At 39.1% G+C, this 133,598-nt stretch overlaps 6 protein-coding genes across 12 annotated transcripts in view; 2 read left to right on the top strand and 4 right to left on the bottom strand.

Annotated features, from left to right (window-relative positions):
• Positions 1–2,897: 2,897 nt before the first annotated feature.
• On the top strand, positions 2,898–16,566 carry fgf9 (fibroblast growth factor 9). Its single transcript, XM_038294133.1, has 4 exons — positions 2,898–3,576; positions 8,018–8,125; positions 15,172–15,275; positions 15,381–16,566. The coding sequence occupies exons 1-4, from the start codon at positions 3,405–3,407 to the stop codon at positions 15,558–15,560; spliced, it is 564 nt and encodes a 187-aa protein (XP_038150061.1). The 5' UTR covers positions 2,898–3,404; the 3' UTR covers positions 15,561–16,566.
• Positions 16,567–18,725: 2,159 nt separating this feature from the next.
• Positions 18,726–60,492, top strand: tmprss3a (transmembrane serine protease 3a). Of its 2 annotated transcripts, none has more exons than XM_038294150.1 (14): positions 18,726–18,881; positions 19,031–19,071; positions 20,704–20,938; positions 23,761–23,874; positions 29,572–29,682; positions 31,586–31,709; positions 32,503–32,622; positions 32,755–32,801; positions 34,622–34,787; positions 37,470–37,639; positions 49,080–49,175; positions 49,340–49,482; positions 51,149–51,301; positions 60,140–60,492. In XM_038294150.1, exons 1-14 carry the CDS (start codon positions 18,863–18,865, stop codon positions 60,200–60,202), a joined length of 1,602 nt encoding a protein of 533 aa, XP_038150078.1. In that variant the 5' UTR covers positions 18,726–18,862; the 3' UTR covers positions 60,203–60,492. The 2 variants fall into 2 exon arrangements, with proteins under 2 accessions (XP_038150078.1, XP_038150077.1); XM_038294149.1 differs by having other exon boundaries at positions 32,752–32,801.
• Positions 60,493–60,510: 18 nt separating this feature from the next.
• pknox1.1 (pbx/knotted 1 homeobox 1.1) lies at positions 60,511–86,601 on the bottom strand. 2 transcript variants are annotated; one of them, XM_038294152.1, is made up of 11 exons: positions 86,473–86,601; positions 85,072–85,175; positions 82,865–82,992; positions 82,482–82,653; positions 75,714–75,914; positions 75,447–75,564; positions 73,478–73,575; positions 67,914–68,042; positions 67,761–67,837; positions 64,208–64,374; positions 60,511–61,819 (listed from the first exon to the last, which is right to left on the bottom strand). In XM_038294152.1, the coding sequence occupies exons 2-11, from the start codon at positions 85,120–85,122 to the stop codon at positions 61,638–61,640; spliced, it is 1,323 nt and encodes a 440-aa protein (XP_038150080.1). In that variant the 5' UTR covers positions 85,123–85,175; positions 86,473–86,601; the 3' UTR covers positions 60,511–61,637. The 2 variants fall into 2 exon arrangements, with proteins under 2 accessions (XP_038150080.1, XP_038150079.1); XM_038294151.1 differs by lacking the exon at positions 86,473–86,601 and adding an exon at positions 85,767–86,273.
• Positions 86,602–86,985: 384 nt separating this feature from the next.
• On the bottom strand, positions 86,986–111,630 carry ndufv3 (NADH:ubiquinone oxidoreductase subunit V3). Of its 2 annotated transcripts, none has more exons than XM_038294153.1 (4): positions 111,513–111,630; positions 103,524–103,626; positions 93,563–94,525; positions 86,986–87,280 (listed from the first exon to the last, which is right to left on the bottom strand). In XM_038294153.1, exons 1-4 carry the CDS (start codon positions 111,546–111,548, stop codon positions 87,114–87,116), a joined length of 1,269 nt encoding a protein of 422 aa, XP_038150081.1. In that variant the 5' UTR covers positions 111,549–111,630; the 3' UTR covers positions 86,986–87,113. The 2 variants fall into 2 exon arrangements, with proteins under 2 accessions (XP_038150081.1, XP_038150082.1); XM_038294154.1 differs by having other exon boundaries at positions 93,563–94,522.
• Positions 111,631–112,544: 914 nt separating this feature from the next.
• Positions 112,545–116,849, bottom strand: LOC119789318. Its single transcript, XM_038294155.1, has 8 exons — positions 115,630–116,849; positions 115,394–115,502; positions 114,906–115,016; positions 114,717–114,788; positions 114,535–114,645; positions 114,085–114,334; positions 113,491–113,650; positions 112,545–112,884 (listed from the first exon to the last, which is right to left on the bottom strand). The coding sequence occupies exons 1-8, from the start codon at positions 115,859–115,861 to the stop codon at positions 112,721–112,723; spliced, it is 1,209 nt and encodes a 402-aa protein (XP_038150083.1). The 5' UTR covers positions 115,862–116,849; the 3' UTR covers positions 112,545–112,720.
• Positions 116,850–132,435: 15,586 nt separating this feature from the next.
• wdr4 (WD repeat domain 4) overlaps positions 132,436–133,598 on the bottom strand; it is a 35,635-nt gene continuing 34,472 nt past the window's right edge. For all 4 annotated transcript variants that reach the window (XM_038294140.1, XM_038294139.1, XM_038294142.1 and 1 more), the window contains 2 exons: positions 132,941–133,010; positions 132,436–132,770 (listed from right to left, as the gene is read on the bottom strand). In XM_038294140.1, the coding sequence (XP_038150068.1) occupies positions 132,580–132,770; positions 132,941–133,010 (261 nt within the window). In that variant the 3' untranslated portion in view covers positions 132,436–132,579. The remainder of the gene's footprint in view (positions 132,771–132,940; positions 133,011–133,598) is intronic.

Below are 133,598 nucleotides of genomic sequence, written 5' to 3'. Positions count from 1 at the left end.
GCACAGGAGCAGACAAGTGCGTATTGGAGGCCTTTTAAGATAAACTTTGGATGCCGATTGGTTTTTTTGGAGGTGTGGTTCAAAGCTAATTGGCCGTTGTTGCAGGTGGATATATGAAAAGCAAATGAGTTTCTTCAGTTGAATTTCTGCCTAGGCTCCATTAAACATAAAAGCGATGTGACTCTAGGATACGTTCTAATAGTATACTACACTGATATATCTTAAATTCTAACTGTTTATCTGTACATTTATGCTCCAAAATATTTTAAAGGACTGTTTCCTGTATTTTCCTGTATTTACCATTAATTTGATCCAATCTTTTTATGGGAGTCTAGGAAAACAAGTAGCACCAAATGAAACACAGTTGTTACACGGTTAACTATGAGGGGCTGGATATCAGAATATGAGTATATTCATTAAAAGCAAGGGCTTTTCTGCATTCAGTTATCCTGCTATCCTCACTTCAGCAGTATTATTTCTATTAGTTGATTTTTTCATGTACTCCAAGGCCCTGGAAATATTTTAGTGCTCCTGTTTTGCTTTAAACAGATGTTTTTTCACAGTCACAAAAGTAATTATTCTTTATCAACAGTATGAGGTTAATGAATTGTTGTCAGTGCAACCATCTTAAACATCGTTGCCAAGTCAGCGGTTCTAGCCAAGCTAAACCTTTTGTATTATGTTTATTTAATAATTTATAGATATAGATATAGATACCAATATGTCTTGAAGATATGAATACCTGGATGACTCTTAACGTTCTGCTCCTAAATGTAGACAAAACAGAAATTATAGTCTTTGGACCAGAGTCTTTGAAAAAGAAGCTGATTAGTCAGTCACTTCATTTGGATGAGATTAAACTGATTTCAGATAATAAAGTTAAAAATCTTGGTGCTATTTTTGATGAGGATCTGTTATTTAGATCCCATATTGGAGAAGTTTGTAGAATCACTTTCTTTCATCTGCAGAATATTGCAAAAATTAGAAATCGCTCTCAATCGGCAGGTTTGCTAAATTTATTGTTTATTGAGTCAAAGCAGTAGCTATTCTTCTTGGGGTCTTAACATTTTTACAGATATTACATTAAAACTGGGTAACAATGAAACCAAAGACAGAAGTAACCCCCCCCACCACCACCACCACCCCCCACCCCCACCCCACCCAAACACACACACACACACACACAACAATACAACTTCACATACATACATATATATAACATACACACAGATACAAATCATATAGTATGAGCTATTCTATGTACAAAACATGACCAATCTCTGGGGATTCTGTAACATTCCAGTTACTAGTGCTCATTATAAATTACTTCATTCCATAAATGTTACAGTCACTCCAAAGTAAATATATAGTCTAAGCCTTTTGGAAAACATAACATTGTACATCTCTGAAAATAAGAATTGCAGGAGTGAGTTCCAGCCATCATCACCCTATAACACTATGTTCTCTGAAGTTGATTTGTTTAACAGGCATGTAACCAAAAACCTCTTTCACTTGATTGACGAGTGGAATAATTATGAATGTCATAAAAAAAGTCAATCTATTATGAATAATTTCAGTTGCTTTTGTAATAATTACATGTCACAAGTATTTAATTAAAGGATATTTGATTCTGCTCCTTACAAGGAGCCATGCTAACTAGTTGTGAATATCTCTAACAATTGTTCTAAAAGAACAGTTTACAACAAGCCGAGCTGCTTTATTTTGTGCAACCTGTAATTTGTTCAGGTTATTTCCTGTAGTTGTTGCACAAATTATGGAACAGCAGTCAAGATGACAAAAAACTATTGATTCCACCAAAGTTTTCCGTATTTGAGTTGGTATGCATTTTCTACAGTACCGACCTGCTGCCATACTCCTGTATGTATAGTGGTTCCTAGAATTTCTAAAAAAAGAATGGGAGGAAGATCCTATAGTTATCAGGCTCCTCTTCCGTGGAACCAACTACCAGTTTTAGTCCATGAGGCAGACACCCTGCCCAGATACCCTATTTTTAAGGCTAGGCTTAAAACTTTCCTTTTTTATAAAGCTTATAGTTAGAGTGGCTCAGGTTATTCTGAGCTATCTCTATAGTTATGCTGCTATAGGCTTAGACTTCTTGAGGACATGGGGACCGCTATTTCCTAATTCTGCTTCAATCTATCTCTATTCTCCCACTGTGAAGAATCTGTTAGTTCAATCTCTAACGTTATGGTCTCTCTGCTTTTTCTCATAGTAGCTTTGCCTCGTCTGTTATTATTTGGCTGTGACACTATCCTTGAGAAAAATGTTAGCTGTGCTGCTTCCATCAACAGCTTTGTTTATAGATGTTGGAGATCGGCCTGTTTTTCAGTCTAGTCCTGTTTTTCTGACTGTGACTGGCTGGATGTGCTCTCTTCATCCTCTGACATGGGAGCTGGCTCAGAGCTCGTCTGCCTGGCTGTGTATTTCCTGGATAAGTTGCTTTTTGTATCTCTGCTTCTGTCTCCTTGAACTCCAGTCGGCCGCTCACACTGAGTCTAATTCTGCTGGAAGTTTCTTCCTGTTAAAAGGGAGTTTTTCCTCTCAGAAGCATGCTTAGTGTTAGGGATTGCATTCAGATCAATGAGTCGATGCAATCAAATGGTTTTCCTTAGATAGAAAACTTCAATTTGACTGTATGATCTGGTGAACTGTAAAGTGCCTTGATATTTGTTGTGAATTGGCGCTATATAAATAAACTGAATTGAGTTGAATAGAATTAATAACTAAAGGAACACCATGTTATCATTATCAGCTGAAGTCACACTTTTAAACTCACGATTCTGACAGAGCAAAAAAGAAACAAACCTACTTAGATCAGTTTTTTTCCAGCTCTTCCATAAGTTTTAATATCTGCTTAGTGCGCTCATTCTCATCATTCTAAGTTTATACTCCAACTATCGGTATAGCTCGCTCTCTAATCTCAGTGACTGTGACACTGAACAGACAGTTTGCATCTTTCTCCCCTGTTTCTCCTCTGATGACATAAGAACACAACCATGCCAACAAACTCAAACAGTGGTGTCAAGTTTTGTCTCCACTTCCTGCACTAATTTGCTGTCAGGACCCACTAAGCTATATGATGTGCGATGATCTGTTTGACCTAAAAAACAATCTTGCTTTTTCCAGAAACACTGGTGCTCACATGTGTTGTTAAATGTGCTGTTGGCAGGATCTCTGATACAGCCCTGATAATAACGATGTACTGTCTCGGGTGTCAGTATGTACAGTAAAGTAAAACGTAGACATTGATAAAGGAGAAAAGGCTGCAGAACATTAATCAAGGTTCCATATCTAAAAGCACACAGCCATCTGTCTCAGACTATGTGCATCTCCCACATAAGTGCTTATAGGATGCCACTGTGGGGTTTGCTCCTAGCTACCTGATGTATGGCACAATGACTGTTTCCTCACTCCTGCCTAGCCTTCTGCTGCTTCTTTTAACTGCATATTTTCAGCGAGCAGAAGCAAAGAAATCAGAAGAGGCCAAAGATCAAGATTCCGAATTGCTGGGTTTTTGGAAACAGCACTTCAGGGATTCCAGGCTAAAAAGAAAAGGTTAGTCCATCATTTTAAAAGAATCAGAATCTTTGGTATCACTATCTGTAGCTGTTAATGTGACGCCAAAAGATATTTAAGCTTTGCCTCTATGTTTCCTTGAAAAGGCCCATCAGCAATACTGAGGGCTTTTATGATATAGGATGTTACCTTTAACTGGTCATTCTTATATTAGGTTCCCAATCTGTTGTAGTTTTTTTCTTCAGATTTTATGGATGATCCTAAGCTTTTTTTTCCTCATAGGTAGGGACCTTTGCATGCAAAAGGGCTTACCTAATTCATCTATTTATCTGACACCCAATACGAGTTATGTTTGTAAAATGTTGACCAATAGTTCTCTAAATGTTGATGTTTCAATAAGTCAAAAGTTACTTTCTGTGTTTAATAAGCACAAAGTTAATTTTAATCATTAAGTACAGTTAACCTTATCACCTGTTTTATTAAGTATTCATATCTTTGTATAAAGAGGGCTCACTTTATAATAATTTGAAAAATTACACCAATTGTTTAAAACTACTTAAAGAATTAGCACATTTAATTAATCATTTAATCATATTTTCTATATTTATTCATTAAAAAAATGGTTTTGTTTGATCTTTCAAAATGTTTTAAAACACTGCTCTGCATCCCTGTACTGTGTTGAATGATAAGACATTTGATAAATGTGAGACTGATTTTAAGCAGTCATATTCAGCTTGTTATCCAATTTAGGTCAAATAGTCTGAACTTGTTTTAGCTTTAAATCCAATCAAAGTGGAGGTCAGACAGATAAGATTATCTAGCAGCTAGAACAGAGTGGAAACATTTCAACAGCAGGGAAACCATCAGCATATCATCATACCTACATTTTAAAAAAGGAACTGATGGATCTCTGGGGAATAAATGCAGCTTTGTGGCTTATTACGGTAATTCTAATTTTAATATTTTAACATTAAACCTGCTGTTAAAATAGGGCTAATTTTTCATCCGTCCATCCACTCTTTATTTTTTATTTTTTTGTTCTTACAGTGTCCTGTCTTGCAATGTGGCAATAACAATAATTGGCTTGATGCCAAAAAGAGCCCAACAGCTTTTACTTTTACAAGTGGAGCAGTTCAGCTATCGCCATGGTGTTCCGCTTGATTTATGCATATAAATAGCTTTATTATAATTCACGCAGATTATATTACAGATTATATGGAGTAGTACAGTAAGAAATAGAGTAAGTAAGTAAGTAGAACAGGAAAGGAATAAGAGAAAAAAAGAAAGAGTAGATAAAAGGGAGATAACGAGAAAACATCTTCAGTCTGCTTTATCACCTGCAAAGAGATGTAAAAAGAACAGAACAACCAACAGACATGGTACAAGACTAACACCTTGATACTATCGCTGAAGTATAAGTAGTATTATTTAATCTGACATGTATTACTGTGGTAGCTGAAGATAAGAATATGGGATTTCTGTATGGAAGTGAATCTCTAAGTACCTTGAGCCAAGCACCTGTACTTGTTTGTGAGAGTTCTCTTGTGGATGCAAAGTTTATTCAAAGAAAAAATGCCAAGAGTGCCGAAAAGGCACCCCCCCAGAGCACCAAGGCAAACACCGGGGACCCAAAGCCCCAGACGCCCAAAGGTACCCCAAGAGCAAAGGCGTTCAGGAGGAGCCAACCCAGGATATCCGACCCCCCGCCAAGGGAGGAGGAGAGACAGCCCAGCGGAAATCCCCCAGCCACCCTAATACCAGAGCCACCGGGAGCTGCGGGGACGAATCCACTGGCTCTGCTGGCAGCCAGCCACCCAGAGGTGGATCCAGCCATGGACCACAGGGACCCGAGGCACCAGGGGCGCCCCACCCCCTGGCGGGAACCCTGTCCGGGCCCCGACGGGCCAGGTCCCACGGAGCAGCCGCCAGGAATAGGCCAGCACCCGCCCAGGCATTCACCCCCAAACATCGATCACCACCAGTGAGGGAGGGCAGGACAGGACAGAGGGGAAATGGGCTCTGGATGGGGGGAGTGGAGCGGAGTCAACGCCACACTAACCCATCTAGTTCCTGATGTGGGCCCAGTGCCACACCCGTGCCCAAACCAGTCAACTCCCAGCAAAAGGTCCCACATGAAGAAGACTGTCCAGGGGACACGTCCCACATGCCCTGCACAGGCCTACCAACCAGAGCCTCCTACAACCCCTCCCCTAAAAACCCTATTCATCCCTCCCTCCACACCCTTTGGGGAGAGCAGAAATGACAGCCCAAGCACCGGCAGGCACCCCAGGCCCGGCAACAGCCCACCGCCAAGCCCCCGGACTAGGGGGCTCACTCTTCCTCCAGGCCCCAGACTCCGGACGGCAGCCGGAGAACAGGGGTGAACAGGGGCTTGTCGCGTGTTGCTCTAAGGTGTAATTAAGTCCCCCAATCAATAGCCCAAAATGTTCAACGTCTAAATTCGAGAGGGGGTGGGGAGGTGGTGGGGGGGCAACCAAGGTGAGGCCCATGTACTGTAATAAGCTCCCCCCCATGTGTCCTTGCCCCCCACCCCTCAAGACAATGCCCTACATAGATGTCTGTGGTAAAAATGTTGTACATGAAAGTGTCTAAATGCAACATAAAATTGGGGTGGGGGACGTCACCAGAAGGAGTGACCCTCCAGTAACGACACTTTCCCCAAGATCTTACATGTGTCACGGTGTGATGGAGCAGGCAGAGGGAGGAGTCCAGGGATGGGGAGAAAAGGACTGGGGTCCTTACTGCACCCCCAAGGATATATTATTTTTAATTTGTAAACCTCCATTAATATGCTTAAATTTATTTCTAACTATAGATTTAATTTGTTTATATTCTAAGACTTTATTTTTGTTAGTGCCATATTGCATATTTAATCTTGCAAAAGTGATAAACTCCGTTCCTTCAAATAAATTCCTTCAGACATGTATTTTCCAGTACGGAAAGTTTATCATATTATTGTTTTGTAGAATGTCAGGATTATTCCAGATGGGTGTACGACTGCACGGGATAAGCGATGACTACATCATTTTAAGAAATTCCCACCCCGCTGTCAGGAAAGAGCTGATGTTAATATTTTTAAAACATGTTGCTGCTTGATATTAGAGCTAATAAACGAATAATCTGAAATTATGATATTACTGCATATATCCTGTTCTGTGTCTATCCAGGGCTCATCTAAGGGATTATGTTTTATCCATCGACTGCAATATATCTAGAGATATATTGTAGTCTATTTCCTAAGTAGTAGTGTTGGAAGCCCCCTCTGTCTTTAGTTTTCTGCAATGTCTTTAAGCTGATAAGAGGGGGTTTATCTTTCCAAAGAAATTTAGAGATGGAAGAATCTAGAGATTTAAACCATTCTGATGATGGTTTATTGGGATCATTGAAAATAGGTAGTTAATTCATCTTTTAATTGACGCTACCCTACCTATAAGGGAGATCGGAAGCGATTTCCATCTTTCTAGGTCCTCTTCTATCTTTTTTAAAAACAGGACGTGGTTAAGTTTTGGTAAATCAGCTAATTTAGATGACACAGTAATTCCCAAATATTTGATATTTCCTGATTGTAGTTGTAAACCTAAAGGGTTCCGTAGAAAGTAATTAATTGGTAGTACTATAGATTTAGACAAATCTATAGAGTAATCTGACACTTTTGAGAAAGATTCTACAAATCTGATAACTTGAGAGAGGCAAGTGTTTGAGTGCTGGAGATAAAGTAATACATAATCTGCATAAAGACTAATTTTATGCTCTATTTTCCTGCATTTTATACATTTAACCACATTAGTTTGTCTGATTGTAGCAAGTAGAGGTTTATTTCACATAAAATGGCAAAAAAGAAGAGGGAGAGGGGCATCCCTGCCTTAGTGCCCCTCTGGAGACAAAAGCTGGAAGATGTTTGATTATTTGTCCTAACACATGTTGCTGGGAAGCTATGTAAGATTTTTAACCAATTCATAAAGAAATTGCCAAAACCAAATTTATGTAGAGTAACAAATAAAAAAATTCAATTTACTCTATCAAATGCTTTTTCTGCATCTAAAGACAATATGTAGGATTTTATTTTTTTACTGTAGGAATAATCAATTAAATTAAGCAATCTGCATGTGTAAGTGGCTGACTGCCTTCCTTTAATGAAACCAGTTTGATCAGGGTGGATTATGAGAGGAGTGAACTTATCTAATCGTTTTGCTAAAGCTTTACAGATTATTTTAATATCCACATTAATTAAGGATATGGGACCATCCACACTTATCCATACAGGGTCACAAGTGGTGCCTCTTCAGAGGTCCCTTAGCAAGAGATGGGGTACACCCTGGAGAGTTGTAATAGGCAATTTTGTGACTCAAGTTTTCATATGTGTTTAGGTGTCTTGTGGGTGTTGTTTTTTTATTTTTTATCTAGACTATAGCTTTTCTTTGTTTCACTCAAAATTGTCAATTATCTCTCTTGGATAAAGGTGAAGCAGTCAAACAGATGCTGCTCTACTGCCGGGCTGGGATTGGCTACCATCTTCAAATCTTACCAGAAGGCACAGTGGGAGGGATCCACAGACCAGATCCATACTGTGAGTTGAGTGAATAAATCATTCTCATAGGAAATATATTTCTAATGTAAAATGTATGCATTTTACAAAACAGATTTGGAGGATTATCTTTAAAGTAGGACTAGCCAATGAATCTATTTTATTGATTAACCACAATTTTCTGTTTATGAAGATTTAGATTTAGGAAAAATTTGATTTTTTTTTTTTGGGAGACGCTCGGAGTAGAGTCGTTGCTCCTCAATGTCGAAAGGAGCCAGATGAGGTGGGGACGTCTGGGCATCTGCTGCCCTGGAGGCAGCAGTCTGGTGCAAGACAATGGATGGATGGATGGATGGATGGATGGATGGATGGATGGATGGATGGATGGATGGATGGATGGATGGATGGATGGATGGATGGATGGATGGATGGATGGATGGATGGATGGATGGATGGATGGATGGATGGATTTTTTTTCCTCAAATGCAATCCTTGCTCACAGTGTAATACCACTAGATGCAAACATTTAGTTTATTATATTTTAATTGTTTGTTCTTAAACATGGTTCATTAAAAAGCAGGTTTTATTTTTTGTTGCCATTTAAATTAAGATCACGTCCCAGAGTTGATTGACATAAATGCATCTTTTTTTTTTTATAAATTTTATTTGTATTGTTTTATACAAACATATCTGCCATATAAAAAATACAAACAACAAGATTAACAAACGCCCTCTTAGTTATATATCTGCATATATTCTTTTTTTAGTATATGGAAAGTGATAGTCCATCGTTGAGGCTCCCTTGTTTTGAAATTGTTCTGAAGTTAGTCTTGACTTTAGCCGTCTTCTTCATCCTGAGACAAGTTCGTTCCTTCAACAAATTTCTAGAAGCTTCACCAAATGTTTTCAAATAATTCACTTTTCCCTTTTTGGAGATATGTTATGCGTTCCAGAGGCAACGTTTTCAGCATTTGCCTGGTCCATTGTTTGGTCCCTAGTCAATAAGGTATTCTTCCAGAATAGTGCTATCGGTCTTTTAGCTTGCAGTAGACACATATCAATCAACATCTGTTCACATTTAGTAAACACATTATTTATTGGATACAAACCTTAAATTAGAAAACGTGGATCTAGTGCAACATCCTTTGAGACAATCTTTCATTATTTTGACTATTGCTTTCCAAAATTTCTGAATTTCCCTGCATTCCCAGAAACAATGAAACCAAGTCCCTTTTTCTTCTCAACATTTTGTGCATATGTCTGGTATATTAGGATTACACCAATGTAAATTGGTTGGTGTGACATAGATTCGCAATAACAATTTGTATTGCAGTAACCTTAAACGTGAGTTAACCGTTTGTTTATGAGACTTTATACAGGCAGACTGCCAATCTTCCAGTGACAGGTTTATCCCCACATCTAATTCTTCTTGTTTCTGTGTTGAGTCCTCTGGGGAATTCGAAACTATAAAATTGCTAATAATTTCTTCTAGTTAGGATTTTGGTGGTTTAGTTAAATCTTTGTTCTTTGTCCTAATATTACTTCAAAGCTGAAGGTATTTAAAGAAGTATTTTCTATTTATATAAAATTTTTACCTTAGTTCTTCAAAAGACATCATGTAAGTTGAATTTGGTTGATACAAGTCTTGAATTCTATCTATTCCCTATGTAGCCCATTTTTCAAAAACAGAGTCTGCTCTTCCAAGAGTAAAATCTTGGTTTCCCCATATTGGAATAAATTGTGATAGTGTAACTGATTCTATTGTGAACTTTTTTATGTCATACCATATTTTGATAATGTTTTTAACAAATATAATTAGCTGTTTTCCCCAACAGTCCTGGGATTGAATCAGAAAAAAATATATACAGGTAAGGATGGACTTACAGATTTAGATTCATTCATTCATTTTGTAAGTATTAATACTGCCAATCAGTGATAAGGGAAGGGGCATCCATCTATTGATATTTTCAGTGATCTCTTTTGTTAAACGTTCATAATTCTTAACAATCATATCTAGGTTTGAAATTATGTGGATTCCTAAATATGTGAATTTTCTAACAAGCCTAAATTCTGAGCTTATTTCTGGGGACATTTCTTTTCTATCCAACATTAATAATGAAGATTTAGCTTTATTTATATTATACCCTGAAATATGACCATATTCCGCTATTAAATCAAGCAAGCTTGGAATAGATTCTTTTACGTTTGAAATAAGCAGGTTTATGTAATCTGCACATAATGAAATTTTGTGTTCTATTTGTTGAATTGTAATGCCCGTCCCATAGATTTATGGGACCTTACAGCTATAGCAAGTGGTTCCAATGCTAATGTAAACAACAAGGGGGATAAAGGACATCCTTGATGATATCCTCGTTTGATAGTAATTGGTTTAGACACATTTTTATTTGTTAATATTTCTGCATTAGGATTTAAATATAATAATTGTACCCAATTTTTAAAATTATTTCCATAACCAAAACGGTTTAAAATGTTGAATAGATAGGGCAATTCGACTTGGTCAAACCCCTTCTCGGCATCTTAAGAAAGAAATGCGGTTCCTGACTTAAATACCCGAATCTTGAATAATGTTTAGAAGTCGCCTCGAATCGTGTAGATCTTGCCGTCCCAAAACAAAGCCAGTTTGATCCCTAAGTATTACTGTAGGAAGTGAGTCTTGTAAACGTATTGCTAATACAGAGCATTTTTAGGTCAGCATTAAGCAAACTTATTGGCCTCATGTTCTCACATTTATTGCTGGGTTTCCCTGGTTTGGGTAACACAAAGTTCAGAGCATTTGTCATTGATTTTGGTAGGCCACCATTACAATATCCCTCCTGAAACATCTCAAAGATAGGACTTATTAATTGTTTTTAAATGTTTTGTAAAAGTCTATAGGGAACCCATCAGGCCCAGCCTTCTTCCCTGCCTTCATGCAGTCAATAGCTCTACTCAGTTCTTCTTTTGTAGTTTCAACTTCCAGGTTTTCTTTATAACTTTCATCGATCAAGTGGATATCTAACTTATTTAGACGTAAGTCATGCTCCTGAATAAATATCATAGTATTTTCTAAACCTTTCATTTATTCTGATTGGGTCTACTAATGTTTCCTCTTTACCATTAATGAGAGAGGTAATGTTTGTTTGCACTTCCAATTGTTTTATTTGCCAAGCCAAGAGTTTCCCCTGTTTTTTGAATGATTGGTTTCATCTTAATAAGCTGGAGGCCGCTCTTTCTGCAGATTCTTTCTTATATTGCACCTTTAATAACAGCAGCTCCTTCTCTTTTCCTGTGTTGCCATTTCTAAAAATTTGTCCTTCTTGTACTTTAATCTTAGATACTAATTGTTGTCTGTTCTTGCATTGTTCCTTAGATTTTGACATGGTATAACTGATTATATATCCTCTCAAGTATGCCTCAAAAGCATCCCATTTTATACAGGCTGAAGTTTGTGTGGTATTGATACTGAAATATTCGTCTATTTTTTTCTCCAACATATTTAACAAATATTTTTTCCTTCAGCCATTTTTGGTGTAAGCACCATCTAGGTGTGTCTTTTCACAGATTGTTCTTAATATATAATAAATTACAGGGAGCATGATCTGATAATAGAATGCAATACTAGCAACAATCTCTTATATTTGAAAGTAATTCTTTTGAAGTCATAAAATATGTTTGGTTTTAAATATCTCCATATATCTACTAAATGTAATTCTTTCATAAAATGACATATTGTTCCTCTACTTCTGATGTGTGTCCGGTCAGCTCCAGAAGCTCTGTCTAGGGAGGGGTCCAAAACACAGTGCCAATTTCCCCCTATGAAGTATTTTCCTGTCAACGATGAAAGGGCAAGAAAGTATTGGTATAGAAAACGTTGTCGTCAGAATTGGGACCATACACATTTACTAGGATTCAGAGTTTCTTGTAAGATGGACCCCTGAATAATCAGTTATTTCCCTGATTTGTTAATAACATTGGTCACCTGAAAGGGAACAGACTTATGAATTAGGGTCATTACTCTCCTGGCTCTTGCTGTAAATGGAGTTACATATATATCCCCCTGCCACCTTCTGCGCACCTTCAAACTATCTTCTTCAATCAGATGGGTCTCATGTAAGAATATTATTTTAGAGTTTAGATCTTTCAATTTGTTAATGACTTGCTTAATTTTTTTTTGTTTTGTTTTTTTGTGAGCCTCTACAGTTCCAGGATGTGCCTTTCATTTCCGTACTTTGCATTATGTCATTTTAAAACACACTGATACAATATTTCCGCCGATATGACCAAGAGGGGCAACAAAAACGATAGAAAAACTAACATACATCCACAATCCCTGAACTATTTGAACAAACAAATCCCGTCCAAACCAAATGGTCAGGCCCTCCAAATATTTTGCTTCCCACCATAAAGAAGTATAGATCATTATGATCTATTCTCTTAGTTCTTAACCTCCACCAACAAATGAAAATAAATATTTGTACTGTGCCTGACCTTCTCCTTTTCAACAGTCTAGTTATCCCTATTCATTTGCAGTGCACTCTAGTATTTTTTACCAAAAGTAGAACATCTTAACCTAACAATGAACATAGAAGTTTAAGGTAAATATAGTAAAAAGTATGATAAAGAGTGTAAGTTCACTTTATACAGTGTAAACGTAATGATGATCTAACCAAAAAGTGTATTTAGCTAATCATCGCGCCAACGCTACATTCCTCAGTGTTGCATCTATTCAGTTACTCCATTGCATTTATCTGTCCCTTCTGAATCCGATCAATGAACGCTTGAACCTCTGCTGGTGTGCTGAACCTGAAAGTTTCCCATCGGTACGTTAGCACCAGTTTAGCCGGAGGGATGATGCCGTGTCTCAGCCCGAGCTTGCAGAGGTGTTTGCGGACTCCATCGTGTTGCTTGCGCTGCTTGTGGATCTCCATAGGAACGTCCATGTAGAATCTCACCCATTGGTTGTAGAGGATATCCGTTTTTGCTTTAGATGCTTTGAATATCATTCAATTCAATTCAATTCAGTTTATTTATATAGCGCCAAATTCACAACACATGTCATCTCAAGGCACTTTACAGTTCAACCAGATCATACAGTCAAATCGATACAAAGTTTTCTATCTAAGGAAAACCAGTTGATTGCATCGACTCATTGACTCAAATACAATCCCTCACACTAAGCATGCTTGTAGCGACAGTGGAGAGGAAAAACTCCCTTTTAACAGGAAGAAACCTCCAGCAGAACCAGGCTCAGTGTGAGCGGCCATCTGCCGAGGCCGACTGGGGTTCATATCATATCCTTTTATTTATAGTTAAGGAACCGCATTATTATAGTTCTTTGGGGTGCTTCTGCATTCCTTTTCGGGCCAATGCGATGAGCACTTTCCAGAATCAGGGGATTTCTCAGAGGAGACAACTCCAACACTTCTGGTAACCAGCTTTCCAAAAATGTACAGGCATCGGAGCCCTCTGCACCTTCGGGGAGATTCACCAATCTAAGGTTGTTAAGGCGAGATCTTGTTTCCATGTCAGCTATTTTTTCCTCCATTAGCCTCTTCGTTTCCTCCAAGCTCTTAACTTTGTTAATTAGCAACATTTGTTTGTTTTCCATTGTGGATAAATGTTCCTCTGCCAGCGTCAAACGTTTTGTACATCCACCCACTTCTTTACTCACTGCCTCTATAGCTGTCATGACATTATCAAATTAAGTTCTTTATTGCTCCAAGTATATCTGCAGTGTTAGCTGCTAGTCCTTTATCAACTCCCTTGCTGCTGCTCGGCTCTTTGCTAATGTTTTTGCTAGCCTCGTTTGTGCTAAGTGTCCACGTTTTGTGAGCCATAGTCCGCCACCTTGGATTGAGTGAATATTTTTAACTTGTCTTTGTTCGGTCTTCCAGAGCCTGGCACAGTTTCATCCAACTTGAACTTAGTTACCGTTGTTATAGCGTCCCGTAATTTTTAAAAGGGAATTTTCAGGATTTTGGTCAGGAGCAGTGTCGAAAGCGACCTTCTACCTTACGGTCATACTGTATTTGTCATTTGTTATTTTTTTATTATGAAACCTGTCCAAGAAAACTAACAATTAAAAATTTGGCTGTGGCTCAGTAATGGTGTGGGGTGGTAATTCTTTGCCCTTGTGCTCGCATGACAGGCATTGTAGGAAGGTCATACAGGCTTTTGGAAATATTTGAGAAATTTGAGAAATATTATGACTCGTTAATCCAATGAACTAAGTCACATAAGCCTGGATAATAAATAATATATCTTTGAACACAGAATGAGTAAGTGTTTTCATAAAAAAAAAAAAACAGACTTTTTTTAACCACAATGGCACTGGGTCGATACAAACTAAATTTTCTTATGTAAAAGGGAGACTTTTTGAGTTGTTAAATGTCATTTTCTGCCTTGGCTCTGGTTTTGGAGATCGAGCAATCATGCAGAAGTCAGTGACAGGAAATTCTTGTTGGTTTCATAAGTTGTAATAAAGATTTATAATTTTATCCAAGTTCCAGTCCTTATGATATAGACTTATGACATAATCTTATATTTTTTGTCTATATGATTTGCTCAATTTTAATTATTCAGTCTGATGTTCTAATCAATTACTCAGTTATGTGGTGGCTGTTTTACCAAATATTCTTCTGCTCTTACTCCTTATTTACACTATGTACTGTGTCTCAACCATTATCTGGCCACGGCAGATGACCGCTCACACTGAGCCTGGTTCTGCTGGAGGTTTCTTTTTGTTGAAAGGGAGTTTTTCCTCTCCACTGTCGCTAAAAGCATGCTTAGTGTGAGGGAATGCATTCAAGTCAAAGAGTCGATGCAATCAACTGGTTTTCCTTAGATAGAAATCTTTGAATGAATTTGACTGTATGATCCGGTGAACTGTAAAGTGCCTTGAGATGACGTGTTGTGAATTGGGGCTATATAAATAAACTGAATTTAATCTGTTGCAAACTGTGCTGTGTGCACACACACATGCCTTGCTATATTTTTTGTCATAAATAGTTTAAATTATTGAATGAAAGTCTGGGCAGTGGGGACAAACAAATAAATATAATAAATAAATATCCCTGCATTTCTTCAAGGTTGGTTAAAGCTGTTTGCTATGAGGCCTGGAGTGGTTGGAATCAGAGGGGTGAAGAGTGGGTTGTACCTGTGTATGACTGAGCATGGGCTGGCATATGGAGCGGTATGTAGCCTACCACACCATTAACAGTAAAACAGAAACTCTAATTAAAATTAACATAAATTAATCCAAATCACATATTTTTTTTGTCTTTTTGTTGTTGTCTAGGAGAAGTTTACAGACAACTGTCTGTTCAAGGAAAGCTTAGAAGAGAATCATTACACAACCTACTCCTCTTTGTCTACCCCAGGCAACTACTTGGCTATTTCCCACAGAGGACAGCTCAGGAGGGGCAACAGTGTGGGCCGCAATCAGTCATGTGCTCATTTCTTACCCAGGATTATATGATGCTAGTGCATCACATTTCCAAATCTCTTGTAGCTACTCATAACCAAATGGATAGTTGTCATTAAAATCAATCTTTAAGTTGTGGAAAAATATATATATATCAAAAGCAGGACATAAAGCAACATTGTGCTACAGGTACAATTAGGTTTCTTCAGGACTTCCCTATGTAAAGTCCACTATGATGAATCCTCAGTAATGTGAGTATCAACCTTTGTAACAGAAAGGAAACAAAAAAGCAAATATGAAGGTAATGTCTTGTAATTCAGGATAAACTGTTTTTTTTGTTTGTTTTAAGGATGAGACCCTCTCAATAAGGCTGAACCTGTACTCTGCATGAAAATCTATAGTTTATTGTTTGAACTGTAATGATGTGTTGACATCAAACGTGATCTGAGCATCAAAAATGGTTAAATGCCAAAATGTGGACACCTGGTCTAACGGTGGTCAAGATGTTTTGATAATCTTTGCTTATCTGCTCTATTCTGTAGCTACAAGCTTGAGAGCAGCTTGGGTTTAGTTACTTTGATGAGTTGGAAAAATAGTTTGAACATGTTTTTAAGAAACATCAAAACATTATCTGTGCAGTCAATTCATCAGAATTTTGATCCTGCTAAAATATGCAGTTCTTGTTCAGAGTGACAGACCTCCAGCATACTGGTGGCTGGCAGTGCTGGGAATCCCAACTGGGATTTCTCTGTAGGGGGATTTCACGCTGTTGTCCATATCAGCTGGAAGTGAATATAAAGAGTTTTTAAGGTTTCTGGTTAAAAAAAAGTGCATGTACTAGAATTTACCATAGAATATTTTCATTAACAGGCTTTGACATTTATTTTTTTATCCTTTGGAGTTTAAACCCTGTTGATTGATTTATTTTTCATGTGCAGCCAGCTTTGCAGAATGATAACAGCTTGGATGTAGGGTCTGTCTCCCCAAAAAAACTCCTGGATCAACTTTTCTGATTAGTTGACGCTCCTTATGTTGTTTTTACTTATTTATTTATTTATTAAACGAGTCTTGTCTGTTTGTCCAAAAGGTAGAGATGTTTTTTTATATACTAAATGGTAAATAAGATGTCGTTCTTTTATGCTGAATACTTGGTACTAATTCATGAGACATGTATACATTTTTGTATTAATTGCATTACATTGTAGTGTTAATAAATATCCCTGTATTTATATTTTTAGATCAAGTTTTCATTGTTTAAAAAGGAGAGGTTTATTTTTCTGAAAGACATGAACGTTCATAGATTAAACCTAAGATTTACTTTCAATTAGCTGACATCCTCAGTGTGTAGCACTTAGGTTATGTAGAACTAGTTTGCAGCTTTTCTTAATTTGTTAGGGTGAATAGTTCTACAATGTCTGGGTTGGCTTTTTGGACAATCAGCTGTGTTTCCCATTTTATGCATGGTTTTTTGCACACCATGAACAGGAGCTGGTGCTAATTTATGTCAGCATATCCTTAGTGGACGATAATAGTAGTAGTAATAATACACTAATACTAATTAGGAGTCAAGACAGAGGGGCAGGACAAAGAGCACTAATCTCAAGGGCCTATTGAGTGATAGCATATTCTAAAAAAGCAAGTAAGTTTTGCCCTTACACGGATTTGAATGGCAAATGGCCTGTACATATATAGCACAGGAGACTTGATCAAAACTCTTCTTTATTTTACTGTATGATAAAGTATGATAAACTTTATCATACTGCATTCAGTCATTCACCCATTGACTCTCACTCTGATGGTGGTAAGCTACATTGTTGCCACAGATGCTGCTATACGCAGCCCTACGCAAATTGGTCTAACGGCCAAGGGAAGCTCATTTCACTACCGAGGGGCTGCGAAAGAAAAAGCATGTTCCCCTCTCAGCTTTTGTTTTGCCTTTGGCACCCAGAGTAACAACTAGTCAGCTGATCTAAGGGAGCAAGAAGGTGTGTAGGGATTAAACAGCTCAGACAGGTAGGGTGGGGCAAGAAAATTAAGAGCTTTAAAACAAAAAAAAATAGTATTTTTAAAAGAATCCTGAAGTGTACTGGCAGCCAATGTAATGAGGCTAAAATAGGGGAAATATAATCAAATTTGGTGGGACCTGTTAAAAGATGTGTAGCAGCATTCTGTACCCTCTGAAGCTGGGTAATGACATACTGATACCCTTATAAAGTCCAATACAGTAATCCAGCTGAGTGGTTAGAAAGGCATGTACCGCTGTTTTAAAATGCTGACATGTAAGGATAGGTTTAACCTTTGGTAGCTGCCTCAAGTGGAAGAAGCTGGATTTTACAGCTCTAATGTGAGATTCAAACTTCAGACTAGCTTACATTTTAACCATAAAATTGGTAATAATAGGCCTGACATACTAGGCTAAAGATCTGATATCCATCAGGAAGTCTTCACTGGAACAACCAAAAATCACCACCTCTGTTTTTCTGCATGTGAAATGGATTCTCTAAATTGTCCTTAGGTGTGTGCATGGTAATGAGCCTTTGTGAGTCTCTGTGTTGCCCTGAGACAGAATGGCGACCTGTCCAGGGTTTACTCCGCCTCTCGCTCATAGACTGCTGGAGATTGGCACCGGCAAGAGCACGACCCTGACGGGACTAAGTGGGAGAAGATGGATGGACAGATGAATACATAGTTCGGCTTAAATAATTGTTGTGAGCAGAAGTTATTTAACTAAAGTTTTACTTCAAATCATGGCACCAGTGTTGATGACCATTTAAAGCAGCAGAAAGAGAATTAGGATGCTAACTGATCTTTTTGAGAAAAAACTGGTGTTTATTCCCAGATTATCATCAACACATTTGGTCTGCTTGACATTAACGAGAGTTCGTTTACCACTTAGTTTGGACCTTTAGTGCAAGTGTAGATAAAAAACAGGCCTGAAACCCACTTTTTATTGTGGTTTCAGTCCACTTCCAAAGAGACCTAGTCTGGATGAGCAAACAAGCTAATTCGATATGAGAACATATATATTACCTGCAGCATTACAACTGCAGCTGAACTTGCAAAAACTAGCAGGACATTTGAGTTGTTGCCAATAAGTTCCCTCCCTAGATCCCTAGAACATGACAATGTGTAATGCTATCCAACCAAAGGGACTGGTTCTGCAACCTGATATGCACACTGAGAACTGTGCCTCTCAGGTGTCTCTTTGTTAATGAGACATTGCAGGAGGGTATAACAAGACTGAGAGCCGGGGAAATAAAAAAACAAAACCAGGAGGAGATTAAACTTCGAAAGGAAATTGTGGTTGGACTTAAATATTATCAGAAGATAAGAAGTTACACTTGGACAATGGCATAATGAGCAATGCAACAACAGGTATGTTACGTTTTTAAGCTTCAATTGCACATAATCACGCCAATTGCCAATCACGTTTTTTTTTTATCTAGATAATGTTTTCTCAGATCTAATTTTCTATCCACTTTTACCCTTTCATTGACTCACTGACCTATGTGTTCTATTCACAGATATTGCTGTCAATGACGATAATCCATCAACTCTTAAAACAGTAAGGGAAATGCTTGTTAAAACATTGCACTAATTAAGAATTCTATCCTAGAAGAATGAACATGAAAAAGTTAGAACAAAATGATGATGAGGATGAGTAAGGCTTCACAATAGTTTCACAAAATGGATTACTGTATTGCACTTTATAAGGGGGCTTTTTAATTGACAAACTGGCCAATTTATTAGGGAAACCTAATAAGCATGAAAAAATTTATAAACCCATCACATGGTGCAATTCAATAATATTAGGAACGAGAAATTGTAAATACAATTTAATTAATTTCAAAGCAATGATTAAAGTCTCTTATGTGTAGACAGAATAGTCAGTAATAGGTAAATATGCATCAGAAGAAGTTGACGTGTTTACAGCTCATTTTTGTGTCTCCGCTTCTGTCTCCTTGAACCCCAGTCAGCCTGGCAGATGGCCGCTCACACTGAGCCTGGTTCTACTGGAAGTTTCTTCCTGTTAAAAGGGAGTTTTTCCTCTCCACTGTCACTACAAGTATGCTTAGTGTGAAGGATTGCATTTGAGTAAATAAGTCGATGCAATCAATTGGTTTTCCTTAGAAAATATTTAATCAATTTGGATGAGAACTAGCAGGGTAATTGTAGATGATATAACAGAACCACACCTCAGATAACATGATACAACCAGGCTAGGCAGAATACTCCCAAAACTTGAAGCAGATTAGCTTCAGCATCACTGCCATAATTTATTTATTTTTTTTTACTTTTTATTGTGAGTCTCAACTAAAAATAATTAAAAAACTTTCTGCCTGAGTATTGTCACTGACCATGATGTTTACAATACAAATTCAGTTTAATTATACTTTATTGATCTCCGAAGGGAAATTTAATTATCTTTGCTGGTAACTCTCTGCAAATGGCACAGTTCACATTCGTTTTCCTTGATCAAGACACTGTATTCCAACAGCCTACAGTCACCAGATTTCAAATCAAAAAGGGGTATTTTAATTGTGATATCACATTAGATAGATAGGGAAGATCAATCATATGTATAGCAACATCTTATACTGTCCTGTCAGAATTCATAATTCTGATACCTTGTGTTAATCTATTCCACAAATGGGTCCACTAGTAATTTGCAATTGTTAAAGGGCTGCTGAGGATAGGCACAAACAGTTAAGTTCTTCTATCAGTACTTTCCCACCCACTCTGTGTACATTGTTTAGAATTCACACATTTTTTTGTAAATGCTAGAGTGTACATGTGGAGTAGTGCAACCAAATATTTTGGACTAGTGCCAGGAATCATGACTGGTTGTACATTTTTCCCAAATGTTACCTTGTCTTGTAGTCCCTTGATGAGTCAAGATCAATCCTTATGTGTAAATGCCTTGATAGTTGTTATATACTGTAAACAGGAATTTCTGCCAATAACAAAAAGAGAACAAATTGTGGCCCATCAGCTGTTGTTATCACATCACAAAACTTTATTTTTAATGCATGCTCTTCATCCCCTTGTCTTCCTGACTTTGCATGAGGGATCTGAAAAAAAAAAAAAACTGTAATCTTGATCTGAAAAAGGCTATAATTTTTCTTTTTTGGATTAACTGTATATTGACAAGGTGAATGTGGAAAGTAATTGTTTTCTTTCTGTGACTTTCATTTAGGAGCTGAAGACGAGGACACCTGATGGTGAAAACAGCTCTAACATTGAGGTGGTTTCAGTTACGGAGGAAGATCTCTCCACTGTTGATACCCCCGACACTCTTTTTGCTAGTCATGATCCCAGCCTAAAAGCTGACTTTCACACAGAGAAAGATCCAGCAAAACCTACAGATCCTCAACCTCCAGCTGCACCTAGTCCAACTATGCCAGTCACTAAAGTTCAGCCATTTATTAACGGTAAGACATATTGGAGTTTTTTTCATCTTGGCACACTTTCTTAGTAAGATGACAAAGAACACATCTAACTTCTACTGTCAAACATCCATATGTACAGACAGGACATTTATGCCTGTTGTTTTGAGTTCACAACATCAGAGTACTGAAATTCTTAAACCATGTTATATGCTGCTGTATAATATTCAGGGACATAAGACATTCACAAGACAGAAAACTTTCTGCTATGGGAGGAATATTTTTGCTAAGTGAGATAAGTGATAGTTGTAACTTGTACAGTAGAAATTGTACAGTGCTAAACATTTCCTATCTTTACAATCATTAATAAAAGTAACATTATTTAACTGTACTAGTATATGTGACTTATTGTGTGTCTGCATCAGTGAAAAACAGCTGAAAGTGATATAGGGCTAACAACAAAGAGACAAATAGGAATCATAAATATACTGTACAATTTTTAACTGTGAATACATACAGAAGTTTAATTATTGGCTACATGTTTTGATCTTCTTAAGGGGGCAGGTGGTTTGGACTGACGGAGCACTGCACTTGAATAATGGTGGATTACATTCTCATCTTTCTTTCTACATTTGAACTTCAGTCCTGCAATCTATATACATGATCCATTTCCTCTCACATTCCTGCCTTTCTGTTTTCCTCCAGCTTTAATCTACACCAAGATAGTTGTGGATAAAACCAAATTAGCAGAGGCTGTTAGTAAAAAGAGGGGTAAGGGCAACTACTGAACCCTTATCACACTATATGTAAAGAAAAAAAATGTCATAAGGTTATACAAATACAAGGGAACTTTATTCAGTAAATAGAGTAAATAAAGCACATTCATTCGTATCCATCATTCTAGAATTGCACTGCTTAAGTTGGCTGCACGTTGCAGTTATTATTGTCATTATAGTAATTATTGTTGCCATGGCGACGCTCCAAAGCAGCAGCCAATTTCGATAGGTTCACATAATACGAGCTAAATACGATACAAACTAGACATCTAACCCGTATCTATGATCGCCAATTGAGAACGTCAGCATAAAAAAGAACATCACCACCCAGGCCAACCAACCGCCCTGGATAAATGAAGAGGTTCGGAAATCACGAAAAGCACGGAACTCAGCTTTCATGTCTGTTGATAAGGAGGCACTAAGAACAGCGCGTGCCAACTTAAACCATGCCATCAGATCAGCGAAGCACAACCACAGCCAGAAGATCCAAGATCATTTCCATGATGACAGCAACACCAGGAGGATGTGGAAAGGCATTCGAATGATCACGGACTACAACACTCCCTCCCTCCCGGTAGATGCAGCCAATGCTGACTTCCTAAATGAACCGAACAACTTCTTTGGAAGGTTTGAGGCACTAAACAGCACTCCAGCAGTGAAAGCTGTTCCACACCAGGGGGAGGAGGCACTAAACCTGGACGTAACTGAAGTGAGGAAAACTCTGAGAAGAGTCAATCCGAGGAAGGCCCCAGGACCTGATAACATACCTGGGCGGGTGTATAAGGAGTGTGCAGATCAGTTGGCTGGTGTCCTCACAGACATCTTTAACACCTCGCTGGACCAATCAATAGTGCCAGCATGCTTCAAGTCTTCCACCATTATTCTGATCCCAAAGAAGCCTCAGGTCACCTCATTCAATGATTACCGGCCTGTTGCACTGACTCCATCATGATGAAGTGCTTCGAAAGGCTGGTTAAAGAACACATCATCTCCAATCTGCCGCCAACATTAGACCCGTTTCAGTTTGCCTACCAACGAAACCGCTCCACTGAGGACGCCATCTTTGCTGCTCTCCACCTGAGCTTTGCACATCTGTAGGAGAAGAACATCCATGTGCGGATGTTGTTCCTGGACTTCAGTTCAGCTTTCAACACCATCATCCCACAGCATCTGATGGAAAACTGAAACACCTGGGATTCAATACACCCCTCCTCAATTGGTTGCTAGACTTTCTCACCAACAGACCTCAGTCAGTCCGGGTTGGACAGAACACCTGATATCATCAGTCTAAGCACAGGCTCCCCTCAGGGCTGCGTTCTTAGCCCCGTGCTGTTAACCCTGATGACACATGACTGCGTCCCCAGGTTCACCACCAATCAGATCGTGAAGTTTGCAGACGACACCACGGTGGTGGGCCTCATCAGAGACAACAAAGACCTGGAGAAAGCTTTGTCGTCACGCCCTCAAAACCCCTTCTGCTTTGCATCCAGACATTCAAAACACATCTCTGCGTTGTGATTGGCCCGCCAGATTTAGGACCTGGGGCATTGATCGAGGCTAGACCAAACTCGCAGGCAAAAATGATTTTGGCCGCTGGCGGGTGGGGCTAGTTTACTAGGCTAGCGTTTGCCAATTAGATTAGATTAGATTACATGAGCTTTATTGACCTATTTGAATCCATAGCCAAAATTCTACCGGCCACCCTATTTTCCCGGACCTCAAAGGATACAATCCAGACAGACAGTGTCCTTGGAGGACACAGCCTCAGAAATAATGAACACTCTTAATCTGATCTGTCCCGACAATCCTAAAGTCTGAAAAGGTTAATTTAATCAAAGAAATATGTCTTGCAAAATCATTAAACATGCAGAATAAAGATATTATATACTGGCCTTTTTTATTGAAAGTAGTCTAATTTTCTCATTGAATTTATGTTGATATCTCCTCATCTTGTGGGTTTTGTCACATTACACCCCTTGTTTGAATGTCTGGCTTTAGGTATGTTAAATTATATTTTCATGGGAAAATGCAGGTCTTCAGCTGTCTTAGTGCAACATTTTTTAAATGCAGTTGTTCTTTATGTTTTAACAGACAATGACTTGAATAAGGGATGGATGAACAGAATGGTTACCCATAAACTTGAGCTGCTCATTGCTTCAGGTGTCATCTTGATGGTGTTTCTTGCCCTCAGCATTGGCCTTGGAGGTGAGGAGTGCAGCTTTTGTTATCTCTGTGCATATGACAATGACTCCCAGCCACAAAATACTGACATATAGTTGGTAAACAAAAGGTTGGTTTTTTTATTTTAATCCAGTGATAGATCAATCAATATGAAATATTTTAGCACACATCAGGTGTGTTCAGATTATTTAAAAGTTATAATAGCAATACCTTAAATTAATAGGATGCATTTTTCTTTAAGGGGTGAATAACTTGGTTAAATGAGACACATAATGAGTTTGTTTTAGCCATTGATATCCTAAAGACAAGACATAGAAATGAGAAACTACTGTTATTCTTATTATTTCTCATTGGTCAGCACAAGGTCCAAAGTATAAAAAAATTAATGTAGGTAGGTCAACGTGCATTTTGAGCAAAGCAAACAGAATCTAAAGTTCTCAGGGCGTGCAAGAATTTTTATTATTTAATTAATAATTTGGGTCATATTCTTTTTTACGAGAACATTAGTTCCTTTGCTTGTGGATCTGAGTTTGTTTGTTCTGATGGTGGTGTTCAATTCTGTAACACTGGAAGGATTTTACTGAAATTTTTTCCTTGTTGGATACTTGTTATGATGCGTAACCACCGCAACAATAGCAAGTTGACTAATATCTATAAAGCTGGAATAATACATCAACTACTTTCACAAGTAAAAAAAAAATGTTAGAACTGTAAATATAGTCATATGTTTATATTACTGTTTTTATTTATATATTTATTTTAACCATTTTTCAAGGCTTCACTTTTAAAAAAGAAGAAATTGTTCAGAGAGCTGTTCCAAACGAAATTTCTTTTTGTTTTACACTTGTGCAAACAAAATGACAAATACAATCTGTGTAAGTCTAAGCAACAGTTGAGTTGAAAAGAAGGCGCCGGGGATACAGAGTGAGAGAGCAAGGAGATGAGAGAGGAACAAAAAATTTAAGCTCTCTTTCCATCAATCATCATGGGCAATGTGATATATTTCTTCTTCTACTTTTACTCCAGTACCATTTACATCAAGTACTTGTGCATTTAACTCCCCCACACACACTAATTATTTTTATTACACATTAAATTCACATCATATTTTCATTTATTTGTTTAGTTTTGTTTGAGAGTTTGAAAGTAATCAACTGGTAGATGGGGATTGGTCCACTGAACAACTGCGAAGCAAGCAGTAACGTTGGACCCGCCTTCCGCAAAAAGGGTGAGATTATCCTTACTGAGCCTCATTTCAGAACAAAACGCATCTAAAATGGATTCCAGCACGGAGAGTCCGCCAAAAGAATTGTCCAACTTTGGCTTTATTTAAAATAATTTTTCACTTTAATTGTCTCATAAAATTACTCCCGGAGATGCCGGTACCATCTTTGTCTCCCCTAAAAACACAAGCGTCTAGCTTTCCAAAACTCAGTCACAAATCTAAAAAAACATATCGAGGTAAGTTGCTAAATGCTACAGACAGATGGAAGTCTTGTAAGAGCCCATGAACTGAATACATTCTTCTATAGGTCCAGCCTAGGCGCAAGCTCAGCTTTCCTGTCTCTTGCCTATAGTCACATGGACATTTTGCCCCTTTGTGCCATTGACATCAGAAGATGGTATTGCTCCCTCCATAGAGGTCAAGTGAGGAGTAAACTGGAGACACTGAATCATAATAATCCACCAGGTCCTTATGGTGTCAGCCCCAGAGTCGTGAAGGCCTGCGCAGAGCAATTCTATGTGTCAAGGCTCAGAACGGAGGACCCAGTATTCAAGGCAGACAGACAGCAAGATATTTCAAAAGATATTTATTTAACGACGGATAACGACAGATCTGTAGTGAACATTTGGCAGCAATGCTGTTGAAATCCACCTCTACCACATTAATCTGGAAAAGAATGTGTGAGTCACTAACCTGGTCTTAAAGTTTGTCATGATTTTATCTAAAGCTCGGACCCACATGCAGTGAAGCCAAACAGAGAGACACAGAGTAAAAGTTTGAACGGGTTTTATTAAAGAGTGTTTTGAGTTTGGTGCAGAGTTCCTCCGAACTCTGCTCGGCTGGAAACTGGAAGACAAGGGGAAGACAGACTGTTAGATTCAGGATCAGTGGGGAATTGGAGTTGTTAATCTTGAAGGAGAGGATTTGTTGCCATTCACGATTCCAGAGAAGAAGAGACACTTAGACTTCAGTCTGTGTGTTGGTCTTCCAGAATTAGTTTGATTCGGTGGAGGACGGAACAGGGTTTACCCAGAACTCGGACGGAGGGGAATGATGCAGCCGCTGGTTGCAACTCAGTTTTCCTGTGGTACTTGAATGGGTCGTGGTGAAGAGGACTTCCTTATTCCGAGTTATCTCAGCGTGCTCAAAGGTGGCTGGATCCAAACCTCCTGTTTGGAATCCGTCGCTCAGTGTAAGACTCAGTTCATCCCACTTGGCGGTCAGAAAAGGTCCGGTTTGCAGGAAGGCTTCCTGCCGAAAGGGCAAAGAACAAACAAAGTTGAGACTCAGGGAGAAACAAGCGCTCAGTAAAACTCAATGAGATCTCAGCTTGGCTAGAGGACAAAAACTCAAAATGCAAAAACTCAGATTAGACTCAGCATAAATAAGGCTTGGCTAGAGTACCCCAAACTGGCAAACACTCTGGCGTCGAAGTAGTGGCAACCAGCAGCTTAAGATTAGTCCGGTGATGAGGCAACAGCTTGCAGGTGTGTGAGGAGGCGAACCGGAGCCAGGCGCCTCCTGGCGGTGGAAGGGAGAAACACAAAAGACAAGACAAACAGACAAACACAAAAACTGGGATACTGACAAAGTTCAGTCCGTGCCCAGAGAAAAAGGTGGATTCCAGCTGGACGGCTGCCCACACAATGCAGCGAACAATGCTCAGAGAGTTTCAGATGCTGAAGCATTGAAGACTGCAAAACTGGCAGGAGATCAGATCCAAGCAGATAGAGGAAGGCAAGATGACCCAGAGGGCGAAACCAAAAGTCAGTCTTGAAGAGGTTAAGGAGATCTTCCCAGCCAGAAGATCAGAGATCCGAAGAGGTACCGAAGGTTGGTGTCAGGAAGCAGTTCCGTGTTCAGTGAATGGAAAAATTCCAGCAGGAATCCAAAGACAGGTCAGGCAAACAGATCGGAACAGGAACAAGCATGCTCAGAGGTCCAAAGGCAGAATGGGTCAGGATCAGGCAATCAGAAAACACTATACTTGCCAGAAGACTCCCATCAAGGGTTCAAGTATAGGCAGGTGGAGGTCAGAGAAGAAGGCAGAAGTCCAAACATCAAAGCAAACTAGGTGGTAGGAGGGGTCTGGACATAGGGATAAAGTCATAAGACAAAATAACACTAATTCAAGGAAAAAGTCATTAGGGTGGTCCGCCTTGACACCAAGACAAAGCATGAGTTTCTCAGGTCACCACCTTTGGCGCTGGCTGACAGGAAACAGAAGGAGGTGGCAGGAAGGGAAATAGGTCTTCACTATGCACCATTAAAGAGTCCATGGATGCAAAAGGGTTGTGAGTCCTGAAATTAACAAACTGGGAACTTGGAAGCTGGAGATCTGGGGAAGCTGAGAGTCAGGTACTGCTCAACAGAGTTCTACTCTTTACCAGACAGGATCTCACCCGGTGTCCCTCTCCCCGACAGTAGAGGCACAGATTCAGCCAATGACATTTGTTCTTCTCATCCTTGGACAAGCGTGTGTGTCCCAGTGGCACCGGTTCAGGATCTGGTGTTTGGGCAGGACCAGGAACCTACGCAGCAGTAAAGTGAGTGGAGTGGGAAGCTGGTCGAGGGCTCGATGACCTCAGAGCTATGCGACATTTCGTGAGACATAGATATATGGCTCTCTAGAAGATTCTCACCAAGGGCTCAAGAAAAATGTAGCACTTGATGACTGGTTAAAGGGCTGGCTAAATAGAGGCAGGAGCAGGTGGATCAGATGATCGGTAAAGAGAAACTGGGCGGAGTTAGGTGACTTAAATTAGTAATACAGCAAGTCATCAGTACCAAGATCATGTCGCTGTGGGATTCTACAGCACCTCTTCAAACTTAGTCTGATGTAGAAGACAGTTCCAGTGATGTGGAACTGCCTTGTTCCAAAATCAAAGAAGACTCAGCCAAAAGTCCTCAATGACCTTCTGCCCTCACATCTCATGTCATGAAGGTGAGAGATTTCTGTGGTTCACCTTAATAAATAAATAAGGAGCTATCAGGGCCTTCTGCAGTTTGCTTATGTCTTTAGAGTTGGAGTTGAAGATGCCATCCTTCACCTGCTTCAACAAACCCACTCTCATTTTTATAACCCAGAGACAGCATTATGTTCTTTGACATCACCACTGCATTTAACACAATTCAGCCTGTCTTACTTTGCGAGAAACTCCAGAAGATTCGGGTGGATGCATCAACAATCAACTGGATCAAATACTACCTGATAAACAGACCACAGTTTATCAGACTTTTGAGAAGAGGGTGTTGGCCAAGCTCGCATTCACCGTGGACAACACCTGTCACCCTCTGCACAAGACTGAAGAGGACCTAAGAAGCTCCATTAGGAACAAACTTATACATCCCCTGTTTAAAAGGTATTTAGCACTGTGAAATAACCTTGTTTGCTAATTACTGTGCAATAAACCTGTACATATACAAACAGCGTGTAACTATTTATTTTTCCCTCTTTGTCGTGGTGTAGAAAAAAAAAATCATCTGATCCTGAATGTCAACAAAACAAGGGAGATGATAGTAGATTTCAGAAGAAACAGGAACATGTTAAATCTTGTTTAAATCATGTGAGAAGAAGTGGAGGTGGTTGAGGAGTATAAATACCTTGTTGTACACTTGGAAAAAACAAGGCTGGAGAAACAACTGCGAAGCCATCTACAAGAAGGGACAGGGTAGCCTTGACATCCTAAGGAAGCTTAGGTCCTTCTGCATTTAAATATCCTCTATAAGTCTGTTATGGAGAGTGTGATCACTTCTGCCATCATATGCTTGGGTAACAGCATAGCAACATCAGAGCAAATTACAAAAAAAAGAAAGATCAACAAGCTAAAATAACTCTGGGAACTCCTCTAGAACCTCTGGAGATAATTTCACAGAAAGGAATAATTTATAAAGTAAAGATTACTATGGACAACAGTGAACATCCTCTTCAGCAGATATATAAACAACGACAGAGTTTCTTCAGTCAAAGGCTTCTCCAGATTCAGTGCATGACAGAAGATCCTCCCTGCCTAAATGTATCAACATCTACAACACCTGGAAAAAAAAAACCTTTGAGTTCCTGCAACATTTCATTTCACTTTGTGATTAATAATGTAATTTTGAATTTAATTGCAATATATTTCTGTTCAGTGCAAATCATACTAATCTATTTGAAATGTTCAGTGAGTTAATGACATGAGAAACAGCGACTGCAGAGATGTCGCTAATAGGCATCCTCTGTGACTATGATATGTTTACTTTTAGATGGTTAAAAAGTCACTTAATAATTCTGTCATTACTGTACATTATTATAACTTACATTCATTTTCTGTGAGGACAGTTCTATTGATTTACATATTTTGTTTTGCTCAATTTTTTTTCAGAAAGTTAATGTATGGGGCCATTGCCTTACAATTTTTAGTGGCCCTTATATTCGTAAATATATTGATTAAAATGTAACTGTTAATCTGTTTTTATTGTAAACAGGGCAACAATTTTCTTATCTTCACCTACAGTGGGTCTAAGCTGTGAGGGAAAGTTTCGCTGTGGATCTCAGTGTGTCAGTGCCTTGGCTCGGTGTGATGGAACATTCGACTGTGAAAACCATGAAGATGAGCTTGGCTGTGGTAAGATTAACTAGAATACAAGCAGTTAAGAGTAAATAGTAATAGTAAGAGAGTACTGTACACTTCAGTGACTCTTTGCTGCTTACTACCGTGATTAGACAGTTGACCCTTCTCACCAACTGAGGTCTGATTATTATTATTAGTCATTAATCTAAGAAATTGTTGATGCCTCCACCTGAGTCTTCTGGGGTTAACAAGGGGCAGTAAAATCCTACAGAGCTGATCAGAACAGACCTTCAGGACTCTTAGGCTGAGAAACCTAAGATAGATCATTCTGATGAATTTAAAATCTAACAACACTATTTGACAAAAACTGGTTTAGCCCAAAGAGAGATCAGCCAAAAAAGAGCCAGTGCGTGTTACGTATATGTTCCATGGTAGGGAGTCCACTAAGACTCCACTTCAAGTGTAATCTTTAATCATCTTAGAAAAGATGGGTGAAAAGAGAAAAAAAATGCTGAGCAGACGGGGAGAAAAGCAGTTTCAGCTTTTAAGGACCTTTTAAATTCCTTCTTAACTCATTCTAAAGTAATTACATTAGCAGGCTCATCATGTTTAAGATGGCTAGGTAAAGAACTCAAGTCAAACTATTCACTCTACTGACTCAGGAGTGATTGGAATAAGGCTATAAGATGATGGTCCTCCATGTGCTTTAAAACAGCAGGAGTTTTTCTAATGCAAGTTACCAGAACTGAGAAACTCCTGGATAGGTTTGCAAAAATGAAAGTCTGGTAACCTATAATTTAAGCCTGTTTGTGATTGCCATTTTCAGGATGACGGAAAATTGCACAGGTGTTAAATATTCTTTTTTTTTTAATCCTTAAAGCTGCGTTACCAAACTCTAAGCTTTGTGTAAAAATCGTTTTATTAATCTTTTGTATTATTAGTTGTCTATGCATACTGTTTTATTTCTTGCTATGATGTGTCTCACAACATTGCTGGATTCTATACCTTATGCACCTAAATTTTAAGCACCCGACAAATTTCTGTGAACAGATAACAGTGCTAATTGTTGTCTTAAAAAGGTCTATACATTGCATTCATTTTTTATTGCTGTTATGTTTGTCTGGCAGTCTCAGGCCCCGTCCACACGAAGCCGAACCCTGGCCTAAACGCACAAATTTTTCCATACGAGCCGGCGTTTCGGGGGTCTGTAAACAATCTTTTTTTTCTTCAGCCTTCAGAGTGGGAAGATTTTGAAACGCCGTTTTTGCGTTTCCATCTTTAAGCTCTAACCACATTTTTTTTTTTTACACGCATGCGTCATAGCGTCGCCTCTAAACACGCATGCGCGACACAGTATCACAACAACAATGGCGCCGTACTGTGTTGAATGGTTGCTGCTCATGCTACTCACCCTGCTGTCGGGCTTACAACAGAATCTTCTTCTTCTGGAATATCTCCAGGAAGAACAGAGCAATATCGACAACATAGTTTAGCACCTGAATTTGACTGAACCACGAAAATGGACCCGCAGAGCAACCATGTATAAATATTAGTGCGCATGCCCAACATTTCGTCGGCTATTTTTGCTTTGGCACGACAGCGTCACTTACAGGCCTGGCATACATTTTGCAGCGTCTTCATGCATTCGTGTGGACGATCACATTTATTTTACGTCTCCGTCTTTACGACAAACGTTCTGGAAAATATTAGCGTTTCGTGTTCGTTTTGACTTTGTGTGGATGGGGCCTCAGTGTCCCCATAAGCACACAATTCTTGAATAGCAACATGTATTTTCCCTTTTAAAATGATCATGTAAGCTATTCTAACCTATTTTGTGCCGTTTCCTGCATTAGGTCAGACACCTATAATCTAGATCCACTGTACTTTAGTTAAAATGTTCATACATGGTACTAGACATTTTTCTTGTTTTCCTGATTTTGGTCTGTCTGTTTATTAGCACGTCTGAGTGGCGACAGATCAGTTTTGCAGGTTCAGAAAAGAGGAGAATGGTGGACAGTCTGCTCTGAGGAATGGAACATCCAGTTAGGGATCTCTGCCTGCAAGCAACTGGGATACTCCAGGTTTTCATTTTAGCATATACTTACTTACTTACTTACTTACTTACTTACTTACTTACTTACTTACTTACTTACTTACTTACTTACTTACTTACTTACTTACTTACTTACTTACTTACTTACTTACTTACTTACTTACTTACTTACTTACTTACTTACTTACTTACTTACTTACTTACTTACTTCCTTCCTTCCTTCCTTCCTTCCTTCCTTCCTTCCTTCCTTCCTTCCTTCCTTCCTTCCTTCCTTCCTTCCTTCCTTCCTTCCTTCCTTCCTTCCTTCCTTCCTTCCTTCCTTCCTTCCGACACTTCAATTGTTAAAGTACTTTTGAGATGTGTTCCTCGTCCTTCACACCAGAAGTAAATAAAGATAACATTAATTTGTTGCATACTGGGAGTACTATGTTATGTGATGGTTCTTTGTTTGACAAATTTTATCCAAAATAAAAATGTCATTAGATTTAGAAATCCCACACCTGGGTGAACCAACTGGATTGGGTGGATTAATAAAAAAAAAAGTTTGTTACACCAATTAAAAAAAGTGTATCAAGGTATTTTAAATTCAATCATCATATAACAATATCTGTAATTCAGATATTGTTTTAAGCATTATGCATTATGAATATGAGAATTATTCTTACAGGCTAAATACAGTTAATGTCTATTTAGATTTTATATTAAGGTTTATTACCACCCAAAAACCTTAGGAAGCAAACTCACCTTACATGAAAAAAGGATGTTAAATATCCTTGAATGCAAATGCATTTTCTTTTTTTCTTTTTTTTTTCTTTCTCCAGTCATATAGAGTCCTCTTTTCTCCCAGTGACCTCCATTGAGCAGGACCTTCAGTCGAACCTGATTTCCTTTAACTATAGCCAGACAGAGGTCATTAAACTCCAGAACGCTACAACCTTTACGTAAGCAACTGTAGGATAATCCCTTACAATTCTTTGTGACCTGAAAAGTTTTCAAAGCAGTGAAGATGACCCTATATCTGCACTTGTCATCACATGCTTGAATATAATTTTACCACATCTTTGTCCTAGCAGAAAGCAGCAATGCTCCTCAGGGACGGTGATCACCCTGAAATGTATAGGTGAGAGAACCAATTAAAACTGGATTGATTTAGTTCCTGACACCATGTGTTAACAACTTTAAGAGGAAAATGTTATACAATGTTAAACAATATACATTTTTTTTTTTTTTTTTTATTTTACATTTAATTTACGCTTTTAGTCATGTTTTTGTACAGCTTTAGGATTTTATGAAAACCAGAATTGTGTGCACAAGTTTACATTTATTATGATTTTTTTGCTTATTCACAGAAGGTCAGACTTAAAAATACAGACTGAGATACATATCCACAACAAATAAATTAAATCTTCTGGATTTTTAAAGAAAGAATGAACAAAAATTTAGGAAATTATTTAAAATAAATGGAGAGGCACAGACTCAGTTTTAGATGTCAGAGTATTGGCAGCAATAGATGTTTTAATCTATCGTGATTTATTTTTAAGATTTTATAGTCTTGTTTAAAGGTTTAACGATAAAGTTTTTACCGTATTTTGGGTACGATTTGAAAACTTGAGAGTTACTCAGTGCAGAAGGGGCAGTGAGTTGAAGTTGTCCATTTACAAACTAAGAGAGTGGCGGCCTAGTGGTTAGGGCATAGGGCTTTAAATCCTGAGGTTGTGAGTTTGATCCCCCATACCCACAGACTCCCGCTTGGTCCCCCTGAGCAAGACCCCTAACACCACACTGCAAAAAAACTGGTGCACATGGCTCTGTAGTCCTACACCCAGCCCAAGATCTAAAACTTTTATTCCTTTGTTTCTAGACCTGAGGCCTTGGTAATTTTCCATAATGTCTTCCTTTTAGATCTCAAAGTCTTGCCAACTAGCCTTCAGTTTTTAACCTGTTAACTTGCCCTTCTTGGCCTTCGCAGTCATTTTAAAAATTAAACCGAAACAGGCCCACGCCTCTATGATGGGGAGTCATTAGGTTTATAGGTTTTCGAGTGTTCCCCCTCTGTTTAAGGTTGTTTTTTCTCTGTATGTGAATGGCTTCTTTTATACCCCTTTTCAAACTCCTAGTACATTTCCAACCAAACAAGACCCTTAGACCCTTAGCTGGTGGATTCTCAGGTTAAAACCCAGAAACCTAAGCTTAGCGGAGAGGTGTATGCAGTTCATTGCAGGGAAGAATGGTCTGATCTTTATATTGGAGAACCCAAACAACCTTTCCACCGATGTATGGCTCAACACAGGAGAGCTACCTCCTCCAGACAAGACTCTGCTGTCCAACTTCATCTTAAGGACAAAGAACACGCGTTTGAGGACCAGAATGTTAACATTTTAGAAAAAGAAGACAGGTGCTTTGAAGGGGTTGTGAAGAAAGCCATTTATGTTAAGAAAGAAAAAGCAACCTTAAACAGAGGGTTAGGACTCAGGTGTCAGCTCTCAAAAACCTGCAACGCAGCTTTAGAGTTGATTCCTTCCCACTATCACCCCAATCCTCATCACCATGCACGTGGTCAAAACATTGCGACTGCGAGCAAGGCCAATAACGACCCTAACAACTCCGTATTACAGAGGCCTGGGAAAGTTTTGGTTTGATTTGCAGGCCAACAATGACTTTAATGACTACTCATTGCAAGAGGTGGACCTGTTTTGGTTAAATGTGTATGTTTTCTAAGCCATAACAAGGCTTTAGTTGGGCTACTCTATAAAGCCTGGAGCTTCATGCTACTCCAGACATTTTGAGAAAGCTTCCTGGATGGGAACCGTAACGTTTTTAAACTTGGAAAGAAAGTCCAGTGGTTTGTTTGAACTTTTTTTGTAAAGTGTCATGAGGAAAGACTTTTTGTGTTGTATCTGAACTTTCTGACTCACAATAAGATTCTATATCTGTTCTCAGCGTGTGGTTCTACGCCTAAGTACAACACGCGTATTGTTGGGGGTAATACCTCCAAACCAGGTCAGTTTCCCTGGCAGGCCAGCCTCCACTTCAGGAGTGAGCACCTATGTGGAGGCTCCATCATAGCATCGAGGTGGATCCTTACTGCAGCCCACTGTGTGTATGGGTAAGTCACAAAAATGTTAAACAAGAACATAAATAATTTTCAAAATCATATAGCTACTAAATTTGACATAAGACTAATTTTAGCCTCCCAATAAGGGAAATTTTACCAGTTGTATAGGTAAAACCCCTCTTGTAGTAACTTAGTTTTATTGAGGATAAATAATTTGTAGAAAACTATGAATTAACCATGAATAAAAAATGTCAAATGTACAAAAAAAGTAGGGCAGTGTAATTTAGACATAGTCAATGGACTGTTGAATTGGAAAAGAGTTGCACAAGATTGTCTTTATAAAATATCTAGGGTATGTGCAATACATAGATGGAAGATGTAAAAAAAAAAAGTAAGGTATTTCTGTATCGTACATGATAATGCCAGTATCCATAGCCTAAACTGTAATCTAGAGGTTAGTTTGTGAGCGTCCATCTCCTCACTGGCAGATATTTTGTTAGGCCAGTTCTTGAAGCTTTCTCTTCCCATTTTACAGGGGGAAAAAATCTAATAATAAAAAATGTTTTACACAAGCCCTAGTAACATATCCAAGAAAACATTAACAATGGATAGCAAAACGTGGTAGCAGCAGTGCATACCTTGTACAAAAAGCACACCTGTCATGATTGGCTTAAGAGACTTAACCCAAATGCAGAACACCAGAGGAAGCTGAGTAAAAGTTTAACAGAGTTTATTGAGAAACACAGAATAATAATGAACTGGTTCTGGTACAGATCCGGGACTGGAATCACTGATATCTGCAGAGATGGATAGTTTGATTAGCCAGGCAGTTTAGATTGCTTGTCGAGTGTGTTATTCAGCAGGGAGCTCAGCAGCAGCAGCATCTAGCTTCTGACTTGTGAGTTTCTGACCATCACTGATATCGTGAAGAGGTTCTGACAGATCCTTTGAGAGGGGGGAACCGGTTGGGTCCAGAGACTGTAGATTCAGCAGGGAGCTCAGCAGCAGCAGCGTCTAGCTTCTGACTTGTGAGTTTCTGACCTTGACTTGGTTTCCTAGCTCTTCCTTGAGAGCTGTTGGAGGAATCCAGACTGATATCTTCAGGTTTGGCTCCCTTGGGCAGGCAGGCAGGTTTCCAGGCAAAGCTCATCCAGAGCTTCAGACTTCAGTCGGGTTTTCTCTGAGCAAAGAAGACAGAGGCAGGTTAGAATCTAGTTTCTCTCTAGAGCCAACTAAGATTCTCTAAAATTAACAGAAGCTCAGGTTCGCCTACCAAACTTGGTCAACACTGCGGCGTTGAAGGAAGGTCTGACTGCTGCTTATGTAGGAGGTCTCCTGATGGGCTGATGATCCTCAGGTGTGCTGAGGGCTCCAGCCCAGGAGACCCACAGCGCTCTCTGCTGGAGACAGGAGGCAGATCTCCAGATCCCAACAACACCTGCTAATTGCACTAATGAATCAGCGAATGCATGCATGTGTTAGCTGATACTGATATAAGAGAGAATGCTAATACTGGCCAAAAGAAGAAGCTGATGTATCGGTTGATCTCTAATTCCCTTCAACACTCCTTTATTTAACCACTTTGAACAGTCCTCTCTAAGCTAGGCTTTCTGTTTTCTCTGCTTTTTTTTCTTTTGTTTCTAGTCATTTATCCTAATACAACACCTTTATACAGCATAAATACATAGATATAAAGTAGAAAGTACCCTGTGAATCTTTGTGAATGCATGCCTAGAATTAGATTCTGAGAGGATCTTGACTAATCTGAACTGCTGTGGTTCTAAAGAACAAAAGAGGAAAAAAAACACAAACCAAAAAGCCCTTGAAGAGCCATATCCTCAAATAAAACTAGTCCATAGTAACTTGACATTGTTTGCCAGGGAGCTAAGAGTACTGCAGCTCAATACCTAAACATGCCTAAATATATGAGATCTGGACCAGTCATGAGCTTGGTCAAAATATTGGGTAGTAAAGCCCAAATTACAGGTATGGGTATTTCAAAATCATACAAACTATTTTAGAAACTCAATTGCTGGACATCTATGCTCTGATTTTTTTTGTATGTGTGCATTGCATGGATTGTTACGAAATCTGGTGGAAATGTCATGTCAATAGCACCTCTAGAAATATATTTACTGAGAAAAATTGTTGAGTGTTCAATACGTATTTCACCCTGTGTATACATTATATTTATACTAAAGGAATAGTTTGTTCCATACATTTTAAATAATTATCCTAAGAGAGAGGATGCTAGCTATTTTAAATGAAAGTTCTGTTGGACTTTATTAAAAGAAGTCATTCTTTGTGCTTGCAAAATATCACCTATTATGCAGGCTTGTATATAAAGCATATAATTAAATACTGGCATGCATGTCTAATGTTGTTATTTTGTCAGGGCTTTTTTAATTTTTCTTCAAAATGCTTTTATCAATTGCTAATTGATTCAGTTTTCATTGTTTAATAACAGGTTTTAAACCAGCTGTGTTTTAAATCAAAGCAAAGATAACTGTGCCCATTCCTCCAGGTATTGTCTGAAGATGAAGCTAAACTTTTTTCAAGATTAGTCTCTTTTTCATTGCAAGGTGGCATTTGAAGCATTTGAACAAACATTAAATAATCAGATAAACAGGCAAGAGTTAACAAGCAAACAATACAGAAAGGTTTATTAAAAATACAAATTGAAAAAAAAAAGAAAACAAATATTTAATGTCTTTTCTTGTTGTCTGGTGTCAGATTTGAGGACTCCTCGCTGTGGACGGTTCATGTGGGGCTGACAGAGCAGCTGATCCATGGGGCCCATTCTTTGACTGTAAAGAGAATTGTGTATCATGCTCAGTACCAACCCAAAGGACTGGACTATGACATTGCATTGATGAGACTAGAGGAGCCTCTTGTTTTTAACGGTAATACTGATGGTTGCACTAAGTGTTAACTTTGTTGCCTTACTTGCTCATAGTGAGCATGTATAAAGCAACAATGGAAAATAACCCCCCCCCCCCTTTTTTTTTTTTTATTAAATCTTTTCAGTAGCAAGAAACCTCTAGCTTAACCTAGCCCAGTGAAACAATTGACTGGGTGTTTGAGAGGGCAGAGCATCATACAAAAATCTAATTCTGGCTTCGCAGCATAAATTAAATTCCTCTTCATGATGTTCTGAAACAGCTAGTGTGTACAGCTTATATCATACTTGTTTGGATAACATATTACAGTGGGTACAGAAAGTATTCATCCATCCATCCATTATCTGCCACGCTTGTCCCGAGTGGGGTCGCAAGGGGTGCTGGTGCCTATCTCCAGCAGTCAATGGGCGAGAGGCAAACAGGACAAACAACCATTCACGCACACACTCACACCTAAGGACAACCTAGAGAAGCCAATTAACCTAACAGACATGTTTTTGGACTGTGGGAGGAAGCCGGAGTATCCGGAGAGAACCCATGCATGCTCAGGGAGAACATGCAAACTCCATGCAGAAAGACCCTGGGCCGGGAATAGAAACCAGAACCTTCTTGCTGCAAGGCAGCAGTGCTACCCACTGTGCCACTAAGCAGCCCCCAGATAGTATTCAGACGACTTTAAATTTTTCACTTTTTGTTTCATTGCAGCCAGTTGCTAAAATCAATAAAGTTCATTTTATTTTCATTAATGTACACTCAGCACCTCGTCTTGACAGGGGCTGAGTGTAAACTTGTTTCATCATTCCCAAGAAGACTGTACTATCTCAAAAGGGTGCTTCTACTCAATACTGAGCAAAGGCTCTGAATACTTATGACCATTTGATATTTCAGATTTTCTTCTTTGAAAAAAATTGCTAAGATTTATAAAATTAAGTTTTTTTTCTGTCAAGATGGGCTGCTTAGTGTACATTAATGAGAAAGTAAATTAACTTTTTTGATTTTAGCAAATGGCTGCAATGAAACAAAAAGTGAAAAATTTAAAGGGGTATGAATAGTTTCCATACACACTGCATATCATAGCACTTAACAAACAATAAATGGTCTGAGAAACTTGTGATTAGTCTTGATGAGCTTGACATAACTTTGCAAAAGGAACACTAAATGTTAAAACATTACCTTAAATCTAATACAGAGTGTCATCCTATCTGTGTCCTCCACCACCTAGAACTTTTGCTCACTATGTGCACATTTTACTGTCCGGTGATTGGAAAGGATTTAGATCGGTGTATTTAGATCAGAAAAGTGGAGATTCCTCATGAATCTGTGAAACTTAACACTGTATAACCTACAGTTCAACTCTGGTGACGCAAGCAGTTAAACATGTCAGTTCCAAATAGTGCCAGTACATAATGCTTTGCATGGCCCACTGGTGCAGTGGGCCATGGAAAGCATCACAAACCTCCGAGGCCATGATGTATCATCAGGGAACCTACGTGCCTGCAATTCAATTTCAATTGAGTTTATTTATATAGCGCAAATTCACAACACACGTCATCTTAAGGCCCTTTGTAGAGACAATTCAACCAGATCATACAGTCAAATTGGTTCAAAGTTTACTAAGGAAAACCAGCTGATTGCATCGACTCATTGAATCTCTGCCATCCCTTAAATTAAGCATGCTTGTAGCGACAGAGGAGAGGAAAACTCCCTTTTAACAGGGAGAAACCTGCAGCAGATTTAGGCCAACTGGGGGAAAGGCTGACTGGGGTTCCAGGAGATAGAAGCAGATATACAAAAATAAGCAGAGATACAAAAGCTTTTAGCTAGCTCCACAGGAAAGATGCAGCCAGGTGGAGGAGCTGTGAGCCAGCTCCCATTTCAGAGAATTAAAGAGAGCACCTATAGTTAGTCACAGTAAGAGAAAGAGGACCACACCGAAAACATGTCAGGCTCCAACATCTATAAACAGGGATGTTGATGGCAGTGGCACAGCTGATATTTCAATCCAGGATGGTGTCACAGCCAAACAGGAACAAACCAGCTGAAGCTACTATGATGAGAAAATAAGAGTATAAAGTTAGAGGTTGTACTAAGACATACTGCAGAATGAGAACAGAGATAGAATGAAGCAGAATGATGAAATGTGGTCCCTGTGTTCCACAGTCCATGTTACTCTTACCGTACTTTGGATTGGTGGTTATCGAGGTCTTTCTACTACAATATAGTTTAATAGACACATCACTTGTATTAGAGCCATACTAGTGCATCTCTCTGAAGCACCCAGAATCACTGACATAATGGAAGTTGCAGAGGTACAGCAGCAAAATCCATGTTACTACAAATAATGCAAAAAATATCTAGCCATGAAATCATCACTCAGGCCAATGAGCCTGGATGACAAATTCTAAAAGCATGGAACTTAGCCTTCAAGTCTGGTGAGAAAGATGCACTGAGGACAGTAAGATCTGACTTGAACCGTGCCATCAGGTTAGTGGAGTCACGACCAGAAAATCCAGGTTCTTTTCCACGACGCCAGCTAAACCAGGAGCATGTGGCAAAGCATATGGGCAATTACAGACAACAACACACCCCCCTGACTTCCTAAATGGACTAAGCAACTTCTTTGGGAGATGTGAGGCACTAAACAGCATCCCAGCAGTGAAAGCTATTCCCCATCAGGGAGAGGAGGCACTCTGCCTTGACACAGCTGACATGTGGAAGATTTTGAGGAGATCAACCCGCGGAAGGCCCCAGGCCCCGATGACATACCTGGGCGGATTTTCAAAGAGTGTGCAGGTCAGATGGCTGTTGTCCTGACTAACATTTTCAACACCTTGCTGGACCAAGCCATAATGCTAGCATGCTTTATGTCTTACTTTTATAATTCCGGGCCAAAAGAAGCCTTAAGTCACCTAATTAAATGACTACCAGTCTGTTGCACTGACTCCCATCATGATGAAGGTCTTCAAAAGACTGGTAATAGAACAGATCATATCCAGACTTTCCCCAACATTCAACCAATTCCAGGTTGCATACCGAACATACGGAACCACTCCAATGACAACCCAGTCTCATGGGAAAATGTACCCCCACTACGTTGGTCCACACTGCAAAACGTAGTGGAGGTACATTAATGGCCATTTTTTTGTGGTACTGTTACGTTTCTCCTGCCTATACGCTTTCTATTGTTTTACGTCCTAGTCACGTGACTTTCAAGATTCCAGCTGGGAGAAGAAAAAAAATTTTTATAGATGGCCGACATTCTGTTTAATTTTTTTGTGGAAAGATTAATAACTTGAGTTTTTTTTTGGGGCTTTAAAAATGAGTTTTGTTTACATTTCTAGTGAGAAATGTTAGTTTTGCCCAAAATTTTACTCGGGGAATTTTTAAAATATTCACTTGCTTGTTCGTTTCTTGAAAAGATTTTTAAAGATAATGTGAAACTTTTAACTTTTTGGGGTTTTCCCATCTGAGATTTTTTTAATAACTTTTAGGGGGCCCCCCCCTTATTCCCCCCCCCCCCAACCCCCCAGGTTTCTAAATTTAAATTTGGTTTTTTTGATTACTTTTAAAAGGATAAGTGTAGGGTTTATTTAATATTTTTACTTAGTAAAACTACTTAATCACCCGTTTTGCTGGGTTTTTCCCTACTTTTTTTGGATTCGTCGGGGATTATGTGAAATTGCAACTTTTTTTGGCTGCTACCTACGCCCCCCTTTTTTGCTCCCGCCCCGATTCAACTTTTAAATTCTTTGTGATTTAACCCCAATTTTGACGGATAAAAACCCTCCCCAAAGGCGGGGCGTTGCGTTTGGTGGATTTTCGACCCAAGGCATTACGTCGTGGCAAAAAAGGGAGAAAAAAAATTTTAAAAGGGTTTTAAAAAAAAAGGTTTTCAGGGGTTTAAAGGGATCGGATGTGTTTTTTTTTGGAAATCTACCGGATCCTTTGTGAAATTTCATTTCCGTTTGGTCCCGTTTCTCTTTTGATGGGTTTTAAACCAGTTTTTGGACCAAAAGAGGAAACAAAAAAAAAAAAAAATAAAAAAATTTAAAAATACAAAACCCAGCATACCTGGAATCAATGACGGGAGAGCATACATAATCCCCCGCTTGCTAGTTTTTTGTTTAGGGGTTTTTGGGGATCTCTTTAGGATTATGGGGAATTTGCAACGTTTTGGTGGTACCCCCCCCCGTCCTGCATTTTAGCTGCCCCCCCGATTCAACATTAAATTTCTTTGGGGTTTTTTTAAACCCCAAATCTGAGGGAAACCCAAACCCCTTTCCCCAAACTGGGGGTGCGTTGGGGTGTGGGGGTTGTTTTTAAAGATAAATGCATTACGCGGGGATACGGGAGAAAAAATTTAAAAACAGTTAAAAAAAGGATCAGGGGGTTAAAGATCGGATGTGTTTTTTTTTGGGGAAATCTACCGGATCCTTTTTTGACCTTTCCCCTTCCTGTTTGGTGCGTTTCCCCTTTGGGATGGGTTTTGACCAGTTTTTTGCCCAAAAGGGAACTAAAAAAAAAAAAAAAAAAACAATTTGAATACACAACCAGCATTTTGGGGAATCAGGGGGCCCAGAGAGCAAAAGGGGGCCCAGAAGTTTTTTAAATTTTTCCCCCCACAAATTTCCATTCAAAATGTTTTCGATCCCCCCGGGCTTTTGGGAAGGGGCGTTTTTTACCCCCAACCTAGGGTTTCCCAGGGAGTGGTAGCAACATTTTTTTACATCTATTAAATTCTATTTTTTTTTTTTGTTTTTCTGAAGTTTTAAAAAAATTTAAATAATGTTTTCCCTTTAAAATCTAAAAATTCTTTTATTTCCTTTTTTTCCCCCAAAATTTCCTTTTAAAGACTCCTTTCTTGGCCTGCCTCTTTTAAAATTTGTTCCTTTCAGGTAGATGTTTTAAATTCATTTTTTAGTGTTTTATATTTTTATCTCCCCACATCCTTCAAAATTTATCATTATTTTTCCCCCCCTATTAAGTATAAATTGTTTTTTTAAAATAAGTTGACCTTCTTAATCTGACCCTTATTATTTTTTCCCCTTGGGTTTCTTTTCTTTTAATATTTCTATTTAATACGGGATTTTTTGTCCCTTAAATAAAAACCTTTTCATTTTATCTTCATTCCACCCTTTTTTTTTTTGCCATTTTTCAAATTTTTTTCCTCTTTAAAAAATGATTTTCCTTCCCCTTTCCCTAAAAGGGAAATTTTAATTGTTATTTTTTTACTTTTCATTCCCCCTTTCCCCTTTTTCCCTTAAATTTTGTTGAAAAAAGCACTTTGGGAGGCACCCAGTTTCTTTAAAAATGGCCCTTTTTGGGTTACCCTCCATGCCAAATTTGGGGGTCAGGCCATCCCCGGGGTTCCAGAAATTTTTTTTTAGGGTTGGGCCAGGCGCACAAAATGTGCCAATTTTTTTTTTTGGCCCAAAAAAATAAAAAGGGATAAAATTGGGTTTAGAGTCAAGCTATTGGGGGTCGGCATCAGGTTCAATTTGAAAATTTTCTTAGCCAAAAAAAAGGATTTTGTTTTTTGGGGTACTGTAATTTTGAATTGAAAAAAAGTCCTGAATGGGGAAATCTTTTTAAACTTTAAAAAAAAAGTCCAAAGTTTGTTTTTTTTTTTTTGGAATTTATTATGGGCTGGGGTGTCTAAGAAAACTTCACCGCTTATCAGGGGGAAAAAAATGCCCAAAAATGGGCTATATTCTCCAAAAGAGAATAACAGAACAGACCTTCATGAGGCCCTTGCTAAAGCTATGCATATATTTATGCATCTATGCTCTTCAAATAACTTTCTGGTTCGACGCAACATTTACATTAAATGGGTTGAGAGGTTGTTCTTTACCAGTAAATACATAAAAGATTCCCAGATGACTGCCGATACAAACTCTCCCCTATAAAACCTAAAACTAATTCTTATAAGAGAGTAAAATCTGTATTAGTCTTCATTAAATGTAGCATATTGTTGTACATAATCGATTGCTTTATTTTTGGTGTCAGCTTTTGGTCAATATGCTAACCTTAAAAGGTCAAAGTGGGAAAATGTAGTATTAGTAGACAAATTAGCAATTAGAGGAGGCAATAACAATTACAATTCCTTTAGGGAAAGGGGAAGGAAAATCATTTATTAAGAGGAAAGAAATTGAAAAATGGCACACAAAAAAAGGTGGAATGAAGATAAAAATGAAGAAGGTTATATAAAGTACAAAAGTCAGTATTAAATAGAAATATTAATGAGAGAAACCGAAGGGAACAAATAATAATGATCAGATTAAGAGTAGGTCATACTTATTTAAATGACAATTTATACTTAATAGGGAGGAAAAATAATGATAAATGTGGAGGATGTGGAGAGATAGAAAATATAGAACACGTATTGATGAACTTTAAAACATCTGGACCTGAAAGGAAGAAATTGAAAAGAGTTGAAAGGACAGGCCAAGAATGGAGTCTTAAAGGATTATTGGGAAATAAAGGAAATATAAAAGATATTTATAGATTAAGGAAAGCATTATTTATTTATCTTCAGAATACAAAATAAAAAAATAGAATTTAATAGATGTAAAACAATGTTGCTACACACTCATGAACAGTAGGTGGCGGTATGCCCGCCACTTCCCTAGAGCCCGGTGGGATCGAAAACATTTTGAATGGAAATCAGTGGGGAGAAATTAATAAACTTTTGGTCCCAGTCGCTCTCTGTCACTGATTCCAGATATGCTGGTTGTGTATTCAAATTGTTTTTTGTTTTTTTTAGTTCCTCTTTGGTCAAAATCTGGTCAAAACCCATCAATGAGATCGCACCAAACAGGAAGTGAAATGCACAAAGGATCCGGTAGATTTCCAAATAAAACACATCCGATCTTAACCCATGATCCTTTTTTTAAACTAGTTTAATTATTTTCTCCCGTATGCCACGACGTAATGCATTGATCTGAAAATCCACCTCAGACGCAACGCACGCAGTGGCGAGGGTTTGATCCGTCAGATGGAGTTAAATCACAAAGAATTCAATGTTGAATCGGGGTGGCAGCTAAATGCTAGGCTAAAGGTAGCAGCCAAAACGTTGCAGTTTCACATAATCCTGACGAGATCCGAAAAACGTTGCAAAAACTAGCAAGCGGGTGATTATGTATGTTCACTAAGTAAATATTATGTAAATAAACCCTACACTTCTCGCTATAAATGTAATCAAAACCCATTTAAATGCAGAAACTGATTGAAATTATTGGTTTTCCCACTAAAAGTTAGAGAAATCTCAGCCATGTTTATACCAAAATGTTACAGTTTCACATTATCTTGAAAAATCTTTGCAAGAAACGAACAAGCAAGTGAATATGTACATTCCCTGAGTAAATATTCTGGCAACAAACTATACATTTCTCACTAGAAATGTAATCAAAACTCATTTTAATGCAAAAACAAACTCAAGTTATTAATCTTTCCACAAAAAAATTAACGAATGTCGGCCATCTATATATATTTTTTTCTTCTCCCAGCTGGAATCTTGAAAGTCACGTGACTAGGACGTAAAACAATAGAAAGCGTATAGGCAGGAGAAACGTAACAGTACCACAAAAAATGGCCATTAATGTACCTCCACTACGTTGTGCAGTGTGGACCAACGTAGTGGGGGTACATTTTCCCATGAGACTGGGTTGCCAATGAGGATGCCATCTTCTCAGTGAGCATTCTCTTCACCTGAGCCTTTCACACCTACAGGGGAAGAACACCTTTGCGCGGATGCTGTTCCTGGTCTTCAGCTTTCAACACCATCATCCCACAGAAACTGAAAGGAAAACTGTAACATCTGGGCGTCAGCACACCCTTTTGAAACTGGCTGCTAGACTTCCTCACCATCCAGGTCAGACAGATCACCTCTGTTGTCATCACCCTAAGCACAGGCTCTCCTCAGGGCTGCGTCCTGAGCCCCCTGCTGTTAATTCTGATGACAAACATCTGCGACCCCAGGTTCAACACCAATCAGATAGTGAAATTTGCAAACAACACAAAGATTGAAGATGGTTGCCTCATCAAAGACGACAGAGAGGAGGTGGAGCAGCTGGTGGGCTGGTGTAGAGACAACAGCCTAACGCCTTGCTCACATTGGCTCCGGTGCGGTTACCGAGCCGACGGAGACCGCAACTCCCGCACACCCCCTCTCACACCGCCCTTTTGACTACGGTGCGGTGCGGCTCTGCGGCTCCGGCAACAGGTCCGGAGATTTAACAGAAGTTCACTTGAGTTCACGTAACTTCACGCGATAACACGGCCCAAATAAGGATATTTGCGAGAGCTTGTCGCGGAGGGCTCCGGCACGCCGCAAGGATAGCTTTCTTGCGGAATTTTATGCAGCGCCGGAGTGTCTCGATAACCGCAGCCGGACAGCTCAGCAGCCGGTGAGAGAGGTTTACGTCTTTTTAATGACTTGGAATCACTGCGGCGCCGCACCCACCGCACCGCAACGGTAAGACCGGAGTCGGTGTGAGCCTGGGGTAATCCTGAACGTGGGAAAGACAAAGGAGAACATTGCGACTTCAGGAAGAACCGGCCTAACCACACTCCACTGCTCATCAACAGCTTTGCTCTGTAGGTGGTCAGCAGTACCAAATTCCTGGGTGCGCACATCACAGACAACCTCCCCTGGTCTGTGTACACCACCTTACTGATCAAGAGGGCACAGAAGCGCTTGTACTTCCTGCGGAGGATGAGGAGAGCCCAACTGCCCCACACCGATCTTCACGACCTTCTCCAGAAGCACCATAGAGAGCGTTCTGACCAGCTGTCACACTGTGTGGTATGGAGGCTCCAGCGCCTCAGACTGGAAGAACGTGAGAAGTGTGGTGGCTTTGCAGAGTTAGCTGCAGGGCCAGCAGGTTCTGCAACAACTTTTTCCCCACTGTCTCACTGTTGAACTATAAACTTCACTCTGCATCACAGTTGCAACATTTGTTTTTGACTACCAACATGGCTCAAATATTATAATATTATAATAATATTATAATACTTTTAAATAGAACACAACTCAATGTTTCTAGTGCATTTAGCTTTCCATATTAATGCCCTTTTGCACCATTATTTTTAAACTGGTTCCATTTTTCTTCCACACTGTTTACATTCTGATCACTGCTGCAATTTATAATGGTAATGTCCATTTCACTGTTGTAAGCTGTATGCAACATAATTTTCTTTTGTATACACTGTGTATACAAAATTACAATAAAGTTAGTCTAACTCTAAGTAAATACCACAACTTGACTTGGTTAAAAATATGCAGATTTGCACATACAGCTAATCTGACAGCTAGGAATGCAGTTTCAACAAATCAGATTTCATGACTGCTGGAGAATATTAGGAAGGTGGTAATATTCTTAAATAGCAGCCAAACAGCCAGCCATGCCCTAAAATCCAAACAGGGGATGCTAATAAAATAATACATGATATCTGTCTATATGATCTGTCTGAGTTGATATGGAATAGCAGCCTGCAGTCTACTCTGATCTGATGGAGAAGGATGTGTAGAAATGTCTCAAGGATATTTTTGCTTTGACTAATGGTGAAGAAAACCTGTCAGAGAATCTTATTAAGATTCTCAAATCTCTTAAGAATATCACAACCCTTATAAGCACAGAAACATCCCTATTAGTGTCAATGATCATTCCACTGCACAAGATGCTACTAAAATCTATGACAACATGAGTAGAGGACAGCACCAAATATGAAGTCAAATTTGAGAACTTCCTCTGCTTCATATCTGCACACAACAGCCTTGAATCCAAGACTTGTCTACTTTGAAGATGCCCCTGTTCAGAAAATCTGCAATGATATCGCCAGGAAAATCATTGAAATTAAAGAGCAGGTATTGTTGTTTTTCATCTGAGACATGTTTATTACTATACCGGCCATGCTTGACCTCCCTCACCCCTCCCTTGTACTGTCTCTAGACCAATGATTGCAGTTTGGCTCGTTTTCTGACGACACCACTCAGGTTTGACTTTTTTATTGCATGAGGTTATAAAGTGGGAAGCATGGTGAGCAAAAGTAAACTAGCTCAGAAGATAAAAAAAAAACAACCAAACAAAAAAACAGGTATTACTCTTGACTTCAGAAAGAACAGATCAGGTGCAGCAGGCCATTGCATCAATAGTAGAGTTTGTGTTCACACTTTCTGGTCTCCCAGTGTCCTCACATCTACTGACCTCTACTGAAAAGATAATATGCACTGACTAATAATGCAAACCATGGATTCTCTTCACCAAACACTGTGTACAGCTTATCTATGGAAATCTCTCTCTCTCTCTCTCTCTCTCTCTCTCTCTCTCTCTCTCTCTCTCTCTCTTATGTTTACAAATTTTGTATCTAATTGTTTATATGTATATTGACAACACATGTATTATATTTAGAGATCTATCACATTATCTATATAACATTGATTTTGAGGAAATAACATTATTAATAACCCTCTATTATCTTACCATTTTTTCAATAAAAGTCAAGCTAAATTCAATACGTTTTTTATTGCTAAAATAGTTTTTTGTTAGAGTAGATCTTATAAAACAATACTGTAAAAAAATACAAAGCAGAAGACACTAACCATTTTTCTTAACTGTTCTCATACTTATGTTCTTGTTAAAGGTTCTTTCTTACTGCATGTTACACTAGACAGTTTTGCCTCCTTAAAAATTAAGTTTTTTCATAAATAGTTGGCTCCATGGTATAATTCTGAGCTTGAACCTAAAGAAAAAACTAGTAAAAGGGAGAATAAATGAAACTCTAAAAAGGTCCAAATCAATGTTTTAATCTTAATACAATAGAAGGTGTATTAAGATCTTATTTATTCTACTTTAAAAAAAAAATCAGAATGTTAAAAGTGAATGACATGCGAAATTCTTCTCTACTAAGTTCAAGATGACATGAACAACTTAATTCACAGTCCTCCTGGGGATATAGCAATAAAACTGATATAACCAATATTTTTATTATACAACTGGCTTTTGACAAAAAACTTTGACACTTTCTTTTCGAGGTTTCTTCCTGTTAATTCTAATTTCTTGTGAATTTGCGCTATATGAATAAACTGAATTCTGTAGAATTTTCAGTAGCAGGGTCCATGTACATACAATTTGTTCTTAGTTTATACTTGTGCCTCTGTGCATTGCTTTTGGATCAATGTAGCTGCTATATCACACTGACTCAATCCATAGAACGAGAGACAGGACAACATCTGGAAACTTTAAATGTGCTCCTCCTTACCCTGAAACACACTGCAATGCCTCAAATTCAATAACAAGGAGACATTTGCTGCGAATTGGTGCAGTATATAAAGATTAAATTTAAATGAAATAATATGCTGGTGTGTATTTAACCCTAACACAAAAGCACAACATACATTATTTTAGATTTTTGGAGACATGCACCTAAACCTTTTTTTCTATAGGCCTTGTGGAACCCATTTGCTTGCCTAACTATGGAGAGGAATTTACTGAGGGCACAATGTGCTGGATCTCTGGCTGGGGAGCCACAGAGGAAGATGGTGAGTCAGTGTTAATAATATTACATCTGCAATTACAAAACAAACCAGAAATTAAAAGCCCTCAAAAATCAGTTATGGAGCCATCCTTATACAATCCTGCATTAAAATTGTAAGACAAATTATGTATAAAGATTTTCATTTTATTCTTTAACTGGTGCTCCTAGGAGAGTCCAGTATTGTTCTACGCGCAGCCAGGATACCGCTTATCTCTACCAAGACCTGCAACCAGCCAGAAGTTTACAAGGGCCTTATCTCATCTTGGATGATTTGTGCAGGGTACTTGGAAGGAAGAATTGACTCCTGTCAGGTAATGTTTGCTTCCATTTATAGTAAGGACAACACTAGTCTCACACAAGGCTCACAACCAATATGTTTACTTTTCTTATGTACTTTATATTTAGCACTATTTGGTTATTTCTTTTGAAGCTACTTACAAGTGTTGTCATGTGTGTGAAGAATGCTGTAGTGCATTTTTTCCCCCTTAGATGACTGCAATCAAAATTATGCCCGCTGGTTTGCTGCTAAACCAGCAGGCTGTTTTTTTCTTCTTAATAAAAAACAGCTTAATGATAGAAAAAAACTTCAAGGATTTTGGGTTATTGGTTTGTTTGAAACACTTCCATTTGAGTTAACTAATAATTTCCATCAGCATCCAATAGCAAAAAGTAGCAAGCAAAGGCAGATATCTAAAGATTAAATTTAACATTTTCCAACTACTTGTAGAACACTTTAAGGACTGTATTAATCTGATGTGTGGCTAAGAAGGGAAATTAGATGGAACAGATTACAGACTGGTTCTGCAAGATACATCATCATGTTACAAACAGAATGAAGTAGCATACTTCCAAAGACCACAGTATTTGCCATCCTAAATGCAGTGATTAAAGACCACCAGGAACAGCAAGTCACTTTGACAGAGGGAGTCTGTTGTTTTCTGGATTTTGTACTTTATTTGAAAAAATTATATTTATGCGATATTTGTTATCCATATATTCTGGTTTAGTTTATTTCAAACATGACTGGAAAATAAAAGAGTAAAAAAAACAGAAGAATATATTAATGTATATTAATTCCTATCCCAAATGCTAAGAATGTAACACTGTTGTTCGCCAGCCTCTTTTTCCAATGATTTTGGCTCTTTCAAATTGAATCACAAGTTTTTGTTAACCCTAACCCTAACCCTCCTTTGTACAGTATATGCCCCACTACCACGTATTGTTTTTAGGACCATCAAAGGTTCCACATCCATTATCATGGTCAAGCCCCTGTGTCCTGAGATGGCCTGTCTGCCTAAAGTCTAGAAGGAAATTATGCAAAAGATGAAGTTAAAAAGATTATTTATATGTCATGCATTTATATGTCATATGTCCTCATCATCTTCATACACCACTGACAAGAGAGCCCAATAAGAGGGATTACATTGATCCGAGATACTCACTTGATTTTGTCTAAACTATCAAACTGATTTTGACCAGTCAGTTCTAAATTCGTTCAATTCGTTCAGTTCCACATGAGAACCTTCAAACTGCCTAAATACGCCTGCTCAGTCTGCTCCTCCAATGCATAGGAGCGGCGCGCTTAAATAACATCTTTCTTTACACCAAATCAATTAACCCTGCTTCACGCTGACTACGTTCCATGTCCGTTCTGTCCATTACAAAGTGTGCTGTGCAGCAATTCCCTGTAGATACATATACTATCTGTCACCTCTTATTTTGAAATGAAATGCCTTATTCTTCCATGTCTTCCTGTCTGGCTCATTTGGTTTTCAGAAAATGACACTGTCATTCATCACAAATTCTCTTTAAGCTTTTGTTAAAAATTGCAATTAGACTGAGAAGTACACTCATGTTTTAGCAACATATTCTTTCTATGAGACAACAGCAATTTTTATTAGTATTAGTATTAATGAGAATTATAGTGGAAGAAACAAGTAAGTCTTGGTTAGTGTTTTCATTTGTGCATTTCTACAGGGAGACAGTGGGGGTCCTCTTGCATGTGAAGACGCTACTGTGTGGAAGCTTGTTGGAGCAACTAGCTGGGGGATTGGCTGTGCAGAGAGGAACAAACCAGGAGTTTACACTCGTATTACGAAGTCACTCAGTTGGATCCGCATGCAGATGGAGGTGGGTACACAAGAAAATAAATTAGGTTTCAAGTCTAGCACCAGAGACAAATTATGTCTCTGCTACTAATCACAGAAAATTAAGTCCATGCAGATTCTAGGTCGACCAGTGGTGATTTCTCATTGAATACTAGGGAGGCTGAGCCTCCCCAGTAAATATTGTAAAATATTTGGTCACAAAAACAATGTGCATTGTTAAACTTCATAAATGCAGGCATTAAACTGCATTAAATGTGCACTAAAATGTGCTTGATTTCATGAGTATCTTGCGATGTTGTGATCTCCCCACCACACAGCAGCAGCAATACGCTGCCTATGTGAAATCCTGGTTAAGGCCTGCTTCCGTTTATAAAGGCCACCAGCGAGAAAAGTAGTGCCATGTTTGTATACCAATAATGGATAGCAAAATCACTTCCAGTGATTCCAAACATCCTTTTGTGTCTATGGTGCAGGGGCAGGCTGGCGGCAGGTTTTGAAGCTGGCTGCTTGATTTTGATTAGCAGACAATGCAAAAAAGATTTGAGTGACAGTGATCAGACAGAGGGGAGGTTTTCCTCATGAGACTCGATGAGAGAGAAAAGAGTGGTAATTTAGTCCGAACAGTTGTGTTGAACTCCTGCCTTTTGGAGTTTATCATTTCAGCACTTCATAACATCTATTTTCAAACATTGCAGTAATGTTTTATGTGTTTTAACATTTGTTTGTTCAATAGAGTAGATTTGGATTTAATTAACACCATTGAGCCTCTCCTGTATTGGAGACCAGCATAGATACTTAAATTAACTGCATCAACCAAAACAACAACATGCTTATATTGAAGGCAACTAGACATTTGCTTAAGTTTATTTTGAAAAAAGATATAGTTTGTCAAATCTGTAGGCTAACATATGGTCACAAAACAGTGGTAAAATTGTGATAGACATTTGTCATATTTATTTACCGTATTTTCACGACCATAAGGCGCACCGTACTAAAAGGCGCAGTCTCAGTTTTGTGTGCCATTTCTGTATTTAACACACACGTAAGGCGCACCGGTCTATAGGGCGGGGGTTTTATATACCGGTACATGTCCTCTACTACCTTTAAATAGCTCTACTGCGTATTTAAAAATAGAGCGGGAGCAAAACTGAGTATGATTGTGCTTTATTTGTGTATTTATTACAAAGTATTAATGAAACCTGGGAGCAGGCCGTGAGACAGACATATCGCAGATGACAGAGAGCTGTGATCACTCCTAAATTAACTTAAAATCCTGAAACCTGGTATCCTGGTGCCTGCAGTTTAAATTATTTAGATGAAAAACACCTGCCAGCCGCCGCGGTGAACCCGGAGGAGACCCGGCCCAGAGGCTGCTGTTGAAGGGATTTCTACTGTCGGCGCACCGCTGGTATGTGGGGGTCTGAGCGGAAATAGTATAGGCACGATGATAATCTGGATGAACTGACTGCAATTATGAAGTTTTCAGGTGGACTTTGTCACTTAAAAACATATTAAAACTACTTTATTCCCACTGATCACAGCAAATATAGCTGCAAGATTTAGATTATTTAGATGAAAAACACCTGCCAGCCGCCGCGGTGAACCCGGAGGAGACCCGGCCCAGAAGCTGCTGTTGAATTAAGTTTTCAGGTAGAAAAATAGAGCGGGAGCAAAACTGAGTATGTTTGTGCTTTATTCAAGTATTTATTACAAAGTATTAATCGAACCCATCAAAGTCATCATCCTCTGTTTCTGAATTAAACAGCTGCGCTAAATCAGACATGCCAATTTCCCCTTCTTCGCTGTCAGAGTCACTTTCCGTGCCGGGTGGCTCCTCAGAAATAATGCCTGCTTTTGCGAAAGCTCATACAACAGTGCCAGCAGACACGTTAGTCCAAGCATCAACAATCCATCCGCAAACTGTGGCGTTAATTGCCCGGCGCTGCCTTCCACTTTTCGTGAAACTGTGGTCTCCGTCGGTCATCCATCGCTCCCACGCCGCTCGCAGCCTTACTTTGAACGGCCGGTTCACACCGATGTCGAGCGGTGGAAGTTCCTTTGTCAGACCTCCCGGATAACAGCAAGAACAGCGTTTATTTGTTTCACCATGTTTTTCACATCGGCTGTGAGATGGGCACGCATGGAGTCACAGATTAACAGCTATGGTGATGCGTGGAAAAAAACCACCTGGTCTCCTCACATACACCTGCCTCAGCCACTCTTTCATCATCTCCTCATTCATCCAGCCCTTTTCATTTGCCTTAATATCATATGTCATCAGAGCGATGTGTCTGTCTCGCTGTCAGCTCCCAGATCAGCTTCTCTGATTGGTTGATGCGGCGCTTCCAGCAGCAAAACTTCAATTTTTCCATCTCGAGCTGCAGCAGCGCGTTGGTGGCGCGTCAGATAAACGCTCCCGACTCGCTGCGCCTGCTGCTCAAAATGCGCTGCGGGACCTTTTGCTGCGTCTATACGCGCGCCAACCATTGACTTTGCATGTAAACTCGCTGCTTCTGCTGCGCCTGCTGCGTCCGGTTCACACCGATGTTGAGCAGTTGAATAAAAGCAACCACAGTGTTAATTTGTTTCACCATGTTTTTCACATCAGCTGTGAGATGGGCACGCACGGAGTCACAGAACAACAGCAATAGTGATGAGTGGAAAAAAACCACCTGGTCTCCTTACATTCATCTCCCTCAGCCACTCTTTCATCATCTCCTCAATGAGGTGGTCTCAAAAGTCCGCAGTTACAACACACATAGGGTGCACCGCACCAAAGGGCGCACCGCACATTTTGAGGGGAAAAAAAGACGTTTATGTGCGCCTTATAGTCGTGAAAATAAGGTAACTTGTTATAGGTACATGTATACCATATATTTGTAACAGCTATATTTCATTCCAATTAAATTCAGTTTATTTATATAGAGCTAATTCACAACACATGTCATCACCAGATCATACAGTCAAATTGATTCAACATTTTCTATCTAAGGAAAACAAGTTGATTACATTGACTCACTGACTCGAAGGCAATCCCTCACACTAAGCATGCCTGTTGTGACAGTGGAGAGAAAAAAAAAACCTTTAAACAGGAAGAAACCTCCAGCAGAACCAGGCTCAGTGTGAACAGCCATCTGCCGAGGCCGACTGGGGTTCAAGTAGACAGAAGCAGAGATACAAAAAGCAACTGTAAAAGGCGGGCCCCATCCAGGAAACACACAGCCAGGCAGACAAGCTCTGAGCCAACTCCCATGACAGAAGAGGAAGAGAGCTCATCCAGCCAGTCACAGTCAGAGAAACAGGACAACACTGGAAAAACAGGCCAATCTCCAACATCTATAAACAAAGGTGTTGATGGCAGCAGCACAGCTGATATTTTTCTCCAGGATGGTGTCAAAGCCAAAGAGGAACAGACCCGGCAAAGCTACTATGAGAAAAAACAGAGAGAGTATACCATTAGAGATTGAACTAACAGATTCTGCAGAGTGGGAGAGTAGACATAGGATGAAGCAGAATGATGCAATAGGGGTCCCTATGTGAAGTCCTCCAGCAGTCTAAGCCTATAGCAGCATAACTATAGAGATAGCCTAGGATAACCTGAGCCACTCTAACTATAAGCTTTATCAAAAAGGAAAGTTTTAAGCCTACACTTAAAAGTAGACAGGGTGTCTGCCTCACAGACTAAAAGTGGTAGTTGGTTCCACAGGAGAGAAGCCTTATTACTAAAATATCTGCCTCCCATTCTACTTTTAGAAATTCCAGGAACCACTAGTAAACCAGCAGATTGAGAGCGAAGTGCTCTGTTAGGAACATAAGGAACAATCATATCTCTGATATAAAATGGAGCTTGGCCATTTAAGGCTCTACATGTGAGAAGAAGGATTTTAAATTATATTCTTGTTTTAACAGGAAGCCAATGAAGAGAAGCTAGGATAGGATCTGAGAGATGTGATCTCTCTTTGTAATTTTCACAAAACTCTGGCTGCAGCTTTTTTGGATCAGCTGAAGGCTTTTAACTACAAAGTTAGCACACAGCTTCAGTTGTTTCAGCTAGTAACCACTGATCAGGCCCGAAATCTAGGTGTAGTGCTGGATTCAGACTTGAACCTCCAAAAGCATTTAAAGACAATTACAAGGTCGGCTTTCTATCGCCTGAAGAACATTTCCAGGATTAAAGGACTGTCTCAGCATGATCTGGAAAAAACTAATCCATGTGTTTATTTTAAGTCAGATTGATTACTGCAACAGTGTTTTCACAGGTCTGTCTAAAAAGTGGATCAGACATCTGCAGCTGATCCAGAAGGCTGCTGCCCGTGTCCTGACTAAGATTAAGAAAGTAGAGCACATCACCCCAGTTCTAAAGTCCTTACACTGGCTCCCTGTATCTCAGAGAATAGACTTTAAAATACTTCTGTTAGTCTATAAATCTCTGAATGGCTTAGCATCTAAATACATCACAGACTTGCTATCAGTGTATCAACCCTCCAGACCACTCAGGTCGTCTGGCTCCAGCTTGCTCTGCATAGTTAGAACCAGAACTAAACATGGAGAAGCAGCATTTAGTTCCTATGCTCCACTTATCTGGAACAAACTTCCAGAAAAGTGTAAAAGTGTGGAAAGCCTGAGTTCCTTTAAATCAAGACTAAAAACACGATTGCCTTCGACTGTTCTAGTTAAACAGTTCAACTGAAACATCATTAGTTCAACTTTTTTATTTTCTTTAGTCCAACTGTTTTTAATGTTCTTTTTTGTTACTGCATTTTAAATTTTTTTTACCTACTTGCTTTGATTCAGTTTTTTTCCTATATTTTAATAATGTAAAGCACTTTGCATTGTCTTTGTACTGAATTGTGCTATACAAATAAATTTGCCTTGCCTTACAGTTTGTGGACTTCCTGAGAGTAAAGAATTACTATAGTCCAGCCTTGAAGTAACATGTGCATGGACGATTTCTCAGCATCATGCTGACTAATGCTGGTGTATCAGATAAACAAGTAATAAGAACTGGGCAGAGTTAAGCAGTCGTGTGAAATGAGTGATCAGACCAGGCATCAGAGCTGAGATCAAGACACTGACCCTAAACAGAGAGACAGAAGAAAATAGCCGGTAAATCATTAAGACAGATACAGTGAAAAAACAGGAAAAAGGAAGAGATGCTACGAGAGATCAAAAGAGAAAAGGAAACTTTTTAAAAACAGGGGAAATATGGGGTAGCAGAAGATTCAGAGGAGAAATAAAGACAGGGGCATAGGCAGACAGTGTGATTTTGAAGCAAGTATATGTAGCGAAAGGAATAAGGCCATTAATATTTTGTACAGTCTACACAAATCCTTTCACAACCTTAAATGCACCACAAAGCAACAAAGAAAAGCAGCACTAACAGAAAGGCAGTGAAATGCAGCACGTCCAATAACCCTCTATGAGCTGATGTGTGTGTGCAATCTGAGAGGACAGGAAAGAAAACCATAGTTTCAAGGCAAAAGACAAGTGTATAAGGTAAAGGTAGACATAAAAAACCTTAATTTTGATGTGTCTCATTAAGAGTGATAGAGAGCCGAGACCATCTCTATTGAGCCTGCAAAAGTACAATGACTTTGTTTACGTAAAGCTGCAGCTGATAAGTCTGCCGCAATCTGCCAAGCTTTATAACATGCAGGATTTTGTGCCAAAGAGATGCTCATAACTCCAGCACAAGCTGTATTAATGTCATTGTTGCATAGACTAATTCAGGACGGAGAGGTGAATAATGGTTTAGGGCTTTTATTTCTTAAATTTTTTTTTTTAAGAAACAAGACACTGAAAAAAGGAAACAGCAAAATCAAAAAAAAAAAAAAGCAAAAACTTTTGTGTGTGAACTATGATTAATAAATCAAAATGTTGAATAGATTCAGAAATCAATTTAGACCATATGAATGAGCAGTTAATAATAAACAAATAAGCCAACTTTGATATTTGTGTAAAAAAAAAATATGTGACCAAGGTATGGATAAAAACAGTTATTTTCAAAAGATTTCAGTCTTTCAAAAAGAAAGACTTAAAGACTAAAATGTCAGTGATGTAACAGGGGCAACTCCCGTCTAAAATGACACCACTCCGACAGTTAATTTAAGGAAGTGGCTCTTATTCAACTATCTGTTGTTAGTGGCTTACGGCCGTGAAAAGCTAGACACACCGGTTCTCAGCTGAAAGCTATGTTAGGTAGCAAGCAAATCCCTCTGGAGAAATCATGCTTGCTGGACCGAGTCAGACTACCTTTCCTACGATTCAGGAGCTGATTGTAGTGACTGAAGGAACAGCTGGGCCAAATTGATATTTGCCAAGGAGCCGCTAGAAACCGCTGACCTGTGCCACACTGGTCCTGCCACAACAGTTGTGCCGCCTGCCTGACCTGGCGCCTCTTTGAGCTAACTGCTGACGCTAAAGAGAGATGTCCCGTAAGGCTACTGAGATTTATAAATTAGGCCCTGCAAGTTGTCTCATTATTGCATCGAATTACTCGAAAGCTCTTGGAGAGCTGCTGTTGGACGAATGTACTGGACCGAAGAAGGGGTTTGAGCTGACCGAACCAGGCCAGAAAGTTTCTTCTACTCCTTAGAGCCAAAACAGTAACATCCACCCTTCCCTCTCTTCATTTGATGCATAATAAGAATAATACCTATGTGAACTTCTTAGATATGTGTGCATGTATTTGTGTTTTATCTGAAAAGTTTTCAGATCGTACTGCTGATAGTTTAAGAGTTTTGAATACTAATGTTCACCTAGCCGACTGAACAACAAAGTGGTACCATCTCAGACATCCCAAGTCTATCGGAAGTTCCGGAAGTCTACCTGATATCGATAGTTGTTCACGGATGCCCGCAAGTCGGATAAATTATCCCCGATTTTAGACTCTGCGAGGTGTTTTTTTTTATTGTGAGTGAGAGCGAGCAGGCAGTACAATAATTCGTGAATCACATGCTTATTAGAACTACTGCGATCGCGCAGACAACAAGAGAGTGCGGGGTGTGAGAAGGAGGTTGCTGGTGAAACCTGTGCACCGTATCTGTCCAAAGCGATGCTCTGTTCAACCAGCATTCCAGGCGACTGGTTGATCAGAGAGCTGATTGGATCAGTCTGATAAGTTTCTCTGGGTTACTCTCTGGCAGTCACTTAGTTACCACTCAAAGCTGTGCATCCTGTGAAACGGAAGAGGTTGAATCCTCGAGTAAAAAACTAAAATATAGGACTAATTTTACAGCAGAATAGACTAAAGTATATCCATGTCTAGTGAAGGGGAGGAACAGTGGCGGATCTAGACCAAATGTACCAGGGGGCCAGGAGGGGGGCGGCATGTTTTCATGGGGGAACAGAAAAACGTGAAATAAACAGGGCAAGGGATTCAAATATATTAAGAGAGCTGCATGAAGTGAAATTTCTTTTCAATTAGGTTCACTAAAGATTCTATTTCTTATGAGGTCAATATACATTTATAATTTAGGAATTTTACACATTTTGACTTAATTTGAGTTAAAACTACTGTCTTCTATAAAATTTTTATTAGAACTCAAGAAAAACTGTTATTACTGTTATGTATTTCATCTGTAAAAATTTTAGCATTTTTTCTTTATTTGTTGTGAAAATAAAAAATTATCATTTAGCAGCTGAAAACTGGGATCCTATCTCAATACCACTGAAGTTATCACCTTATTGTTTTTTTAATAATTAGTAAAACAGAACTTGTAAAGAAAAAGAATGAAGTAGATCCAAATGACCTATCAGTAACCATGTCTGTTCCAGAGCATATTATCAATAGAATTTCTTGTAAGTATTATGTAGGTATTATTATGTGTAAGTATATGGGGCCATAACAGGGGCCAGGACATGATCTATAGGGGCACCGACCCCCGTTGGCCCCTGTCAAGAACCGGCCATGGTGAGGAATGAGAACACCGTGGCGAGGTGCACTGTATGCTGAAGTCCCATGAAAAAAAGAAAGCAGAACTGATGTTCAAGATTGAAAGTTTTGAAAGTATTAAAAATAAGATCAATACTGTTCTGTTTTGTGTCTGTTGTCCCCAGGGGGTGGGGCGTTTTTTTTTTTTTATGGGGGGGTGGGGTTGTGACAGGGGTATAACCATCTCCCTGAAATGAGTTTCTGGAACTTGGGATGTCTACCATCTGTTTCTGGAGCGACTGCTACAGTTGACTGGCTAGTATTATTAGCTCCCAGCTAACTCCTGTCTGGCCAAATTGTAACACCCAAGTTTTGAGCCTAACATTCATTTGCGTCGGCTGGACCTGCCCAAGCCGGACATCCTGGGTCCAGCTAAGCTAACCCACTCTCTTTCAGCTTCATCACAGTTTAGTGCATTCCTGAGTCAATCATTTCCCCCAAATAACTGAGTGAAACTTCACTTTTGACTGCACTTTATCTTTGCTACAAGGTTTATTCACATTTATCTGCTGCTATTTTAAAGGATACCTTAAATGCATTAAGCCTTTAAACTTGTCCAACCTTTTATGTAAAATACTAAGAACCCTGGTAAGCAAATTAAAGTCATAGTCATTCAACTATGGTAATGATAAATAATTTTACCCTTGATTTGAATGACCTATCAATCAACTTTAATGTCAAGTTCTAGTTATTTTATATACTCATAATCTTCTGGTAAACTTCCAAAAGACTCAATCATTTATTCATGTATTTCATTTTGTATGATATTGTTTCTTCTCTATCAAATATCAATAGCCTACTACATTAAAAGTTAGTTGAATGTTAGTCATAACAAAACCTAGGTTACTTTTTGCAGTCTTGAAAATGTCTGAACTAATCTGAAATATAACCAAGGGCGGAATAATGAACTCTGTTTCTTCTTTGCAGGGAGAAGAGGTCTTGAGGTCTATTAACTCTGACAACAGAAAAATGAATATTAAGAATGATTGATATACAAATATCTGCTTCAAGCTGAACAAAGAAAGATCACCAGAAAGATATGGGAATCGTTTATTCCAAAATAGAAAGCTCTAAGGCAAAACAGACAAGAGTATGATGAACAAACCGAAATGACAGACCAGCTCTCTCAGACTTAGCCAAGTGTCCAACTAACAAGACTGATATAAACTAAATCACTGCAACTATTGTCCAATGCAATTTTTACCATGAATTTGAGAAGAGGCACCTGAATTGTGGAGTAATCTTAACTTGAATAAAACTTCTTGTTTACTGCAAAAGTGTGCGATGGGCGGCTCCCGTTAATGGGTACAAACACTGAAAGTCCAATGTCTATGTAATAGAAACAACAAAGAAATAAAAGCTCAATGAATAGAAAATGTCCAATGGTCCTTGTTGGTGCGATCCAGTGTGGATTGGATCGTGTCTATACATGTTTTAGTCTCGGACCGAGTGATTGTGATGTAAGCATAATGTTCTTGATTGTGCATTTGACAAAGTCATGCCAAGGTTACTACTGTGAAATGACATATGCATAGTATACATGTGGAGCGATTAAAAGAAAAAACATGAGCACAAGTCAAGTTATTATGCAAGATTACTTCTTCAGATAATTAGGCTGCAGCACACAAACTCTTCAATCTTTTTACAACTCTGTTCTGCAGTTTAGTGTTTTAAATCTATTTTCTCAATAGTAGAAATTGTTTGTGCTTCTTGGCAAGACATTTTCTAGAAAGGATCCCATAAGGCCATGTTACTCTTGAGTTTAAAACCAATTTGAATTGTAATTTTCATCAGCATTCAGTTTCTTTTCTTCATACATAACCCTAAAAAAAGGGCAGTTGTTTTTCTTTAGGAATTTTTACATAAATATTCCTTACAAAACAAAGAAATGGGAAAAAGAAAAACACTAGTTTTATGTTTGTTTAGAAAAATAAGCATATCTACGATTTTCCTTTCCCAACTCAACCAGGTGAGAGTTAGTGAGGAAGAATGCATACGTCTACTTGTAACACAAGCATGCAAAGAATGAATTCAAACCATTACATATACAATTTCTACATATTGGCATCCAAAAAACAAATCAGAATTCAGCTGGAGACAAAGACCAAATTAAACAAAAACCAAAACAAAACACTTAATGAAGTTTACAAACTTGTTTGTGTTTTTAACACACATTTTCTGTTTGATTTAATCTTTTCAGCTTAAATATACAAAAAAAAGTGCACTCGCCTACACAAATAAAATTGTTAAAAAAAACAGTTTCTGAAGTGAAACTCCTGATTACACACATGCAGCACAGATTGGAGGTCAGCTGGAAGAGCACAGGAATGTTCATGGACATACTGTGCTTTTGTGCTCGATGTAAACCCAATGTGTCTGCAAATACACATCCCTTTTGAGTATGTGTAGATCAGTGTGTAAGCATTTACTGCAATGAGTCGCTGTTGTCCAGGCCCAGCCCGGTCATATCAGCATCGTCATCATCTTCCCCACTATCACCCGACTCGTCTTCACTGTGGCCTGCTAACATAACCTGCTGCACTGCGAGTGTGGCTCCATCTGATGTAAGGCTCTGCAGACCCTCCATGTTCATAGTCACCATTGTACCTGAAAAGAAGCATGTAAAAGATTGGCCTTAACTACATCGTGAACAACCGCTTCGGCTCGCAACAAACCCCCTCATCTAACTTGCTGAAAACAAGTAGATGAGCTTTTGTTAAACAACATGGAAGATAGAGAAAATAATGTTGACAAAGGATGAATTTGGGAATGCTCTTAAGATATGCTTACAAGCATATCTGTCAAATGGGATGCAGCAGCTTAAAGAATCTCTTATCTTTATACGGGTCGTCATCAAATTAATCAAATCAAGAGTGTTGTGTGGTACCATTTTGATCTAATGCTTGTCTTAATTTCTGTTTTGTGTCATCCTGTTCCTCTCAGTTATCACTAAACTTAACTGAATTTAAATCCATTTCAAATTGACTCTTAGCTTACCATTCTTACTCTACTTATTGTTTTAAATAATTACAAAAATAATCCTAGTTCACAAGCATCCCTATTGACAAGCTCACTTAAAATGTTACATTAAGATATATGTTCTCATATGAACTGTATCTGAAGATATTTTCAATTTAAACAAAGTCCAGGGGCACAAGGGGGAGTATTGGCCTAGTGGTTATAGCAGTGCGCTTGTGCTCTGAGAAGGTTGCAAGTACCATGTTCAATACCCACATCCAGCACTCTGGGTTCCCGAGCAAAACCCTTAACCCCACACTGCTCCCCGGGCACCACACAATGGCAGCCCCAAAGGGGAATGCATTAAATGCAGATAGCTAATTTCCCTATTGTGGGAGAATAAAGGGATATACATTTAAAATGCCACACTACGTTGAAAAAGTCAGCTACAACAACCTCACAACATCCAGAAACTTGAGGTCTTTGCCTCTTAAACACAAAATTTATTTTTGAAACCTTCAAAGCCATTATCTTCAGCTTACACATTTTGCAGTAGAAAAAGAAAATCACTACTTTCTCACAATTTGATCCTTTTTTTAGCTGTTCTATTCTCATAATACATACCAATTTCATTTTTGCCTCGATATTTCAATCTCTACAGTTGGAATAAAAAGCAAAAAAAAAAAAAAAAGTATTTTACCTGTAGCTGAGTTAAAGCTACCTTTTTTTAAGAACTTCAAATACACTGCCTGGCCAAAAAAAAAGGTAATTCACTCTAATACTTTGTTGGACCGCCTTTAGCTTTGATTAAGGCACGCATTCGCTGTGGTATTGTTTCGATAAGCTTCTGCAATGTCAAAAGATTTATTTCCATCCAGTGTAATTTTTCACCAAGATCTTGCATTGATGATGGTAGAGTCTGACCGCTACGCAAAGCCCTCTCTAGCACATCCCAAAGATTCTCAATGGGGTTGAGGTCTGGGGTCTGTGGTGGCCAATCCATGTGTGAAAAGGACGTGTCATGCTCCCTGAACCAGTCTTTCACAATTTGAGCCTGATGAATCCTGGCATTGTCATCTTGGAATATGCCTGTGTCATTAGGGAAGAAAAAGTCCATTGATGGAATAACCTGGTCATTCAGTATATTCAGGTAGTCAGTTGACCGCATTCTCTGAGCACATACTGTTGCTGAACCTAGACCTGACCAACTGCAGCAACCCCAGATTATAACACCGCCCCCACAGGCTTGTACAGTAGGCACTAGGCATGGTGGGTACTTCACTTCACTTGCCTCTCTTCTTACCCTGATTCGCCCATCATTCTGGAACAGGGTAAATCTGGACTCATCAGACCATAGGACCTTCTTCCATTGCTCCACAGTCCAATCTTTATGCTCCCTAGCAAATTGAAGCCTTTTTTTTCGGTTAGCCTCACTGATTAGTGGTTTTCTTATGGCTACACAGCTGTTCAGTCCCAATCCCTTGAGTTCCCTTTACATTGTGCCCGTGGAAATGCTTACTTTCAGTATAGCCCTGAGTTCTACTGCTGTTTTTCTTCGATTTGATCTCACCACATGTTTAAGTGATCGCCGATCACAATCATTTAGGATTTTTTTCCAACCACATTTCTTCCTTGAAGATAATGGGTCCCCACTATCTTTCCAGTTTTTAATAATGCGTTGGACAGTTCTTAACCCAATTTTAGTAGTTTCTACAATCTCTTTAGATGTTTTCTCTGCTTGATGCATGCCAATGATTTGACCCTTCTCCAACAGACTAACATCTTGTCCACGACCACGGGATGTGTCTTTGGACATGGTTGTTTAGGAAATGAGAAGCAAGTCATTGCACCAGTTGGGGTTAAATAACTTATTGCCAGCTGAAAGATAATTGCCCATGCAGTAATTATCCAATAGGAGGCTTGTACCTATTTGCTTAGTTGAATCCAGGTGGCGACTTTTTTTTTGGCCAGGCATGTATATAATTGACAGGACCTTTCCCTAGAACCCGGATTTAAGCAGGAGGCTGCTGCTCTTACCATCAGGCATGGTAACTTGCTGATGAGTCCCCCCTCCAGCAGCAATGGAGTCAGGCCAGAAGCGCTGCAGCGGCCGGTTTTGGGGCGTTTTCTTCTTGGTTTTGGGGGTCTCAGAAGAACTAGCATCCAACATTGGCTGCAAGATCCGTCTCCGTGCATTTATGAACCTACAAACAGCCAAAGTTTTGGGGGGGTTGTATGATTAGATTTTGCACATATGAAGCAGACATAGCAAAAGTTCAAGACACACCACTTACTTTGTGAGCTACATAGTTGAAGCATATGTTATATGTTATATATGTTATATAAGTACAGGCCATTTACCATTTATGTTCCTCAGGCTAATATACAGTGATTGACACTATCAATGCTACGAGTGGGGCTCCCCTCTTGAAATACCGATTGTGTAACTTGGGAGTTGACGTACTGTCATTAGACAGGTCATGTGACCTGGAAGAAAGTATTGCTTTATGGCCAGCGGCTCTCATACAGCCAAGGAGCTCAGGCTTTTGCTCTAGTATTTTTCTGCTTGCTCAACTACTAGTCATGGCTGAGGCAAGGAAAAAGTTTAAACTTTCTGAGGAGGGTAAAAAGAGAAAGCATGAAGGGGATCGTGTGTGAGGAAAAACAGAGTCCATCTTGGAAAGGAGTTTGTTCGTTGGCGCAGGCTGTAAGAAGAAGCCGGATGTAAAACAGATTCTCTTTTCTGAACTTTATTATTAGATTGATAAGTTAACACTTTGCTCCTAGTATACAGTCAAATAGCTTTGAATTTTTATAGCTTTAGATTTTTTAATGCTTAGCAGAAGCAAAATACTATCAGAGAAAGCTAGCAGGCTACAAGCACAAGCTAACAACCGCACAGCCTAAATGTGTAAATCTCAGTCATTCCGTGCAAACCACCGATTCCCACTTTTCATAAAACAAAACCAGTAGAATATGGTAGTGATAATCTTTTATGCCCATGATACTGCTTTCATGGGCAAAGCAGCTGTTTTTACATGTGTAAAGCTAGCAAGCATGCCCAAAGTCAGTCCTCGAGAGCTGCTGTCCCGCAAGTTTTAGATTTATCCCTCCTTCAGCACAGCTGATTCTGATAATTGCAGTTCAGCAAAAGCCTGTTTGTCAGCAATCAGAGTCAGCTGTGTGAGAGCAGAGAAGACACGGGAGGCTGGCCGGCTGACTGTTTGTTTACTGCGACACTAGCACCCGTAATTGCCAAAAGTTACTCGGATTGCCTTTAAGTAACCCTTAAGATTACCGTATACTCACGACTATAAGGCGCACATAAACGTCTTTTTTTTCCCTCAAAATGTGCGGTGCGCCCTTTGGTGCGGTGCGCCCTATGTGTGTTGCAACTGCAACTTTTGAGACCACCTCATTGAGGAGATGATGAAAGAGTGGCTGAGGGAGGTGAATGTAAGGAGACCAGGTGGTTTTTTTTCCACTCATCACCACACCATCGCTGTTAATCTGACTCCATGCGTGCCCATCTCACAGATGATGTGAAAAACATGGTGAAACAAATTAATGCTGTGCTCGCTGTGAACCGGACGCAGCAGGTGCAGCAGAAGCAGCGAGTTTACATGCAAAGTCAACGGTTGACGAGCGTATAGACGCAGCAAAATGTCCCGCAGCACGTTTTGAGCAGCAGGCGCAGCGCGTCGGGAGTGCGCTGCCAACTCGCTGCTGCTGCTAGAGATGGAAAAATTTAAGTTTTGCTGCTGGAAAGCGCCGCATCAACGAATCAGAGAAGCTGATCTGGAAGCTGGCTGTGAGACGACACATCGCTCTGATGACATATGATATTAAAGCAAATGAAAGGGCTGGATGGATGAGGAGATGATGAAAGCGTGGCTGAGGCAGGTGTATGTGAGGAGACCAGGTGGTTTTTTCCACGCATCACCATCGCTTTTAATATGTGACTCCATGCATGCCCATCTCACAGCTGATGTGAAAAACATGGTGAAAAAAAAGAAACGCTGTGCTCGCCGTTATCTCGTGGGTCTGACAAAGGAACTTTCACCGCTTGACATCGGTGTGAACCGGCCGTTCAAAGTAAGCCTGCGAGCGGCGTGGGAGAGATGGATGACCGACGGTGACCACAGTTTCACGATAAGTGGAAGGCAGCGCCGGGCAAGTTACGCCACCATTTGCGGATGGATTGTTGATGCTTGGGCTAACCTGTCTGCTGGCTCTGTTGTTCAAGCTTTCGCAAAAGCAGGCATTATTTCTGAGGAGCCGCCCGGCACGGAAAGTGACTCTGACAGCGAAGAAGGGGAAATTGGCATGTCTGATTTAGCGCAGCTGTTCAATTCAGAAACAGAGGATGATGACTTTGATGGGTTTGAATAATACTTTGTAATTAATACATTAATAAAGCACAAACATACTCAGTTTTGCTCCCGCTCTATTTTTCTACCTGAAAACTTAATTCAACAGCAGCCTCTGGGCCGGGTCTCCTCCGGGTTCACCGCGGTGGCTGGCAGGTGTTTTTCATCTAAATAATCTAAATCTTGCAGCTATATTTGCTGTGATCAGTGGGAATAAAGTAGTAATATGTTTTTAAGTGAGAAAGTCCACCTGAAAACTTAATAATTGCAGTCAGTTCATCCAGATTATCTATTTCTGTCGGAGGCGCTCAGACCCTGACATACCAGCGGTGCACCGACAGTAGAAATCCCTTCATCAGCAGCCTCTAGGCTGGACAGCCGCCGGGTTCACCGCGGTGGCTGGCAGGTGTTTTTCATCTAAATAATTTAAACTGCAGGCACCAGGACACCGGTAATAAAAGCGAACATATTCCGTCGGCAGGTTTCAGGATTAAGTTAATTTAGGAGTGACCACAGCGCTGTGTCATCTGCGATGTGTCTGTCTCACGGCCAGCTCCCAGGTTTGATTAATACTTTGTAATAAATACATGAATAAAGCACAATCATACTCAGTTTTGGGCCCACTGTATTTTTAAATACGCAGAAGAGGTATTTAAAGGTAGTAGAGGACATGTACCTGTATATAAAAAATGCGCCCTATAGTCCGGTGCGCCTTATGTGTGTGTTAAATACAGAAATGGCACACATAACTGAGACTGCGCCTTTTAGTACGGTGCACCTTATGGTTGTGAAAATACGGTACTGTGCATATTCCAAATAAATTTATAAATATCAATAATTTTTTTAATTGAGGCAATTAAAATGTGTACTGTGGAAAAAAAAAAATTCTTCCATGTAGCCAAAAGGCTAATTAGAACAGGAATTATCATAACTTATATAGAGCATAGTGATTTAGCCATTACATGACGGAGACTAAACAGCCACAGTAGAAATTTTTGAAAGCGATTGTTCATCTTTTAAAAGAGATGCCAGTAGCCTGCCATTTTTTAAAACAAAATAAAAATGTATACATTTCTCTCTTTCAAACCTTGCTTTGCTATTGATTTAAAATATGTCACTTTTGGTTTTGTATGCTGTGTTTATGCTGTACATGATATGAATTTTGAGGGAATTCAGATTGATTTAGTTTGTTTCAGAAAAACAATTCAAGAAAAACTTACCAGTTGTTGACTTGGAGGAGAGTCAGATTTGTTTGACTGGCAATGTGTTTCTTTTCATCTTCTGTTGGATAGGGATGCTATATAAGGAAAAATAGAAAATCCATAAATACAAGGTATGACGCATTTATGTACAAAGATTATTTATCTACTCACCCCAATATGTTGAAACAGCCAAGAACGCATGACATTGGTGGCATGTTTGGGAAGAACGCCCCGTTTATTCTTTGTCGAGTTGTCCTCGTGATTAAAGAGGTTCAAATCCTGGTGAAACTGCAGCTGAAGCTAAGCACACAAGCACTTAAGAATTTCAACACATTCTCTATTTTCAAGAAAACAAAAAGAGTACTGAGAGAAACCAAAATACAATAAATATATTAACTGATTATTAACAGAAATATTTGTTATTGCAACTCTGTACTCTCTCCCAATGAAATTGTCCACTGAATTTGACAATTTCTTTAAGAAGCAGTTGGAGTTGGAGTCCGGTGACTATTATGGGTATAAAAGAGTCTTGCTTAGGGACACAGAATAGTACACTGTGTGCAGAATTATTAGGCAAGCTTTATTTTTGAAGATTATTTTTATTATTGGGCCACAATTGTGTTTTCAATCAACCCAAAAGACTCCTTAATATCAAAGTTTCATATTTTTGTTTTTGTTGTAGTCTCTTGTTATTCACACACAATAAATAGTGTTTTGTTTTTTTTTTTAGATTTGGTCATTGTATGAGGATGTCTGTGTGTGTAGGTAAATATTACTGTGCAGAATTTTTAGGCAACGTAATAAAAAACAAATATATATACCCATCTCACTTATTTATTTTCACCAGGTAAACCAATATAACAACTCAAAATTCAGAAATAAACATTTGTGACATTCAAAAAAAAAAAAAAAAAAAAAATCGGTGACCAATATATCCACCTTCACAATGAAGCTCAAAAGCCTTCCATCCATAGATTCTGTCAGTGTCTTGATCTGTTTGCGATCCACATTTCGTGCAGCAGCCACTACAGCCTCCAAGACACTGTTTAGGGAGGTGGACTATTTTCTCTCCCTGAAGATCCCGTAGATGGAGAATGCGGTTCAGATCAGGTGAACAAGGGGGCCATGGATTTTTTCTCCTTTTAGACTTTTTCTGGCCAACCATGCTGCGGTGTATTTTTATGTGTGTGGTGGAGCATTGTCCTGCAAGAATATCATGTTTTTTCTTGAATGATGGAAACTTCTTCTTGTACCACTGTTTGAAGGTGTCTTCCAGAAACTAGAAGTAGGTCTGGGAGTTGATCTTGACTCCATCAACCCAAAAAGGTCCTACAAGCTCATCATTGATGATACCAGCCCATACCACTACCCCACCTCCACCTTGCTGGTGTCTGAGTCGATAAGGAATTTGCTGCCCTATACTGATCCAGCCTTGTGCCCATCCATGCATCTGGCCCATCAAGATTCACTCTCATTTCATCAGACGAAAACACCTTGGAGAAATCCGTCTTCAGATATTTCTTGGCTCAATCTTGACGTTTTATCTTGTGTGTCTTGTTCAAAGGTGGCCTTTTTCGGATTTCCTTAACTTGGCCAGGTCCTTGAGTATTGAGCACCTTGTGCTTCTTGGCGCTCCAGACATGTTGCAGCTCTGAAATATGGCACAACTGGTGGCTAATTGCTTCCTGGCAGCTTCACGCTTGATCCTTCTCAATTCATGGGGAGTTATTTTGAGTCTTCTTTTTTCAACACGCTTCTTGCGATCCTGTTGGCTATTTGCCATGAACCGCTTGATTGTGCGATGATCCTGCTTCAAAAGCTTGCCGATTTCCAAACTGCTGCACCCCTCTGAAAGACATCTGACAATTTTTGACTTTTCAGAGTCTGTCAAATCTCTTTTCTGACCTATTTTGCCAAAGGAAAGGAAGTTGCCTAATAAATAATCACACCTTATATAGGGTGTTGATGTCATTACGCCATACCCCTTCTCATTACAGAGATGCACACCACCTGATTTACTTAATTAGTAGCTGGCTTTCAAGCCTATACAGCTTGGAGTATGACAACATGTATGAAACGGATGATGTGGTCGAAATACTCATTTGCCTAATAATTCTGCACACAGTGTAATCTGTGGGGATTCGAACCAGGGAACTTGCAACCTTCCAATGATGCAAGTGCGCTACTTTAAATCCAAGGCCTTCATTACTTCTTAGGTAATTAAAAACAAATAAAAAAATAAAATAAAGATTTTCCACATAACAATTTTATCTATGGGAGATAAATGTTATATTTAGACCTAAAAAAAAAAAAAAAAAAAAAAAAAAAAAAAAAAAAAAAATCTGCCACCCTTGGTAACAGAAACTGCCATTTAAAGTTTGCCAGGGATTCAATCTATTGTAGACAACTTTTTGTCTACTCCATTGCTTTAATAAAAAAAATTAAGGAAGATTATCCTGTTTGAAGAGAATATAAACTGATCGAAAATTTATGTATAAGTTCTCATCTAGCATAAGTTTGCAAGTGTGCTTACGTAGCTCTGACTTGCAGAAAGAAATCCATGTAGGATCTCAAGAAATTTAGGAAAAATATTATGTAAACTTCTTAATCATAAGGCTAACCAGCCAGATTCATCCTGTTTGGAAACAGTTTTATATAGCAGGTGGGACACACTTGGGCATACATAATCAATAAATCATTTTAATAAACAATGTACTTTACCCATTATAGCAGCTCAGGGTAACCAAAAAACAGACAAATTATTACAGCAATCCTTTTAGATTCAAAAAACAAATATGAAACAAGGTTCCTTATGATTTACAACGAAGCTTATCGCCTTTCCCTCTTTATGAAATAATCTTGAAATAAAAACCATGCTAAACTTTACAAGGCGGTATCTGAAAATCAACTTTTACTGGCCTCATCCAGTTATAAATCATTCCACAGTCTCTGTTGTAGTAGCATTGTTTTAATATTTGTATATAATGAAATCCTGTTCTGTTTAAAGAGCATGGTCAATCAGTTTGACATTATAGCCTGATGCTGCTTTGTGTTTTAATAACAGCTAGCATGGTTCAGTGGCAGTGACTGCAGCTCTGGTTATTTTACATTTAAAAGCATCTCTTGAATAATATCTCAAGGACTCTTCATAATCTGACCCAGTTAGTGTGGGACATAGTTTTATTTTGTAGGACACCGGGACAATGGTGAAAAATGCAGATCGGGACATTTCATTACAGTATATATTGTAGGATCCTTTCCATATAGTGAGAAAAATAAGTATTTGAACACCCTGCTATTTTGCAAGTTTTCCCACTTTGAAATCATGGAAGGGTGTGAAATTGTCATTGTAGGTGCATGTCCAGTGTGAGAGACATAACAAAAAATGTTTCCTAAAAAAAAATTCATAAAAATGTAAGGAATAGAAAGTACAGATACTTGTGTGAAAATTTTATTGTAAGTAGAAGTCAGAAGAAGAAACAAAAAAAGTAATGGAGTAAAGTAGAGATAGCTAAAAAGTGTGCTTCGTAACTTGACACCTCTGGATACGGCTGATAAAAAAGTATTTGAACACCTATCAGCTAAAATTCTGACCCTCAGAGACCTGTTAGTCTGCCTTCAAAATTTCCACCCTCGGACTGGGGCTCCATTCAAGATCTCACCTCGTGGGGTGTCAATGATCCTAAGAAAGGTGAGAAATCAGTCCACAACTACACCAGAGGAGCTGGTCAATGACCTGAAAGCTGGGACTACAGTTTCCAAGGTTACTGCTGGTAATACACTAAGATGTCATGGTTTGAAATCATGCATGGCACAGAAGGTTCCCCTTCTTAAACCAGCAGATGTCAAGGCCCGTCTGAAGTTTGCCAATGACCATTTGAATGATCCAAAGAAGTCATGGGAGAAAGTCATGTGGTCAAATGAGACCAAAATAGAACTTTTTGGTCATAATTCCACAAACCATGTTTGATGGAATAAGAATGAAGAGTACCATCCCAATAACCCCATCCCTACTGTAAAGCGTGGGGGTGGTAGCATCATGCTTTGGGGGTGTTTTTCTGCACATGGGACAGGGCGACAGCACCGTATTAAGGAGAGGATGACCACGGAAATGTACTGCGGGATTTTGGGAAACAACTTCTTTCCCTCAGTTAAAGCATTGAAGGCTTGGTCTTCCAACATGACAATGACCCGAAGCACACAGCCAGAATAACCAAGTTGTGGTTCCCGAAGAAGCATATCAAGGTTCGGCCATGGCCTAGCTTTTCTCCAGACCTAAACCCAATAGAGTATCATTGGAGGGAGCTCGAACTCTGTGTTTCTCAGTGACAGCTAAGAAACCTGACTGATCTAGAGAAGAAATTTTGGAGCAGTGGGCCAAAATCCCACCTGCAGTGTGTGCGAACCTTGTGAAAAACTAAAGCAAATGTTTGACCACTGTAATTGCAAACAAAGACTACTTTACCAAATATTAATATTGATTTTCTCAGGTCTTCAAATGCTTGTTTACAGCTTTATCATACAAATAAGTTCTTTAAAAACACTGTGATTTCTGGATTTTTTTTTTTATGTCTGTGTCTTAACGTCCGCCCTAAACCACTAAATCCCTAAATCCTTATATAGAGCAGGGACTATATAGTGGACTTTATAGTGAACTCAGTTAACTGACCATTCGGACAGATGATCACTACTTTTCGCTCCCCGTTGGTTATGTAACTCTGCCTCCCGGCGCGGTGCCTGCACCTTCTTTGTTATTTGTTGCCGCTGTCGTAGCGACAGCGGGCAGCTGTGACAACAAATCCCATGATGCTTTGCGAGGAGAGCTCTCCCCGCAAAGCATACTGGGATATATCTGCAAGTCTAGTGACCATTGGTGACCACTACTTTTCAAGGTGCATTGTGGGAAATCTTGAGTCAACTACTTTTTCATCCACTAAACATTCAGAAACTCATCTAAAATGGCATAACTCATCTAAAATGGCATAACCACTATATAGTCCCCTATATAGCGGTTGAGGTGGACTCTCGGACACAGCCTCTCTCTCACAGTGGACAGGACAATTTCAGACCCCTCCATGATTTCTAAGTGGGGGAACTTGCAAAATAGCAGGATGTTCAAATACTTTTCTTTTTCCTCACTGTACATAACCAAGAAATAAAAGAAAAATGTAAATAAAATAAATCGTGGATTTTAGTCCCAAACCTACTGATCTTTACAACATTTCTCTCCATCTGTTTTTTTCTCTCAGTACCATTTCTTATCTTTCTACTTTCAAATATACTACAAAGTAGCGGCCACAAAAACCTAAACCAATCTTTAAATAAGTAGTCCCAAAGTACTGAACAAAGCTGGACCTTTTTGAAAACTGATACCTATATCACATCAAATATCTTCCTTCCTTCCTTCCTTCCTTCCTTCCTTCCTTCCTTCCTTCCTTCCTTCCTTCCTTCCTTCCTTCCTTCCTTCCTTCCTTCCTTCCTTCCTTCCTTCCTTCCTTCCTTCCTTCCTTCCTTCCTTCCTTCCTTCCTTCCTTCCTTCCATCCATCCATCCATCCACCCATCCTTGACGCTTACCCCAAGTACTTGTATATTGTGTCCAGAAATCAAGGTTATTTAACATTGCCAGTCTAGTCTGTTTTGATATAAATTTTGAAGCCAAGCCGCAATGTAGTCATGTCCAAAATGAAGTTTGAATTTAGAGCTGGTTCATAGTAATACAACAAAGATGCTGTACCTGATTGTTTTGGACACGTATTGTCCCAGGGGAAAGGGCCTGGGTAACCACCTGTCCCTGAGGGGTGACGACTGTTACTGGTTGGTAAACTGTATTTCCTGAAAGAAACACAGACCCATATGCACTCAAAGTAACATGTTTATTACAGAAATCGCTGTGCTTCATATGGTTGTTTAAACTGACTATAAAAAAATTTGTCTGTAACTTTTTTAGATTAATCTAAAGCCTTCATTAACAATATTAAACCATAAAAACTCAAACATTACATTATATAAACAAACCTTAGAAGTAGCCTTTTTTTAATTATCTTAGTGAGCAACAATATATAAGGATCTAACATGTTTATGTTGCTTATGTATCAATGACTGGTCTGGACCATTGGCTTCCCTCTTTTCTACTCAAAGTTTTCTTTGAGTAGAAAAGAAAACTACTCAAAGTTCTCTACTCAGTTTTCTTTTTTAATTGCTAAAAATAATGTAGGCTTAATAATCATTATAAATCATTATAAAATAGTTTATTAGGTTAAGAGATTATAACTAAACACAGATACTAAAAATCAAAATACGTAATATTTTTATCTAAAAACAAAAATAACTACACAACAACAAAAGTTTGGGGTCACATTGAAATGTCCTTATTTTTGAAGGAAAATCACTGTACTTTTTAAAGAAGATAACTTTAAACTAGTCTTAACTGTAAAGAAATACACTATATATTGCTAATGCTAATGTGTTCTTGTGCAAGAACAAGAATAGACTGTCGAGTTTCAGATGAAAGTTCTCTTCTTCTGGCCATTTTAGCGTTTAATTTACCCCACAAATGTGATGCTCCAGAAACTCAATCTGCTCAAAGGGAGGTCAGTTTTGTAGCTTCTGTAACAAGCTAAACTGTTTTCAGATGTGTGAACATGATTGCACAAGGGTTTTCTAATCATCAATTAGCCTTCTGAGCCAATGAGCAAACACAATGTACCTTTAGAACACTGGAGTGGTAGTTGCTGGAAATGGGCCTCTATACACCTATGTAGATATTGCACCAAAAAACAGAAATTTGCAGCTAGAATAGTCATTTACCACATTAGCAATGTATAGAGTGCATTTCTTTATAGTTAAGACTAGTTGAAAGTTATCTCCATTGAAAAGTAAAGTGCTTTTCCTTCGAAAATAAGGACATTTCAATGTGAACCTCAACTTTTGAACGGTAGTGTATGTATAGTTCTCTCTATCTTGTTGATTTGAAATTATAGATCTCATACATTTTGTGTCTTAAAATAAATTCTAATATTGAAAAAATTAAATCATGTTTATATTATTAAAATATATTATCAAAACACTTTGATAATTAATAAGCTTCCTTATTGAGTTTACCATAAGGACTTAATATCTCTTTAACTTTTTAAAGCCTGTATTGTTTTATGGGGAATCGTCCCTTGCTTCTTATTAGAACTGCAAATAAGGACTATTTTGCTTATTAATTTTCAATTCAATTCAAATAAACATTGTTAATCCCAAAGGGAAATTAAATTTTGCAGTAACTCAGTTATTTTTTGATTACTATTTCAATAAATCTATTAATAATCAGATAACAAAAGGTGCGAAAGCGAAAACCACTTCGGGAGTTCTAGATAAAGCATATTTACAGATTAAAAACATTTTTCAATATGAATCCAAGAAAGTATAACGATACTTATATACCACAATCTGTTTCTTCTGTTGTATCTCTCCAAGTCCATCCAAGTTAGCTGTTGAAGGATGGTTGAATTGAATCTATAAAGCCCTTTGAGATGACGTGTTATGTGTTATATCTGTTATGAATTGGCACTAGGTAAATAAATTGAATTGTATTACTCATTTGGGGTTTTCTCATCTTATCTGCACATTTTGTTTATTTCCTTGTAGATCGGTTGTGAATTATTGTACTTCATTTGGCATACTCAGAACTAACTACAATAACCAAGAAAAAATTGTACCTGTGACTACTTGGGTGGGGTTGACAGCTGTAACAGTAACATTTCCTTGTTGCAAGGCTGAAGCTGGCACCACAATTTGACCCTGGGGACTGATGGTGCCCGAAATGGAACTTGGAGTCTGGAGATTAAAGCATTCACACATTGCATTATTTCCACTCTAATGACTCCTTTATTTGCAACTTCAAAAACATTCTTGGTCAAGATTTATGATTAAATTTGCAGCTACTTTTGTAGCCATATAAATTTGGAGTTTTGGTAACTACATACTTGAGTCTTGGTGGGGGAGAAGTTCTGTGCCTGGCCTTGTACAGGAGAGTAAGGGCTTCCAGGGTCTCCACTCAGAAGGGTCTCGCTATTCATCTTGGTCTTGAGGCAGGCTATATATCGGCTGCAGAAGTCCTTACACAGGTCGCTCACCTTCTCAAGCTCCAGCAAATGGATCCGTAGAACCTGAATGGCTTTCACCATCTTAACATAAAAAATGCAAAGAAAGTTCATAGAACAAACAGTGAATCATATTTATTTACTATGAATTTTGCAGAGGTAATCTCTTTGTTCAGTGGGCAAAGAAAAAAACAACTGTCAACTAAGAATGATTTTGAAAATACAAAACTGCCAATTATTTTTGATTTTTATGAAAATATTGCTTTGTTAATGTTTTGGCTCTGGTTGGAAAAGAAATGAAAGGTGCTAGATGTGCTCCAGCACTACCATCCATTTTTACTTCCGTAAACACAGCACGCTCGCTCCTTGTGACGTCACTGCATCATCAACTGCACATAAATGATGCTTAAGTTGCATGAATTCAGTTCACACAGGAGATCACATATAAGTCGCATATATTTGGAAATGTAAACAACCACGTAAAATATTTGACAAAAAAACCCCTCAAAAACTAAAATTGTACCATTAAGGCCTGCAGTGTGAACATAGCCTAAAAGTCAAGGACTTTGTGGGATTGTACAGTGGTGTATGATCAATCAGTTATACCAGACAGTTGTGAGTGGTTATTATCTCATGTAGAAAACAGCCTACCGTATTTTCACGACTATAAGGCACACTTAAACGTCTTTTTTTCCCCTCAAAATGTGCGGTGCGCCCTTTGGTGCGGTGCGCCTTATGTGTGTTGTAACTGCGACTTTTGAGACCACCTCATTGAGGAGATGATGAAAGAGTGGCTGAATGTAAGGAGACCCGGTGTTTTTTTTTCCACTCATCACCATCGCTGTTAATATGTGACTCCATGCGTGCCCATCTCACAGCTGATGTGAAAAACATGGGGAAAAAATTAACGCTGTGCTTGCTGTTCAACCACTCGACATCGGTGTGAACCGGACCCAGCAGGTGCAGCAGAAGCAGCGAGTTTACATGCAAGTATCTGACGCACCGCCAACGCGCTGCTGCTGCTCGAGATGGAAAAATTGAAGTTTTGCTGCTGGACGCGCCGCATCAACCAATCAGAGAAGCTGATCTGGGAGCTGACAGCGAGACAGACACAGCGCTCTGATGACATATGATATTAACACAAATGAAAAAGGCTGGATGAATGAGGAGATGATGAAAGGCAGGTGTATGTGAGGAGACCAGGTGCTTTTTTCCACGCATCACCATCGCTGCGTGCCCATCTCACAGCCGATGTGAAAAAAAAGGTGAATCAAATGAACGCTGTGCTCGCCGTTATCCCGGGGGGTCTGACAAAGGAACTTCAACCGCTCGACATCGGTGTGAAGCGGCCAATCAAAGTAAGGCTGCGAGCGGCGTGGGAGCGATGGATGACAGACGGAGACCACAGTTTCAGGATAAGTGGAAGGCAGCGCCGGGCAAGTTACGCCACCGTTTGCGGATGGATTGTAGATGGACTAACGTGTCTGCTGCCTCTGTTGTTCAAGCTTTCGCAAAAGCCAGCATTATTTCTGAGGAGCCGCGCTGCACGGAAAGTGACTGACAGCCTAGAAGGGGAAATTGGCATGTCTGATTTAGCGCAGCTGTTTAATTCAGAAACAGAGGATGATGACTTTGATGGGTTTGATTAATACTTTGTAATATATACATTAATAAAGCACAATCATACTCAGTTTTGCTCCCGCTCTATTTTTCTACCTGAAAGCTTAATTCAACAGCAGCCTCTGGGCGCGTCTCCTCCTCTTCAGCGTGGTGGCTGGCAGGTGTTTTTTCATCTAAATAATCTAAATCTTGCAGCTATATTTGCTGTGATCAGTGGGAATAAAGTAGTTTTAATATGTTTTTAAGTGAGAAAGGCCACCTGAAAACTTAATTGCAGTCAGTTCATCCAGATTATCTATTTCTGTCGGAGCCGCTCAGACCCCCACATACCAGCGGTGCACCGACAGCAGAAATCCATTCAACAGCAGCCTCACCGCGGCGGCTGGCAGGTGTTTTTCATCGAAATAATTTAAACTGCAGGCACCAGGATACCGGCAATAAAAGCGAACATATTCCGTCGGCAGGTTTTAGGATTTTAAGTTAATTTAGGAGTAATCACAGCGCACTGTCATCTGCAATGTGTCTGTCTCATGGCCAGCTCGCAGGTTTGATTAATACTTTGTAATAAATACATGAATAAAGCACAGTCATACTCAGTTTTGCCCCCGCTGTATTTTTAAATACGCAGTAGAGCTATTTAAAGGTAGTAGAGGACATGTACCTGTATATAAAAAATGCGCCCTATAGTCCGGTGCGCCTTATGTGTGTGTTAAATACAGAAATGTGACACATAACTGAGAGTGCGCCTTTTAGTACGGTGCGCCTTATGGTCGTGAAAATATGGTATACCTGAAAAAAAAGAGCTGTGTAGGAGGCTTACCAATAGGTGGAGAATAGCTAAACTCTACTATAGGGGTAACGCAAGACATTTTTGTGTCAGAGGTCATATTTTAAGGAGCACAGTAAGAAGACAGAATGTTATTTTACTACATCAGCAAGGTCTCTCCCTGCAATAAATATTTCCAAGCAGACTAGGGTAGAGTATGGAAGAGTTGCAAGCTAAACGCTATACCTCTGACAAGGAAAAGGCTAAGCTACAGGTAGTGCATAGTACCACCAGTGGTACACATATCATGCATGACTGCATGACTGCAGTAGAACACAGAATGGGCACGCAGAAAAATGGGAGAAGGTGCTGAGGACTTAGTCAACATTTGAAATCTTTGGCTGTAGGAAAAAAGCTGAATGGGCTGAAGATATGATGATGTGTAGAGTTGGGCATCGGGGATAGACAATCAATATGAACTGGTTCTAAACTTTCAATTTTCCCAGAATCTTTGACATTCTTACTTTTGACTCCTAGTCAACCAATCAGAAAAAGAATCTGACTAATAATGGCGATGAAAAATCTACAGCCGCATGTGTCCAACAATTTATTTGTGCAGCAGCATTTAAAATTTTGACCAGAAGGCTACCTGTGACACTTAGAATTGGATGGTGCACAGCCGAAAAATAATTGCCCCTCCATGTTGTTCTTATTCGGAACACTTGCAAAATGTGATATTTTTCCCCCCTTTCAGATTCCGTCCAGCTGTCATATCCTGGAGCCAGTGAAGCTGACAATGTGTCCTTGATGGCAGCCTATTTGTGCTCAGCGCCTGACACGAAAGGGGGTGATGGTCGCAAGACTGCAGCTGCCAAAAGTGTTGTTTAATAATGTGCATTCTGCAGTAGAAAGTATTTCACTTTAAAGGTGCCGTAGTTGATCTTTTGTGATGCATTTTTTACCATTTGGCTTGAAGATCTCCCCACAGCCGCATAGCAAGCAATGAATAGACGGTTTGGACGTGAAACAAAAAAAATTGTCCCCTTTACAGTGTGAAATAAATGAGTAATGTCCACCAATCAGAAAACACGGTCCATGGTCCACTACTGGTTCTTGACACGTCAATCTGTTTGCCCCCGTGCACATACCCAGACATATGAACGAATCGACCCCCCAATACTCATGCAGGACACCATGGTTGGAAGCTAGCCACTATGCTAAGTTCACACCTAAAGCAGCAAGAGCATCAAAAATGAGCATGCTGCCTCATTTTTGATGCTTTTACAAGTTTAGTTCTGAAGCATCTCTGCTGCTCTAGCTGCGCTGTGGAAAAAGTGGGTTTGATGCGCGTTGGGCTGAGCTACCCTATCCTTTCTTTGTAACAACGGCAGCTATATTTGCTGTGATCAGTGGGTAAAAAGTTGTTTAAATCTATTTTGAAGAGATAAAATCCTCCTCAAAACCTCGTCAGTGCACTCAGTTCATCCAGATTACCATCTTGCCTTCAAATATGTCAGAGCCACTAGGGGCTCCGACATAAGGTGTTTTTAATGTACGTAATCCAAACTGCAGACACCAGGTTAATAAAAGATAACATGTTTTGCCAGCAGATTTCGGCATTTTAAGTTTGATCAAAGCCCTCTGAATCATCAGTGCTGTATCTGTCTCCCTGCCAGCTCCCAGATTAGCAACGCGCTGCTCCTGCTGCCCAGACCCCTGGCAGGACCTTTTGCTGCGCCGTAATGTGCGTCAACAATTGCTTTGCATGTAAACTAACTGATTTTGCTGCCTCTGCTGCTTTAGGTGTGAATGATAGGATGTTGTGAGCTCATGTGACAAGCACTCGGTCTCGGCTTGTTTTGTTCTTAATCTCGGAAACATCCAAACACCTCGAAAGACAGCATGCGCGTTCATGTATTTTGAAGGCGTGGTTTCAAGGGGTGGTCTGAAGGGAGAGGCATGGTTGTGTATTTTCAAAAATATAGCTTGCTGGAACCGTTTTCTAAGATCTCCTACGGCACCTAATTCGCCTGTGCTATTGTGTAAGACTTGTATGTTACACTTGTGGTCACTTGCCTGTTAGCAAACTGCACAGCTGTGCAGTGTTAATTTCGTCAACCATGACGATGACGAAGATATTTCGTCAACGCCCCTTTTTCCCGTGACTATGACGAGACGATAACAAAAAAATAGATTCCAGAAAATAAAAATATGACGAAAACAAAAAATTATTTTCGTCAACGAGACTACGACAGACGAAATTTACGATCCATTGACGAATGGACATTAAGAAATGTAATGTTATTGTTTATGATTAATTTGTAATTGTTAATATAAGTGTTTCCTGAGCGTCATAGAAGATTACGCATTGTTACGCCATTTGTCCCTACACGGCGCCTGTCCCACAGTGCCTCGTGCCGCTCAGTCGGTAGTAGCAGAGGGCTTATACTCATAGCTCAACTTCGCAAGGTTTAATGTTTACAGTGTGATATATGTTAAAAAGAGAATCAGTGTGTGAAGTTTTATTCTGCACAGTGTTATATAAATAAAATAGAGAAAAAGAGAAGCAGTGTGTGGTGAAGTTTTATTCTGTACAGTGTGATATATATGTTTAAAAAAGCAGTCTGTGGAGAAGTTCTATTATTTACAGTGTTGACTAAAACTGGACTAAGACTAAAATTGATTTTCGTCATTTAGATTAAGACTAAAACTAAATCGGGAAGGCAATAACTAAATATGACTAAGACTAAAATTGATTTTTTTCATTGTGACTAAGACTAAGACTAAAGCTGACGAAATTAACACTGCAGCTGTGGAGATGGATGTTTTAGAATGTTGTTCAGAATACATTTTTTTTTGTTATACTTGTATTGTTGAGCTTTGAAAAAATAATGTAGTTGGAGAAAAATCAGGGCACAAAATTCACGGAGTATATTACTAACTGTAGTTATGCACTTCACCAGTAGGTGGTGACATGTTCACATGAAGCTTCATGAACTGTGGGGATCGTTGAAGCAATTTGGCCAAACGGTTCAAAGCATGATGAGGCTTCATCTTACCATTACTAACCTTAACCTCCGTTGTTGTTTCATGCATCTGTAAGCCCTGATTAGACTATCGGTTGTTGTATTCACTTCCGAAAGGCAGACTCTGTGAAGTAAATTCACCAAAGGCTGCCTTCTTTGTCTGACTATCCGCAAACAACAAAATATAACAATTATAACCAAACTTCCTGAATATTACGGGTGCCGCCATGTTGATTTGCTTTTTTACCTCTAGAGAGCAGTAGTACCGTAGATCGACACTGGGAACCATGTTAGCGTGATTTGTAAACGGTCGTAAGGAACGAAGCTCGGCACGGTTAACTGATCCAAGCTTGGTTCAAGCTTGACACGAACTGGTTTTCAGAGGGTAGTTTAAATGGGGCTTTTGTGATCTAGCAACACTCCAAGCTCCCAGCAGTACTTTAAAAGGAGGAGGTTTACTTTAGTTATTTTATTTCCTACAATGGCCCAGTGTTCTAATGAACCAAAAGGAGACTATCCGCGACACAAAAACCTTTTTTGTCCCAAGTTTATTTTTGATTATTTACTCACACCATTGAGAAAATAGATCACATGTGCATTGCACTGTGCAACCTTCGAAACTCTGTGCAGTCTTAACTGATTGGATCCAAGTTAAAGGTTTGTTTAGGAATAATGACATGCTGAATGCTCAGAAATACAGGATGATATTGATTCCACAATGCCTTACCATCACGGAGGTATATAATTGCACCCAAATTATTTAGCAGAATGACCCAAACTCTTAACACTCAGCCATGGTCATTAAGAACGTTATACCTTCAAGAGGAACAATAGTCCACAAAGTAATAACAAGACCCCCACAGAGCGCCAATCTGAACACTATTAAGTTTTTTTTTGGTACACAGAAGGATTTAGGTAAGCCTATACATAAGCCTATATATAAGAAAATCTGTGGTTAGCTGTCAGAGATGTGGAGATGGAGTCTTTAAAAACTGCAAGTGCACCTTAATTAATCTAGAAATCCATGCTTTTTGAAGGATGAAAGATGGTCACATGAAATGCTGATTTGATTTAGATTTCTTATACCGTACATGTATAAAAAAAAATACAAATCTTACCTTACTGTAAACTCTCCATCATGTTATGTATTTTACTTACAATGCAACAAATATCTGGAGTTCACTATATAATATGACTTTCTGTCAAAACCATTTAATATTTAAGAAATATGAAACTGACCAAGTTATCAAGTTCAGGATCCTCGCTGAAGAAGGGTTTACCCTCTTTTTCTTGGCTGCGCACGAAGTTCTCAATGTCCACATCAAAGCTGGCAGAGGTGATGCATTCAGAGCTGAGTGTGGACTGCTCACATTTCTCAAAAAGCAGAGCCAACAAGGGGAACAGGGGGTGTCTGTGGACACAGGTACAATGACAAAGCACAGTCTTATTGTAGCTTAAGAGAAAAAAAGGAACAAAAAAATAAACATTTACAATAGTACAAATAATTACACTCTTTGATGTATTACAGGGACATTTACTCTGGGTACAACAGAAATAGGCAGCAATAAACGATGTGGATGACCCCTGAGAGGCGATACTTCCACTGAAAAAAGTCTCACTACCGATATATAGATGCCTTGTCTGCATCCATGGGTGTCTGTGGTTCAGTGGGTACTGGGTTGGACACTTCAACCAATGTCCCTTCAAACTTCACCTCAGAGTCACAGTCTAGTTTTACAACGCTTTGCATCTGTAATAATAAAGCAAAATGAAATGTTAAAGAGAGGAACCAGAGAAAGGAAGAGAAAAAACAACTGACATTTTATAAAAAACAGCCAGAGATCAATACTGAGCCTCAATCTCAATAAGAGATACTGAGAAAGTGTCATTTTCACACACCTAATTTCTTTGTGTGTTTTTCATACAACCTCACATTCTGAATATATGTATTTGGAATTTTAAGTTTAGTTGACCTCCCAGCAGGTCAACGACCTCGAGCCTAACAAGAAGTTTACAAATGAACGGTTCAGATATATTCAAATCACTTTAAAATAATATTCATCTGACAGAGGTGAAGCTACTTCATACAAATGAATAGACGTAAAAGGAAAAATCTATGGAGACCTTGAGCTGTAAAGTTAATGCAAAAGTTAACTTCTAATATAGTCTTTTCATAGCATCAAGTGTTTTTTGGTTATGTTATTTATTTTTTTACAATATGCTGAATTTAAAAAAAAAGAAGCATATCATGATATTTAAATAGATTATTCTCAAAAAGGTTTTAGAAACAAAATGAATAAACACAAAACTATGATGTTTCTCACACATGATTAACCGAAAGCAATTTTAAATATTTTGACAAATATGAATCTACTAATGATTCGTGTTTGAAGAATGGAAGATCGGATCTCTGCCAGGGAAAGAGAGGTGGAGGAGAGGCTTAGGGTACCCGGGAGGACATTGGTACTACAATGTGGAATTAAAACTGAAGTACTATATTTTTTTCCAGTTAAAAACCGATTATGCCAATAGCCTAATCCTGTAAAATGTCCTCAATAATAATAATAATAATAAAAATCAGGATTTTTATGATTCAAAACTTGGGATATGTTTTTGCCACATCGCCCACCCCTACATCACTATAAGCTTGTTTTAACCTTAGGATTTCTAATATAGGCCCAGACTGATGACAAACAGACTTTTCAAACCTGAAAGAGTTGAAGTTCACTGCTATAGATGACGTGGCAAAAAAACTGGTGGAGAAATACCGGAAGCTGGTCAATAACCAGAAGATTTTGATTGTTGTTAGCGCTGGTGTCTAAACTGGTGAACGAATTCTACTACTTGAGTTACTTCATACACTTATTAATAAAATTGGAGCAACTAACTTGCAAAATTAAACAAACTCCTTAGAAGGTTGCTGGATGGTTCAATGTTAATGGTCTGGTCAACTGCTTTTCCAATGGTAATGTTTAAATATGGTATTTAAAGTCGTAGGGAAGCAGCTGTTCCAACGGTTACAGTTCTGAATTCTTGGAAAAGTGTAAAGTTGTGCCTTACTTTCCAAGAGTGAAGAAAGTGAATGTGATTGGTAGTTTATCAAGAGGGTGGAATTGTTGTGGCATAACTTTTGCAAGCAATTTTGATTGTGGCCTGTGTCTTGGAAGCATTTTGCTAACCAGTTAGCAACTTAGTGCTAGTAGGTTCCCAATGGGAATTTACATTGGGACCAAGTAGCACTAAATTGGTGAATTAGAAACGACAGTCGAGGAACACTACGGACAGCGGAAACATGCAAGAGGAGGAGAGTTTTGTGTTGCAGGCCGTGGATGAGTCTCCTCCGTCATCCAATTTTTTTATTTAGAGGAGGAAAGCGGGGATGAAGAAGTTGTAGAAGAGGACGCCAGGGTGGCAGAAGCTTCATTTGGTGTAGAAGGCTTACAGCCGTACATGTTTGAGCCCTTGCCTCGCAAAGTTGCCAGTTCTGTTAGCTCTAAGCCTAACACTGGGACGGAACTCAATGATTTAGTAAATGATCCTTATATTTTATTTAAACCGCTGCGTATATTAGCTGCGACATATGAATGAGATGCTATGACTGAAATAAGTTGATTGACAGATGACCGTTGATATATGATTGGCCGAATTTAGGTGTACAAGCTGACATAACTAACTGGCCTGCATAAAATAACGGGGGGGTGAAGACTGATTTTCAGAAATGATTTTTTTTTTTTATTATACAAATTTTCAAACTTAGAGTACATGTTAATGCCAGAATGACTTGAAATTTCAATATGACTTCCCTATGACTTTGAACTCTTGTACCCACCTGCTGCTCCCCTTTTGGGTACTTGTCTATGGAAACCGTCTGAGCTGCCATCACGTTCACTGCCAGCACTGGGGCATTATAGAAACCAGGTATAGATGGCCAACCTACACAACACATGAGCTCAGTTAAACTGCTGACTTAATCAAAACAAAAATTGTGGAAATAAGTACAATATCCTGGTGAAGATTCTCAGTCATCCAGGTCATAGTCATACCAAAAAATAAAATAAGAAGGATATTACAATACTGTATTTTGTTTCTCAGTAGCCTGGGTATACCAGAGAAAATGAGACCCCAATCTTTATGAAGTAATATAGCGTTTTCAGATAGCAACAGTTTTTTAAACTGCGGATTAAAAAAACGACCAATTTCAACTAAAATAAAAAGCTTTATTAATTCTCCTGATCACCAGGGCAAGCTATAATACAATGAAATGTTAAGAAGGGACGTAAAGAACTGTTTATCTTCACTTTTCAGCTGGTACTACAAAGCTGTGTAGTTAGCCTATGCGCGCAGCTGTTAACACACCCACCATGAATTAGCCTTTAGCCAGTGTTAGCTATAGCCATGTTGTGCACACAGTGGATTGAAAAAAAAATAATATTTGCAACCGTTTGAACAGACTATAATTTATAGAGGCCCCCAACATGTAAAACCAAAGTTGCTAAGTTTCAATAAAACCGCTTTTCGGCTTGCCTTCAATGATAGCGCCGTTAGCCTTAGCTTGTATAACAAATCTGATGCAGCACAACATTCTGATCCGGCTAATTCTAAATATGGAGAGGCAGTTGCAGATGACTATGTATTGAATAGTTTTATCAAGAACCCAACTTCGAAAGTGCTTATCACCGAATTGAAGCACGTCACGTTATTAGGAAAGTAAAAGAATGCTAACGTTGCTAAGCAGCAATAAGTCCGCTGCGGATTGATTCGATGTAAGTAATAACAACCGTTTCACTTAGGCTTTAATTTAGAAAAAGAAGTGCTTGATAGCTGTCTATTGTTAACCAATACGGAAGACGTTGGTAGAACACAACGGTATCTTAGTTTAAGCTCAAATCCGTCCCGTCAGTCAATCTATCATGCGAGGACAGCTGCTTTCTCTCCGTCTTTTCTACCCTCCCCTCTGCGCTAACACTACCGGGCCTCATCTGGAACCCCGGCCCTTTGCTTAAGCTCAGTCCTACTCTGCCCCCAAAACGCCGACATATTACTTGACCCCCTCCCTCATATACATATATATATTTCCAACTGCTCTGTCGCTTCGGCATCCTTTCATATACCACTCTCCACTGTTTATGCCTCGGTTCACGCTCCATGCCCTGGAGCATTTTAGCGTGCGGCCTAGATTGTTTGATTGATAGGGAACGAAAAAAAAGAGGGATTTTGAGTGACAGCTTACCTGAGTGCCAATCTTCGTCACACTGACAAGCGGTTGCAGCAATCGGGACCCGCAGTTGTCGTGTTACGTCATCGCGCAAGGGTACGTTCTTGAACCAGGCTCATGTATATGTATAAAGTGGGCGGAGACATGACGTCCTGTCGCCATGAGTCCTGGTTGGCTTCATTTAAACAAGGGTAGTTCTGCTCGACGTTTTCCCTTCCCTTCTTATGTAAAACAGGGTTGGTTTATTTATAATCAGTTAATGAACACCATGTGGAAGTAGGTTAATTCTGGTTTCTGAATGGTAAACATTAGCACGGTCCGAAAAGCTGTACTAAACAAAGTCTCGTTTTGTATACACTGTGTATACAAAATGATAATAACAGTTGTCTAAGTCTAACAGAAAAGGGCCTTGTGCTTTACCATGCTCTGTGATACAATGAAAATTCAGTCTTTTGTCTATCATATCATATACCAGTTATTTACACAAAAAAGCAGCACCTGCATTAGCCCAAAAAAAAACACCCTTCATTTCTTACACATGTTCTTTAATTACATCACAATTTGACAACTGTTTTTTCTACAGATGATGCAGTGATATCTTTACACATATATGAAGTGTGGCAACATTAAGTCCACCATGGACATCATCTGGCCCTCTAGTGTGTGGGTGAGGGTTTGCCCGAGGAGGGCTGAGGGAGACGATACTTGGCCATTTCCACATCCAGATCTGCAAATGTATAGCTGGTATAGTCGTGGTGCTGATAGTTTTTGTAAGTGCTGTTGTCAAAGGGCTCCTCGGGCTCTGGGGGTGCTGATGCTGGCTCTAGAAGAAGAAAAAAAGAGCCTTATGAAGAATAATACCACAATACTTCCATTTCACACATCCCCAAACAGCAAAACTGTTGCTGTACACTAATAAGCTGGGAAACAGCCAAGAGAATGTATGAGAGGATTTGAGAAGCACCAGTTTCACGTTCATATATTTCAACAGAGAAGCTCCTTGAATCATGTTTTCCCTATAGTTTTGCTTCTGTGAAGAAATGCAAATGAAAGGCCTTAAAGTATAACTCACACAAAGTAAAAACATAACCCAACACCTACATTTTCAAAAATGCCACAAAAGTGGTCGGCGCTAAGCAACCCTGAGGGGCACAGCTAATCAGTGAGCAGTGGGGGTTATTAGGGCTTTGGTCAGGACAAGAGAATGGAACAGCTAGATATATCCTTGAAAATGGAGAAATTATATTTAGCCACAGTTTAACCACTTCAAAAATTCAAAATAAGGAGCACTACAATTTTTTTGCATTTGCAATTAGTGGCTCCATTTTGGTTGATCAAAGGTTTTTCATGCTAATAATGAAATGTGCAGAGCGGTTAGGTTTCATCCCATTGAAATAAGCAGTGTTTTTATGTAGTGTTTATTGTACTGGCAGCTGGAGAGTTGTCATAAAAAAGATACAGTTTTAAGCCATTTAGTTAAATAATGATACCAATTGTAAAGAACAAAAAATAAATAAAACAAAATTTATATTTATATTACACTTCACATACAGCTTATGTGCTTTAAAACATAAAATTTCAAAAAAGGTTAAACATAAAAGATGAAATATATCAAATACCAAAATATTATAAAAATGCCACAATATTTAGTTCTTTTACGTTTTTTTTGTTTTATTTGTATATAGAATGTCTGCTGGCACACTGCATTAAATTATGTTGGCCTGCAAATACTTTTAATTAATAAATTTTTTTTTTTTTACAATTAATATTCTATCATTTATTTGCGCCTGTCAAAATGTAACAAATGCACAGAATCTTTATCTATCTTGTGATTGTAACAATCCCTAGTTTTTAAGCACAGCCACAGCAGGCATTTGTGAAACAGTCTTTCAAAGGTGCTAAATAAGACACGTTTCCCCGAGTTCCGGGTTTGGGGGGGAAAAAATCAGCCCCTTTGCCTTCAGTGCAACATGCTCTCCAGAGGTTAAACTGAGGCCCCGTCCACACGAAGACAAACCCTGGCCTAAACGCACAGATTTTTCACCAAACCAGCCTCTCATCCACACGAAGCCGGCGTTTCGGGGATCTGTAAACGATCTTTTTTTTTTATTCAGCCTTCAGAGTGGGAAGATTTCGAAACGCCGTTTTCGCGTTTCCATCTTTACGCTCTAACCGCATTTTTTTTTTTTTTTTACACGCATGCGTCATAGCGTCGCCTCTAAACACGCATGCGCGAAACAGTATCACAACAACAATGGCGCCGTTGCTGCTAATGCCACTCACCCTGCTGTCGGGCTTACAACAGAATCTTCTTCTTCTGGAATATCTCCAGGAAGAACAGAGCAATATCGACGACATAGTTCAGCACCTGAATTTGACTTAACCACGAAAATGGACCCGCAGGGCAACCATGTATAAATATTAGTGCGCATGCCCAACATTTCGTCGCTTATTTTTGCTTTGGCACCACAGCGCCACTTACAGGCCTGGCATACATTTTGCAGCGTTTTCATGCATTCGTGTGGACGCTCACATTTATTTTACGTCTCCGTCTTTACGGCAAACGTTTTGGAAAATATCAGCGTTTCGTGTACGTTTTGACTTCGTGTGGACGGGGCCTTAGACAATTTTTATTGTCATTTTGTATCCACAGCATGTTTACAAAACAAAATTTCCTTTTGTACAGCTTTCATATGAAATTAACAACAGGTGCACTAGAGGGGCAACAACGAGACAACCATCAAAATAGGAATGGTTTTAGAGGGGGCCACTAGGTTGATCCATTTCATTTCCATCAAATGATGTGGCATCCTTTTGTTCCTAACACATTACCCAGTCCATATCAGTATAAATCATCAATCATAATTTTTTTGAGCAGTGTATGTGGTGCAAATATGCAGTATTTTTGGTTTGGTGTTGTCAGTGTGAGTCTGTGACATGATTGAGAATTTTCTCAACATTAAGCAGTCTGATGGCGGTTCAGAAGAAACTGTTTCGGAATCTGCTGGACCGGCATCAAATGCTGCAAAGCCTCTTCCCAGAGGGCAGCAGGGAGAACTGTTCATGGTGGCGGTGTCAGGGGTCTTTAATGATGTTACAGGCTCCGGACACGCAGCGCTGGAATGAAATGTTTATAGAGGTAAAAGGAGCCCCAATAATTTTCTCTGCTGTTCTTGCCACTTTTCTCATTTTCTTCCAGCCTGCGGCGCTGCAGCCTCCACACCATACAGTGAGACAGCTGGTCAGAACGCTTTCTATGGTGCTTCTGTAGAAGGTCGTGAGGATGGGTGGGACAGTTGGGCTCCCATCATCCTCCACATGAAGGACATGTGCTTTTGTGCCCTTTTGACCACGCTCCACTGCTCATGAACATCTCAGCAGTAGAGGTGGTCAACAGTACCAAATTCCTAGGAATGCACATCAAAGACAACCTCACCTGAAGTATAAACATGACCCCACTGGTTAAAAGGGCACAAAAGCGCACATACTTCCTGCAGAGGATGAGGAGAGCCCACCTGCCCCCAGCCATCATATTGACCTTCTGCAGAAGCATCATATAGAGTGTTCCGACCAGCTGTCTACTATGTGGCGTGGACGCTGCAATGCCGCAGACTGGAAGAAAGTGAGAAGAGTGGTGAGGAAAGCAGAGAAGATAATCAGGGCTCCTTTCCCATCAATAAAAGACATTTCATCCCAGTGCTGCGTGTCCCGAGCCCGTAACATCATCAATGACCCCTCACACCCCAAACATGGACTGTTCTCCCTGCTGCCCTCTGGGAAGGGGCTTTGCAGCATTCGATGTAGGTCCAGCAGATTCCGAAATAGCTTCTTCCCCACAACCATTAGACTGCTGAATGTTGAATAAAAAGAAGGGTTAAAAAGCGCTAAATGTTGGAACACTGTAAATCATATCTCAGTCTTATGTTTACATTTTATCACTGCTGCACTTTAAGAAATGGAAATGTCTTGAGAGCTGTACTGAACAAAATTTCGTTTGGAATACACCCTGTGTGTACAAAATGACAATAAAGTTTGTCTAAGTCTAAGATGGGGGATCGATGCCTTGTTTGTAGCATTCTAAAAGGCATTTTTTGATTGTCAAGAGAATTGTCGAGAGCTGCAACAGGCCGCTGGCGCCAGGCACCACCATGATGGAACTGACATTCCATTCAATAAACACCATCAACCTACTACCAGTAGATGGAGATACAAAAAAGGTTTAAAGAGGAGTGGAAAAGATTCAAATTAGTCACAGATGTGCTTTTCCAGACAATAGAATTAACACTATTACTTCTACCTCATGAGATACAGGTCCTTCCCAAAATACTAGCATTTTGTGATAAAGTTCATTATTTTCCATAATGTAATGGTAAAACTTGAACATTGATATATCTTAGATTCATTGCACACTAACTGAAATAATTCAGGTCTTTTATTGTCTTAATATGGATGATTTTGGCATACAGCTCATGAAAACCCAAAATTCCTTTCTCACAAAATGTGCATATTTCATCCGTCCAATAAAAGAAATGTGTTCTAAACACAGAAGCCTTCAAATAATTATGTACAATTATGCACTCAATACTTGGCCGGGAATCCTTTTGCAGAAATGATTGCTTCACTGCAGCGTGGCATGGAGGCAATCAGCCTGTGGCACTGCTGAGGTGTTATGAAGGCCCAGGATGCTTCGATAGCGGCCTTTAGCTCATCCAGAGTGTTGGGTTTTGCGTCTCTCAACTTTCTCTTCACAATATCCCACAGATTCTCTATGGGGTTAAGGTCGGTCAGTAAACCATTTACCAGTGGTTTTGGCACTGTGAGCAGGTGCAGGCTCGTGCTGAAAAATTAATTCTTCATCTCCATAAAGCTTTTCAGCAGATGGAAGCATGAAGTGCTCCAAAATCTCCTGATAGCGAGCTGCATTGACTCTGCCCTTGATAAAACACAGTGGACCAACATCACTAGCTGACATGGCACCTCAGACCATCACTGACTGTGGGTACTTGACACTGGACTTCTGGCATTTTCTTCTCCCCAGTCTTCGTCCAGACACTGGCACCTTGATTTACAAATGACATGCAAAATTTGCATTCATCTGAAAAAACTACTTTGGACTACTGAGCATCTGCTTCTCTGTAGCCCAGGTCAGGCGCCGTTTGTGGTTCAAAAGTGGCTTGACCTGGGGAATGCGGCACCTATAGCCTATTTCCTGCACATACCTGTCAATGGTCGCTCTGGATGTTTCTACTCCAGATTTAGTCCACTACTTCCACAGGTCCCCAAATGTCTGGAATCTGCCCTTCTCCACAATCTTCCTCAGGGTTCGGTCACCTCTTCTTGTTGTGCGGCGTATTCTGCCACACATTTTTCTTCCCGCAGACTTGCCACTGAGGTGCCTTGATACAGCACTCTAGGAACAGCCTATTCGTTCAGAAATATCTTTCTGTGTCATACATTCTAGCGGGTGTCAATGATGGCCTTCTGGACAGCAGTCAGGTCGGCAGTCCTACCCATGATTAGGGTTTTGAGTGATGAATCAGGCTGGGAGTTTTAAAGGCCTCAGGAATCTTTTGCAGGTGTTTGGACTTAATTTATTGATTTAGATGATTAGGTGCATAGCTCGTTTATAGACCCTTTTTCATGATATTGTAATTTTGTGAGATAGGAATTTTGGGTTTTCATGAGCTGTATGCCAAAATCATCCATATTAAGACAATAAAAGCCCTGAAATATTTCAGTTAGTGTACAATGAATCTCAGATATAAGAATGTTAAAACTGTATCATTACATTTTGGAAATTAATGAACTTTATAACAATATTCAAAGACTCGAACAATCTCACCAAAACCACCATGTGCACCAGTATGACTTATGGTGCGTTTCAATTCAAACTAAATAGTGGAAATGAAATCATTTAGATTTAACAAGCAATTGAATACACAGACATGTTTGAAAAAACAGAAATAAGTAAATATCTCAGAGTAAAGATATACAAATAAAGGATAATTTATAGACAATTTAAGAGAAGAATCATCATGTCATGCCAAACGATGATGTTTAAGATATCAATTAAAGGGGAACACCGTTTTTTTTTTTTTTACTACATTGGGCCCTTGATTTTATGTTATTACATCATGTTCGACTCACCCATGAGTTTTGTGTCATTTGGAGCTGTTCCAAAGATATTCGGTTTTGTTATTTATCGTCTCCCTATTGGGCAACGAGTTGAAGACACAAATTACAAAACATGTAGGCGAATCACTGTCCCCCAGACATCCGCGGTTATATTTGATATATTTATATATATATTTTTAAAACAAAGCGGAGTGTGTATTACGTCATCCGCGCACCGGACTGGAGTTGTGACAGGCAGCCCGGGACACAGGCGGCTACGCTCTACCCCTTCTATTCAATCGGCTAGCTAATCCGAATCATTCAATTCCAATCTGAGAGCGAGATCATCTGTGGTAGTAACATTAGACATCTTCCAGGCATGTGAGTAAAACTAGCAGCAGTTCAGCGGACAGGATGAATGAATGGTAGCCGGCGCGTGCGGATGACGTCATACACACACCGCTTTGTTTTAAAAAATAGAAATATAAAAAATATAGCTGCGGATGTCTGGGGGACAGTGATTATTATTATTATGAATGCTGGCGTACCATAAATGATAAATTATGAACAGTTTAGTTTGTGCCTTCAACTCGTTGTCCATAGGAAGACGTTACTTGGATATAACAAAACCAAATATCCTTGGAACAGCTCCAAATGACACAAAACTCATATGAGTGAGTAGAACATGATGTAATAACGTAAAATCAAGGGCCCAATGTAAAAAAATGGTGTTCCCCTTTAAGCCGAAGGAATTAAGCATAAAGCAAAAGCAAGAGAATTCTAACAAGTAAATCTGTTTCATGCAAAATTAGCTAGCTGCAAGGACATCTTTTTTTATAGGTTAACTATTAAGTGATAAGAGTTTCAAAATCCAGAAATTCAAAAAGATGAGGGGGAAAGGAACCCTGCTTTAAAAAGGCACCAATAGGAAGAGACAGAAATACAGTCTGGAAAAGTTTTTGACTGGGGGACAGGGTGGTGTAATGTATACCCTCAGGCTGTTCAGCAGAGGTCTCCCCATGCAGCTCTTCTCCAGCAGCTTCTTGGGTTTCAACAGAGTCCACCAGCTCATCCGCTCTATTGGCAGAGCTGCCAACTTCAGCTGGATGACTGGCCACTACTTTAGTAGAGACTATTTCTGACTTTACAGGATCACAGATAATTGTTTCCATGAATTCTTTCGGGGCATCCCCTAGGCCATCTGCAGGCACATGAGCATTAGGGTTGGTTTTATGTGGAGTTTCATTTTGCCCTACGACTGGAACTAGAGCTTCAAAGTCTGCAACAGTAACACTAGGAGCAGCATTGGTTAAAATATCTGACCTGGTAAGCTCAGCTACACTCTTTGAAGCACTGAGGACCTCAAAGCCTTTATCTTCAGAAATAGGTTTAGAGACCTCTACCCTAGACTGAGCCTCTTTTGTCTCTGCATTAGTAATGCCTTTAGTCACTCCAGTAACTTTATGAACTTCATCTTCCCCTCCTTCCTGATGACTAGGTTTTAACTCTGGAGAACAGTTTCTAGTTTCAATTCCCAGTTCTAACTTCTTATCTTCATCTTCAAGTTCTGAGTCTGAATCTGTATCAGACTCGCTAGACGACGAGGACAGGAGCTCCTCAATTGCTGCATCTTCAAGCTTATTTGAGACCCCAGCTGCTTTTATAATATCAATGGTCACAGCAGGGGCATGAATCTCTGCAGGTACTGACTCTTTACTAACTGCCTCAACTGAATTCTGAGGAACCTCTTCGTGGCTTTGAAATGATTGAGATGAAGGAACTAAGGCTACCAACTCGGGCTCGGTTCCAAAAATTATTTCTGATGTTGCAGCAGAGCCGATTGGTTCCTTAGTTTCACCTCGGGAGGGTGGCAAAACTCCAGGACTTATATATTTTACTGGAAAGGCCACTCCAGTCTTGGAAGCCAGTTGGGCTGACCTCTTATCTTCACCTGCTGAGGAAAACAGTAATTGGTACACAAACAGGTAAAGGATATTAAATGGATTAGTCTTGCTAATAATAATTACATTTCCAAATGTTTCAATACAAACTTTACTGGACATTTCCAAAAACAAACATGGGGCATATATACTTAACTTAATTATTTACTGTTTTGGTACAGTGTCTACCAAATTACTGGTGATGTAACAGTTTGTTTAATAGCATAGCTGCACAATATATTAGTATATTAATATATAACAGTTATAAGTACAGTATGAAGATTTGCAGGATGTCCATTTCATTCTAAGCAGTAGTGCAGAGCACTGATGGAAGTGATAATTATATTACATAATTATGTTACATGTTTGAGAAGGGGTCCATCAAAAAAATAGCAGGACAATGGAACTCGGAGACTGGAGTTGATGACAGGCAATTCATAAAATGTAGAATTTTTAAAATTAGCCATCTAAAAGCTCTGTGTGAAAGAAAAGAGGCTTGCATGGAAGTCTGAAAGAAATGTAATTCTTTCAAACTCTAAATGTTTGTAAATGTTACTATAAATCATCATAGTTATTTTCCACTAGGAAAAAAATATCAAACTTATGAACTCTAAAATAATCCAATACATTTTCTAATCACAGAAACAGATTTTCACATTGAGCTTTATTGTTTAAAGCCTAATTAAAACAATTATATATTTATCCAGCGTCTGATGCTTCAAGTTCTTATTTCATATAAGACTATTTTATTATCTTATTTACCCGATTCTGACTGATCAGTCTTCATAATCCATCCCAAATGTGCCAAAAATAAATAACGGATCAAGTTACGCTTAAAATTATTAAGAAATCTGACAGATTTGTGTTAAAGAGGTTCCCCCCCCTCTCTCTTCAGAATGCATATGATCATTCTGGACATAAAATAAGAGGAAGAAAGAAGGAAAAGGCTCCCCTCTCCCTGCAGAAGCTACACTACGATTTTAGCTGAGGAACAATTTCCCTTAGGGAGCCGACCTTACAGTGGTGCAGCTGGTCAAAGACAAGTCTTTAAATCCAACTCTGGCAACTTTGAGTAATCATGTCAACCTTGTACCATACTTTGCATTATATAATCCCATCATCAGTGTCGTAGGTAGCAAACTTCTAAATGCTGCTTCGCACACAATGCGGTTCCTCTTCACTGGTATTTGGAAAGTTAAATTTCTGTTGGCGGACTGGGAATCAAAACAAGGAATCAAAAATCCAAAATTTCGATGATTCTGGGAGAATTCAAAGGTTGAAACCAATTCAGATTGATTAGTGATTCTCAATACCCAACCCTTGTAATCAGGATGGCAAAGATGCGCATGTGGTTTAGAAGAGAACATAGAGTTACATGAGGTTTTTCGCCAGCATACAGGTGCTGGTCATAAAATTAGAATATCATGAAAAAGTAGATTGATTTCAGTAATTCCATTTAAAAAGTGAAACTTGTATATTATATTCATACATTACATACAAACTCATATATTTCAGATGTTTATTTTGTTTAATTTTGATGATTACAAATGACAACAAATGAAAATCTCAAATTCATCATATCAGAAAATTAGAATATTGTGAAAAGGTTCAAAATTGATGGCCCCTGGTGCCACACTCTAATCAGCTAATTAACTCAAACCACCTGCAAAAGCCTTTAAATGGTCTTTCAGTCTAGTTCTATAGGCTACACAATCATGGGGAAGACTGCTGACTTGACAGTTGTCCAAAAGACGACCATCGACACCTTGCACAAGGAGGGCAAGACACAAAAGGTCATCGCTAAAGAGGCTGGCTGTTCACAGAGCTCAGTGTCCAAGCACATTAATAGAGAGGCGAAGGGAAGGAAAAGATGTGGTCGAAAAAAGTGTACAAGCAAGAGAGATAACCGCACCCTGGAGAGGATTGTGAAACAAAACCCATTCAAAAATGTGGGGGAGATTCACAAAGAGTGGACTGCAGCTGGAGTGAGTGCTTCAAGAACCACCACACACAGACGTATGAAAGACATGGGTTTCTGCTGTCGCATTCCTTGTGTCAAGCCACTCTTGAACCACAGACAGCGTCAGAAGCGTCTTGCCTGGGCTAAAGAGAAACAGGACTGGACTGCTGGTGAGTGGTCCAAAGTCATGTTCTCTGATGAAAGTAAATTTTGCATTTCCTTTGGAAATCAAGGTCCCAGAGTCTGGAGGAAAAGAAGAGAGGCACTTCATCCACGTTGCTTGAAGTCCAGTGTAAAGTTTCCACAGTCAGTGATGGTTTGGGGTGCCATGTCATCTGCTGGTGTTGGTCCATTGTGTTTTCTGAGGTCCAGGGTCAACGCAGCCACATACCAGGAAGTTTAAGAGCACTTCATGCTTCCTGCAGCTGACCAACTTTTTGGAGATGCAGATTTCATTTTCCAACAGGACTTGGCACCTGCACACAGTGCCAAAGCTACCAGTACCTGGTTGAAGGACCATGGTATCCCTGTTCTTAATTGGCCAGCAAACTCTCCTGACCTTAACCCCATAGAAAATCTATGGGGTATTGTGAAGAAGAAGATGCAATACACCAGACCCAACAATTCAGAAGAGCTAAAAGCCACTATTAGAGCAACCTGGGCTATCATAACACCTGAGCAGTGCCACAGACTGATCGACTCCATGCCACGCCGCATTGCTGCAGTAATACAGGCCAAAGGAGGCCCAACTAAATACTGAGTGCTGTACATGCTCATACTTTTCATGTTCATACTTTTCAGTTGGCCAACATTTCTATAAATCCTTTGTTTTTATTGGTCTTCAGTAATATTCTAATTTTCTGATATGATGAATTTGAGATTTTCATTTGTTTGTATGTAATGTATGAATATAATATACAAGTTTCACTTTTTAAATGGAATTACTGAAATCAATCTACTTTTTCATGATATTCTAATTTTATGACCAGCACCTGTATTTCAGCTTAACAGACCATTAGGCTGAAAAAAGTAAGTTACTCTAAAAAACCCTAAATTCTTATGTGAGTAACAACCCTTTTATTCGACATCTGGGCTTCCTCACTGCCAAATTTCAGCACAGCTGATTAAGCTGAATCTTTTAAATTACAAGGGAAATATGTCAACTCCCTGACTCTTAAAGAGTGTAACGACCACAGAAAAGCATTTACTTCCTTATTTGCCCATAAACATGAAAGGAGTTCTCTGAATGTGAACCGTGTGCCGACTGTCATCAGCTTAAGGAGGTACGACATCCTACATCCAACAGCAGAAGAAAACCTTTGAAAAAGAGAAGAAAAGGAAGAAAGAGAGAAAATGCACCCCCCTGGATGCTGGTTATGTTAAAACCTTCTGTCTTGCTAATATATACTTAAAATATGCTAATTAGATTACGTTAGACCCCGAACACCCAGGCTTTTAGCTAGCCATGCGTACAGCCATACTACTAAAAGTACAAAAAAAAAGGCAAATTGTACCGCCTGTTTTCCCCCCAGAAACTTTGCTCACATGTTAAAAGTTTTGCCAGCTTGGTGTTCACCGTGCCACCATGTTAAATTCCCCTTTTAGTTTCGTGTGCTCGCACTAAGCCTACATCCCGCAAATCGCAGGAGTCGCATCCTATTGGTCGCACGTCACAAATATTACACTATTATTAGTGGAATATCTAATATCCCTATGGACAATTTTATTGACAAGAATGAGCAATCTGCGCTGTTTGCATACAGGTAAGCCTGAAACTTTAAAAAGTTTACAAAAACTAATTGAATGCCTGATAATTATAGGATTATTTTTGAAGTCTTTTTATCTTTGGAACAATACTGTCAATTAGTGAGGCATCATGAAGGGTTTTCAATATACACCCACGTGTGTTTATATACATATAAACACATATATATATACGCATATACATATAAACATACACATATATATCGCAGTGCAACAATTGACAATTGATTAAAAGGTCTAAAAACTAAAATGTCTACTAATATGCATATCTAAATACTGACACCTGCTGCACATTTAATATTCCTATAGGCAGATATTCCTACATATTCCTAATATTCCTACATTTCACAGACTAAACTGACACCAGTTTGATTACCTAGAATATGACTTAAGCCATTGTTTGCTAAAATGTATTATTTCATATTTATAGTTAGAATTGAAAATATGTTGGATATTTTTAGTTGAAATCCATAAATGTGAACATCACTATTGATCCCTCCCAGGAAGGACAATTATTATTTAACTATATGAAGCCTGCATCACCGCGCAAAGCCTGTAGTTGAAATATTTGTGGCTAAAAGTCTGCTCCCACATGCAAGTTTATACAAAAATCCTGGTGAGAACCCTGAACATCATTGTTAAAAAAAAGAAAGAGACTTGCATGTACACAATAAAACATGACATTATTTGATTTTTCCACCCTGGGACCTGGCTTTAAAACTGATAATTTTTCAAGCAAAATGCTGTTTGTTTGGATGCACAGCTTAAACTAAAAAATATCTATATTTCACCTTATGGAAACTCAGAAAGTAAAGCTACTACAATTGCCCAGTTTATCCCACAACTTAATCATGTGAAAATCAATGTAAAGATCTGAAAGTCAAATTCATTCAAAAGAGAGTAAACAAATTCAAGATTGAAAGAGTACTTGTATATAACATTAGGTCTAAATAAAACCTAAGCAATGGTGGTGAGTGAAGCATACGTTTTTATATTAAGCATCAAACTAATTTAAATTAAAAACTATACTCTCCTCCAAGTGTCATTCCAATTCATAAAGAGAAGGCTTTTATCTGTATGTTAATTACTTAGGTTATTAGATTAAAATTCATCCGATTCTATTATTATTACAGATATCAATACTTATCTTATGAATTTACGGTTAAATTTCCCTATAAAATATGCATTAACACAGAAAAATATTGATGCCTTCTCCAATTATTTCCCCTGCACTTCACATCTAGAAAGGGAGGATCATAGTAGCACATATTACAAATGTGTGCAAAACTTTCGATATTCTGCTAGTTAAAAATATAAGAAGTTAGAATTTTTTAAAGCCAACATCGCAGCAGCGGTTCTAAACACATCAGATGTATCCATATGTCAGCCACGGCTCTAGTGACACCATCAGGCTTTTAACAAGGAATATTTCATAGGGTGTACACCTTGGTGCACCACAATTTCAGGCTTCGCGCAGGAAGGCCGCTTGGCGGTGCAAGCTTCGTAATGTTAAATGACTATTATCCTTCCTGGTAGGGAACAATAGGCATATGTTGGCTAATTTGGGTTATAATCTCTGCTGGTTCGAACTGCTATCTATCATGGTTGGAATTAAATTCTTTTAACAAAAACACACAAAAAAAATAGTATCTAGTACATATTGAAAGAACAATGAGAAAGAAAATAAGATATATTGATAACTTACTTTAGATTAAAATTGCTGGAGATTCCCAGTAATACCAGGCAAAACCAGTGATTACCAATTCTATGTTGTAATTCTTTTACATTTCTACCTTTTTCCCCCCCTCTTAACTTTCCCCAAATTCAAACTCCTTATCAGTTATGTTGAAATTTTTTTTTATAAATAAATCCTTTTCCATAAACATTTTAATTCATATTTTCATGAACCTATTGCTAAGGGACAGTACTGTCCCGAAGAAAAATACCTCCAAAATAATCCTATAGCTATCAGGCAATCTATGAGTTTCCATAAACTGAATTTTCAAAGTTTCACGCTTAACTGTTTGCGACCAGCGTAACTTGCTTGTTCCCATCAATGAAATTGTCAGTAGGTATATTAGATATTTCACAGTGCCCCTCCTCACACCGACATATAACCATTACGATGCAACACTTAGTCTTCTTTTTAGAAGCCAGTTACAGTGCCTTGCGAACTTTTCAACCTTTTGCCACATCTCAGGTTTCAAACATGAAAATATAAAATTATAATTCTTTGTGGAGAATCAACAACATGGGGGACAGAATCATGAAGTGGAAAAAATTATTGGATATTTTAAACTTTTTTAACAAATAAAAAACAGGATGTGCAATATTATTCAGCCCAACGTTAATATTTTGAAGAACCACCTTTTTCTGCAATTACAGCTGCAAGTCACTTGGGGCATGTCTATCAGATTACCCAATGAGAAAGTTTTGCCCATTCTTTCTTGTAAGACAGCTCAAGCTCAGTGTTGTTGGATGGAGAGCATTTGTGAACAGCCGTTTTCAGTTCTTTCCACAAATTGTCGATTGGATTTAGGTCTGGACTTCAACTTGGCGGCTGGACTTATTTATTTGTGAACAATTCCATTGTAGATTTTGCTTTACATTTGGATTATTGTCTTGCTGGAAGATAAATCTCCATCCCATTCTAAGATCTTTTGCGGATTTCAGAAGGGTTTTCTTACCGAATGGTCCTGTATTTGGCTTGAATCACCTTCCCATCAATTTTTACCATTTTGGCTTTCCCTGCTGAAGAAAAGCAGGCCCAAACCATGATGCTGCCACCACCATGTTTGACTGGGGATGTTGTATTCAGGGGGACGAGCTGTGTTGCGTTCAAAAAACAACATTTTCCATTGTTGCGAAAAGGTTTGATTATGATTTTCTTTCACTGGTTTGCTGTGTCTCCCAGGTAGCTTGTGGCAAACTTTAAACAAGACTTTTTATTGATATCTTTTAGAAATGTCTTTCTTCCATAAAGGCCAGATTTGTTCAGCATATGACTGATTGTATGGACAGAAGTCTCCCACCTCAGCTGTAGATCGCTGCAGTTCATTCAGTGTGATCATGGGCCTCTTGGCTCCATCACTGATCAGTTTTCCACTTGACTGAGCTGAAAGTTCAGAGGGGCAACCGGGTCTTCGAAGACTTGCAGTGTTCTGGTACTCCTATTTCAATATTAAAGCTTGGGAAACGTTTTTGTATCCAAATCCAGCTATAAAGTTCTCTACAACTGCATCTTCAACCTGCTGAGTGTGTTCCTTCTTCTTAATGGTGCTCTCTGTGCTTTAAACAGACCTATAAGGCTATCACAGAGCAGGTGCATTTATACGGAGATTTGATTACACACAGGTGGATTCTATTTATAATCATCAGTCACTGGATCATTCAGAGATCCTCAATGAACACTTCAGACCTTAGTCAGTCTGGCTAGGACAAAACACCTCTGATGTCATCATCCTAAGCACAGGCTCCCCTCAGGGCTGCGTCCTGAGCCCTCTGCTGTTCACCCTGATGACACATGACTGCGTCCCAAGGTTCACCACCAATTGCATTGTGAAGTTTGCAGACAACACCAAAGTGGTGGGCCTCAGTAGAGACGAAAATGACCAGGACTACATAGAGGGGGTGGAGCAGCTGGTGGACAGGTGCATCGGCCTAACCATGCTCCACTGCTCATCAACAGCTCAGCAGTAGAGGTGGTCAGCAGCACCAAATTCCTAAGGGAGCACATCAAAGACCTCACCTGGACTGTAAACACCACATCACTCGTTAAAAGGGCACAAATGGCCATATATTTCCTGCAGAGGATGAGGAGGGCCCACCTACCACCACCAATCCTCACAACCTTCTACAGAAGCACAATAGAGTGTGCTCTGACCAGCTGTCTCACCGTTTAGTGTGGAGGCTGCAGCACCGCAGATTGAACGAAGGTGAGAATCGCAGAGAAGCTCATCAGGGCTCCTCATCCCTCCATAAAAGACATTTCATCCCAGCGCTGCGTGTCACGAGCCAGTATCCTCATCAATGACCCCTCACACCCCCACCATAGACTGTTCTCCCTGCTGCCCTCTGGGAAGAGGCTTCGCAGCATTTGATGCATGTCCAGCAGATTCTGAAACGGCTTCTTCTACACCACCATCAGACAGCTGAATGTTGAAAAAAACTCTAAATCATGACAGACTGCATCTAACTGACCACATTGTTTCATTTTTTTTGCACCACCTTTTTCCTCCCACAATGTTTACATTTGAACTCTGATGCACTCGAAGAAATGGAAATGTCATGAGAGCTGTACAAAATGAAATTTAGTTTCTATATACACTTTGTGTATACAAAATGACAATAAAAGTTGTCTAAGTATATGAGTCTAACCTATGGAGATAGCTTGTTGCACTGAAGGCAAGGGGGCGGATTAGTTTCGCAAGCCCTACTCTTCAGATTATCTGTTAAAAAAAAGTTTAAAATATCCAATACCTTGTTTCCCGCTTGTTGTTTCTTTACAAAGAATTGCAATTTCATGTATTTGTTTGGAGCGTAGCCTAGTAAACTAGCCCAATTTGCCAGCGGCAAAAATCATTTTTGCCTGCAAGTGGTCTAGTCTTGATCAATGCCCCAGGTCCTAGAACTTGCGGGCTAATCACAACGCAGAGATGCATTTTGAATTTAGAATAGATTTGGGGTTTTCGCTGAAACGTGGGCAGGAAGATTTTCTACGCTCATTCATTCATTTTAAAGAAGGACATATTTGCCGTTTTACCGACAGGCTGTTTGTTTACACTCCCCCACCAGCTTTCTGTCGCCCTTACTACGTTAAAGTCAGTTGCGCTCATTGGTCAGAGCATTGGCCAACAGAACCAGACATGGTTTGAAAAACAACAGGTTGTTATCATCAACAATCTTCGATGTCTCATTCATCGGGTTTAGACTAAATTACACATTTGATCTTACATTTAGTCTGGTTTATCACGCTATTTGAAACCTGAAATGTGGCAAAACTTTGAAAAGTTCAAGGGGCTGAATACTTTCACAAGGCACTGTAGGTTCAGTAGAAATTCATGTGACTCATGTGTTGCAAAAAAATTAAAAATAAAAGTTTTCAATAGCTGTTTCGCTAAAGAGATCTGAGATGACCAAAATAAAACCCTTTATCGAATTGTAAAAACCTGTTATCGAAATTGTAGTTTTAGTAAATTTGTTTTCATAATTACAATTTGTGCAATTTAATGGGAAGCAGCTAGTGCTACATTGAGGCACCTAATACCAACAGACATAAATGGCCTTACTTTTGGCGGGGCCCTTGGGTTTTTTCACCGTGTTTGCTGCCTCTTTAGCTTCAATGCAGAACCAAGCAGCGGGGGGACGCCTCAGAGTGCCCAAACTGTTCCACTGGAGAGACAAAGAAACCAAAGTAAAAATGTTTCTCAATGAAGAAGAAAGGAGAAGTCCTAGTGTGGTTACCCCATTTAAAACAACTACAAAAGTTTTTACATACTTAGTCAATAAGTTCATGACATCCCATAATGAAATAAGTAGAGTAAATTATAATCCCCTTGTGGAAAAATTCACAGAAATGCTAAATCGAGGGTCAAATTTGCCTATATCCATGATTGGACAAATAACATTTTTTTAAATTACAATTCTGCCCCAATTTATGTACTATTTTCAAACACTTCCACTTTCTGATTTATTTTATGACACTTTGGACAAGCTGTTTAACCAATTTATTTGGAGTAATAGAAATGCAAGGCTCCGTTGAAGGCTACTCTTTCAGCCTTATGAAAGAGGTGGACTTCGAGGCCTGAATCTCAGATGGTACATAGCCGCCCAACTAACATCAGCTACTCATTACTTTAATCTGAGGACACTTCCAGCTTGGGTAGACATCGAACAGCAATCTGCTCCAGATTTTCCCTTAAACACCTTTCTATATTCTTTGGATATAAGGACACTAAAAAAACTACAAAGAATCCTTTCTTAAAAAATACAAAATATAATTTGGCATTTAGCACGTAAACATGTAGGTGACCGTCCAGAGATATTACAATTTACCCCTATATGGGGTAATGAAAAGTTCACCCCAAGGAAAAATGATGGGGGATTTAAACTATGGAAGGCATTCAGAAAATTAATGATGGCAGGTTGCTTACTTTCGATCACTTATGTAAAAAGTATTTAATACCCCCAAAACATTTTTTTAAATACTTGCAATTGAAAAACTATATGACATCAAAACTGAAACAAAAAGTTGACATTCCATCCTTAACAAAAATAGAAGAAGTGTGCATTGAGGATTTAAAGGGGAAAGGTTTTCTTTCAGTGTTCTAAAACTTGTTGATGCTTTTCTCTAAAGATTCACCAATAGATAAGTTAGATGCTTGGAGAAGAGACACTTTCAAAGACATAGATGAAGAAGACTGGAGTCAGGCATGTTTAAAAGCATAAAAACAAACGATAAATACAAGATTTAAACTTCTGCAATATAAATGACTTATGAGAACCTATATAACACCAATTAGGCTTCATCATATGTCCAGTGATATTCCAGACACTTGCACTCAGGGGAGGATCTAGGATTCTAGGAGATCAGGGACTTAGCATTGAGGGTGAAGATGAGATTGTAGACTTTCTGCTAAATCCCGTTCTATTGAAAAATATGACAGATTATTGGATTAAAGACATTTCTAGCATACTACATGCTATCACACATAAGAATTCCCCCTCCATAACATGGGAAGAAATTAATTCACCTGCAAGTCTTTAACTGTGTTTATTCCTCTCTTCATCAACAAACTCTGTGGATTTAGGGACATTTGATCATTATTTGCCAAAGTTATGAGAGGGGAATTATATATTTTAGCCAACTGATATAATCCGTTACATGGCAAAAAATAAACAAATCCTGTGAATTTTGAAACTGTGTTTTTTCTATATTATGCTTGAAACATTTATTATTTTATATTTTGAAATCCAAAATAGTTAAAATAAATCTGACTGTTCGTTTGATGATCTTTATGAAATCTGTTTTCAATTCTTAATTCAAAATGCCTGCAGTAGCATTGCACCAGATATTTGGTTTGAACTTTTCTTGGAATTCTTGTAAATTATTAGATAAACATTTAAATAGAAAATATATTTCATAAAGACCAACAAAGGGGGAACGGATTATATCAGGGGGCTCAAATATATGATTCCCCTCTCATTACTCTGGCAAATAATGATCAAATGTCACCATATCAACAGGATTTGTAGCTGATGAACAGAGAAATAAACACAGTTCAACTCTTGCAGGTGAATGAATTTCTTCCCATGTTATGGAGGAGGAATGGATTATTTCAGGCAGCTGAAATATTCATTCTCTCCTCTCCTCCTCCCATATCTTTGTAAAATAAAGAGCAACTGTTTCCAAATTCTCAAAAATTGTCACGTGTGACAGCATGTCGGATACTAGAAATGACTTTGATCCAGTAATCTGTCATATTATACATTAGAATGTGATTTACCAGAAAGTCTACATTCTTATCTTTTCAGGAAGTCTTAATTTTTGTGTCCTGCTATCAGCCAGTTTCCATCCTCTTATATCACCAATGAAAAATGATAAATACACACTACTTGTTGGAAAACTGTGTTTGGTGACTGACTTTTATTTCTTTCAGGCTGAAGTGACAGAAGTTGGAAAAAGACAGATTATCTTGGCATTTAAAAAACGTCTCTCTGGCTTCAATGCGCCGCCCGACACAAGGGGAACAGAATTTCATGCAACACTGGGACAAAGAACTTCTGGAACATCAGTCTGTTTAGCAACTGCTTGTGGTCACAACTTCTTCACATCTGCACGGTAACACTACAGGCTGCTTTCCTGCACATGCTGCCACTATCTGGTGAATTCCAGTACTGCACATTTTACTCAGCTCAGCTCAGCAGCGAGATCCGGGGCTCGGGGGAAACAAACTGGGCTGTAGCCCAAGTAGCCACCCCCTAGATCCGCCACTGCTTGCACTAAATGTTTATCTGAAAAGGAACACTTCTCCATTGTTTGTGGGAATGTCCTAAAGTCCAGAAGTTTTGGAAGGATGTTATTAGGTTTCTATCTGAATTGCTTAAAGTAAAAGTCCCATTACAGGTTGAAATCTGTGTTCTAGAAATATACCCAATAGAATTTAAACAATCACAGAGGATTAGGGTTGTCAAAAGTATCGATATTCAAAAAAGTATCGATACTGAAACATTGTATCCGGATACAATACTAATTTTCAAAAGTACCGATACAATGCTATCACCAGTGGCACCTAAACTGTCATTCATCTAAAGTGCAGAATAGTGGAAAATGCACTTTCTGAACACTGCGTGATTGAATAATTCTACGCACTTTTCAGTTTCACACTTTTTTCTGTAAAAGGTGCAGCTGCTGAGAATTATTTTTGTTTTTTAAATGGTTTGGCTAATGTCATGCAAAGCATAGCCAAGGAAGGAAAACATAAAGGAATAGTACACCCAAAACATGATTAGCCTTCATTTTCTACTCACCCCCATGCTGAACAACACCCTGGAGTACTTTTTTGATATCTCAAATGCATCTGGAGATCTGGGAGGCTTCTTGCTGTCTGCTGACATTCAAATAATGGAGGTCTATGGTGCCCGAGGCAGAAAGGTCCATAAAAGTCCACAAAAAATGTGTCAATATTCCTCCATACTGCTCGTCCAATGTATTCCAAGTGTCCTGAGTGGGTAGCGTCCATAACTTACTCGAAACGAAGTCATTTAGAATGTTTTTAGAGTATAAACAGTAGTGAATAGGATTTCCTAAAAGTGCGTTCACGACGCTACGGAAACCGCGGCAGACCAAACCGGATGAAAGTGTGCATTCAGCGTCTGCTCTGCCGATAATGCAAGCGTAGAAGAAGAAATGTGCTGTTTACCTGTGCAAACAAAGAAACAACGAAAGAAAAATGTCTGAGGACTTCAGTGTTGACGAAGAGCATGAGATCTTTGCCGAGCTGAATGCGCACTTTCATCTGGTTTGGTCTGCCGCGGTTTCCGTAGACTCATGAACGCGCTTTTAGGAAATCCTATAGACTACTGTTTATGCTCTGAAAACATTCTAAATGACTTCGTTTCGAGTAAATTCTGGATGCTACCCACTCAGGACACTTGGAATACATTGGACGAGCAGTATGGAGGAATATTGACACGTTTTTTGTGGACTTTTATGGACCTTTCTGCCTAGACTTTACAGACTTTTTTCTGTAAGAGGTGCAGCTGCTGAGAATTATTTTTGTTTCTTAACTTAATTTTAATTTTGTAAGTTTTTTATCAAGCTTGCTTAATATTGTGCACAGCATACAACCTCAAAATATTGTTTATTGTATTTATTTATCTATTTATTGTATTTTGTTTATTAATGAAAAAAATTCTGTTGTATTTTGGAGTCTTTGTTTTTATCCTTGTGGTATTGAAAATGGTATCGAGTATCGAATATTTTACTTAGTATCGGTATCAAGTTGTAAAAGTTTAGTATCGTGACAACCCTACAGAGGATAACTACATTGATAGACTACGGACTCCTTTAAGGCAGAAGATCTGTTGCACTATGCTGGAGGAGCATGGAAGCACCCTCAATGATACTCTGGAGAAAAGAGGTTGCAAGCTCACTCGGACTGGACAAACTAACATACATTGCAAAGGGCAAACAAAGGGACTTTGAGAACCTATGGGAGCCATATATGAGGATTGTAGGGACTGTAAGTGAAGCTCACTGATGGCCGTTTTCAAATGGATGTCTTGACTACAGTTTTTATTCATATATTGCTCTTTTTTTAGGTCCCTGCCTTCATCTAAAGAGCATGGTATATTTTTGGAACTAAACAAATGCAGATTTAATTGGTATAAATACATGTTACAAGGTTAAGTTTGTAATTTTTGTTGTATTAAAAAAGAGAAAATTCAATCAAATATATTGGAGAAAAAAAGAAATAGACCAATATATAGGCTGGCTGAAATTTGCCTTTTCTTCCTTGGATCGCATTAGCCTATACATGCATGTGTTTGCCATTTCATCAGTGCAAGGAGCAGCCATGCTTTCAGATTATGTGTGAGTTCATGTGCTACCACTCCCCTCTATTTGCTTTAAACTTTTTATGTTTTGTTTGATCTGTTAATAAATATTTCTGTTTCAATTGAAACCTGTGTCGCATATGTTAACACTGTGTACTTTTTTAATCATGTAAATGGAGGGAAAAAATGCCAAACTAATCAATATCGGTATCAGCCTTAAAAAACCTGTTCTTGTACAAGTACCACAAAAGTAGGGCTGGTCAGTATATGAAGTTTTTTAAAGTAATCATAATTTTTTGTTAAAAGATAAAAAGCTAGTGTACGATGTAATGTAATTACACTTTTATAAATGTTCCACGTCTATGTCTATCAGCCCTATAACAAAGAAGTACCAAATGACATGGCTGTATTCTGCCCCAACACTTCAACTTGTTTATGAAACTTCAGCCAGCTAAGCCTCGCCTCATTAGATATTCTGCCTTTTTATATTTTTTTCATGAATTTCCCCACTGAGGGATAATTAAGGGTATCTATATTCTTACTAAGAGATTCAAAATAATAAGTCTACAAACGAAAGACGTAAAGCAGGCTGTGTGCATTCAAGAATGCACAAAACGAGACATAATACTCTTAATATTTGAACTGGCAAAATTTAAAGGCTCTGTAGGATGTAAATGGCCTGCAAACTTACCCCTGGGTTAGATAACCAAAACATTTCCTCTTTTTTAATGATAAAAGAATTTTGAAGTTGACACTGAAATAGAATAATTCCATCCAGGTTTGTGTTTTGTTAGTGCTGTAGTTCTGAAGCAGGACCCCATCTATGATGGTGGGACAACCAAAAAGCTCTAAAATCTGTAATTGATAGCAGACCCAAAATGTGGGTCAGTACCCCCTGGCGTGGTTGCAAGACACATTGTTCGAGGTAGCATGCTTTTATATATACTGTATCACTGAGGTATATGGAGGGCCAAAATATGTCATGAAATACATTAAAGGGACATGTCCACTGATAAAAGGTATAAAATGGATAAATTAGGGTGACCAAACGTCCGTATTTCCCGGGACATATCCGTATTTCACGTCCTGTCCCGGGCGTCCCGGGTTTTTTTTAGAAAGTGAGGAAATGTCCTGATTTCACTGCGCACGACGCTCCGTGTGACGTAATCCCTGAGCCGCGTCAGTGCAGGCAGCCCTGCTCTTAATCAGAGGCTCTGTTCAAAAACCTGGGCTGCATCCTCCAAGGACGCGGTCTACCTAGACTGGATCCTTCGAAGTCCTTGAAAATAAGGAGGCCGGAAGAGTTCTGTCTGTAAATTCGAACAGGTCCTCCCTTCGGCGGGTTTTACCGCCATATGCTCTGTTGCTTAGCAACCGTGAAAGTTGACACACAAAGCAGGAAAAGAATGAATACCGAGGTTTACAAAACTGTTTGTTTATTAATTTATTTTTTAAAAAGTTAAAGTGAACAAAGACTACACTCACAAGAATCCAGAGTGGAATAAAGGTTCCAACCACCGGGAGCAGGAACAAATCAAATCAAATGTAATGATAGAAACCTTAGTCAGTTAAATAACCTGCTGCTGTAAATCTGCACATCTCTGATGTTGCTGCTATTTTCAAATATCCATTATTGTAAAAATGTCCACAGTTGCATATTGGTTATTTATTCTCCAGTTTTATATTGTTAAAACACTTTACAGAATTTTATTTTTTATATTTTAACTCTTCCCTATTATGTTATTCTTATACATTTCTCTAAGGTCCTCATTTGTGTGACCATTTTCAATAATCTTTTTGCTGCTGTAAATTTGCCCATTGTGGGACAATAAAGGGATTTTCTATTCTATTCTATAAAAGGGTTAGAAATATATAAGTAAATCTAAACAATGTATCTACAAAATATATCTGCAAAATCTCTAATATTCAACAACAAAAAATACTTAGTTAAGCATATTGTGCAAAACGACAGTAAAAAAATTAAAATACTATCAGATTTATAGTTCCCACTCTGCAGATCTATTAGAATCTGTCCTTAAATTACAGCCAAACTCATTTACACAGTAACAGATTAAAACCTTTAGATAAACCACACATACCACACATACCGCCACATATCTGACTCAATAACCATTAAAACAACTATTTTCATTCATTTCAGACGGAACTATTCACAGAGTTGTATTATTATATTAAACTGAACTTCAAATTTTCACAACTGTTCTGCGCCAAGTAACATTATGCCAAGTAACCGATGATGAGACATTTGTTCTTTCAATATCACCCCCCCCCCCCCCCCCCCCCCCCCCCCGCTCCGAAGTGTCCTGGTTTTCCCAAATGAAAAAATGGTCACCCTAGATAAATATCATGAAATAAGTATTATAGTAAATAAACCATTACATGTAAAGTTCACAATTTAATAATTAAATACTTAAGTTAAATGTCCAGTTAAATAAATAAAAAAAACATTAAAAATCATAAATTATTTATATTAATTCCAAACACGAGCAAAAATTACTTTATATATATATATAAATATGTTGCCCTGTGATGGACCGGCTAACTGTCCAGGGTGTATCCTCTCTTTCGTCAATGGATGGCACCAGCATGGATTGAGCGAGATAAGATGGATGGATGGATGGATGGATTGATAAATATAGAACAAAATAATTACATGAATACATATATTTATAGGGTCACCACTCTGTTGCATTATTTTTTCGGGTTTTACAGGCTGAAATGCTTGGAAAACAAGCCTTACACTGATATAACCGAATGTTCATTGTCTATATATCTAGAAACGATTAACTTTATGTTGTATCAGCATATGGCTTGTAGCATTAGAATAAGAGGGACAACTACCGGTCCAAAAGAGGTTTAACCGGAGCAAATGTCTGTCGAGTATCCAACTTAAAACTAAGTTCACTGCAGTGCTGCCATTTGCAAAATGCTGAGAGTGGTTTTGTACGCAACGCTTAAAAACAAACCCGCGTGTAATTAAACACCGAGTTAAATAGTTTAAAGAAAAATAATAATACAGAAAAAACATTTTCCTCATTTCCTTTTACGGCTCTCGAGGTCATTAGAAACTGACAGCAAATCTTATCCTAACAGCCGTTTTCCAGCCTGCGCATTCCTAAATACTGGCCTGATATGTGTAAAGACTTGAAATAATCACACAACACAGTAAAATAAATGGTAACAGATGAAAAAAAGATTACCTTGAGTCGACCTAAACGCAGCAAACAGGCAGCCATCTTGAGTTCCTGTCAATTTTACAAAACGCCTGCTGGGTGTCACTACCCGATCCGACCAGGAAGCACGATCCGTCCTGCGCATGCGCGAACGGATATACTGGCATCTATAAATACTGTAATTATGGTACTAAAACTACTTATTTCTATCCTTAAATCACTAAAGAAATCCAATAAACATCTTTTAAAATGTTTTTTTAAATTTGTGAGACAATTTTTATGCTTTTTACAGAAATGCACAGAGCAGTGTGGCAAAATATTATTAAACCATGTTTATCTGCATTTTTGTTTTTTCTTTCTTTATATTACGCACTATATAAAATAAGTTTAAAACGAAATTAAAATATAAAACTCAAAAAGACTAGATTTATGTTTAAATCCAAAGCTGAAAAAGTTAGCAACCTGAAGTAGCGTAGGATCCCATTTCCTGTGCAGATCGGGCAGAGACAAGTGATAAAACAGAAAGGATTTTAAGGCATTTAAGGCAGTTATTAAAACATACCCAATGGTATGCACGAATCTGCATATTATCTATCTATCAATCTATATCCAAACACACTGACATATAAATGAATATGCGTACATGCACATGCATACACACACTTATATACATACTTTAAATCCCTGCCAACACACCCATGAGGGGCCCATGTGGGTTGGATGTGGGCTGGTGGGTGCTATTTTTGTCCGCGGGTTCCATGGTGGCCCCTTGTGGGCAAGCCCACATGGGCTAACGGTGGGTTTCACATGGGCCCCACACGGGCAACCCAGTTTTTTCCCACATGGGACCCACACTGGACCCTGGGCGGATTATGGGTCCTTATTATGTCCTACACAGGCTAGCCTTTATTATTACAGGCTATTTAATTTTGGAGTGGGTTCTTATTTTGTTTTATTATTGTATTGTGTATTATTTTTGTGAATGCTGCTTGTCAAGACTTTGATGCAATCAACTGTGAGTTGCCTCTATCCACTATATAAAATAAAAATGCCATGCCATTATTCAAGCTTTTTTTTATTAAGTCAAATGGAATAAGTATTTTAACGATTAAATCAGATGCATAATACACACACAATATAATACAGATTATAACAAGTTGAGAAAGTGTTATACATCAAGAAAAAAAAAAAAAAGGTCCCATAACAAATGTTCTTCCGATGAGCAAGAAGTGGATCTAGTGGGAAAAGGAGGGAGAAGGAGGGACTTGAGGGACCTGTCTGGCCTGTCTATTGCCTCCCCTGTCCCTTGATCCAATCAGCCATTTGGAAACTGCCCTCTCCACATCCTTCCTGGTGATCTGGCTGGTTAAGGCATTCTTCTTTAAAGCTCCTGCAGGAACTATATGTTATGGTTACCTCATGTGCCAACACAACTCTCAGCAAGGATTGTAAAGTCAACTATGTTGAAGTGATATTCACCCAAAACTGATCACTTTTATATCAATCACTCAAGGTTTAAATTGTATTTTTGGTTTAAGTATCCCTTTACATTATTGACTTTACAAACCTGCAAATGTCAGAATGAACTGGGGAAAAGCAAAGAAAAAACAAAGATCAAAATTCAATGCCATCTGGCCATGGCTGTCACATTTTTTTGTAATATCTGGCTTTAATAAATAACACAATAACAATTACAAACCAAGTGATAATAAAAACACAATTAACATTTTTTCATAAGAACATATAACTGGAAGATCTGTGCAAGAAAATCTTGAAAACATTTACTTTTCCGATAACATTTCTGGAGCACCTCTTTTAAGGGGACATTTATTATGTCCTTGAGGTGAGCGTATTATTGCACCTTAGAAAATCCCAATTACATTAAATTAAGCTTTCTAGCCAAAAATAATGCCATTTCAAGTCATACAGTAATAACCATAGCCAATAAATTTCTCCTGACAAAAGTTACTATATTACAGTTACGTATAATCCATTATGCACTTACCAAATATGACTTCAAACAGCTTTAAAGTCCTGAACTCCCGCTTTCCATTCCGGCCCACAAAGTTATACTGTCTGGAAAGGTCATGGTCCATGATAAAGACCATCATACATCTTGTGGCGTCATCCACAGTGCTCCCTCCAATGTCTGCCACTGCTGTGACCTAAGGGGGAACAAAGTCAGTACAAAGTAAAATCATTTTTTATTTTTTTTTTTGCAGCTTCTCATGGCTCGCTTTTATTGACAGTAAACTGTCAGGAAATAGATTAATGTATAATTGTTTTAGTATTTTAACAATTTACTCAATTTGTTGCTATAATAATAAAATGTTAAAACATTTTGAAATACATTGGTGCTTCTCAAATCTCTTGTTCTGTCCACAAAACAAAGAGATACTCGGTTTATGGCCAACAAAGAGGACCGAAATATTCTTATTTAGGAAGCTGAAATCATAGAATTAGGACCTTTTGGCTTTAAGAAAGCTATAAGTGCCAATTAATTGAATTATTGACTACTGTCCAATTTATTGATGATTTGTTTCAGCCAGCCCCCCCAATAAAACTGAATGAAATTTCACTATAGACTTTACATACATACCAGTTCAGACATGAAGCTTGGGTCAGACAGTTTTTCCTCCATTACCTCGACCTCCCCAACTGTCTTTAGGGGGAAACCATCTGGGATGATAGAAAGGGTGTCACCACTGTTGCCACGCTGTGCCATGGTTTGTAGCATCCTTCCATGAACTCTTAGGGTTTCTTTGACTTCCTCAAGGACTTTCAGGATGTGAAAAAGGACGTTGTCCCTTATTTGCATTTGCAGGGATTCGTGTGTTGACATGGCTGACCTAAGGAAGAGTACAAGCAAAAAAGTGTCATTGTAGACCAGTTGGATAGAGGCAAAGGAGATGTCAGCACAGACACCTCAATCAGACAATTAAAGAGGCCGATTGAAAAGTACACATTCTAATCAGTTTCTCTCGCTCGCATCACTGTTTGTCAAGATGGGATGTGAGGATGGATGGAGGCAGTAAGTGTCTGGGCAGACCTGAGGGGGGCTGGAGGCAGAGGAGGTGTCAGGGTGGAACTCTGGGTGGCAGGAAGCAGAGGAGGTGTAGGCCTCTGGGTGGATGACGGCAATGGAGGCATCAGCACAGACCTAATGGAGGCAGAGGAGGTGTCAGTACAGACCTGAGGATGGATGGAGGTAATGGAGGTGTCAGTACATACCTGTGGGTGAATGGAGGTAGTGGAGGTGTAGGCGTGTTGGTGGATGAAGGCAGAGGAGGCGTCAGCACAGACCTGAGGGAGGATAGAGGCAGAGGAGGTGTCAGTACAGACCTTAGGGAGGATGGAGGTAATGGAGGTGTCAGTACAGACCTGAGGGAGGATGGAGGTAATGGAGGTGTCAGTACATACCTGTGGGTGAATGGAGGTAGTGAAGGTGTAGGCGTGTGGGTGGATGGAGGCAGAGGAGGCGTCAGCACAGACCTGAGGGAGGATGGAGGCAGAGGTGGTGTCAGCGCAGACCTGAGGGAGGATGGAGGCAGAGGAGGTGTCAGTACAGACCTAAGGGAGGATGGAGGTAATGGAGGTGTTAGTAAAGACCTGAGGGAGGATGGAGGTAATGGAGGTGTAGGGCTATCATCTTCATCCTCGCTGGACAGAATCACTCTCCTAGACCTGTAAAATAGACCAGCACAATCAGATAATTCATTAGTTACAGTGAATTGAATTGAAGTGTTTTAAAAATAGTAGGGTACACAATACAAAAACAATATATTTTGTACAACAGGTGACAGTTGAGCATATAATCATATAATGCAGACAGTGTTTCCATAGACTGTTACTGTGTGTGTGTGGGAGATGACACCAATATGCATACATAATAATCCAAACAGCCTTACCTATTTTTGCGCTTCCCCCTTCCCATGTTCTCCGCAGAATCAGACTCTGTCGGGTCGTATGTGTTCTGTTCAAACTCAACCAATTTTATACGGGCTATCTCGTATGTGGCTGTCCGAGAGATACAAAAGAATGAGTTAATTACTTTTATTTCGGAGAACAAATTCTAACCAAATGAATGGTGAGCCTATCTTGTCGCATCATATCATACATTAATTAAGAAAGATGGTTACACTACCTGCTTTTCTCTTGACAGTCAACTTGAAGGTTGCCCAGTCAGAGTGTGGGTCCTGTTGGTCTATGACCGCCTTGGCAATGTTAACTCTTGCTGGTGGCCAGTAGCATTCATCCTCCTCAGGCCCGATAAACCATTTGGTCGGGATCACTGCCAATCCTCCACCATTTTCAAAATCAACAATTGCAAAAGGCAATATACTTAAAAAAATACACATCAATAGAAATATATACATGCATAACAACAAATTAAAAACAAAAACAAATAGGTTGCACACTAGTGCAAAAGTGGCAATGCCAAATATCCAGTCTTGTGTGGTAACAGAAACATTTTTGTTTTTAAGTCCTCCACAGGTTGTAGCTGCAAGTGTTCAGATAAATTGAAGACAAAAAGAATTCCAACAACTGAGGAGTCCATTGGATAGGTGAAAAACGGTTGGGCATTTTCAAAGGAATTACACAGTACTTTAACGGTTCCGGAATGTGACAATATGTTTTGCACAACAACAACAGTTCCCCCAACAAAAAAACTGTTGTTGCCACGAGAACAGGAGATCAGTGTCTGTCCATCATTGTACGATCTATACTGTTCCCAAGTACCAACTGAATTAATCATTGGTCCAGAAAAGTGTAGCTGTTTCAGTGGCGTAAACACTGGTGTGGACTTTTTGCTTGCCACTTTCTGCTTCTCATGGATGCGCCTGACGAGTTGGTGGACAGGGTTTTGTGGTCGACGAACAAGTTTTTTCAGTTTACTGTTAAAGAAAAATGATTATTTTTAGTTTTTAATACAGTTAATCTTATGGCATGTGTAAAAGGTATGTTGAGCACTCTCATTTTGAACATATTTCTTAACTTTGAACAAGTTTGTGAAGATAACCTTTCCTTGAACCAGATTACTGAATTTAAGTTTGTTCCGGAGAATTTATGGTAGGAAGAGGCCCCCGCATTCCAACGGCTATTCTGTGAGGTCTTATCTCATGTTTTCTTTAGCCAGATGTTTGCCATAAATTAGGGGAAGCTCTAAGTTTTTCTGAGTGTCAGCGATAGCTCCTGGTTGGAGGAGCAAAAGCCAGCCTTATTTGAATAAATTAAATACAAGAGGTTAAAACTTTCTACACAGAAGTAAAAAATCAGATTTGCTCTTGCAACTCTCCAAAGATGTCTTTGTACGTCTTTGCTTTCTTTCCTTCTCTCCATTTATGTCAGGTAATTGAATGTATGTCTCCGTTGTTCTGCAGTTTCTGGTGTAGGTTTGTGCATTGTCTTATTTCTAAGTTTATGCATTGTCTTATATTGGATTAAACTCTGTAATTCTGTGACGTCAACACGCAATGCTGGTTTTCCTTGTGGCCACACGCAGCTCACCGAGAGGCTCGGGAAAAGAAGGAAGAGAGAAAGCCAACCTTTTTCCAAAGTTAACTATTTTAGAATAATTTCTTCCTTAACAAATGTCTCAAAGGGAAAAGCTGAAACACCATCCAAGGGGCCGAAATTACATGCATCCTGAGCTAGGTGGATCAATGAATGGATGTTATAGCTGACAAATTCAGAGCCATAAATTGAAGCAAAATCTGTTACAAAGAGCTTCAAAAGCTCCTCTACATAGTCACAACTGTCAGGAGAACATAACCCAGGACAAAGAAGAATTCTCATAGACACAAATAGAAGTAAAAAGTTTCTGTACATTCTACAAGGTATATTATTGAGAAGGACAATAGGCCCAGTGTACAGCAAAAATTGACGAAGCTCTGTAGCTTTCCATGTGCTGAATTCAAACAAGGATCGTGGTTTCCTTGCGAAATTGCTAGGTAAATATTGCCTAAGAGAAACCAGATTAGCTGACATAACAACGAAATATTTCACAGATTGCCTGCATTTTAGCGGCCCCTTCAACCAAAGAAATATGAGCCTATGCATTGCCCCCAAACACACAAGGTGCATGTAATCCAACACAAAACTGGTAACTAAACCTATACCTAGGGGGACACTGACAGTTGATGCTTTTGATAGGCCTGCCTGCTACATTGCTCATCTGTCCTGAGCTCTGCTGATACCTAAGGAAAAAACACCCTTCCATCCTTGTACTGGCCTTTTTGAGTGCATCTCTCACATCCATAATAGCCTGTATGGCCTTTGGAGCATTTAAGAAAGCCGCGAGCGGGTGCATCACAAATAAAAGCATCGGGTACTCCTATCATGAAATGTGCACCACCGTAAAGAATACCCCTCTGAGAAATAGTTTTAAAATCTTCTATGAACTCTTGTAAATACTCTTGCATGCTTGTGGGTTTTTTTATGCACCTGAGTACACTCCAATTACAAACACACTACACTCTGGAATTTCCTTAATTCTACCCAGAATAGCCCACAGACTCACACTAAAGCTGCGGAATAAGGGTATTCCATCGATATTAATCCGAAGTGTGAGTGTATCAGTCGCTTTAAAATGCTCTAAAGATTTTAGTTCAGATATGAGAGCATTTTCAATCCCAAAGTGATAGTAGGATCCCCCAGCCAAATTTGTCACTTTGCATGACCTGTCAGTGGACATAAGAGTTCTGGCATCCATTGGGACATCAAGGCCCTTTCTGCTCAAGATTTTCAAAAGTGCAGACAGCACTGTTTGTGAAATGTTGAATTCTGTGGCCCACTCTGCAAGCCCATCTGAAACATCATCGTCATCTACCATGTCGGCATATTCATCTCCAAGGAAATCACAGTCACTATCTGGCATATCATATGAATCCCAATTTTCATTAATATGATCTAATGATTGAATGTTACAGTCATAAAAAACATTAGTGGAATTTCCGTCTTCATGATTACTTGATAAATTGTCATCGCAAGCATCATAGAAAGTGTCCATGGAATCAATGTTCTCAGAATTAACTGCCAATAAATCAGTCGGCTGCTTTTCGAGCATAAGAAAATGCTCCTCCACTTTTGCCAATACTTGCCTTTGTGTTCTTTCTGAATGATTACTTGATAAATTGTCCTCGCAAGCATCAGAAGTGTCCATGGAATCCATTTTCTCAGAATTATCTGCCAACAAAGCCATAGACTCCTTTTCGAGCACAAGCAAATGTTCCTTCAATTTTGCCAATATTTTCCTCCTTTTTGTTCTTTCTGAAGTCTCCATGATTTCTAAGAAAAAAATGTTTTAGGTTTCAGCTATGATAAACACAGGATGACAAACTCCAGCCAACAACCGCAAATTATTTGGTTAGAAAATGTGTTTCTGTGGTTAATCACAGATCTAAGTCCATGTTAAGTGAAGCTATATTTGTTTTGAGTATATTGCATCACAGCGGTGACTAGACTAATGTGTGCAATGTGTAGACGACAGAAATCCGCCGCCACTGGCCGTCCGACTTAGGTACCACACGCAACGGTGACGCCCAGGGGCTGTCGGAGCGCCGCACAATCCCTAAACGCTCCATGTTGGCAAACTCCTCCTGCGCAACAGCCAGCTTTGCCGCGTCAAGATAGCGCGCACGCGCAAACACTGGAGCGCCAGTCGTGGTGATATAATGCTCTATCCCGTGTTTTGTGTCGGTGTTTGAAAAATTGGGCAGAGTCAGAGAAGGAAAATCTGACAATAAACGGTGGAAAGCGTCCTCTGAAGCTAAAAAAAATTGTATGTACCAACAGCCCAGCTCCTCGCGTTATACAAGGCAGTGAGGAAAAAGAAACAGCATCAATTAGACTAGCAGGCCGTGAGCACAGAGGAAGTCAGCCCCTATGATGGGGACAGAGCTCGCAGCTACTACAAAGTTCCATTGGAAGTCACGCCCATTGAAAGAGACAGTCACCAACCTTTCTCCGAATGTTCTGATCGGAGAACCTTTAGTGGCGGTCAGCTGGGGACCGCAGCCCTCAGCAAGCCTGTCGGAGCCCGCCGGGGTAACGAGGCTCTTCTGCGAACCCAAATCCACCAGAAAACGTCTCCCCGATCGCGAATCCTCAACAAAGAGCAGCGTCTTCTTATCGCCGATGGCCGCGGCTGCTAGCAGGCGTCGGCTTGCAGGGTGGGAGGCAGCGCAGCGCCCTTGCGCTGAAGCGCTGATGGTAAAAACGTTTCCTGGTGGCGATCGCTGTCATCACCGACGGCTGATCGACCGCTGAAGCGGGCAAAGGCTCAGAAGAAGCTGCTGTAGTTTCCCTGGTTTACGACTGGACCGTGAAGGTCTTGGAAGCCAGGAGGATGCGATCAACTTCTTCCGCCAGCGAGTGATAATCCTTCTCCCGCAGCAGGGAAGAGTTAGCCAGAGCGATCCATACCGGGGCTGGAAGCTGTCGCAGGAGCAGATGGATGAAAAGAAATCTGCCGTCGTCACCCAACAAGGACAGCATGCTTTCCATCAGCTCCAAAGCCGAGCCATCCCCTTACCCAGAGAAAGCAACTTCTCGGCGCATTCTGAGTCGGAGTAACGGCGGAGAAGCAGGTGCTTGAGGGCGCTGTACTTTCCGTCCGCCAGAGGGTTGCGAAGCAGGGTCTTTGCTCGCCTGGTGGGTGGAGGACATGTTGGCTCACAGGGGTCACCAATGTGGAGGGGTGAAGATGACGACACAAAGCAGGCAGGTTTAAACAGTTCTTTACTCTACTCCATCTGAGAGCAACTGTACAGAAAGCCCATATATATACACATCCGAACAAACATAACTACAACCTCTCCACTGAGTGAGAGTGGAGCCCCCTAGTGGTCCGCCTCAATATGGCCTTTTTTTCTCCTTTTTTTTGAAGTTAACTGCATGTTTTATTTCTCTAATTTGGATTTACTTTACCTTGAATTATTTACTTTCTTGTTAGATTTTTTTTTTGTGGTTGTGTTACATGTTTTTCTGATTTTGTTTGGAGGTCACGTTACCAATCATATCTGGACACGCCCACGACAGCAGCACAGGTGTGTTCAATCAGCCAAACAGCATGTAGAGCGGACGCTGATGATAAAAAGGCAGCTGGTTGGTTGAAGGAGCAGAAGCCGGCCATGGGAAGCTGGGCAGAGAAGCCGGACAAGGAGGGAGCCGGACAGAGTGGGTGAGGAGCGGCAGAGGGAGGGATCTGGAGACTGGTTGCCTCAAGCGCGCTAGAGAGAGGCGCGCTGGTATGGCAAGCCATACCTTCGCCTTTTAATCGGCCACACGTAGTTAACTTGCGAGAGCACATCAAATACGCGTCATCTACGCATTGATTTCATGTGATTATCAGCCATTTGGCCACTTGTCCAGTTTGAGCTGGTGAGTGTGCTTTTTTCCCACTGGCTGCTGAGTAGTAGGGTTAAACCCAGAGTGCGAAATACAGGGGGGTCCGGGGGGGCTCGACCCCCCCGATTAACCCATGAGACTCCCTGAAAGCCTCAAAAGCAGGTCTTAAATTGTGTCAAAAAAAGTTTAAATAAAATTTTCTGGCTCATTGCTCATATTTGCGTATTGTTTCTAAGTTATATACTATAAGCTTTATTATGTATAATATTTGATAAAGTCTTATTTTGAGAGCACCGGAAGTTGAGCTGTTGGTGTCTTCCTGTTTAACGAGTAATCACTGCATAGCTGAATCTGTTCTCACTGTGCTACGTTTTTGGCCAGTACAGCATGTAGTTTGATGTGAAGGGTGTTGTTGTGATTCTATAGTTAAATTCTATTCCCAGCCCGCTGGGAATTTATGTTTCTGATACTTTAAGATGTTTATTGCCCTGTAGGGGTGCTAAAATATCTTATTTAATCAGATATTATTTCAGCTGTTATATACTGTTTATGACACACAGTCCTACTAACTGTGTGTTAGAACAATAGATGAAAGAGTGATTCGAGCACTAATCATGGTCAAACAGTTATTTCTGCACATACATGGAATAAATTCACCACAACTTCTGTTTAAAATATAAGAGTTTATTAACAAAAATCATTCAGCTCCAAGTCAATTGTATTTCAGTTTAACACTCTCAACTAAGACTAGTAAAACTCAACTAAACTAAACTAACTACTATGTACAAAGAGGAAGGGGAAAACGGTTGAAAAACATATTACAGTTTAAGATGGATTCTGTGTTTGAAACCAAAGTTTATCTGAAAGAATTTGGGATATGATCAAATTAGCTTTTCACTAATTTTAAAGAAATTGGAATGTTTTCAGACCAATTCACAATGCAAATCCATGAGGTAAATAAAACATTATCTGGCAAAATAATGTTTTATTAAATGATTTGCTTAATCAAGAACCAAAAAACTTTAGTTAAATGATTCTTTACTCTCCTTGAAATAGCTAGCAGCGAATAGACATCAGGATTCCACTAAATGACTCTTGGTCATACTTGCTGATGGAAATGTAATGAGCATCTGAGGAACATATGAACACTAATGTTATATCAGTGTTTAAATCCTTAGTGAGTACAGCTTGTCTAAGCTTTAGCAACAGCTCAACACGTATTCCTGTAGCATAGCGTAGCATGCAGTCTATTCTTTAGCATCAATTAGCGTTGTCTTTACTCAGCAGTAAACACACAATATGATTAGCATCATCAAAAGACACATTGCTTGTTCTGTCCCTAATCATGCCAGACCTGCAAACCTTTTTCCATGTCCATTTGGAAAGCTTGAGGCCCCGTCCACACGAAGACGAACCCTGGCCTAAACGCACAAATTTTTCACCAAACCAGCCTCTCATCCACACGAAGCCGGCGTTTCGGGGGTCTGTAAACGATCTTTTTTTTATTCAGCCTTCAGAGTGGGAAGATTTCGAAACGCTGTTTTCGCGTTTCCATCTTTACGCTCTAACCGCATATTTTTTTTTACACGCATGCGTCATAGCGTCGCCTCTAAACACGCATGCGCGACACATCACAACAACAATGGCGCCGTTGCTACTAATGCTACTCACCCTGCTGTCGGGCTTACAACAGAATCTTCTTCTTCTGGAATATCTCCAGGAAGAACAGAGCAATATCGACGACATAGTTCAGCACCTGAATTTGACTGAACCACGAAAATGGACCCGCAGGGCAACCATGTATAAATATTAGTGCCATGCCCAACATTTCGTCGCTTATTTTTGCTTTGGCACCACAGCGCCACTTACAGGCCTTGCACACATTTTGCAGCGTTTTCATGCATTCGTGTGGACGCTCACATTTATTTTACGTCTCCGTCTTTACGGCAAACGTTTTGGAAAATATCAGCGTTTCGTGTTCGTTTTGACTTCGTGTGGACGGGGCCTGAGTTTCATCCAGTTTTGCAGCTCTGCAGTCAGGGGTTCCTTTGTCTCAGTCTCACAGCAGGGGTCCCCTCAGTGTCACACCCATGGGCATCCAGTTTGGCTCTAAAAGTTCTGAAACTCAAGAGAAATGTGTTGCAAAAGTTCTGTTTGCAGCAGTTGGGTTCTGCAAAGTTCTGACTTATCCTCGATGGTTCTGGGGATCTGGTTCCGCTGGGGCCCGCATCTCCACTGTGGGCCACAGTGGGCCCAAGCTTTGAGTGCAGGAGCAGAAGGGACCAGGAGAGAGGTGCTGGAGCAGAAGAGCAAAAGAAAAAGAATCCTGTGTGCTCTCTGGTTTTCTCTGTCCTCACAGGGAGGGGGGTAGTTTTTCACACCTCTGCCGGTTTCCATGTGACTGCTTTGGCTGAAAAAGGGGGTGCTGCTGAAGTCCCCCAGCTGTTATTCACCAAAGCTGCGTTTTCTTCTCTGGTCATCCTAGCAGGATGAAATATGGACACTGGTTCCCACTGTCCAAAAAGTATGATCATGGCATATGGCATAACAGTGTATTTCGTTTAAGTACATACTTTGTTTCATGTTGAGTTTATTATTTAGGAGAATTGTGCCTGTTTATTTGGAATTGTGCCTGTTTACACAAAGGCTTATGCACATTATTTCTTTGTTGCAGTTTTACCATTCATTCATTCATCCATCCATCCCAGCCAATAAATCCAAAGAAAAGGCTTACGGTGTGGTTATTAGAAATGATGGTTATCTACCTGCTAAGCTATTTTTTTGTCGTTATTGGTCACTAAAATGTTTTTAAGCTAAACATGTCCAGTATTAAAATTCAAAACCTTTATTCACAAATATTCACTGTTTTTTGGGAAGTGGAGCCAGCCAATCCTGTCCGCGTATGCAAATTAGCCATGTGCTTTTCCGCAGTTAATAACACGGGCAAGGGGAACAGATTGCGTGAAGACAGCAGGTCTTCACTCCTGTTTGTGGACCTCAACGGACCTCCTCTGGACAAATTCGACCCATTTCCATTCGTCAGAAGCTGGATTAAAGCAGGACATGTGCGTGCATGAAAGAGAGAGACAGACAGTCTTTGTGCATGTGTGTGTTTTCAGAGACTATCTATTCAGGCTCTTGCCCGCTCCACCAGATTCACAGAAAGCTTCATCCACCAAGCTGTCAGGAAGCTGAGCCCCCCTCAAAAAAAATAATCACTCCGGACAAACTGTCTCCTGCACTACTATTAATACTATATTTATTTACTGTTCTTTTGCACTGTTACAAATGCTATATCTTACATAATTGGTAATAATAATTTTTCTGCTGCCATTACCATCTGCCTTTTTGTACTAGCATAAGTATTGCATATTTTATATTATTGTACATTTTATATTTTATTGTGAAATTGAATGTTTAAATTTTAGTATTAGGAACTGATCTTATCTGTGCCTGTGCACTTTATCAGTTTCACAGTTGGTGAATAAGAAATGTCCTCTCGAGTCCTTCTATGTCTGGTGAATCTGAAGAATTGACATTAAAGCTGACTTTGAAATGTTGTAGGCCTACTGCATATTGAGAAAATTTAGATTGGTATTGCGCAACAATCGGGAGATGGGGACCCCCCCAAATATTGACAGGTATTTCGCACACTGGTTAAACCACTTCTTAAAAGCCGGGGTTGGTCTGCCTGCAACACATACCACCTTCTTCTCTTACATTCTTCTGCTTCTTGAAGTGTATTTTTCAGTTGGCGATAAACTGAAAGTGCGCATTACCGCCACCTACCGGTATGGAAATTGGTAAAGAAAAACGTATGAATTGAGGATTTGAGTCTGAGTTTGTCGTACCTGCTTTGTGAAACAGGACTTAAGTTTGAAGGTCTAAATATTCCTGGATTTAAAAAGAAGGGGGTCAGACATTTTGTGCCCAGGCGCCCTTGCTCTAGTAATTTGGGCCCACGTATTAGTACATCAAAAACAATTTCATATTTGTAAGCAAAACTTTCCCTGATAAATAGGGATCACCTCTTTCTGCTGCCACTGAGTGTGCAGGTGTCAAAAGACAGCATTCAAGGGTGCACCTTAATGATAAAAATTTGGGGCCTATTTCAATATTTGCATCAGGGCCATCATTATTATTTCCCAAACTGTATGTTTTTCTCTATTGAGTTTTACGTTCAAACTGATTTGACGCCACACTGCACGAAAAGTGGGATTTTCGTCAATATGCGGCACTGTAGATTGTCGTGGAAGTTCAGGTTAACGGCAGTTTACGGTAATTTGCAGGCATCGCCGAAAACTCCAATAAATTGTCAGAAATTGACGTGGGCTTTCTTAGGCATTGTTCCCCCCATGCCTCCCCCCCATGGAATACTAGGGGAGGCTTTAACATGTAAATGAAAATGCTGTGAGCTATACAAATGCAAATCAGGGTTGCAGGGGGAGTTTTACCCCAAGTGACATTTTTCTAAAAGGTAAGAAAATCTTTGATACAAAGAGATCAGGCTCAGTATAGCCTCTTACATTTGAGCTTGAATTGATTTATTTAATTAAAGTATAGAGACCAAAACAGATCTTTCGCTGACAGAGCAATAAATTTAGAGCAGTAATTATTTTTAAAAATATTTGCATTTAAGTTAAAAAAAATAAAATGTCTGTCAATATGCTCAATTCACAATTACTTAAGTGGAAAAGTTTCAAGAAATGAGTCTGAGATGATTCACTTTATAACATAGCACATTATCCTGCTGGAAGTAGCCATCAGAAGATTGGTACACTGTGGTCATAAGGTCAGCAACAATGCTGAGGTAGGCTACCTCATTTATTTGATGCTAAATTGGTATTAAGTGGCCCAAAGTGTGGCAATAAATATCCCCCAAATAGATGGTACAAATAGATCAGGCTCAGTATGACCTAATTATAGACTCTTACATTTTAGCTTGAATTGACTTATTTAATTAAAGTACGCTAGATTACTGTGTATGCCATTAGCAATGGCAAATGTTATGTAAAAAAATACACAATAATTTATTTCAAAAATTAGTTTTAATCAGAATCAGTTGGTAAAATGTGAATCAGAATCAGCAAGGTAAAATGTGCATTCCTTGCACAGTGCTCCTTGGGATTTTTAAAGCTTGGGAAATCTTTTTGTTTCCAAATCCAGCTTTAAACTTCTCCACAACAGTGTCTCGGACCTGTCTGATGTGTTCCTTGTTCTTCTTCTTCTTTGATATTTTTTGGCGGTTGGCAAACAACAGATAGATGCATTTCCGCCATCTACTGGAATGGAGTGTGGACCAGAATGACTCTCAGGAATTAAATTCTATTATATAAATGTGTTATTTTTAGATATCGAAATACTATACTGTAAATATTACTATCTGAATAACTTCTGAATAATTTAAATAAATCTAATTTAACTTTTACTTTACTCAAATTTTGAATGAATTGCTTTCTCTCCTCCTCATATTTGTTACAGTATAACATCACGTGCTCAACTGTTTCATCTACCCCACAATATTCACATTTGCCATTCCTATGTTTTCCTAAGATAAACAGTACCATTTAATCCGGTATGACCAAACCTCAATCGAGAAATTATTGTTTCTTCTCTTCTTGTTCTTTCTGTTCTTCTCATTTCTCCAATTTTCTTTTCAATTTTATAAAACCAATGTCCTTTATTTCCTTTCTCCCATTCGTTTTGCCATTTAACCTTTATTTTCTGTTTAATTAACATTTTAACTTCAGATTTGCTAAAATTAACAAATAAATCCACTGACACATTTTTAGCAGCTTCTTTTGCTGCCTTATCTACTTGTTCATTTCCTTTAATTCCATAATGTGCCGGTATCCATACAAAATTTATAACTAAACCTATCATATTTATTCTATATAGTGTCTGTTGAATTTCTATTAAAATATCTGGCCTGCTTTCTGAGTGACTATACTGCAAACTAATTAAAGATGAACTAGAATCTGAACATATGACTGATCTTAATGGCTTAACTTCTTCCACCCATTGAACAGCTAATAATATTGCAATAATTTCTCCCGTATAAACTGAAAGTCCATCACTTATCCTTTTCCTAATTTTAACATTAAATTCTGGTACGATAAAGGCTTCTCCTATTTGATTTGTTATATTTTTAGAGGCATCTGTATAAATTTTTACACACTTATAATATTGATTAATATAATCCTGTACTATATATGAGTTTAATATGAATTCCTTATCCTTTCTTCTTTCCAAAAAAGTAAAATCTACCCTAGCATCTGTAATTATCCATGGTTGTATAACTGATAATGGAACTGTTTGGCTTATACTAATCTGATCTATTTTGAATTCTGTTATTCTTTCCTGCACAGTCCAACCAAAACTTCTAATATATTTTACTTCTTTTTCCCAACAGGGTTTTATTACTTGCAGAGTTGGGTGATTTCCTTGTTCTTCATGATGCTCTCTGCACTTTAAACAGACCTCTGAGGCAATCACAGAGCAGGTGCATTTATCGGGAGACTTTCACACAGGTGGATTCTATTTAGTATCATTTAGGTCGACATTGGATCATTCAGAGATCCTCACTGAACTTCTGGGGAGAGTTTGCTGCACTAAATGTAAAAGGGGCTGATTCATTTTGCACACCCCACTCTTCAGTTTTTTGTTAAAAAAGTTAAAAATATCCAATATATTTAATTACACTTCATGATTGGGTAAAACTAGCGGTTGATTCTTCACTAAAAAATTGTTATGTTCGATGCCTGAAATGTGGCAAGAGTTTGAGATTTTCAAGAGAGCAGATTATTTTTGCAGGGCAAACTGTAACTGGGCTGATATCTAAGGAGAGCTCTGACAGGGTTTCACTTGCCAATAACGTACATTTATAACATAAGTTTTAGTGGTTGTAGAAGTAATAGAAAACACAGATCTGGGAACTGGAATTCTAGCAGCACTCCTACATTATTCTCTACATTTTCTCTCCGTTGTCCTTTCTTTCACAGTAAATGGTATCGGCATCTCAGATATGTTAGATTTGTTTACCAAGCTTTCCTGTCTGACCCTTCAAAACAATCTACCATCAACAGCATTGTGTTGTAGAAGCTTTTATGCAAGAGCCTTTTTTTTGGGAGTTTTTACGGCACTAGTGTCTCGTTTTTTTGGCAGTAGGCTGGCAGGAAAGGGGGTATGAGAGAGGGAGAGACATGCGGCCAAGGATTCGAACCCGGGTCATCCATGTCGAGGACTAAGGAATCTTTCTGTACATGGGTTTTGTGCGCTAAACACTGGGAAACCAAAGCACGCCCTTATGCAAAAAACTTTTAAACAATTTTCCAAACATTTATGGAGAACAGCAAAGTTGCTCTTTTGTAGTTTTTATTATTTTCACCTATAAACATAGAAAAAGTCAGCAGCCTTTTGAAATGTTCTGTAGTATGGTATAAATCAAGATTCTCCAGAACATATCTCCAAAGTCTGCTATTTTCTGTAACACAAGTTGTGCTACCCACAGTAATTGCTGATAAAAAGTCTAAAGACTGTTTTAGAATTGCAATATTTCTTTATGCTATTACTAGTTTTAAATCTGTGGTAAACCATTGTTTTACAGCAACTCCTCTCTCACATATACAATATTGCATCTTCTAATATGTTTCCTTAAAGACTGTTTAGGACAGGAAGCTACAAAAAGTTAAGTGACCATATGTAAACCCCTAGCTGTTATTATTTTATGTTTATTTTATTTATTTGTTTATTTATTTATATGTTTGTTTCCCTTGTTTTATTTTTATTTATGTTTTATATTTTTTACATTCTATGTCTCATTTTTTTTAAAGTTATGTCACCAACTACTGTGTATCTTTGTTTGACGTTTGAATTACTCTGTATTGTTACACGGAATTGCCAATAAAGCAAAAAAACAAAAAACAAAACATGATAGACGCAGCTGTTCTCGCGAGTCCTTCCGTATAACAATGACCTCGTATGTGATTGGAGGAGCTATACTCAGAAGAACTTTATCTCAAGTTCCTTTGTTTGGATTTTGCTGGTACGTGATCAATGGCTGGACGACGTCCATACAAGAACGCGCGTAAAATCCACGCGTCTTGCGGTACCATCATGACGGACGTAAATGGCGGCAAAATTTCGGGAAAATGCGCGTTTTTAGCGGGTTAATTTCAATCGTAATGTGATAATTCAATGCGGATAGTGGCATTCTTGGCTTGCCATAGTATCGCAAGCCATAGGGGTGGCCTGCTGAAGTGCCCTCACTGGTGCCAGCTATGCTGGAGAGGCCCACATGCTAGAGAGAAGCGCGCTTTGGAAAGAACCGCGCGCTTGGGTGGACAATGCACTGCAGAGAACCGCACGTTGAAGAGAGGGTCGCGCCCTCCATTGTGCCAGCTAAGAGTGCATCCTTTAAACAGACTCGTCCATTGACTCTGCTGCTCCTGATTGCCTTGTATTTTATCTATTTTTAATTGAACTTATCCTTTTAAATAAATTATTTTTAAATGCATTTTAAATAAATTATGGAACTTTTACTGACTCGACCGCGTGTTGGAGATAGGGGAAGCTCCATAGAAGACTTGGGAAGCCGGACACATGAACATAATTGCACAAGGGTTTTCTAATCATCAATTAGTCTTCCAAGCCAATGAGCATACACGTTGTACCATTAGAACACTGTAGTGATAGTTGCTGGAAAAAGGCCTCTATACACCTATGTAGATATTGCACCAAAAACCAAACATTTGCAGCTAGAATAGTCATTTACCACATTAGCAATATATAGAGTGTATTTCTTGGGAAGCCGGGCATGGAAGCCGGACACCGGCTTCCATGTTCTAACCAAATATTTGCGAAGATTGATTTATTAATCATTTTTATGCAACAGCAATTCAACAAGGAAGTATTGTGTGGGCTATAGTTATGCTTATGGATTAATCTCCAATATAATAAAAACTGTTGGTAAAAGAAGAAAAGCTTAACGGGCAGTTTAACAAAGTTACATCTAAGAAGAAAACTCTACCCAGGTTTGAAAATATTTTACTTTGAATATGGAACCATAAGTTATTTTGATTTGTTAAAAAATACCTAAGCCAGTTTATTTACAAAGTCTGGTTCATGCTGTCAAATTCAATAGCTTTTAGTACTCCTTCAAACTGTTTAATTAAATTACCTTTTTTTATATATGAAGTTTTGCTTTCATACAAGTCAAAATTTATCCTGCTGAAATATTTGATTGCTGGATTGGGTATTCCCAATGTATATGCAGGATAGATAAGTCTGGAAATACTTTTAATTTTGGTGAGAAATATTCTTCCCAGAATAGATACATTTGTGTGTGTCCATTTATTTGAAAAGCCTTTTTGAAGAATTTTACATTTGTAAAGTTTCCCCCAAATATTCAGATTTTCTAAATCATATTTATTTTTATATGCACACCCAGATATCTAACATTGGATTTTTTAGGAACATTTAAAGTAGTAGATATGGGACAGTCAACAGGCAATATTTCACAGTTTTTAAATTAAAGTCCTGAAGCCTTTGAGAATTAAAGTGTTTTTAATTGATATGGAAGAGATGTCTACAGCAAATAGCAAAGGAGAGATTGGACAATCTTGTTTTATACCTTTGTTGACACCAAATCTTTGTGAGATACCATTTGGAAGACTCACTGAACTGTTTGTATATTTGTAAAACATTTTTAAAACATTAATACATGTATCTCCACATTTATCTCCAAACACAAACAAGGTGAGACAGCCAGTAGGAAAGTCCAAAACATTTATTATTAAAACAAACACATTGACAGAACTAAAGCAGGTTGCTGAGGATCTGTGTACCTGTGTAACTGCAGGAGGGGGCAGGGCACCCCCCAATCACTGACACTCAGTTAAGTCTACTGCGGGTACTATTTAATGAAGATGCCAGTTGGGGCCTGTGAGGCGTCTGTTTCTCAAACTAGAGACCCTGATGTACTTATCTTCTCGCTCAGTTGTGCAACGCAGCCTCCCACTTCTTTTTCTACTCTGGTTAGAGCCTGTTTGTGCTGTCCTCTGAAGGGAGTAGTACACACCGTTGTAGGAAATCCTCAATTTCTTAGCAATTTCTCACATGGAATAGCTTTCATTTTTAAGAACAAGAATAGACTGTCGAGTTCTCTTCTCTTTTTTTTCTGGCCATTTTGAGCGTTTAATTGACCCCACAAATGTGATGCTGCAGAAACTCAATCTGCTCAAAGGAAGATCAGTTTTGTAGCTCCCGTAACAAGCTAAACTGTTTTCAGATGTGTGAACATGATTGCACAAGGGTTTTCTAATCATCAATTAGCCTTCCGAGCCAATGAGCATACACGTTGTACCATTAGAACACTGTAGTAATAGTTGCTGGAAAAAGGCCTCTATACACCTATGTAGATATTGCACCAAAAACCAAATATTTGCAGCTAGAATAGTCATTTACCACATTAGCAATATATAGAGTGTATTTCTTTAAAGTTAAGACTAGTTTAAACTTATCTTCATTGAAAAGTACAGTGCTTTTCCTTCAAAAATTAAGGACATTTCAATGTGACCCCAAACTTTTGTGTGTGTGTGTATGTATATATATATATATATATATATATTTTTAATGGAGCCGTAAACGCTGCATGGTGATTTTCCGTGTAGAACTTCAACATTGCACCCATCCATCTATCTGGCCACAATTGGCTGACAAACGCAAGAGGGATTTCGATTGTCTTTTTCAATTTATTTACTGTCAATTTATTGATTGATTGAGTAGTTTTGTTTTTACCCACGGGCAATCGTTACGAGCTGGAAATCCAGCCTGGGACCAGAATACTTTAATCCCTGCTGGTGTGTAACTTGCGCATTTGCACAGCAATCCTTTAGGACAATATTTTGCATCATGTTTCTAGATCCACCTCCTGCTTTTCATTGAGACTTTTTTTACTCTTCCCTTATTTCTGTAAGATGAGTTTTTGATTCTCGCTCTCCCTTCTGAGCTCATTGTTGTGATTGGTCTGCTACCTGAACCCGCCCTTTTATTCGTGCGTGTTCACACATTATTGATCATGAATGGTGGAACGGTTATACTTCATAGTGAAGTGATTCTGCTACATTGTTCGCTTTTGTGGCATGTGCCTGTTTGTTGAAAAAGTGTGTAACATGTTTAGATGTGTATGCGAGTTCCTTTACAGCTCCTTGCACAAGTTTTAAGATAGTTACAAAACTTAGTCTAGGGCAGAAAAGAACTGAGCATCTTACAGCTGTGAAAGTGGATATGGCTGTTTTGTTCTCAACTTTGCAAATAAAGTGCCAGCGGAGTGATCATCACAGATCTCCTTTTCTTTAACTGAAGTTAACAACTAACTAACAAACTAACTAGTTGTTTGCAAGAAGTTTCTATTTGGACTCTGGGAAATACTGACCAACGCTGAATGTTTGCTAGGTTGTTGGAGCATGTGACCTGAAATGCTGTGAAGGGAAAAGTAAGGTGCAGACTTGCCAGTTGAGTTTAGAACCAGTTGACACCTTGCAGTTCTACAATTAAATATGAATAATAGTAATTTCATAGAAATGCATAAAACAATTAGAGGAAGTGTATTACAAAGACGACCTTTATTAATGATTAGAGTCAACAGAGAAATGTATTATCTTACTTAATTTCAAATAACACAGTCAGAAGGGTAAACAAAACATAATTGGCATACTGAATGTACTAAGACTACTATTACAAACATTCAGACAGAGGGTTTAATCAAAACCTCATCTGACTCCTCCTTTGGACGCTTGTTGCATTTGGCTTTCTGAGACATTGCTCTCTTCAGCTGATGCTCAATAATTCGTTGCTGCTTCTTCTGCAAGTAGTTGTTGACATTGTCAAAACCCACTTTATAGAGATACTCAAAGCGGTTTGTGATTCTCTGGAAACCTGTCATGAAAAGAAAGCAAGGGTATGTGAAATGCAGTTTCAAAACAATACCACTCATAAGTACAAAGATTTAACTTTTTTTTTTTTTTACTTTAAAATGAACATCTTTATAATGAAACAGATTTTTACAGGTCTAGACTTAAGTTAAAAAATAATTAGGTTTCACTTACTATCTGTTGTGCTCCATTCTGTTATGAGGATGTCAGTAACTCTACTGAGGTTATCATTTCCAGTTTCACTCTAAGAGCAGAACCAAACACGTGTAAGTCACAATTTACTACAATAACATGTTGAAAGTATGGATAGAAACTGTAAAATGTTTCAAAATATTTCAAATCCCAACATAATTTTACACACTGGAAAAAAATCAAAATCTAGACAAGTAATTTTTTCTTAAAATAAGTGAATTTTTTCTTGAATTGAGATGGAAAAATATGCATTTTCACAACACGACAACTTACATTTAAAATAAGAAAACACAATTGCATTGTCTCATTTAAGGTACATGTGATTGATTGTTTATCAAGGGAGTGGGATTATTGTTGCGGAAGGCTCAGCAGCAAGTTTGGTTGTGGCTAGTGTCTCGTAAACATGAATATCTGATATATATATATATATATACATACACATACATACATATACACATATACACACGCACCCGTGCGTACGTGTGTATACACATGCACCCGCGCGTATATATACTCAACTCAAACTTTATTTTATAAAGCACATTTAAAACAACCGGGGTTGACCAAAGTGCTGTACAGGAATCACAGTTAAGGAACATAAGATAAAAACTGGAGGCTAAAATACATAAACACATAGAAA

The sequence above is a fragment of the Cyprinodon tularosa genome, unplaced genomic scaffold, assembly GCF_016077235.1.
Source record: "Cyprinodon tularosa strain WSP-4 unplaced genomic scaffold, ASM1607723v1 ctg335, whole genome shotgun sequence".
Taxonomy (NCBI): Eukaryota; Metazoa; Chordata; class Actinopteri; order Cyprinodontiformes; family Cyprinodontidae; genus Cyprinodon; species Cyprinodon tularosa.
Note: the sequence above shows the minus strand (reverse complement) of the source record. Positions and strands in the feature narration are given on the sequence as shown.

Excerpts from the sequence above, each read along its gene's own strand:
- fgf9 (XM_038294133.1), top strand. The coding sequence starts at position 3,405 with ATGTATGGCACAATGACTGTTTCCTCACTCCTGCCTAGCCTTCTGCTG. Across the intron at positions 3,577-8,017 it reads TTCCAGGCTAAAAAGAAAAG|GTGAAGCAGTCAAACAGATG; the intron begins GTTAGTCCATCA and ends TCTTGGATAAAG. Across the intron at positions 8,126-15,171 it reads CCACAGACCAGATCCATACT|GTTGGTTAAAGCTGTTTGCT; the intron begins GTGAGTTGAGTG and ends CATTTCTTCAAG.
- tmprss3a (XM_038294149.1), top strand. Across the intron at positions 29,683-31,585 it reads TGAAGATGAGCTTGGCTGTG|CACGTCTGAGTGGCGACAGA; the intron begins GTAAGATTAACT and ends TCTGTTTATTAG. Across the intron at positions 49,176-49,339 it reads GGGAGCCACAGAGGAAGATG|GAGAGTCCAGTATTGTTCTA; the intron begins GTGAGTCAGTGT and ends TGGTGCTCCTAG.
- pknox1.1 (XM_038294151.1), bottom strand. The coding sequence starts at position 85,824 with ATGTTGTGCTGCATCAGATTTGTTATACAAGCTAAGGCTAACGGCGCT. Across the intron at positions 67,838-67,913 it reads GGCTGTTTCAACATATTGGG|CATCCCTATCCAACAGAAGA; the intron begins GTGAGTAGATAA and ends TTCCTTATATAG. Across the intron at positions 61,820-64,207 it reads GCAAGTTACCATGCCTGATG|GTACAATGGTGACTATGAAC; the intron begins GTAAGAGCAGCA and ends GCTTCTTTTCAG.
- ndufv3 (XM_038294153.1), bottom strand. The coding sequence starts at position 111,548 with ATGGCTGCCTGTTTGCTGCGTTTAGGTCGACTCAAG. Across the intron at positions 103,627-111,512 it reads TGCGTTTAGGTCGACTCAAG|TGGAACAGTTTGGGCACTCT; the intron begins GTAATCTTTTTT and ends TTGTCTCTCCAG. Across the intron at positions 94,526-103,523 it reads ACCCAAGGGCCCCGCCAAAA|CAGGTGAAGATAAGAGGTCA; the intron begins GTAAGGCCATTT and ends TGTTTTCCTCAG.
- LOC119789318 (XM_038294155.1), bottom strand. The coding sequence starts at position 115,861 with ATGTATATATTTCTATTGATGTGTATTTTTTTAAGTATATTGCCTTTT. Across the intron at positions 113,651-114,084 it reads CAAGCTTCATGTCTGAACTG|GTCACAGCAGTGGCAGACAT; the intron begins GTATGTATGTAA and ends GTTCCCCCTTAG. Across the intron at positions 112,885-113,490 it reads GCTGTTTGAAGTCATATTTG|TTCCTGCAGGAGCTTTAAAG; the intron begins GTAAGTGCATAA and ends CATAACATATAG.